The sequence below is a fragment of the Peromyscus maniculatus genome, chromosome 16, assembly GCF_049852395.1.
Source record: "Peromyscus maniculatus bairdii isolate BWxNUB_F1_BW_parent chromosome 16, HU_Pman_BW_mat_3.1, whole genome shotgun sequence".
Classification (NCBI taxonomy): domain Eukaryota; kingdom Metazoa; phylum Chordata; class Mammalia; order Rodentia; family Cricetidae; genus Peromyscus; species Peromyscus maniculatus.
Window position 1 is genome coordinate 31,261,211 of NC_134867.1, and position 144,179 is coordinate 31,405,389.

Here is a 144,179-nt window from a genome sequence, read left to right on the forward strand (position 1 = left end):
CCTAAGTCCTATAGAAGGAAGGGTGGCCTTTTTACTTTCTCTTCATCATATGACCAAGATGCATTGGGAGGAAACATTTCTTAGGAGTCACAGAGTTCCTCTATCCATGTCAGTACCAAGCGCTGGCCTTTCTTATCCTAAATACCTTTCCATAGTCCCTCCATGATTCTCCTCAAGTTTTTATTAGTGCAATGCTGATGATGGACGTGAGGGTCACACATACGATAGGCAAATACTCTATCTCTGTGTAACAACCCATGTTTTTTTTGAGACAGAGTCTTACTAAGTCACTAAGCGTTCAAAGACAGGGTGAGGAAATTAAATGATGTGAGCAATGTTTAGAAACTAGTGTCCTGAGGCTTCATGTGCTGAAGTTTTGTCCTATATCTTCATTTTATTGGTTTGTTCAGGTATGATATGGACCTGGAGAAATGGATGCTAGGAAAACCATCTTAAAAACAGGAGCGAGAAAGAGAAAATAGCAGTTCAGTTACTTCAGTGTTTGTGAGACAAAAACAAAGAGAGAGTGAGGATGCCTTGAATTTTGAGTTTGGGATTTTATAATTTATTCTGATGACTGTGTGCTATTTTTTTAAAAAAATGAAATGGAAAAAGAAAACACCTTTAGTTTTATCATTAGTAAACTGTTGTTCATTTGTTTCCAAGAACAAGCTTCATTCCCGTTTGTATGACTAGGAAGAGAGATAAATATTGCAACCCACACTTTCCAATGATAAACTCTTTCTCACTCCTTTCTGTTGTTTTCTAGTGTTGAAAGGAAGTACTGAAGCCCCAGCTGGCTGCTCTGTGTAGACATTGCTGAAGTGGGCACCAAGGTCACGGAAGATGGATAGATCAGTTCCAATCGGTACCATCATTTCTCAGCCAGATGTGAACTGAGGCTGACTATGATATCTTTCTATACTCAGGACAAGGCATTCGTTTTCACAATCCATATACAATACTTTCCTAGAGGCATTGATTTTGCATGTTTGAGGGCCTCACTCTTTCCAAAGCTAGGCTCACAATTACGATCTTCCGGTTTCAGCCTTCTGCATGCTGGGATCACAGATATTCACCTGACACTTGGGCTGATTACTTTTTTGAAAAGAAAAGGATTATATTCTGGGCTCCGGATGTAGCTGGATTGGTAGAGTGCTTGTCTAATATATAGGAAGACCTAGGTTCAAGTCCCAGTACTGCAGGAACCAGGTGCAGGACCACTAGCCCAGAGATGGCACCATTCACAATGGGCTGGTCTCTCCCCCACCAATCACTAATTAAGAGAATGTCCTACAGATTTCCCTACAGTCTGATTTCATAGGGGCATTTTTTCAGTTGAGGCTCTCTTCTCTCTGATGACTTTAGCGTGTGTCAAATTGACATAAAATTAGACAACACACCACACCTTTCTGGGTCTTTTTATTTCAATATCATTCTTACTCTTCTTTAACTACACCAGCATCTGCATTGCACCTCCCCCACGCTCATCATGGGGCTGTATCAGGACATTCGCACTTGCCAGCTCTTCTGTCTAAAACACTGTTTCTGTAGATACCTGTTAAGTTCAATCACTTCCTTCTAATCTTTACTTATTAATTCTCTTTTCAATGAAGCTACTCTAGACACTCTGTTTAAAAGACTCTCATCCAAGACAGCATACATCATTCTCTTTCATGTTAATTTCTAACTATATAACCATTTGTACGTGTGTGCACGTGTGATATATTGCATATATATAATATATATATATATATATTATATATTATAGCGTGTGTGTTTTGCAGATGTATGTTTGTATCCACACCTTCACATGCACACATCATGTATACATGCATGTGTGTATAGAGACCAGGACAACCTTGACTGTCAATCCTTAGGTGCTGTCTTTCCTCCCTTTCTTTGATTTCTAATTTCTTTCTTACTTCTTTTTTGTTTTTGTTTTTGTTTTGGCAATTTCTCACCAAAGTAATTTATTTTTTTGCCTGAGACTCACCAAGTAGCTAGGCTGGCTGGCCTATAAGTCCCTAGAGATCTATCTGACTGTCTCTGCTTGCCTAGTTATATATATTTTTTCTTTTCTCTTATTTATTTTTTTCTCATACAATATATCCAGACCTCAGCCTCCCCTCCCTCCTCTCCTCTCAGTTCTTCCCCCACCTCCCTTCTTCCCCAGATCCAGTGATCCTCTGTTTCTCTTCAGAAAAGTGCAGGATTCCCAGTGATACCAACTGAACATGGCATGACAAGATGCGATAAGACTATGCACAAACCCTCATATCAAGTCTGGACGAGGCAACCCAGTAGGAAGAAAAGGGTCCCCCAAACAGGGAAAAGAGTCAGAGACAGCCCCATTCCCACTGTTAGGAGTCCCACAAAAACTCCAAGTTAGACACCCACAGCAGAGGGCCTAGCATAGACCCATACAGGCTCTGTGATTGCTGCTTCATTCTTTGTGAATCCCTGTGAGCCCTGCTTAGTTTAGTCTGTGGGCCCTGTTCTCCTGGTGTTCCTGTCTCTTCTGGCTCCTACAATCCTTCCTCATCAACTCCAGCGAGGTTCCCCAAGCTCTGCCTAATGTTTTGTTGTGAGTCTCTACATCTGCTCCCCTCGGTTACCAGAGGAAGCCTCTCTGATGAGTACTGGGTTAGGCACTAATTTATGAGTATGGCAGAATATCGTTAGGAATCATTTCTTAATTTCTTTGGTGGGGGTCAGTCATGTTTGGTTCTAACCTATGTCTCTGAGCCACCCAGCTCCTGATTCCTGGTCATCCAGGCATTGTTGGGCACGGACTCCCTCTCATTGCTGGGGCCTTAGGTTATTATACCAGTCACTGGTTGGCCACTCCCCACAAGTTCTGAACCACCAATTTTCCCAATGTCTCTTGCAGGCAGGACAGATTGTGGGTCAAAGGTTTTGTGGCTGAGTTGCTGTCTTAGGGTTTCTATTGCTGTGAACAGACACCATGACCATGGAAACTCTTTTAAATGAAACATTTAATTGAGGGGGCTCATTTATAGTCTCAAAGGTTCAGTCCATTATCATCATGGCAGGGAGCATGGCAGCATGCAGGTAGATGTCGTGCTAAAGGAATAGCTGAGAGTCTTAAATCGTACAGGCAACAGGAAGTTGACTGACGACAGTCACACTGAGGGAAGCTTGAGCAAAAGAGACCTCAAGGCACCCCACCCATCCACCCCTCTGCCACACCCACCCGGTGACACACTTCCTCTAACAAGTCCACACCCCCTAATAGTGCCGCTCCTTTTGGAGACCATTTTCTTTCAAACCACCACAGTTAGTGTCCCAGTCCCATCACTTGCCTAGTTACAGCAGATGGATGGTTCAGGCTCCCTATCCTCTATTTCTAGCAGTTCTCACTATATATTTTATTTATATACCTTTTTTTCATTCTCTTTTTTCACTAGAATGTAAGAATCAAGGGAGGGGTTTTGTGTATTTGGCCCATAGTTGAATCTACTAAGACCTAAAACACTGTCTGGCATATGAAATTGCTCAACAGATACTTGCTGAATTAAATAAATGAATTTTTGAATTTTCCAATAACTGAGTACAACACTTATTTGAATCCTTTGGTTTGTTGGGGGAAAAAAACAAACTACTGATTTTAGCCATTTCTAGGAGAAACTGTTTCACTGCGACTTTCTGATATTCTGTTTCTTAAACTTTTTCTGCCCTGTCTTCAAGATCAGAACAATAACAATGTCAATGGACATGCTAATGTGGAAGGGGAAAAATTTCATGGAGTCTCACCTTTATAGAAAGAACTACAGGCAACTATTAATTGCTGGAAGAAGGAGAACTAGCCTCTCCCTAGGTTGAACTCCCTCATTGGTTATTCAAGACAGAGTGTTCCATCTTGAAACCATATACACACAAGCATAAAAAATGGACTCAGCAGATTCTATTTGTATATATTTGTGAATACGTACATACATATGTGTACATAAGTACGTAACAAGTCAATCAAAGACACAGGGCCTGTCAATTTGGAGGAACTCAAAGGAGGGTGACTGGGATGAGCAGGAAGAAGGAAAGGGAATGGGGAAGTGATGTAATCCTATTTCAATTAAAACCTTTTTAAGAATGATTGATTTCAATGACTCCAGAGGACACTTTTCAGTCTTCTGACCATTTCTTTCTTTCTTTTTCTTTTCTTTTCTTTTTTTTTTTTTTTTGGTGTTATTTTTTGAGACAGGGTTTCTCTGTGTAGCTTTGTGCCTTTCCTGGGACTCACTTGGTAGCCCAGGCTGGCCTCGAACTCGCAGAGATCCGCCTGGCTCTGCCTCCCGAGTGCTGAGATTAAAGGTGTGCGCCACCACCGCCCGGCCTATTCTGACTATTTCTAGATTATTGCATGTTTGACATCATAGCCATTGGTGAGTCATCCATGAAGACTGTGCCTCATTCTCTTTATCGTTGCTGTCAATTTTGAGGAACAATCTTTTAAAACAGAGGCATCATGACTAAGAGTAATGATTTTTTTTTTTTTACAGATTAAAAAAGGGCAGGGCAATGAGATGGCTCAACATATAAAAGTGAAGTCAAAACTAGTGAACTGAGTTTGATCTGCGGGATTCAAATGGTAGAAGAAGAGAGCTGAATCCTGTGGTGTGTCTACTCATATGTCCTGTGGTACATCTATGTGTACACACACACTCTCTCTCTCTCTCTCTCTCTCTCTCTCTCTCTCTCTCTCTCTCTCTCTCTCTCTCTCTCTCTAAATAGATAAATAAATAAATAAATAAATAAAATAGTTTTTAAAGGAAAAAAAATGTATACTACTTCCTTTCATCATTCTCCTAGACTGACAATGCTAGACTGGGTCAGCACTTTAGAATATGGCGCAAATTTCTAATTGCAGAATGACCAGCTCAACCTGCTTGCTGGGAGCTAGTATTAAAACACAGTGGCTTTAACTGGAACTTGCTAACAGATCCAGATCCAAAGGTGGAAAATGTGGAGATTGAGGATCGCACTTAGCTTTAGAACGTTTTTTGTTGTTGTTGTTGTTTGTTTGTTTTTTTTGTTTTTGTTTTTTCCAGACAGGATTTCTCTGTGTAGTTTTTCACCTTTCCTGGAACTCACTATGTAGACCAGGCTGGGTCTTTAATCCCAGCACTCGGGAGGCAGAGGCAGGCGGATCTCTGTGAGTTAGAACCTTGCTTTTTATCTGTTGTTCACGGAACTGTTTCAGGGACTTGAGGCAGAAGTCTCCTGGGGTACTTTAGTAGGAATCTAGGGGAAAACTGTTAGTCTGAAACGAAACAGGGAAAATATGTAAGATAAACAGCTAGACTGTTTCAAAATCCATTCTCTTATTCACGTGTGGCTGAGAAATCTGTTTTTTATAAGCAGCAAATTTTCATAGGCATTCATTAAGGTTTCTCAAAGCAATTGAGGGCAACTTGACCTTCATCATGCATCCCTGCTCTGGTTGATGATAACCTCTGTGTAGTTACTAGTGATGGCTATTTTTGCTCCCAAAGAGAACAGAGGGGTGTGCTATAGAAAGGGGACAACAAGCAGTGTAGTTATTCCTCTCTATGCTTTAGACTGTTTTAGGGCATGTCATTGAAATAAGAAGAGACTTTCTAAAAGGACTTTAAAAACCATAGAAAGTATGCAAGTATTAGGTAGCTAGTCAGATATATTAGCAATCTTGAAGGTAATTGAGGCTGGATCCCTCCTCATAACCAGCAGTTTCATACAAGGAATCAATACTGTAGGACTTACAGAAAAAGAGAGAGGAAAGAAAGAAGAGTCATATCTCTTGTCCTAGGTAGAAACATGGAGTTTTTCTATAAATGCCAGTGTCTTCTCCCCTAAGAAGTAATCCACATGGGTGCATCAGTCACTTGGACAGGTACAGGGGATAGGATGTAGAACTCTAGGGAAAGCTGACTCTTTCACAAACTTTAAGAGATAATACATAGCCTAACTAAGCATGTTGATTGATGCAATGGTCTCTGTCATTATCCAATCTCATTCCCTGAGAGTGTTTTCCTCTACAGTGGCCCCTTTAATTACTGCCCAATTTGACCTTTGAGAGGACCTCAGGCTGCTCTGTAATTAGCTCTGCCTGTCTTATGAACTACACCTATACCTCTTCCAGATTTATTTGACAGAGGTCATAAGGATCTGGAGCTAAAGGGAAGCCAGAGAAGGATCCCGGCAACACAGTTGCTTAGCAAAGACAGAGAGAAAAGCTACAAGACAAAGCAGGATGAATCATTTACAAAAGTAAGGCACAGTGATTCATGATATCTAGTAAGAGCTTTAAATTGCTCTTTCTTAGTTTGTTCAAAATTCCTAGTCCTGGTGATTTCTCAAAAGTAAACATGGGAGATAAATCACTTATTAGGATATGTGTAAAATGAAATATAATTCTACAATTAAAACTCTGCCATTACAGAATGTGTTTATAATATGGGTTGACAAAAGCCAGATATAGTTGGGATGCACTGTAGAAGCTAAAAACAAAAACAAAAAGAGACGTTTTTAGTATTATAAAGAAACAAAACAAAATATGAATAGGACACTGAGGAAAGACAGTGGCAAGTTCTCTCAACTTTTCTGTAGATTTTGTAAGAACAAATAATATAAAATAAAATAAAAATTAAAGGCTTAATTATTCCTGTTGAAATTAATGGAAAGGTCTTTCTCCTTATCAGAACAGTTACTTTAGAAGGCTTATAAATGTAATTACTTTCTCCTGTCTTTACAGATTCATATAAATCTTTTGAAAAGTAAACAGGTCGAGCCGGGCGTGGTGGCGCACGCCTTTAATCCCAGCACTCGGGAGGCAGAGCCAGGCGGATCTTTGTGAGTTCGAGGCCAGCCTGGGCTACCAAGTGAGCTCCAGGAAAGGCGCAAAGCTACACAGAGAAACCCTGTCTCGAAAAATCCAAAAAAAAAAAAAAAAAAAAAAAAAAAAAAAAAAAAAAAAAAAAAAAAAAAAAGAAAAGTAAACAGGTCTTCCTGCTGTGGAATGTCTCTTCCAGATCCCAGGAACAATCTCTTTGAAATACAAACACTAGACTGGTTGGTGCCCACCCCACCCCCAGGTCCTGTGGGAGAATAGGCGGCTAATCTCAGTGTAAATTTGCCTCTAATCTTCAAAACATCCTCAAAATATAAAATTCCCTGCTCCCCAATAAGGTCATCTGGTAGAAGGGACATCACTCAATTACCAGACAGAGTTAGGATGAACTGTGTGTGACAAGTGGCACTGTCATATTCCTTTTCCTGAGTAATCGTTCATTTTGAAATATCTACATTGGCTTGTGTGTGCTTTATAATTATAGGGAGTAAAACTCCTCTCTGTCTTTGGAATTGGTCAGTGGATTATCTAATATTACATCCTTACTCAATGTTAATCCATAATCAAGTGCTTCCTCTCTGTCACCTTTGTGCAGAGGACTTCTAGGTTGGGAGAAGATTTTGACTTTAATTATAATTATCAGACAATACTTTCAAAATTATATAATGAGCTTAATTATGCAGTGGAAATCTGCATAATGACTACTATCTATTTATCTATAGAGTCACAAATTGTTTGTTTGTTTGTTCTTTGAGACAGAGTTTCTCTGTATAGCCTTGGAAATCACTCTGTAAAACAGGCTGGCCTTGAACACAGAAATGCAACTTCCTCTGTCTCCCATGTGCTGGGATTAAAAGCCTGTGCCACCACTGCCTGGCTTGCTTATAATTTCTTTATGCTTTGGTCTGAAATCGTTTAGCAGTCATTTTATTGATGATTTATTTATTTATTCATTCTTAAAGCAACCAGCTCTTCCCTCATTGCTCTAAGATATTTAGATTTGTGTGCTGGTCCATTTTCTTCTGAAGTGCAGATGGTAGGATTTTAGACCCAAGAATCACATCACTATCACATGTGACCACTGGGAGAGTCCCTAGACTCCTGTTGACTCTCAAAACAACTTTCATCATTACTCTTGGCTTCCTTTGATTTCTGCTTTATGGCTTTTAAAAATACTTCTTTTTCTTTCTCTTTATCTACAGATAGTCCTCTGGGAGCTTTGGATGCTTATAGAAGTGACATATACTTTATTATTCAAACCAGTTACTTTGAGAGTGAAAAGTAGAATTAGTAATTACTAGGAAGTCATTCTCTAATCAGAATTCTCCTAGATAAGACTGGGTATATGTAGTTTCCAGGGGGAAAAAAAAGAAGGAAAAGGAAAAGAAAAAGAAAGACTGCCAATGTTATTGGCCACCTAGGTATGTAAACTCATCTCCTCAGTCTTCCTGTATTCTGAAAAAAAAATAGAAAACATAAATTTATGAAGAGAAATAGTATAGTATTTATAGTTTGATAAATGGAGTGCAGTGTGTGGGGTTAAAAAGTCTAACCCCAAACCCCCCACAGATATATCTTCCCAGTGATTGTAGCTTATGAAAGACTATGAGGAAAAGGCTAGAACCTATGTTAATTTAGCTCTAAGACAGGTTAGTCCAATGTGATGGTTTGAAGGAGAATGGCCTCTGTCTTAGTGTGGGTTGCTATTGTTATGGTAAAATACCATGACCAAAGAAACTTGGAGAGGAAAGGGTTTATTTCAGCTTATATTTCCAAACCACTGTTCATCATCAAAGAAGTCAAGACAGGAACTGAAGCAGGGCAAGGAACCTGGAGGCAGGAGCTGATGTAGAGGCCACAGAGAAGTGATGTTTTCCATCTTGTTCCCTATGGTTTGCTCAACCTGCTTTCTTATGGAACCCAGGACCACCAGCCCAGTTACAGCACCACCTGCTATGAGCTGGGCCTCCACTCCATCAATCACTAATTAAGAAAACGTCCTACAGTCTTGCCCACAGCCCAGTCTCATGGAAGCATTTTCTTAATTGAGGCTCCCTCCTCTCAAATGACTAGTTTGCATCAAGTTGCCATAAAATTATCCAGCATAGCCTCCACAGTCTCATATATTTGAATACTTGGCCCCCACTTGGTGGAACTGCTTGGGAAGGATTAGGATGCATGGCCTTGTTGAAGGAGATGTGTCACTGGGTATGAGCTTTCAGGTTTCAAAAGTCCATGCTACCCCGTGTGTTTCTCTTTCTCCACCTCATTCTTGTGTACCAGATGTAAAATCCCAGCTATTAGTCTAGGGCCATGTCTGCTTGCCTGCAGCCATGTTCCCTGTCCTGATGGTCATAGACCCTAACCTTTTAGAACTGTGAGTCCCAATTTAAATGCTTGATTTTATAAGTTGTTTGGTCACAGTGTTGTGTTAAAACAATAGAAAAATAACTAGGACACCCATGTTTTCCTGAAGGAAGGGGACCTTGGTCTGAGGTTGCCTGCTGCAGGCCGCAGAAATATCATAAGAACTCAGCTGGTTATGGCAAAGTCACTACCTGGAGGAATCAGGGAATTCCTCCAGAGGAAGCCAAATCCCAAGGAGTTTTTGGTGTTACTTGGCTTGTTATATATCAGCTGTATTCTGTTATGAAAATCATGTGTGCCTTCATAGCTTTCCCAATTGACTTTCCCCTTAGAAGGGCTAACAGTGTGGACTGATCACTCTCTGGACATACACATTCCAGGTATTTGGAGAACAGCCTCAGGAAAGGCTTTCCCTGGAATCAGATATCTCCCTTGGCTACTTTCAAGGACTAGCAGTAATAACAGTCCACATGCAAGTCTCCTGATTTAAGATAAATTCCACAAGGAGACACCACCTAGGTCAGTTGGACGTTAAGTAATAGCTTTACACAATTGAGCTCGGACCCTCCTTTCTTACAGCCTTACCAATTTTATAGACCGCTAACTACTTACCTAACCACTTCTAGGAATATTTAGGTAACCTTCTGTGCTAACAGCTATGCTCAGCCAGAACTCCCAGTTCAAGCCTCCCTGTAATTATCATTATTGGTAGCATCCGGCCAGGTCCATAACCGGATGGAGAAAAGTACCTTATCAGAGATACCTCTGTACTCTCTAAGAACAGACTTAAGCATCCAGGTTACCTGTTTGAGAAGGCCTGGCGGATGTGTCAATTAAGCCTTACTTCCTCCTTTCCTAAACCTTACCTCCAGTTCCAGATCTCCCTTTAACTATCACCAGAGGCATCTAGCTGTACACAGGTTGCCTAGAGACTGAGCACACTTTCCCCCACCCTGCAGAAAAACGGCAGACAGCTTGGACAGATAGGAGCTACAGGAAAAAAGAAGACAGTTTTATTTTCTCCCATTGACCTAGCAACTTATAGATTCTTAACACTTTCTACCAACCATGTTTAAGATTATAGTTGAGCACATAAGAGCCCTCTTCTTAGATATTACCTGAATTTAGCCTTTAGTTAATTCATTTCCCCATTGGTCACTTCCCTTTGGGGTTGCAAGTGATAATTAACGGTTATTGCCTCCTTGTGTGATTCTTATCACCCCTCCATTTGACCCTGGAAGCCTGGCTTTGCACTGCTAAGGGAATACTGCTTGTAAGTGTATATATACCAGAACTCCGAGGGCAGGAGAGGACAGAGAGGAGAGAAGAGAATGGAAGAACTAGATGGGTAAGAACTTGAGAGGAACAAACTGAGATGGGGAAGAAGTAGATTGAAGGGCTACAGGAGAGTACTAGAGGAACGAGATGGAAGATGAGGAAGAGCCAGATGAGAGAGAAGGAGACGGGGGAGGAGATGATATGGGAAGGAACAAGATGGATGAGAACCTAGAAGGGGCAGAACTAGATGAAGGAATTAAGATAGAACCTAGAGGGGACAGTAGACAAATATAGAGAAATCAGGCAAGGAAGGAGCTAGGCATGAGAACAAAATAGAAGCTGTGTAGAGAGAGAACTATCACAGAATAATAATAAAGTGTATGAACTAAGGAGTTTCGTGTACATATATTCATTTCATTTCATCAAAGATTAATTATCAGCTGGTTGTAGATTCTTCCCAGACCCTGGGAGGGGACTATCGAGGGGCTGGACCCCCATAGTCCCCGATAGTTGCCTCCATTGTTACAATGACAGTTTTACTTAAGTATAGTTGAGGAAAATGGGGTGTTAGAAATTCTTAGTTTTTAAAGAAAGAATCAAGAGTTTTGTGAGGTCCAAGAGTCCTACCTATTGTAGGCTTGGCAGGGTTCTTTTTTTCCAGTTCCACCCCTTTGACAGATATAGAAATGTTAGGTGGTTAGTGAGGTATTAGAGGGTGTGCAAGCCAATGAGACTAGACCCCTCCTAATAATCAGCAACTCAAAAAAAAAACCCAAAAATTGATACTGTAGGGCACTGATAAACAATCATAAAAATGGAATCTGAATCACATCTCTATCGCTGGGTAGAGACATCACTTTCCAAACTACTCAAATGGTCATACGGTTACTATCAAGCCAGAGGCTTGCTGATAGAGTTGTCCTTTCCCTTAAGAGTTAATGTAAATGAGCCTGTCAATCACATAGATAGGAAACCCTGCTCAGAAAAGCTGTTCATCCCAGAACCTTTAGGAAATAATATAAAGAGGCCAGAGAGATGGTTCGGTGGTTAAGAGCGTCTTGCAGAAGACTCAGGTTCTGTTTGCAGCACCCACATGGTGGCTCACAGACCTCTGTAGCTCCACATTAGGAGCTTCTGGCATCTTCTGGCCTCTGAAGGTACCAAGGCATGCATGTGGTACACATATATGAGTGAATGCAAAGCATTCATACACATAAAACTGTAGCTGAATACAATGATCCCTTTGCCTATTGTCTATTTTCATTCTTCAATAGTGTTCCTTGTATAATGGTCTCTCTGACCATTGTCCATTCTCACCCCTTGAGATTGTTTCTCTCCACACCGGTCCTGTGACCATGGCCCACTCTTATCCCTTAACGGGGTACCACTTTATATTATGCTCTGTGTATCTCATCTGAATCATTTTAACAGAGTTTATAGGGACAGGAGTAAAATTCTGGTAACAATAGGAAGCCTATTATACAGCTTTCATTTGGGGGTCTTCAAGGTCTGTCTCTTGTATGTCTGTCAAAGACACTAGTTTTGCAAGTGAGAAAAAGGTGGTAGAGTGATAGCTGAAAGCAGGGCCAGAGTACCTCTTTAGAACATCTCTCTTCTCAACAGAGTGTGATCATAAAGTCATAGTTACAGCATGGGCATATGCCATGAGTATAAATTTTAGCTTCAAAAAATAGTGCATATTTGTCTTATGGCAACCATACTTAAATATTTACAGCTGGAAGCTTTGAGAGGAAACTAGAATAGACTGCACACCAAGTAAAAAAAATCTGGGATGGGCATTATCTGGCTTAGCGTAGTTGCTATTGGGTAATAAGTCAACAAAGATGTTATGAACCAATTATTTAGACAGAGATAGGTAAGTAAATAAATAAATACAATATTTATACTAAAACTTTCTTCATCTGAAATTCAAATGCTAGTAGGCATTATTAACTGATTAATTAATTAATTAATTAATTAATCAATGCTAATTTGCAACAAGGTTACCAAGGCTGGCCTCAGACACAATCTTCCCATCTTAGCCAGACTGGAATGGAGTGTCTCTCTAGCCATGCCCAGCTAGTCATTTTTTATTTATATTTTTGATTCTCCTTACCTTGGATATATGGTCAGTATGCTGAGCAGCACTATTGTCCTTAATTATTTCTTTACCATGAGTAGGAAGAATCAAGTCATTTGCAGCATGTTTTTTTTATCTTAATAGACCGAATGAAATGAAACTATCAAATAAAGTCTGTATCACTTCATTGAATAGAAGTAAACTTATTCATCAAGTACAAATGAGATTTCCTGGTTCTTTGGGGGGAGAATGAAGCTGGTGTTCCAATTAAAACACCGAAACTTTATTTGCAAAGGAAGACAGAACAAATTGCATGTTGTTTCTGTATTTTAAAACTTATTTTATTTTTCCCATATTTTTGTTCTCATAAACATAAAACTATCTTATTACTGTTTTGCTATTCCACAGTGTGCACCATTTCCCCTTTGGTCAATGGTGCCTGTTTGCTGGTTCATTTCCTAAAATTCTTCTTGTTTTCTTTCTCCTTCTCTTGACTGTCATGATCCAGAACATAACAAGGAGAGACTGCTTGAGAATGGTGCACTGTCATTTCTTCCCCACTTTTGGTAACTTAGACTCTGAAACAGCATCAGATTAACAAAAGAAAAAGTCGATAAACCCGTCTGAGCTCAGTGGTGCCATCTTTGCCACCAGCCTGTAATTTCAATGCCAAAGGGAACTGTTAAAGACATGCCCCCTTCAAGAAAGCTCCTTTTGTAGTGGTATTGATGATGAGTGTAAACTCACAGTTGGGAATGAGAGACATTGAAGACTATTGTGACAACCTCTCTGCCCCGCCACAAAGAAACGCTCCAGAGAGGAAGCCACTGAAGAGAGCCCTTAAAAATTGTGATAGGGATGCTGAAGTGCAGCTCTTCACAGATGATGGCTTCTGGTAGAGGGGGAGGACTCAGTTATGTTTAAGGGGCTAGCCACTGGGAGTGTGACCATGCTCCAATGAGTATGTGGACACCAGTTGGATTTGGTGTATATTTTTCTTTCTTTTTCTTCTTTCTTTTTTTTCTAGAGGGCACAAGAGTTGGGAGTTGTACCTAGGTGGACCTGGAATCAAGTGTGATTGGGGTGTATTGTGTGAAATTCCTAAATAACCAATAAAAATATTATGTTGGAAAAAGAGAAAGAAATGCCCCCTTGCTATGTTGACAGAAATGGAGCGACCATTGATTTCTCTCCTCTACTTTTGTGCATTCACCCACAAATAGAGTGACCACACCAGGGCAGTTCCTTTCTGTGTTCCCTGACACATCCCAGCCTGGCCCTGGGAGACTGGACTACTGGCAGTTGTAGGGGGGTGTGTGGGTCAAGCTTTTCCTTTACTTTTTGCCTCTAGTTGTTAATACTGTGCATTTGGGGGTATCTGACATCTACCTCTGGATTGGGGGAAGGGGAGTGCGGTGTCATTCAACCAGCTCCACCTTTCCATTGTGCTTTTATGAAATTCCAAAGGCCTCTCCCTTTTGAATTCCAAGCTGAATCCAGAAAAATCTAACCACTTCATTACCATCATCAGTAAATCACTGTCCTTCCTCCCATTCTGAATGTTTTTTTTTTCTCTTTCACAAAATTACAAAAAGTAAAATCATTTTGAGGAAATATTTTAAGAGACAAAACAAATATCGAATAGATATCAAATAGACAAAACTCTAATAGATTGTGCTTCTCGTATCTTTCTCCCTCTTAAAATTGACCTGTGATCAAAATGATTTTTATGAACCATGAGCATTTTGAACTCTTTAAGTTACAAAATTAGAAAATATATATTGAATAAATAAATGTGGTTGTGGGTTTTATAAAAAAAAACTTAGAATGGTTTGAATTAGGGGGCACACATAAAGTAAGGCTTGAAGACTTGTCTTCAATAGTTTACAAATCCTCTCCACTTTTGGAATATTCTTTTGTAATAGAGGCCTTATTCCTTACTCTTCTCACTTATAGGCACAAGTTAGTATTCTGTGCACAAAACAAAGCAAAATTCCCCAAATAATCCTGCTTGTTCACTTCTCACACAATTTCACACTTTCTGTAGTGCTCTCTCCCAAGTTAAACTGTAATTCCTCATTGTTGATAATGATGAAGTCCAACTGAAAAATCCCGGTACATTTAAAACACTGGACCAAACAGAAAATCTTGTAACTGATAACATGCAGTATCATTTTTTCTTGTTGTTGGAGGCATTTTAAAACCAAATGTTTAATTTTAAAGTAAGTCCTTCAAAAACATTTTGGTCCCTACCCTTTGCCTTTGTGTATTTACTATGTGAGGCCAGGAGTGGAGACTGCAAAGTTACTTCCCCAGGCTCAACTGCTACTAGAAAAAGTACAGGACACGGTCAGCCTCTGGAGTCCAGCTCAGACTTGGTGTCTAGTTGCTGATCTGGCATTGGCAATACAGGCGATGGACGCTCCAATCCAGATGGGAGCAAAACTTTCCATTCTGGATTATTTCAGCATTAGAGGGAAGTGAAGCAGCAGGTTCCTACCCCAAGGCAGGTATAGTAGCTGCTTCTGTTCCCCCCACCCACACCATCTTCCCTTTTGTTCTCCAGTTCCCATCATCACTCTGTCCTTCAAGACAATCCGACATCTTTTCTACCAGTTGCTGTTCTGTGTTGAAACTCCTAGTGTTATAACTGTTCTGACACATACTAAAACATGTGTGCTAAAACTCACATGTTACAAGTAGAACTCAAGTCTTAGACACGAAACAAAAAGGACCTTCAAAATCTATTCTCCTTGTGAAGCAAAGTTGTATTCCACATAAGCAAAGAATTATACTCATGATTCTGAAATGGAGACATGTGCAGTACACTATGTAGAAACTCAATATAGCTTTCCAGAATGTAAACTTTACTTCAAGGTTTGCATTTAAAATGATTTTTTATTACTTAAAAATCTTTGCATTGGGCCTATGAGGTGACTCAGCTGGTAAAGGTTCTGGTCACCTAGCTGATGATCTGAGTTTAGGTTCCAGGACCTACTTGTTAGAAGGTAAAAACTGAAACCTACAGGATACCCTCTGACTTTCATAGGTACGCTACAGCATGTATGTATCAATACAAGCTTCTCTCTCTCTCTTTCCATATATATATGATATATATATATATCATATATATCAGCTACATCAGATATAATAAAAAATTTAAATATAAAATATAAAAATTGGCCTATTTTACGAGCAAATTTTACCAGATATCTTAAAATTTTCATAATAAGCCTTCATAAGTCTTTGGAAAAATAGGAAGAGGGAACACTTCACATTTATTCTATGCAGCAAGTGTTACCCCTCCACCAAGCAAAAACATCAGAAAAAAGAAGTCTATATCCTCTGTGTGGATATATGTTCAAAATTCTCAACAGAATGCTAGCAAACTAAAGTCATCAACTATAAAAATGGTTTCACATCCTACCTAAGTGGGAAATATTATGGGACAGTTGTTCTATTATCTAAATAGATACAAAAAACAAATATGGCAACATCCCACTCCATTTCATGGTAAAACATCACTCAAGTATGAGCATGAAGAACGCTGATATAGTCAATCTACCAAAAAAAAGAGGAAGTGGTATGGGAAATATTTTTCAAAAGTAGAACTGAATTAAGTGGAAATCAACAAACAGAAATCTGTGCAAGGTCATTAAAGTAGTGCTAACAGGTATATTTGAAACTTTAAATGCTTTCATTAGAAAAGGACAGAATTATAAAATTAGTTATCTGAGCTTCCAACTGAAGAAACCGGATAAAAATCACAAAAATAGATGCAAAACAAACACAAGAGAATAATGGGGGCCAGAGCAGGTATAAATGAAATTGGCAGACGCCGAGTAAAGATGAGAGGGTGATTATGTGGAAAGACAATTTAAATTGACAAACTTGTAATAAGAATGACAGATTTGGAAGACAAAGAAAGATCAGGAATACAGTTCAATGGTGGAATGCTTGCCTAGCATGTGTGAGGTCGTGGGTCCAGTCTCCAGCACTCCAAAAGACAGCGGTGAGAGGAAGAGGAAGAGGGAGAGGGAAGAGGAGAGGGGCAACTACTCAGCAATAAAATAATATAATGGGCAAATTTCTACAGACCCTTTAGCCATTTTAATGATCATACGAAAGGAACATTGCATGAAATAAACTTAGATGAAATGGATCGAAGTCTTTCAAAACCACATATCTGAACTGGATGGTTTGATTTTGCCAATAAATCTAAGAGAAAGTCAATCCATATAGTTTAAAGTCTTGAAAAAATTGTCAGCCTCAGGTTGATTTTACTGGAGAGTCTTACCCAATAATTGCTATTAAACTTTATACAATAATATCTTCTAGAAAATAGAAAAGGAGAAAAATTTCAAAGCCTGAGCACAGTAAGATCTTAATGCTAAAACCTCAAAGGTAGCACAAAACGGGGGGGGGGGGGGAGATCTCTCATAAATTTACACACCAACATTCACAGTGAAACACTAGTAAACCAAATTTACACACTTATAGACACACAGACACAGACACACACACACACACACACACACACACACACACACACACACACACGAGTCACATACCCTATGAAGAAATGAAAAAATGACATGAATTTTCCAGGGATGCAAGGCTGGACCTTTAGAGATTTTTTTTTAATGATAGGATAAACAAAGGCAGATTTCTAAAATGCATCTCAGCAACAGTATAAGGATTAAAAAAAAAAAAAAAAGGTGGGGGTGGGGGAGGAGAAAACCGGAATGAAAATGCACAGTAGTGGTGGACCCTGCAGGTAATAGCTTGGCCTTGCTTCCAACCATGGCTTCTGCTTCCAGGTTCTCTGCCACATAGGAGCCTGAGCTGCACATTGCTGCCACCATGGACCCTGATGTGGCTTTTCTATCATGATATACTAAAATTAGAACCATAAGCCTTCTACTCTCTTAAGTTGCTTTTTTCCTGGGTTCTGTCTCTGTAGTGAGAACAGTAACTAATCCCACACCACACAAATAGAAGCTGCTGAGTGAGTCATGCTGGTTTTTATTTTTTGTTGTTGTTTGTTTGTTTGTTTTTCAGGGTTTTTCAATTTGGCTTCCAAACTTCTGTAAGCCTCTTGTCAATTCATGCTAACATTTTGTCAAGATGTGTTGGTATGTGCCAACTTAATGAACATTTAAACCATTGATTACTTTTTCATTGCTGGAGAATATTTTTGTTTCATTCATTCAGCCCCAGAATGCAAAAATGTGTGGTTTCTGAGAAAACTTTATACTTCCGTGCTTGATGAATAAAGTGATACTATTTCAGTGACAACTGGTTTGTTCTGGGCATGATAGTAGGGCACCTCAGTTGCTTTTTCTGCTGGCATGATGAAACCCCAGAAAAGATGCAAACACAAGGCAGGAACAGTTTATTTGGGCTCAGTTTGAAGTTACAGTTAATCATAGCAGGGAAGTCACAGTGAAGGGAGCCTGAGGCAGCTGGTCACATTCAAGAAGCAGAACAAGGCACGCTTATGTGCAGCTCAGTTTGTCTTCTAAAAAATTATTTTTATTATCTTTTATTTATGTGTATATGCATGTTTCTGCGTGAGTATTTGCACATGAGTGAAGGTCCTAGTGGGACCAAGAAAAGGGGGTTAGATTTCCTGGTCGTTGAGAGCTGCTTGAGGTGACTGCTGGGAACCAAACTCAGGTTCTCTAGAAGAGCAGTGAACACTGTTGACTGATGGATGAGCCACCTTTCCAGCCTCCGACTCTCTACATTTTATATAGTCCTGAAGCAAAAACCTAAGGAACAGTGCATTGGTGTGTAGTGAGAAAAAAAGAGTCAGAGATCTCCTGGATGAACTTGGAATAAGTAACCTGGACTTGGGTGACATCCAGTGATATTTGTGGCCCAGATTTGCCTCAGGAAGCTTCCTGGTTCCACATAGATTAATCTTATAACTAGAAAGTTTCTGTTTCCAGCCCCCGTCCTTTCCCACTGGACAACAGTGGAACAACACAGAACATTCTTGCATTTGACATCACTCTGTGCAGGTTCCTGGAATCCCAGTTCCCCTCTACTCAGACAGGGACCAGAATGATTGATGTTTTGCCTTCTTCACATGTCGCCACATCGCACTTGTTCTTGAGATTGGAACCTGTTCTTATTAAAGTCGTCTGCTTGTGCATATTAGATACAAACTTGTAGTCCCTGGGTTATCTGATTTTCTTTTATCTGTTATATGAAGATATGGATGGAATACTTTATTTAGTGCACTCTCAGGAAACATTTACATTCTAGGCATCAAATAAAAAAATAACAGTAGAGGAGAGAGAAAGAAGGGCTGTACCATCTCATTCCCTTCTTGTCCTTCCTGGTGCTTCCCATTGAGGTCCTCAGATGGCATCCTGCCATTTCCAGCTTCTAAAGCTGTCCCATATTAAAGTCCCAGGTGTACTGATTTTCCATTTATTTCAGCATTGTGTGATTATTGTTCTAATTGCTTACAAAAGGGGCTTCACTTCCTACTTCTGGTTTCTAGGTCTGGGCTTCTTGGTTACAGACCTTGTGCCTGCCAATTTCTTTCCTGGGACTCCTCCGCTCTACTTGGACTCTGGACAAAGAAGAATCCAGAGCTGCTCTATGAAGAAATTGAGATGATGACCACTGCAGCTCTGGGTTCCCATAGGTAGTTCTGTCCCCAAGCCCAGACTGGAAGACAGGCTTCAAAAACCTCAGAGAACAAATTTAAGTGAGATTTAAATTGAAAGTAACTACTTGATTGCTATGCTCTGAATGTGCCCCTCCAAAATTCACATCGAAACTTAATATCATGGCAACACTGTGAAGAGTTTTTTTATTTGATTCCTGTATAAATTGTTCCATGTGTGACTTACAGTTGGCATCATGAGGGCTTCTCATGAATGGGCACATTTGTAGCCTTCTTAAAGAAACTTTAGCTTTATTTACTGTTGGAACCTTTTCGGATTCTGCTTTGGAAAGATATCACTCACATGCTAGGTAAGGCGCAGCAACTAGATCCCATTTTAGATGTAAGGACTGTTCTCACCAGTCATCTGGTTGGCTAGCAACACCTTCCAGGATCATAAAAACTACATTTCTGTTCCTTATAAATTGCCTGCTTTGTGGATTTTGTTACAATAGGACAGATGGGTTAAGATAGTGCTCCAGGTAAAGTGCCCTTGTTTATTCTGGAATACATTGAACATGAAACTTTCCTGATTCATTGGAACACAGGGAAAGACTAGGATTCAGTTCGTACTGTAGCTACTGATTGACTATGTATTTTCCCTTCTCGTACTCCCCATCCAAAATTCATATAAAATCAGAGAGTAGAAAGTAGTCCTCTAAAGTGAGTGTTGGTCGCAACATCTTGAAGCTGTTAAACCTATACACACCAGGAGTGAGCACCACAGTCCGTCACTGAAAAGCTCTGTTAAACTCTCAGTGAGAACACTGTTCACTCTCTTCTTTCCTCTTCCCTTCCCCCGCCCCCCTTTTTTATAGGCAGACAGGCTTGAGGAAGCTTATTCAGGAGCTGTCCCCATTTCCAACCACCATCTTGAGAAACATTGATTCCAGTTATTATTCTACACGATTCCCTTCTGCGATTAGAAATTGCAAAAAGTCTGTCCTGAAATTTGCTATGACGCGGAAACAAATCACAGACTTTGAACGCATTTTGCCAACTGTAAGTCACACATGGAACAATTTATACAGGAATCAAATTTTGAGTAGTCAGCGTGTGAGGCTTGGCCTCTATTCCTGTGCTGTGTCTAGCTGTCAGAGGTTTCACAGGTCCTAAAGATGTTTGTCAGTGATTGTGATGGTTGATCTTGGTTGCCAACATGATTAGATCTGGTATCAACTAAGAGATATGGCACCGGACAGGTCTGGAGGGGGCAATTTCCTATTACATGAAAGGGAAAGGCACTTCCTCAAAGTGAGCAGCACCTTCCAATAGTTGCCTGAGTACAGAGTTTGAGGGGAAAGCTATTGCTTTGTGCCTGCATACCTTAATCCCGTGATTGTGAGTATACTTTCCATGCTGTCTCTCCCAATGTCCTCTTCTGACATCAGCACTCAGCTACTTCAGCCTTCCAATGTGAGCTGAAGACCAGGGTGTGCAAGGATCCTCCAGGCCTTCTGTACCGAATTTAGACTGCTGAGGGGTCCAGCCTCATGGACTGAGCAGTGACCAGCCTCTTAGCCTCTCTAGAATGTGGCCAGCCATTGTAGGACTACCCAGAGTGCATCATGCCAGACAAAATCCCCTCTTAGTATATATTCATCTTGAGTGCTCTCTTCCTCTAAGATGATGACTTTTAAAACACTTCCAAATTTGAACTTTTCCCTAATTTAACAGGTTCCTCCAATCTTGTCTATTGGATTCATAAGATCACCAAAATGGACTCCATTTTAGGTCTTGTGATATATTTTACTAATATTGTTTTACTAATATAAAAATGACTTCCTATGGCAAGAAAAGCAATTCAGGAGCAGTCATCTCTGAAGTTTTCCAAAGGATGACTTTCCTTTTTTTTTTTTGCCTTATGATGTTCATTTTTTTAAAAAAAGAAGTGTATTTCTCACTCATAAATTCTATTTAAGAAAAACACATAACACTTGAAGTAATAGACTACTCTACTAGAAATTTGTATCTACCTAAAAACAATTTAACTTCATCATGCAATAAATGCAAATTTCAGTGGTGAACATTCTCTTCGAAGAAAACTTTCTTCAGCCTTAATACCATTTAGACAAGAACGGTGAACATGCACACAAAACTACATGGGGGTTGCGTGTGGCTATCAACAGATTATTGATAGAACTCTATGACTACTCGGAGGGCAGCTGTATTAACCAATGCATGTATCTGAGTTTGGACTCCAAGCTCTACTGGAGTTCAGTATTGAAAGGAAGAAAATAAAGACATTCTTGTTTCTACCACAGTAGGTGTTTCCAAACTTATTTTATTTCATAGCTTCCAATGGCTGAAGATTTCCATATCAAATAGTATTATTTTTTTAATCAGAAAATGTATCTAAAATAAGTTTAAAGATGTTTTTAGGGAACTTAATACTCTTTATGGGGACCAGATGCTTTGGATATTTTGGTTTTGGGGACTTTGTGGTGCCTAGTTAAATTATTTGTGTAGAAGTAAATCATGCTTTGGGAAAACGTTAGCAAAATGAAACATTGTCTTCATTTTCCTAGAAGTACACATGAAAGTGTGGGTCATGTTTGAAGTGCTGAATAATACAAATTATCACTTATATTTTAATATTTGGTTTGGGGATATAAGGCAATATTGAAAATGTACATGAAAAGTGCAAACACACACACGGGGGGGGGGGAAAGAGAGAGAGAGAGAGAGAGAGAGAGAGAGAGAGAGAGAGAGAGAGAGAGAGAGAGAGAGAGAGAGAGAGAGAGACTCAAGTACTCTGCTAGATCAGCTAGAAGTTTCAATAATCCCTTGTTAAAAGACTTTTTTTTTTCAAAAGCTACTAGGGAAAACATCTCTAAATAGATTTTTCTAATGAAATATTCCTGTAAATGTTTAAATGTTTGTAAACCTAAGGATGATGGCATAATGAAAGTTTATGCTTTAGGGAAGAAAATGTCTACTTAGACTAGAAAAAGTACCAGTTATAAATCACAATAATTCAAAAAAAATTTTCAATTATAATTTCCATTTATCTGGTAAGTGTTTCCATAAAAGTTATAAATTGCTTTAAAAGAGAACATAGACTAATCAATTTGTTTTAGTTTCTTCAGTTTTCTAATGAAGGAGTTGGACTAAATGCTATTTTTCTCAGCTCTAATATTCTATGATTCAAGTTAATATAAGGTAGTAAAATGGTCCCATTGGTTTATCCAAATGATAATAGAAAAGGCAGCTTAAACTTACAAAGCCTGGCAATGTAATTTTTTGTTTGTTGATAACAAAGAAAAGTACTAAGTGATGAAAGACACTATCCAAAGTTCCAACCTACTCAGGTTCTAGACAGTACCCCTGTTTCCAAATCAGCCTGGCCATCAAATATATTCCATTGCTTTGCTGTATTACAGACTCTAAGAATCCCAGGCCCCACCACTGGAAATCTTCCTTCATTGTTTTTGGGATGAGATCAGGACTTCCCATTTTCAAAAGAGATCTCAACATTCTGGTGTGAACATGAAGACAGGGGCTACAGGTCTCCCCCAGACTGCCTGGGATACAGAGGTGTAGAGGAGCAGACATGACCACAGCAATATTTTAGTTCATGATTTCCTGCCCCAAGGAACCACTTTTCTTGTGTCTTCAATCCTCTAGGGGAAAAGTGGAAAGCAATGAACACCGGGCATCTTGGCTACTCTGCTGTGGTAGGAAAAGTCACTGAAGGGAGCAAGAATGAGAGAGTAGATCTATAACCTTCACTGTTTGTGCCAAATTCACATTCTAGACACTTAATTCCACTTAAGCCCTGGAAGTCCTCTTACTGTAAACCACGAATCTAGCCATCACCATCCTACAGTCTCAAGCCTTTTAAGGCAATCTGTGATTTACAAATTATTTACTTTACTTCAGGGAATGGTATAACAAAGTGGATTCCCCTTAGTGGCTAGAGTATCATAAGGAGAAAACCCACGGAATTTGTTTGGCATGAGAATTTCTTTTTGGGTGAAGGAGAATTAATATTTCGCCACGTAACATAATTGCTTTAAATGGCAACAATGTACAACAAAGTTGCTTTTAAGATCATCCATGTAGGAGTCTAAGGATCTCAACTTTTCTACTTCTCCAATGCCACTTATTAGCATAGATTTCATGAATCTGGTGTGAGCAAATTGTCGCCAAGATATATATCATGGTTTCTTATGTGACTATCAATGCCCAAATTTAGTTTAAGGCCTTTTTACACAGTATAAGAAATACAGTATAATTTAGCTATCAATGAAATATTGTTCCTGATCATCCTCTTTATAAAAAAAGTGAATTCATTTTTATCTACTAATTTTTGGGAAGCAATTAGAAAAAGGAAAAATCAAAACAAGTGACTTACCTCTACAGAGACAGAACTCCAGACAAAGCAGCTAAACTAAGAACTTTCCACAATTTTAACATAAAGTAAAATTCAGCACAATTTAATTCCTTTTTGTATCTCATTTAAGGAATGCTTGCTGCTAAGATCAACAAAATAAATTCATTACTTTGTCTTGTAATTATTAAGGCAGTCTTATGATATTGGCTCTGAGAATCAAGTATGCAGTTAAAGCCATGTGAGACTACCAGATGATATATAAAAGCACAAATGAGCATCTTATGCTTGCTTTAGAAGACTGACCTGTTAAACCTGTGATGCTTTTATTAAAACAAGAAATCAATAGTATCAGTTATCTTCATATGGGTTAAAATGATATTTAAGATTGATTTCTGGAAAACCACTAATATTTGATCTGTGTATAAATCTTACTTTTCATTGTAGTTGGTGGCCAAGGAAGTGGTTAAATAATATATGAACATAAATGCCTTAGTTAGATACCTATTAAAAGGTATGCAAAATATAAATAGGATTGTATATTTTCAAAACTTTAAAATAAACACAAAGAATATATAGGTCTACATGTTATAATTTAAAGTCAACACTAGCACATAATTTTTTACCTAAATACATTCCTATGACAATACATGCACCTACAAACACATGGCCATGCACATAACCTTGTTTTCTGCATTTGCAAGAAAGTCAGAATATACAATTATTGTACATTGTGTCAACTTAAATCATTTTGGAAAGTCAATGAGGATGGAAATAAAAAAAATCTAATCTAAGAAATTAAAGTACAAGGAGATAATTATCCCATTGATTAAAAACACTGAAGACTGATGGAAAGTTAAGGTTTAGTTTGTTTGTCCCAGTGATCTTGAAAGATGCAGAAGAGAACAGGATTGTTTGTAAACATTCTGAATATTCCATTTGGCAAAAGGGATGAGAACTTTTGTAATCCAGCAAGCCAGGCTAGAGATCTAGACCATCTGGGCTTCGGTTTGCAGAGAGACTTTATAGCTGTGGGCAGTCCTCCGTAAGGCTGGGGGTGCGGATGGCGATCTGGATGCCCATCTGGATGGGAGCCGGCGATTGGCTGGTCTAGCAGGCCGGGAAAATCCTTTTCCATTCGAGGCTCTCACTGCTATGGATTCCTACAACACAAATAGAGGCCACGGTCTCCTTACACATGCCACCTTTATCCAAGAAATACATCAAAAGGATCATCATCACCTACACTATCATCATCATAACAATATAAGTGTTTATGAGGTTTTGTACTCATGGTCCCAACTGTCCTTCTTTCAATATTTTTTGATATATATATATATATATATATATATACATATATACATATACATATACATATATAAACATATGTATGGTTTTTGCCTGTATGCATGTACATATGTGCACTATGTGTGTGCCTGGTACCCATAAAGGTCAGAAGAGGTCATCAGATTCCCTAAAACTGGAGTTATAGATGGATATAAGATGCCATGTGGGAACTAGGGACTGAACTCAGGGCCTCTGGAAGAGCAGAAAGTGCTCTTAAGTGCAATCCATCTCTCCAGTTCCTGTAACCCTGCAAATGACCTTTTTAACAAAGCTAATACTCTTACATCTGAAGCAGGCAGTGAGGACAGACTTGGGTGTTACTATTTCTCTCACAGCCAAGCAATAGCCTCGTTTTTTATTGTCCCTTTGGATATTTAAATTTAATTCACAGGGGTTAAAAAAATGAAACAAAGCTATACAATATGTTCCTAAGGATCCACAGTAGAGTAATGTCTCCCAAATCCCTAATTGACGAAAAGAGGAAACATTCAGCATCTACTCTTAGTTCATGAGAAATTTGTTGGTTAATATACATGCTTGTGTGTCTCTGGTCATAGGACCTACAGATTTATAGTTTCAAATAAAATGAAGGGAAGTAAAAGGCCAGGGAATTATTTGGAATTCTGGCTAATGATAGTAAGTCATATTATTTAAATTACATATACAAAAGGGTATTTTGTATAAGTCTTCATAGTACATACCAATTTGCTTGACCTCTCCCTTTACAATTAGTGAAGACTGTACTTTTTTAAATGGACAAAAAAAGAAAAAAAGTTTATTTAAATACACGTTTTTTGTTAATTTTCATGCAAAAAATATCTACGAGTAGATGTGTTTTGTAGACTGTCTTTTAGTGTCACAAAGAAAAGAGTTTGGTTTTGATGTTTTAAATGTCAAAAAATGTAAACATTTAAAATGAAACACTGTTTTAAATGATTGTTTTACTTTCATACACATTCATGTGACTAACCCTATGAGGACACAAGTCATACAATGAGAAAGTCTGAATCAATAATAACCGAGAAAATGGAAGTTATTAAAAATGCTGTATATGCTGAAATAATAAACCTTTAGGGTAAAACTCTGCAGGTCAACAGATATGTATTCTGATTTTTTTAAAGAAAGGAAACAAATAACTTTCCCCAGGTTCTTGAAAGCATCTTATATTGATTTTACTTATTTATTATTTACTTATTTTTGAGGCAGGGTCTCACTACATAGTCCCAAGATGGTCTGGAACTCACTTTGAAAATCACTCCAGGCTCGAACTCATAGAGCCTCCTAAGTGTTGAAATTAAAGGCAAGAGTAGTCACCACTTGTGTCCTTAATCTTACTTATTTTTCAATAATGTACTTGTTTGAGTTTTTAAAACTATACCCTCAATTCATATTAAGTTATTGCCTCACAGAGGTCCAAGAAGCTAAGAAAATGCCAAAATATGTCTACATCCTACTTAGGTGTTCTAACAAGTGAACTGATTTCAGAGCTATTGCTAAAGATGGATATAGTCCACGATTTCTCAACTGGGTTATCTTATTGGAATCTACTCCTTGCCCCACTTGTTGATGCGCACACAAAGCAAATGTTCCATTTGACGCACTTCTAAATGTCGACTCCCTATAACACCACCACTTACATCAGAACCACATTTGGGCCAGTTATCCCTGAAGCATTTTGAATTTTGCTGTGCAGACCCCGTCTCTGTCTCATAGGTTTTCAGCAGCTTTTCCACAACACCGTAATTTGATCTGGGATCAGCTGACCTTGGCCGACTAGAAAAATTGCTCGGTCTCCAATCATGCTCATGGAACATGAGCTGATAGCTGCTGGCGCTCACACATGCCTGCATTTGCTTGACCATGCCTGTTGGAGAGACTTTTGCAGAATTACTGAACACATTTTCCGTGGGGACAGACATGTGGTCACTGGCTTTAAAGGCACTAGTCCCACTACCACTTTCTGACACATCACCGCTATGAGCAGCAGAAATATCACAGAGATTGAGATTATCAGGTGATTCTGAATCGCTTTGGCCTTGCTCTATTGCTGGACGATGTCTGTCTGTTCTAAACACAGTTCTGTTAAATTCATCAATCTTTGCTGCCAGCTTTTCATTCCTCCGAGTCTGTTCAAAATTGCAGTTGTAACTTCTAAGTGGGTCTGTCTGTGTCACTGAGGAAAGAAAGTCATTTTTCACATGAAGATCAAGATGAGATTTAGTAGGGTTATCTGGAATCACCGTTTCAAATTTCGCATTATTAGGGGTAAAAGCAGTTTTTTGAGACTGCACAGAAGGGTGCTCCGTTGTTCCTATTACAGTGTCACATGACCACATATTAAGTCCAATGTCTTTATTACCCGGAGGCTTGCTATCTGTTTTGACTTCTGGTGACAAAGAGGAAAGCATGGAACTGTCTTTTAAACTTCTGTCTTGTGGAAACAATGGAGACTGCCTCAAAAGGAAGTGAAGATTGCTATTCCTTCTGTCTTGACTCTCATGGACCACCCACCTGTGGTATAAAGTTTCCTTCAGTCTTTCTTGGGCTTGTTCAGAATATGAGCTCGGGAAATTTCGAGAGGTACTTCTCGGAGGAGGAATTGGTGGAGTTTCACTTCTTTGTGAATCAATTTTACCAATTCCACCATTTTTCATGGAATTGTTTTGGAGTCCACTAGCACAGCTCAGACTCTTTTTCTGTTTTTCTTTCTCCACATTGGTTGGAAGAATACCCTGGCCATTACTGATCATGTGCTTCCTCTGAGGTACACTGATTGTATTTGGCATTTCCTGAAGAACAGAATCTGACTTCATCCTAAATAATTAAAAATCAAGGTATATTAATGACAATTTTTTAATGAACTTTTAAAAGAAGTCACATTTTAAAAAGTACATTTCTACTCTAAGAAAAGAATTGCTAAAACATGTGTGTGTGTGTAGTTATATGTGTGTGTACATAGGTATAAATAGTGTGACATATAAGTAATATGATTATCCATATGTGATATACATACATATATATCCTAAATCCACTTATTTATTACAAGTCCTCTTTGTTGCTTTATTGTAGGATAAAGTCTTCAGTGTTACATTTGTGGATCTAACTCAACTTTTAGTCAGAATTATCCCTCGTTTTCCCTAACATGAAACCTCATGCTAGATACAAACTAGACAATGTAGTCTCTGGAGTTTTTGCTCTTGACATTTCTGTTCCTACAGTTTTTCTTCTGCCATAAGGGAAGCTCGATGGGCAAATGGAGGGCAGTGCACAGTGTTTTACAAACCCTGTTGCAAGTCAGCATGAAACTTCTCAGTTTCCTGAAAGCTGAATAGTAATAAGGAATCTCATTGTTGTAGCATCTAAGAGAATCTCAGATCCCTCAATGAGCTAAATATTGATATAGAATGATCTGTTCTTACTATGCACAGAACTCCAAGTTGTTATTTTTTAAACTTAGCTACAACTTAGTCTTAACATTACATTGTGATTCTGACCTAAAACAAGAACTGGTGCCATATAAATGTATAATGTGTTACTCTGGAAAGTATGCATTCCTTTATTATATACATAACTGTTAGGAAAAAGGACCCAGGCATAAAATATTTAAATAGAACATCTTATATTGTTCAAACACCACCTTGTTATATTTGTCATAGTTTAAAAACTGGTTTAGCCGGGCGGTGGTGGCGCACGCCTTTAATCCCAGCACTCGGGATGCAGAGGCAGGCGGAGCTCTGTGAGTTCGAGGCCAGCCTGGGCTACCAAGTGAGTTCCAGGAAAGGCGCAAAGCTACACAGAGGAACCCTGTCTCGAAAAACCAAAAAAAAAAAAAAAAAAAAAAAAACTGGTTTAACTGGATTTGTCCATTTGCATATTCCCCCCCCCCCCCCCCGATCAAACACTCAGAATGAGAAAGAACTACAGTAGAGGATACAAATCCATTTATTACAGTCTACCTTAACTAAACACCCAAAAGAATACTGCATTCCTAATACTAAGCTATGAAACGTATTGGAAGATTACTTTTAAGAATTCATGAAGTAAGATATACACAGTGAGGCAGTTTAGATTCACTGACTATAAACAGAATTCTTTTTGATTTCCCAGTGTGCCAGCCTACCTTCTGTGGTTTGAGCGTTTTCGGATTTCCTCTTGAAAGGTGCATAATTCTTCACTAACTTTCGCAAGTTCTTCAAGAGCCTTCATACGCATAACACATAAAAGAGAGCCGTTGTTAGAACTCTGAAGTGTAAATATTTCTTTAGAAACAGTTCCGGGCATTTTTTATCTTACTTACTGTGTTAAGGGCAACAGAACAATCTTTGCTCTCCTCTTTAGAAGACCTCGCGCCAGCCCATTTCTCGCATGCCTTCTCTTCTGTGGCCATAGGATTCAGAAGGCTGCCTTTGCTTTCAGTGGGTCTATTTTGTTTTTCATACAATTGATTTCCTTCCCTGAGGAAGTCCCTCTCTTCTTTGCTTTCCTTTTCCAGATCATCTCGGTGATTCGTCACTCTGAATTCACATTGTCTTGAATGGGGGTGAGTTGGAGGAAATGCCATCTTATCTTGATCATGGTCAAGATCAATGACCTTAGAATGTTCATTCATGTTCATTTTCCTCCTCAGCTTTACTTCCTGGCAAAGCTGTAAGAAATAAAAATTAAAAGTTTACTTTTCCTAATTTATTTGTTCAGTATATCTTTTCTCTTTCTTTCTTTCCTTTTCCTTCCTTCCTTCCTTCCTTCCTTCCTTCCTTCCTTCCTTCCTTCCTTCCTTCCTTCCTTCCTTTTATCAATATATTTTTTTTAAAAGCAGAGTCTCTCTATGTAGCCCTGACCTGGAACTCATTCTGAAAACCACAATGGCCTCAAACTCCCCAATATCTACCTGCCTCTACCTCTGAGTAGAGGAAATAAAGATATGTGCCACCATGCCTAGCTTTGATCAATATTCTTGATACTAAGCAAATCATTTTGAGTTCTCTTTGCAATATTACTATATACTACCGTGGGTATTAATGCTTGTGCAGATAGACAATGCCTCTAAAACAAGGATGAGCTAGAAAAGTTTTGGTGAACCATAAAGACTAGTTTTAGTAGGGCAATGCATGGATACCACATTCTGATTTTCTGATGAGAAATTAATCCATAGAAAAATAAAATAAGTCTGGATCTATACAGAATTCAGAAGCACAGTCACAAAATTACACTGACCCAAATCAGTTAGTTACTGGCTATTCTCTCCAACTGCTTTCTGATACAACAAGAATTTAACTTTAATAAAGTCAAATATTTTAAACGTACAATCTTTATGGCAATATTAACTGTCTAAATAGCTGACAATATTATATAATCAATCAACATATTTTCCCTCTAAGTAAGACCTTATTAATTATTCCCCTTAGTTGGTCAATTACATTATTGAGGGGTAGATATTTACTGATGATATTTTTAATGCCACAATGATACACATTCTTTTAAAGAGTTGCTTTTCATGCAAATTAAAATGGATGAATCAATGTTCTACATGATAAAACAGAGCTCAGAAGCCTGGACCATCTATCGCCTGTTAAAGACAATCCTAAATTATTTCTGAAGGAGCCTGCCTGCCTTAATGAAATCAGCAGATACTGTCAGCTCTCCCCTAAAGTGAAGAAGGAAGCAGGACATTCTCCTGAGGCTTGCGTCTTGCAAAAGCATATCATTTTTCAAAACAGACCATCAAATAACTTTAAAGTCAACACTGTTATATTTAACAAACACAGTGGATGTGATAGCAACATACTTACTCAATATTTAAGCATGACTCCGGTTGAGAGAAAATACGTAACTAATACACTAAGGATACATGATGCTTTTAGTTATCCAATATTGATAAAAAAAAAATTTAATCACTCATCTCATTGACTGGAGTAAGGTTGTCACCAAACTACAGCAATGAGTTGATTGTTTTGATGTCTACAAAATTATCTGTACTGAATTGCCATTCAACATGAGTGACATAAGGAACAATCACCAAAAGTACCATGTTAAATTTGAAGATGTTATTGGTAATGTTGTCCCCTTTTAAGAATTCCTGAATAGGCTGGGTGTGGTACCACTCACCTTTAATCCTAGCACTCAGAAGGCAGAGGCAGGGCGATCTCTGTGAGTTCTAGGCCAGCCTGGTCTACAAAGCGAGTTTCAGGAAAGCCAGGGCTGTTACACAAAGAAACTCTGTCTCAAAAAACAAAACGAAACAACAAATTCCTGAATAAAAATAAAATTGCTGTATTTTCAAACCCGGGGGAAACTGTGCTATTCATAACACATGGCTTTTCCTTTTTCATGCTAACCACATCGGTCCTAAAAAGACCCTCTTGTGTATTATGTAGAATTCCTTCTCCTGTGTTCATCTCATCCTTCAATTTTTGTTTTGGTATGATTTACTTTATGTGTAATTTTATGCCATTATAGCTTCCCATAACTTTTCAACTTACTAAGAAATTAAAACAACAACCCCACCCCAAAAATATTAGTATACTATAATGAATGGAGCACTTTTTGTTTGGTATAGAGAATTTGTCCTACCTGATACTCAGCCCTGGAATGACCATTCTGCCGAAGGACACAAGCAGAAAAGATTGCAAAGTGAGCAAAAAAAAATTCAAGATTTCTATCAACTCAGTGTATCCATAATCGTAGTTCATATGTGGATTATATCAAGTTTCAAATGGTCTGACTATGTATATCTTGGATTTTCAATAGCAATTGCAATGAATGTGGACCGAGACTCAGCAGAGATGCACAAGCATCTTCATGTGGGTGTTGGGTGCTTTCACACGGTGATATTATTATTTAACACCACTGATGTTACAGACGCACACCTGGGAGTCTGCACCTCTTTAACACATGGCTCAATATCTTGCAGAAATTTAATACTAAAACCAAGTAACTTTAAACAAACATACTGTATTTTTTTAAACAATATATTTGTTAAACAAAGATACTTCATTATGCTTACACAATCATACAATTTCCAAGTACTGGTTTTCTAGTTTTGCTTTTAAAACCAAGGGTTGATTCTCTATAGCCTGAGAAAATATTGCCTTATGTTTTTCTTAACATTTTTATCCTAGCTTTATACTCTGTAGAATATATATACACACACATATATATATTCTACAGAGTATATATATATTTCATATATATATATATATATATATATATATATAAAGAAGAAGACTCACAATGCTGGCATTGAGATACCATCTATGGGCAGTACAAGTAGCACATTTGATAAACATACTCTCAACTATGCTGTTTTACTCACAGGTAGGAAGTCCTTGGGTAAGAGGGAAGAGAAGGAACTAGTAGAACATGCTTTCAAAATACAGTAGTAGAAGAACACAAAGTGGATCTATCTTGGAATAATTAATCATAGATGTCTCATCTTTATTAATACTTAGAGGAAGGATTTAATAGCCCCCTTTCTTTATTTTCTGTTTTTTTAGCCTACCGATGTTTTCACTGTGTATTATATTCAAAACCTATTTGTTTTGTGTTAATTGGAAAGAAGTACAAACATACAAAGCACTTACTTTGCTTATCCGCTAAAAAAGGCCTAGCAGTCTGATAAATAACTGTCTTGTTAAGTTGAAGAAACCATAAAATTCAATACTATTTATTGAACAAAATAGAGCAAAATCGATACACATAAATTTCAGTGGAAGAAATCTCGAAGACGCACTAAAATAAATGTCTGAAGAAATACTTCACACAATGGAGGGAATGGCTGGGGGATGATTAATGAAAATAAAATGACTGACTGTGCTAGAGTCGTGACAGGTCATTTAATAACCCGTTTCCTATTGAGTGCTCAAATATGTGGAGAACACCTCGCCAGAATAAGTCTGATGTCCACCACCACTTTTCTGTTTGACATATGACATGCCTTTTGATGCTGCTGACACTTGTTGGTGTTCATTACTCATATATTATCTCAGAAATGGTCTCTATTCTAGTACCAAATTATAATCTTGATACTGTATGTCCCACCAATTCTTTATTTCTTTCATTTTCACCCTAGGCTCTAGTAGATGAACAGTCATACAGAATATATACATCACTTTTGGTACCATGACTCTGAAATCAAAGAATAATTAATTGATACATTGTAGAGCAGCAGTTCTCAACCTGTGGGTCATAACCCTTTGGGCTCACATACAAGTTAGTTCATATATAATATATTTACATTATTATTCACAGCAGCAGCAAAATTATAGTTATAAAGTAGCAACAAAATAATTTTTTTGTGGTTGGGGGAGGGTCACCACAAGATGAGGAGCTGTATTAAAGGGTCACAGCATTAGCAAGGTTGAGAACCACTTCAAGGTCTTCATATTTATGTAAGGCTATAAAATAAATGCAGTCTCAGAGACACCACTAGGTGAGGCCATGCTGGTTTTGATCTAGTAAATGTCATGAGACATTTATTTCTTTGGTGGAAGAAGAGAAATGAAAGTGTTTCGTAATTTAAAATGAATGTCAGCAGGATTTTCATTTCTAGCCTGGAGTTTACAGTATGTTTAAAACAAGTCAAGTCATACCTCTTCGATCTTCTTCTGCATGACCTTCCACTGACTTTCCCATTCTTTTCTTTCATTATCAAACTGGTCCAGCAGTTCCATCTTCTCCTTATGCCAGTTGGTCTCTGTGTTCTCCCACTGCTTATGCAGATCCATGGCGACTGTGTGAGCGTCAGCCAAAGGGTTTCTGCTCACCTCTGCCTTCTCTTAGCTGTTTCTTGGAAATGTGGAAGTGTTTGATTTGAAGTGGTCTCACTTGCCTTTAAAATAAAGCCTGGGATAAACATAAGAAGACAGAGTCCCAAGTTCATGTGCTTTCTGGAAATGTCATTTTGTTGAGAGCCAATGACATAATTAAACTATAGAAAACTAAAGGGGAAAGAAGCAAGATCTTCCATGTCAAGTGGAAAGACTTTACTAAGTCCCAAAGCAGGTAGTCACCTTGGGAGACTCATGTCTTAGCAAGAAACCATACCAATCTTAAAAGTGAAAAAAGGTCATTATTTTACTTCCTCATATAAAATCTAAAGTATCATTATTCTATGAGACACATATTACAACTTTGCTGTGGGATGTTCTGTAGGGCAAATGTGTTGTTCTGATTGGTCAATAAATAAAACACTTGATTGGCCAGTGGCTAGGCAGCAACTAATAGGCAGGACTACAGAGAGGAGAAAAGAAAGAACAGGAAGGCAGAAGGAGTCACTGCCAGCCACCACCATGACAAGCAGTGTGTGAAGATGCCAGTAAGCCATGAGCCATGTGGCAAGGTATAGAATTATGGAAATGGATTAATTTAAGATATAAGAACAGTTAGCAAGAAGCCTGCCATGGCCATACAATTTGTAAGCAATATAAGTCTCTGTGTTTACTTGGTTGGGTCTGAGCAGCTGTGGGACTGGCGGGTGAGTGAGATTTGTCCTGACTGTGGGCCAGGCAGGAAAACTCTAGCTACACAACTTATTCATGGTCTGGACTATACATGTCTAGAATAATAACTATAGAAAACTGAAGAAAAGCTTTCTTATGTTACACTAAGTAGTTACCAAAATGACCTGATTTCTAACATTCAAGATATGAATAAATTACAGTTTGATGAGACAATTTAAAATGTCAAATATAGGGACTATAAAGAATGGTTCAGACCTTAATGTTGCATACCACTTTTACAGAGGACCCAAGTTTGGTTCTCAGCCCCCTTATAGGGTGACTTACAACCATCTGTAACTTCAGCTTCAGGGGATCAAACAGCTTTTTCTGCATTCTGTGGGCACTTACATGGACACATGCATATAGCCCATCCCCACATATACACAAAGTTAAAAATTAACCTTAAAAGACCAGATATATAATTCTCTTATAAGCTTTGATATTTTATTTATATTAAAGTGAGGATATTTACAGCATTTTTATGAACTTCAGATACTATAATAAATGTACAGTAATTTGAGAAATTAAAACAATGACTTTGAACTTCAAATATCTTGCTTTATCTGAAGAATGTTTTTTATTAATAAAATCATGGATCTTTGCAGAGAATAGAAAAGCTTATTAAAATGAATGATTTTCTTTAAAATAATTATGCCACTAAGTAACAGAGCATTGTGTGTAACTCATCAGGCTCACATGCTTAGCTTGTCAAGTCCCTGGGCTGATCTCCAGTACATATATGTGTGCAAGCATGTGTGTATGTGCATACACACATACACACACACACACACACACACACACACACACACACACACACACACACAAACACACACTGGAAAGAGAAGAAAACAAAACCCCAACAAAAACCAAAACCCTGATTCTTCAGCTTACTAATCCATGGCCAGAATGCTCTGACCTTTCTGTTACTTGTGCAAGAATCTGCCAATAGTCAATGTTGTGGTGTTTCTGGCAGAATTAAGTCTGTATGATTATGTAGCAAGAACAATATTTCATTCACCAAAGACAGATGCATATTTCACACTTCATATATTAGATGACCATGAAAGATAATGTTATTTTTTGTCAGGCCTCTCCAGTCAAGATAGGATTGCATTATTATAATCTAGAAGTAATTGAAAACATGACTATGCAGGCTCTGCTTTTTAAAACAAACAAACAAAACAAAAACAACAACAAAAAATCTATTAATGTTGAGATCTACAGTTTCTCAAAAAAACATTTGCCAATGACACTTTGATAGTTCCTGCATATTTCCTTGGCACTCACTGTAAACAATGTCACACTTAGTTACAAACATGCTCTCCTGACCCCTGTGTCATTCACCCATGCCCTGTTTCTAACCTCATTTTCTTCTCCATTATTCCTGGTCGCCTTTTGCTACTCTCCCCACTTGCCACTTGTAAAGCCAAACCGTGAAGATCTAGCAAATCAAAGATAGAGAAGAAGGTACAGAATTTGGGTTTTTGTGTTGATTGACATAAACTTTGCTATTGTTGATGATCTAGTGATATTTTAGGTCCATCTGAAGCCCATACCCAGGAAACACAGACTAGGTTTGTTTTGAGAGTGGGAGACTGTTTCAAAGCTATCTGTAACAAACTGAGCTAGAAGTATCTCAGTGGCTATAAAGAATTGCCTCTGGGACTCTTTGGAAAAGTGGAGAGGTCTGAGATATCATGTGGAAATGACAAATTTAACCAAAGATGTTATACAAAGGGGGTGGGGATATGACAAAAACGTCAGAAAGGAGGTTTTATGTCCCATGGTTTTTCGCAACAGTGTTTAAAATTGGAAATACTCAGAAATCATTCTCACAATGATTTGCTACTGTCATGTCAGAATGGGTGCAACTTTTCTTTCTCTGTAATTCCTACTGAACCACGGGCCCCTTAGAGTTTAAAGGTCTGAAACCCTTCTATTTTTGTCTACAAGATCATCCAGAAATACCCCAGATCAGTTTTGTCCCTATTAACATGAGTACGTCAGCCCAGGCAACAGTTGCGAAGGCCTGAATCCTGAGCTTCTCTTCAGAGTGTCAAATTCGTCAGCTAGTGTTGAAGGGCCGAGCTACACAACCTCCCCTTTCCAGAGCTAGAATAAAGCCTAATTCATGAAAGGTGATGGCTACCATTGAAACCCAATGATTTCATATTAAAAGGAAAGCTTTACAAAAAAAGTTTATTTACAGCAATGTCTGCCAAATTTTTTAGCATCTCAGTCTTTTGTAGTCATATATATATATATATATATATATATATATATATATATATCCATTGTAACACAGCAGGAGATATTGCACTGTCTTCTAAAAACAAAGTAGGTGGGAGTGGGGGACATAGAAACATTCTGAAGAGCAAGTGAGCAAATGGTAGAATGTGTAATAAGAATCTCCTACTATCACAATCAATTCTTGATAAGTAGTGATTTCTTCCCCCATGTCTTTCATGTTCCCTCTTTCCCTTCATCCTTTCCTTCACCCATTTCCATGTAACCCACTTCATAAAGTAAAACTGATCATTGTGAATTTTACTTCCTCGGAAGCAAGTCTAAATGTACACACTCTGATATTCCCTTTGATTGTGTCTTGCCTTAGAATTTTTTAATTTTTGTAAGGATGCATGCCAAGTCAAGCATGTAGTGCAAAACTATCTGGTGTTAGTAAAAAGTTGAATAAATATATGAAACTGCTTTTGTTGTCATTCTTAATTAAGTTTTTAAGATGTCGAGCTAAAGGGTCAATTGTGTGGGGACACCATGTTCTGTGATGAGAAGTTTCAGGGTCAAGGGGATCAGCACATTCAAAAGCTCAGACTTAGTGCTCGCCACTGAAGCCAATAGAAAAGTTCTCTTTGTTCTGCTCACTGTCACTGTTTTCCTCCCACTCATTCTGGCATCTATGTGGGAGAGAAGAAAGGATTCTTGTATTCTGCATCCTCTCTCCCTTTTTTCCTTGCTCTCTGTTTCATTTTAGCTTTCCCAAATCTCATTCAGAATAAAAGTTTGTTGGAGGCATTGTGGAAGGAGGATGGAGGTAGCTGCGTCTGCTCGTCACACGTGTTCCTCCCCCAGCAACACTAAACTGGCATTGTGTAATCCCTTCTAACCTACTTCTCCCCAAGGCCAGGAGCCAAGATTGTAAATGGCTGAGAGCGGGTTGTGCAAGCGATGAGAAGCAAAATGGTTCCGCTCATGGTTCAGCCCTGCCAGGGAGCAAAATTTAAGAAGAGCAAAAGGGCATCACAGAGTATAAATGATAAAATACAAGCTGTGATTAAAAACAACAAAGATCTAGAAGTAATAACCTTGGGCAGAAGATGTACTGCTGCCATTTCACCTGCCCAGTTCGGCCTCGGTGTGGTCATGGCCACACTTCTTCACCTGAGGCTTGCTCAGTTCTTTCTATGTCACAGTTACAACCATTTCAAACCCCATTTCGCCCCCTGAAAACTGGATTTTAGCCATGTGAACTATACAGTGTTAGGAGAGGGCACTCTACTGCTCCTTCTGACTTAGGAGAATTCTGCCCTGAGTGCTTCTTTGTGCCCCCTTACTGTCCTTTTCTAAGCATATCACTTGTCATATTATTCAAGTTCTTCATGCACATGTGGATGCATACTCCAGAAGGAATGTCAGAGGCAGCAGACACTGCCAGGTTCACAGTTTTTAGAAGAAATCACTTGGCCTGACAATGCTTTGCTCCTGATGAATTTGGAGGGATTAGGAAACCCCATGCCTAAACCTCAAAGTATGGCATCACTTGTCTCCAACGTTCCCGAGCTCACTTTCCAGTTTAGTATCGATCACAGATACCATTTTAGACACTTAAGGAATCCTATTCCTCTTGTGCTGTTCATCAGCAAATGCATCTATCCAGAGACTTCCCAATTTGACTTTGTTAGGAGATAAAATGAAAAAAAAATTTTTTTTTTACTGCTATTCATTGCTAGTTCTGCCTGATCCTCATTTTCTGGCAAGATCAAAGAGATACAGCACAGCCAATGCCAAAGAAATCAATTTTGTTTTCTCATTCAGTTACCATCTTTTACTCTTGGCTCTCCAGTTACATGGCTCTCCAGTCTAAGTTATCGGCACATCAATTTTAGTTTCCTTAACTGATAAAATACAGGCTTGGACTAAAAACAGCAACTTTTGGCTTGGGGAAGCAAAGGTCTCAGAGTAATAACCTTGAACAGAGGGTATACTGCTGCAGTTTCTCGAAGACGCCAGTGCCTCTGAGCTCACATTACAGAACACTTATCCTGGAGTCTAATAGTCATCTTGGATGAAATTACATTTCTGTTGTTGCTGTGAATTTCAAATAACAGCAAACTCAGGGTTTGTGAATTTTACTTTGCAGAAATTAAACATAACTTTGTCCTGCCACAAATTGCACCAAGTTTTTGTGAACTACTGAGTATGAGTGAGAAACTCATTCTCGAGTGAGAATAGCAGTATTAGTCCAAGCTTGGGACTCCCCCCCCACCCCACCCCCCACAGCAGCTGAACAGCTTCTTCTCCAAGTCAGTTGAATCCGTTACATACCCCGCCCACTGTCCTAAATCCCAGACATAGGCATCAATCAGTACAGTAGATGCTGAAATTCCACGTTACTTAAACCTCATCCATCGTCTAAAATGCAGCAGCTGCAGCCCCATCTGAATCCTGCCAGAATCAGTGTCTTGCTTTCAAATTTGCCAGAAACATACCTTTTTGTACTTGGGAGCAATCCTGCAGCAGGTCAGTTTCTGTGTGCTCGGTCTAGCAATGGAAGAAGCAGGGCAGAGAGGAGCTAGTTGTCTTTAAGAACAGTCTCAAGGACTCCTTTTGAAACCGAAGTCCGTCCATTCCCACAGCGGTTCTGACAAGCCCCTTTGCAAACTTCACCATCAAAGGGCCACTCAGCTCAGTGTCATAACAGCAGCTGGGGCTACTGTGACGTCAGGGACTAGGAGGCGGCCTTCGGGCCACTGCTTCCAACCAGAGCTCTGTAACTTTAGAGCAGTTCGCACTCTGGGTAAACAACTCCAAGTCCAGGACATTTTTAACTTTTATAATGGAGCCCAGCATTTTCAAACTTGCCAAGAGAGAGCTGCCTGTTAATGGCACACGATGATAATGGCCATATTTAGATTTCTTTTTATTTGGAAAGTAAACTCATTTCTCAGGAGCAAGAACTAGCTATCCTCTTTCTCCAGCCTTTCTCTTTCCCTCTCCCCCTTTAGCGAGTAACAGGATGTAGTCCTCCTCGATGCCTTTGTAAGTTTAGCATGGGACGAAGTGAAAAAACATATCACATAGAGTGAGAAAAAAAATCCAAACTATACACACACACCAATGAGCATGAGTCAAAAATTTATGTGAAAATATAGGGAATGTCTGCCTTTACATAAAATAGAAATGGGACATATAAAGGCTATTCTTTATACATATATATATTTCATATATATATGAAAGCACAATGCATGTATCTGTAGTATAGTGATGTTTTTACACAGAGGAACTAGAACCCAGAGCAAAGGGTGATATTTCTTATTAAGGGAGGGCAGGGAAAATATCAACAGTGAGATGCTCAAATACTTGATCCCAGCTGAGGTATGCTACAGTCTAAATAGGGGGGAAAAGAAAGAGTAGCCCAAGTGTAAGTTCTCTAGACCAGATCAAATAGACCTGTTTTGGAGATGTTTGTCTCCCCACAGTTATCTATGATTTTTGTTTGTTTGTTCATTCGTTTGTGTTTTGGTGTGTGTGTGTGTGTGTGTGTGTGTGTGTGTGTGTGTGTGTGTGTCTGAGAGTGTGTACATGTATATTTGGTCTTATATATCCAGGCATCTGATGGCTTAATTCAGCCAGTCATATCTCTAGGATAATTTTGAGGCTAATTCAGCAAATACCCTACACTAAATTTTAAGTAACAAGATCTTGTCTTCAAGATGAAGTTTCCCACTTGTATACCATGGTATTTGAAGCATGATGCACTTTTATTTTATTTTATTTTGCCTGCTTCCAGGTACCATCTCATAGGTAGGGAAAATGTTTAATAATGGTAAACTTCTCATGGCAGAAGTACACGAAACGTATTTAATTTTATCAATAATGAATTAATTTATTTACTTATGCAATATAAGTTTTACTTTGTAGCACTGGCTAGCCTGACGCTCACTATTGTAGCTCAGACTGGTCTCAACTTAGTACAATCCTCCTGCTTCAGCCTTTCAAGTCCCAGAGTTACGGTCAAAAGCCACCAAGCTCAGCTTCGACTTCTTTTCTCCATTGTAGGACTTTAATATATGCAGAATAACTGAAAGAAAGGCTTGCCTATGCTTAGAGAGCCAGGCTTCCTAATTCCAACAGCAACACCAACCATAATAGTTACAGCAGTAACAGCAGTTTTTCACTGTGAGCAGTTTTATGCAAGGCTCTGTGGTAAGGACTTCAAGTGGATCTTTTTGTTAGTTTACCCCCCTTAGCAACTGCCTCTGCAGTTATTATTAACCTGATCTTTCTTACATCCGTGGCTTAGAGAGCTAAAGCATCTTGACAGGGCTCAAGAAACGCCTCTGTGAGGCAGAGTAAGACTTGGAACCAGTTTCCCTAATTACGGAGCATGGAATTTTGTCACGGGGATCTAGGTTTCAATTCTTCTGCCATCATTTAACTGTGTGAGCGTACATCCTCTGTCTCTGCCTCAAACAAACATATATATACACATTGCTCCTGCTTGCCTTGCTACTAATGCAAACAGGAGGGTGAAGGAGGGAGTCTGCTCAGAACCATCAACTGGAACTATCAAACATTGCTTCTGTGGACTCTTATTCCAAACCACTCAGTTTCTGTGCATTCTTTGTAAGTCAACTTAAGACTCTACATATCGGCATGGTCCTGGAGTCCCAGAACATCAAAGATGAAGGCAGGAGGATTAGAAATTGAAAGCCAATATCAGCCTAGGCTCCATATAATCCTGTTCTCCAAATAAACAGACATAAACTCACAAACAAAAACCATAAAGAAGAAAGAAAAAGGACTCATCCCAAAATTCTACCAGCTAGCATCTGACTGACTTAAAAAAGTTATGTTGTGCTATGGACTTCAGTCTCCCCCAGTGCCGACTGTCACATTGTCCCTTTTCCTGTGCTAATAAAAAAGGATTATGGGCAGTAGTTCTTTTTACTGGTAAAAAGGACCTGTAGTCCTTTTTATTAGCTTCTTGTCAGGTAATTGTATTGTATGTAGACTGCGAGCAAGGACATACTTCAAGTTGAACACTCATATGAATACCTAGTAGCCCTGGCTATTGAATAATTTTGTATATATGTATATATATTTGTATATATAATATGTATATTATATACTCTTAATCTCTCTCTATCTCTATGTCTCTCCCTGTCTTTGCCTCTTTCTCTCTGGTATGGATATGAAAATTAACTGATAGGACACAAAAGCAACAACTGTTCGAAACAGCTTTCAAGAGTTTCCAAACAATTCCATTTAAAAGAGAGTAGCTATTGTTGTGTGCACAAAATACATGAACTGAAAAGACTGATGATGGCATACTCAGTCCCACAGTAATGGTGATATTTTTTTACTTATTAAGCCATTTGCCATTTTTAAGTAGGTGTTAGAATAATGGAACATTTTTATGGAAAACATGTGATTTATTGTGTAATGCCATATGATTGTCTGTAAGCCATTTGAGCACTTGATTTCACCTTAAAATAAGAAACACACCCAAGTGATTGCTCTCATTTTAAAAAGAATTATACACTCACGATTGAATACCTGCTAATCCAATTTCTAAGTGTAACTGAATATACGCAAATATCTTGATAAAAGGGAATGGAGAAGCACTAGGTGCTATTAAAAAATAGCACAGCAAATCATTAAAAAAGGATTTAAAAGCATTTGTACTAATGATAACATTATCCACAAACTAGAACATTTTGGAAAAGTGAAAGAGGGATATTGAACACATAAATGACACCAGCAGGTGTTTCCACAGTTAACAGAATTTAGAGCCGAAAAGAGCCTCTGAAGTCATCTGTCTAACCTTCTCGTTTTACAGCGAAGGAGGAGGCCCTGATGTGAAGTCATCTGCTCAAGGTCACAATACTAATGAAGACAAGAATAGAATCCAGGACCTCTCATTCCCAGTGCAGCGCCTTGAAATTCAAAATTCTAACCAATTCAAAAGACAAAAGCCAAGATTAGGGATAAGGACGTTGGTTGTGACTGGAGAGTATGTTGATGGTTTCTGGCTTTGTCGAATTCTGTTTTCTTCTATGTTGAATCAAGGGAGGTGATAGTCTCTCCATCAAGTATGACTGTAAAAGCCACATAGCTGAGTGTTGATTTTGGTAATCAAGTCTTGGAGCCTAGGAAGATGACTCCATGGGCAAAAGCATTAGTTATGTAAGCCTAATGTCCCTAGTGCAATCCCTGAAAGCAGTGTGAAAACCTGGATGAGCTGGTGTGCATCTGTAACCCTAGCACTCCCATGGAGAGATGGGAGGCAAAGTTAGGAGACTTGTCCTGGAACTAGTAATATTCAGCACAGCAGCTGAAACTAGATAACCCATGCCAACAAGGTGGGGCATGAGAACTGACTCCTCAAAGTTATACTCTGCCTTCTACTCATGTGCTGTGGCATACATATGCCTGTGCATGCAAACACACACACACACACACACACACACACACACACACACACACACACACACACGAAACAATTAGCAAATAAAATGTTAAAGAGGCTTGTGTCCTTAGCTATAAAAAAAACAATTCTGGACCAAAATACAAAGACATAAGAATTCTGGCTCAGTAGCTGAAAAAAAATCTGGGCATAAACACAGCAGTACGGCTTTAAGCGTGACATGACACACTCTATAGTTTTCTGCCTGCTGGGTGACCTTTAAGCACCCCAAAGTAGTTATTTGTTTACTCTCTTTGAACCAGGACAATTCTGGCTGTTACAGGGCTGGAGAGCATCTAAGTTCATGTTTGTATACTTTTTTCCTCTCTTCTTTACCATTCAGTCATATTTAATAGTAAAAAGGGCACTGTGTTTCTGTTCTCTTTAGAAATGACATGAAAATGGACTGGGTCACAGATAACTTTGGGGGAAAAAATGAGATCATTCTTTTCATGCTAATGTTGGAGGCCATACTATGAGTAATGCATTTCAGGTAGTCATTCCTTCCAGAAGAACGTCTGCCTTGTACAATTTCTTAATGTACATGGCCTCAGTTGTTCAGAAAAGCTCTTCAACCTCAAGTTTTCTTTCTAGTTTAGAAGGAAAAGAGATCTGGGATATTTCAGTTAAATTTTCACTTAAAAACACACACACACACTGAAGAGAAACAACAATGTCCCAGCTCAAACTATGGGGATTTGAAGAATAAGACAAACCCACATACTTCAAAAGCTGTCAACTCTAGAAGAGTCCCAGAAATGGGCTCTGCAGCATGACTCTTCACATCCATGAAATGAACCCACAAATAGATGCGGGAGCCTTTTCTGGTAGTTACGTATAGCGTTCTACCCAGGACTCAGTTTAGTGTTGCAACCAGCCATCGCTCTCACTGCTCAGAGATTTATATTGAACTACATATAAAAGCTGGAACATCCCACTGTTTTGAATTTTTTTTCAGTCAGATCATCCAATGTGGAGATCTAGGCTTTTGATCCCCCCCCACGCCCCCGCCATCAAGTGTAATCTTACATTCTCTACATCCTAGAAGAGCAGAGTTTTAAGTGTGTGTTAACAGAATAAAAATGACTTAGATGCATATGGGGCTCCGAGTCTGGGTAAAAGTTGGGATAGCTGCACAAAGAATGCTTTTTCCTTAGAAGTTACACACTTAGAATACTACATCTCATCGAGGGCACTATTTTTCCTGTGTTGGATGTTTCCCCCTAGAATCATGGAATGCTGGCTCCTTCTTCTATTTTCGGATCTGGTGACATGTCCATAGATATTTTCGTCAAGCAGATCTGTCATGGAGCTTATGTAGAGGCACTTCCACATGTAAGAAATAGTCCAAAAAAAACACCTTTAACTATCAGATTTTATTCTTAAGTGTTGGTGCAAAATTCTGAGTTAAAAAAAAAAAGCAACATTTGAGAAATATGTGTAATTAAAATTAGTAAGAGGCCTTTCTTTAAGTTTTAAAATTTGTGTTTAGCATCTCTTTATATTATTTACAGATCTGTGATTTACTGATAATGACTATAGAATCAAAATAATAAAGGGACTCTGCTAAGGGTATCTAGTCAGTGTTCACCACAAGAGGGCCACCCTGAGTCGCTTCTCTTTGTTAGTAAGTTTAGAGGCCAAGCCTGCTGCAGATAGGCCATTTAGGAAGTGTGGTTTGGAGGAACAGGAATTAATCTATAGCGTTCTAAAAAGTGCATAGCCCAAAGGTCTCTACTAAAAGTGTTAGAGTTACCACTTTTGGGCAGTAGCATTATATTTCCAAAAGCTGTCTGCTAAAATGGTAGTGATATACGAAGACACTTGCTGGCTCTTCAAAGAGGGCACAGAAAAGGAGAATCTGTGCCATACAGAAAAGACAGGAAGGAACAAACAAGAGGGAGCATTGATTGGAGCTTGGGCCAGTCACCTCTTTGATTTACAGGTCATGAGTGAGAAAAAGGAGCAGTGACTGGAACGGAAGAGGCAGGGGTGGGAGCTTGATTTTTGAGGCCAGAATAATGATGAGAAGACTGAGGTCACACTCTTCAGTGTAACCTATGGACCTAACATAATCAGAAGACTTCTACAGCTGCCAGACTCATCCTGCAATGTGAAGGCATCTCATAGAGTCCATGTGAGCCTGTGAACATAATACTTGGAAGGAAAGCTTGTCTGCAAACATCTCAGATGTCCGTAAAGAGAGATTAAAAAGTTGTAGTATTTAATGGAGAGATACTTTAGTGTCTGTATACCATAGACTAAAGAGTCTATGTCTGACCCTTACAGGATATTGTGGGTCTTGGTGCCTTTGAAATAATTTGAACAATCATATTCCTAACCCACTGTAATATTTTGAATCTACCTGTTTCCTAAAAAGTCAGTAATTTCAAACAAGGAGATATTTTGGAATCCGTTTCATTCCTTCTAAAGTCAGGTTATGATCAGAGACATGAGTTTATCTCCTGAGTGTGTTCTCACATCAATACTGTCATGTCCAAGACTATGGAGATGCTTGCTTCTCTCCAACTCTCTCCTTTGCCTGCTTCACTGTGGCTTTTTCTTCAAGGAGTCCAAGCATGTGAGAACAATAGGAAGGCCCTCCATGTGGTAGCCTGACCCCAGTAGATGATAAACCTCCAAATGAAGGTGCTAAGATTTCAAGGGAGCAACTGAACTCCAGAATAAATTAGTTTGGGTACTTTGTCATGTAAAAGCTCTACTTTGGAAATTCTAAATAATAGATAAATTTAAAAGTGTTTTTTTTTTTCTGTTCAGGAGTTAATACTATGTGAAATGGCAGGTGTTTTAAAGATATAACAACAAAAACTATAGATAGTCATGAAAAAGAATGGCAAATTATACAGAGTTTTTGGATTGATATACAAAGACCATAATATGTACACAAACACACACACACACACAAACACACACACACACACGTATAGAGATAGATGATAGATAGAAGACAGACAGATAGACAGACAGACAGACAGACAGACAGACAGACAGACAGACAGACAGATAGATAGATAGATAGATAGATAGATAGATAGATAGATAGATAGAATTTCAAGCAGAGAAGGCATGGTTGGAGTGGATTAGGACATAACAGGAATCATTTGTGTCTATAGCTCTACAAACTTTCAGAATGGCCATCATAAAAAGGAGCCATCATTTCTTCCTCCCTCCTAACTAGCAATACAAAAGCACTATTTAGAAACATGTTGGATGCTACTGCATTCATCACAGTGTATATGGGCCACAAATGTCTTCTTCTATTATTTCTCTCTGAAATCTTACAAGTGTCATGAAAATATTGGGACACATTTACAGAGTGTTATTTTCATCAAATTGTGTTTGTAACCATCTTACCTACCCCAAAGCAGATTACAAACAGATTTAAAACTGCTTATCTCATTGTACCTTATGGCTTGTAAAGAGGGCTCTAGAAGATATGCCTTTATGAATACTCTTTTTTAATTGTACCAAATTCCATTATTTTCATGAACAGTTAACTTCTCTCACATTTTAATTTAACCCTCTGCCACTTCCTGTTCATTCCCTACAGTCAATTAGGGCGCCAGATTCTACCAGGTGAGACTGGGTCATAACTCTATGAGAATGTAGCTAAAACTTCGAATAGACTTTTGGAGTTAAGGCTGAGCTGCCAGGCTGACATTCCAAACTTCAATGGCAGATAATTAAACAGCCACATCTCAGCCTACCACATAAACTGCACATTCCTTGTTTGGCACCAAACTTCCCTTTGTTTAATGAGTTTCAGTTATTTTTATTTAAAAATAACCAAGCAGATTCCTGTTATTTTCTAAAACGTAGGCTAAATTAACAAAGACTCTTGTTCCTGTGCCCAAGAATGTGCCATAGAAGGGAATTCTCTACAGTAATTTTTACTTTACAAAATGATTTCCAGCATGGCATTTAAATAACTTAGCTTTGAACACATGAGAATAGAAGATTCTTTGTCTCAACAACTGGGAGGTTTCGTGAGGTTGATCATTTAAAACTAGCAAAAATAAAATAACTGTTCACTGAACAAAGCAACAAAAATAATGCTGCAATGAGATCAAAGACCTGGGGGGGGGCGGTATTTGTGGTGGTGGCGGTGGAGGGAGATGCTGATGGAAAGAAGGGGAACTAGGGACTCCTCACAGGTCTTGGGCACCATCTTTCTTAACTTTACTTCCCAACTCTTAAGTACTAGGATCCTACAGAAGAGCCTCATTATAAGAAGGTCGGAGAAAGGTCACTTCATTGGTAGTTTTCTGAGACCATCTTTCTCTCTCTAGCTCATCAGCACAGCTTCTCTTCGGCACAGCGGATTCTGACCATCTGACTCCAATGCACTTATTACAGACCACATCAGGTCCTCTCTCTCTCTCTCCTCTCTCTCTCTCTCTCCCCTCCCTCCCCCTCCCCTCTCTCTGTGTCTCGTAGGAACATAGCAGGAATCACTTGTGTCTATAGCTCTACAAACTTTCTGAATGGCCATCATAAATGTGTGTACATGCTGAAGCACAAGCAGAAACCTGGCTGGACAGCTGATGGGCCAAAGTTAGAAATAGCTTTCTTAGAATTCACTGGGGCAGTAAACTTGCATCCTAAAGTTTACAGATGTTGTCAGAGGGAACCCAAAGCCCCCAGGATATGCAATGGTAGTCATAACAGTCCTGTTTCAGTCTGCTATCCCCTTCCAGGAATGTTAGGAGAGTTTTATCTATGGAAGGCGCGGCTGGGAGGTAACAGTCACATAAAATTATTGTATAAAAATCAGTCTTATGAGTTCATATCAATGTTGCTGTGGCCAGGATAAGCATGACCGCCAAAAAAAATATCTAAAGATGATGCTATTTGTCTAGTTCAGTCAGCATAAGTCATTGCTGAAGTTCTTTCACTCCCACCACCAATATTTCCAGTAACTTTAAGAAAGCCTATGGCTTTTGTTGTTACAGCATAGTGGATCATTGTGAGGGTCTGACTTACTGTGCACATCTAATTATCTGCAAGTGTGCCTGACTCTGTACTCAACATTCTTTTCTTCTTGGTTCTCCTTCTCGTTACACTAGTATTTTTTGCGTCTTCTTTGATTTTTGTTAGTTTTGAGAAATTGCATTAGTGAAGAGAGTTTTTCTTTCTTTCTGAAGATTTACTCTTATTTTTTTTATGTGTATTTATGTGTTTGATTGTTTGCCTGCATGTCTGTATATGCATCACAAGGGCGCGGTGCTGACAGAGGCCAGAGAGAGGGCATTGGGTCCCCTGGAGCTGGAGTTGTAGATAAACAGTTGGGAGATGGCATTTGGGTGAACAGAACCTGGGTTCTCTGCAAGAGCACTAGGTGCTGTACGTCTTCTCCCCAGCTCCATCTTTTAAAAATGGTACCAGCACTGTAGAGAACTGCTCAGTCATTGGGACATCTTGAAGCATTCTCATGGATTTCCAGAGGCTCCACAGTTAGCTAAGAACCACTGTTCTTAGTTAGCTAAGAACTTGGCTGTGGGGTCTCTGACTCCAAGTGCCATAGACATTTCAGGCAAATTTCAATTTCAACTCTTTAACATTTATGTTCAGTTTCATTGAGGTTGTGGCTCAGAAAATTACCAAAAATCTAGCAGACAGATTGGGGTTTTTGAGGTGTGTTGTTGTTGCTGTTGTTGTTGTATGACTAGTTGGTTTTTAGTTAGACTCTCAAATTGTAAACCAAGCTGATGTCAACTTTGCCATGGTTTCCTGCCTCTGTCTCCCAATGCTATGATGCAAGTGTGTGCCACTAATTTGACCAAGCATAATATTTTTTCTCCTTTCTTTCTTATTTCCTTATGAAAGCCTACCTAATCCTTAGCCTTTTGAATTTAAAGATTAAAAGCCAAATGTGGCTGGTCATGTAATTCTATGGTAGAGAATTTGCCTGTCATACAGAAGACCCTGGTTTTCACCTGCTAAAACTGGAAAACCAAAGGGAAATATGAAATTAAACAAAAATCTATCTGTTGACTGATTCCAATTGCTGGTAAACCACTCATCAGACAACACCATTTTCCCTTCTTCAGAAACAATTATAACAAAGTAATCAAAGTACAAAAAAAATTCCAAGCAAAGACAAAGATAATGGACATTAAGAGCAGTTAAATTGAACTTTTCAACTACTGCAAATTTTTCTAAATTTAAGTATGTGTGTGTGTGTGTGTGTGTGTGTGTGTGTTGTGCTGTGTGTTTGTGTGAATGTATATGTTGTGTGTGATGTATGTGCATGTGTAGTGTGTTGGGGATGTGGTGTGTGTGTGTTATGCAGTGTGTGTACAGGTACTGTATGCATGAGACTGTGCAGGTACATGTGCTTATGGGGGTCAGAGGGGGATGTTGTGTATATGTATATGTATGATGTGTGTAAGTTATGAGGCATGTGTGGTGGTGGTTATGGTGGTGGTGGTGGTGGTGGTATGTGTGTGTGTATGTATGAGTGTGAGTGTGTAGTTACTGCATTCGAGTAACTACATGCACAGGTGGAGGACAGAGGAAGATGTTGAATGTCCTCCTCCTCTACTTTCCTTGCTGGTCCATCTCCATACCCCATGCACAGTATTTTATGTGAGTTCTGGGAATTCAAACTTGGGTCCTCATATTTTCACAGAAAATTCTCTTACCTACTCAACCCTAGCAAAATTTTCCTACATCTAATATTTAAGGAGAAGTGGAGCTGTAGGGGGTGAGGGAAAACACTCTTCTACAGATTGAGTTCCTAGAATGCCAAAGTCCTACTTACCTGCACATGTTTAACTAAAAAACTTTCCCACGTTATCTGTTTCCTGTGGTCAAGATACTTCATTTTATCACAGAGTTTCACCTGCACTGATCAATATGTGAACTAAGAAGAGTATAATATCTTTTATTCTTTTTTCCCCTGAGGTCTGGCTGGATAACTCAGACTAACTTTGAACTCACAATCTTCTTGTCTTAGTTTCCCTAGTATTGAGGCTAAAAGCATGTGCCACCACACCTGGGTCCACTGTTGGAATTTCTATGTATTCCAGGATTCCAGTGAGTAAACCACCACCAAGATGGACAGAGCAGAATCTCTGAGACATAGAGTCCACCCAGGTGACTTTAGGTATAGACAACAAGACAGGGATGTAGGGTTCACCAAAGTAAGTCTAGGTTTACAGAGTAGCTCCACTCGGTTTGGATTGTAACTCAAGGACATTCTAGATACTGTATTTATTTCCCTTCTTAAGCTGTTCCTCATGCTTTATTGCTAGTATATTTTCTTCTGTGAAGGCAGTCCTGTGTGGTAGTTTATCATAGAAAAGAAGGGACTCCCAGCAACAAGGTCAGCAATATATAGCTTCATATATGATACATAAGTGGAGAGATAACAGATTGGTGGAAAGTGAGGCAAATAAAATAGGGGGGACTACTTGGTTTCTTATTGAACTAAAAGATCAGTTAGACTCATCAGTTAGCCTGGGGATTCGAACTTGGGTCCTCATGTTTTCATAGCAAATCTTTGAAGACAAAACATATCAGCTTCAGAACATATTATTTACTTTCCAAGAGAGCTATATTTCATCATTTATCATTTTTTTACAGATGTTTATTGGACACTGACATTTTCTTTTTGGTCTAACACAAGTAACACTGTGTGCATAAATCTATATAATCTATATCAGATAGTTTACAAAACATCAATATTTACTGATACTTAATGCCTTTACATGATTTTTGAAAATGTGACCAACTTATACATTTCCAAATTTGAATTAACACTCAGTTCCTAGGAATTAATTGTGAGACTTAGTCCATTTTTTTAGAGTTAACCTGTCAATTATGAATTAAAAGTACAGAACATATATACAAAAGAAAGGGGCAAAATATTATGTACACAAAAAATCTGCTACACTTTCTTTTCCTTACCTGAAAATCGTTTGGTCGTTGGGGTTTCCTATTGAATTTGACAGTGTGAGATGAGTTGTGTCTTTTTACAGAGATATGCAGTCTTCAGTGTTTTTACAGCCTCGGTTACTACAGAAATGATACTTCTTGGATGTCTTGTCTTGAAGGGTGGACAAAATAAAACAACTGAAAACACTACAAGGAATGATAAACGATGAAGGGCTTACAGTACAAAAAACAGTGTGAAAAGGAAGACAAGTTTAAATATTGTTGTGTAAGAAAGTGATGAAAATAATACAAGGATGAGAATAAGTAAAATGATGGGCTGGAACATCTGGGAAGGCAAATGTGGAGACAGGGAGAAGAGCTAATTAGTAGTCATTTTTAAAGCTTATGTTCATATCAACTTATCCAAAAGCACTGACTCAACCTAAAATAATAATATCTCTCCCCAATTAGGCCTATATTTGCAAATTCTTAAAATATTTTATTATAATATATAAATATATATATAATATATAAACAGCATTTTCTCTCACTCTGATAAATAAATAAATATTCCCCCCAAGAGTATAGCTGAAAAACACCACATGCTTGGTATTCAAAAAAAACCTGCAAAATGAAAACCAAAAACTAGTACCAAACCATACTAAATAGGAAAGAGTAACATTTAACCTTGTGAAAGCCATTAAGTTCCATCAGAACCCCCCCCCCCCCCCCCCCCCCCCGGCTCCTCCCACAGCAAAGCATAGCAACGTGCAAGATAAGCCATGGGGCTGCAAGTTCTCTAGCTGAGGTCAACAGGCAAGTAATCTGACGTCATGCTTCTGAGCGCATAAACTGGGTTTTAAACATCGGTGTCTCCAGTGTGTTCAAAGCCATGCATGCTGTTGTACTTCTGTGGGTTCTCCAATGGATACAGGAAGGACATCAGGCTGCTGCGAGGGGGCGGCACTGCCTGCTTGGTTCCATAAAGATCTTTTATATGGTGGTTAACGTGGGCAAAATGCAGTGCTCTTTCAGTGGCCACCATACCTGGCCAAAGCTGCTGAGTCCCATTCATCCGGTATGCCTCTACAAGTCAGGAGGGAAATGCTGCTTTCCCCTGCGCTGGAACACTTATTATTATTTCTTTGAATTAGTATCGCCTTAAAGCTATGCTACAAACTTCTCACTCTGGAGCTCCACTATTGAACTGATGGTGTTCTAACCAGAAATAACCACTGTGTGGCCTCAGTTTAGCTAAAGGGGCAGCTTGTATGTGTCTCACCCATAGGGCTCTGGGCACAAAATCATGTCTCCTTACTACCAGTTTGAACATTCATCAGAAGTACTGGTTAATCTTGTTTAATTAGGAAGAAAAAACACTTTTAGACAGAGTCTCGCTATGCAGCCCTGGGGGCCTATAATCACAGAGACCCATCTGCTTCTACTTCTCCCAAGTCCTGGGAATTAAGGTGTGCACCGCTTCCCCCGGTTTATTTGGTTATTTTTATCATCTTACAACTCAATTTGAACCTTGCTCACAAACCTCAAATAAACACTTGAGGGTTCCTATTGAGTATGTTTATGCCAGCCAATCTGTTAGGGAAATACTGAAAAAAAAAAAAAGTTGACCTTTTAAAATGATAATGTGCATTTAAAAATCCATCAGTCATTCCACAAAACCTGACTGTGTTTGGTGTTGAATTTCCCCTTCTGCAGAAGAGGAAGGAATAATTGTTATTGACCTAGCCGGTTTCGGGAACCTCTGCCTGGTGGAACACAGTGTGAAAACACAAGTGCCTTTGGGGCTTCAAAGCCCCGCGAGGCTATGAGATGGAACTTCCCTAAGGTAGGATGTGGAAGTCGGGGTCGGAGATGCCCCACGAGGGACCGCAGCTCCATGGGCCAGCCTCGCCATCGCCATGGCTCGCAAAAGGCAGAACTGTACCTGACTCACGGATATGGGCTCCTCGGCGCCGCGGTCATCCGCTGACTTGGGCACCTCCAGGCGGTCGATGAAGGTCTGCAGCTCCTTGCGGAAGGCCTTCATCTGCGCGTTGATGCGGTAGAGCAGCTCGTGCTCCCGGATGCGGCTGCCGTCGTCCTCCTCGTCCATCAGTCCGAACAGGTCCCCGTTGGCCACGTAGATGCGCGCCTCGGTGATGATGGTGCTCGTGTCGGCGATGAGCCGATCGATGGTCTTTCCCAGGCGCTCGGCCTCGGAGCGGATGTCCTTCATCTGCTGTCGATCGGAGAAGCTCTTGGGCCAGGGTCCCGGTGCCGGGTAGAAGGAGCGGGTGGGCGTGAGAGAGCGGATGTTCCGCACCTCCTCCGAGTCGCTCTCGCCGCCAATCGGCCCTTCCCGCTTGCGATGGGGAGGCCGGGAGTCGTCGTCGCTCTCCTTCTTGCCGGCGTCGCTCTCGGCGTCGCTGTCGCGGGGGCTGCCGCGGATCCCCAGGTGTGAGGCCAGGTCGTAGCGCTGCATGTTGGACATGAGCACGCGGTTCTCGTACTGCAGCTGCATGACCTTGCCGCTCAGCTCGTTGATCTGCAGGCGCGCCGCCTTCAGCTCCTCCTGCAGGGCCTCCGTCTTGGCGCTGTCGTGGTGCCTCGAGCTGTCGTGGCCGCTGGACTTGTACTTGTATTTGTTGAGCTCCGCGGTGATGCGTTTGTTCTGCTCCTCCAGGTCGGCCACGTTCCTCCGCAGCAGTTCCGTCTCGTCCTCCACCAGCTGCAGGTGCTGCCGCAGCTCCGACAAGGACTCGCTCTGCTCCCGCATGAGGGGGTTGGCCGAGCCATTGAAATCATCGCCCCGCAGGTCGTCCAGTTCCGCCTTCAGGCCTCGGTTCTCCACCTCGAGTTCCACTATTTTCCTGCCCAGGATGTTGGCCTCTTCCTCCACCAGCCGCAGCCGCAGCTTGAGCTCGGCCTCCCTGGTGCTGGGAGGTCCCCCAGCTTCTCCTTTGGGTAGAGGGCTGTCCAGATCCCCATAGAAGGATCTGTACTTCTGGAGTTCATGCTCAAATCTGTCCTTTTCTTTGTCAATCTTGGCCATTTTCTTTCTCATCAGGGCAGCTTCTTCCTTAACGAACTGCAGCTGGCACTTCAAATCCTCATTGTCCTCCTCATTAGGGGGAAAGTGGGGGGGGGGGAGGACAAGAGGTCATTTCTATGCAAATAGAGAAAACAACCGAGAAAGGACATCTGCAAAAATAACTTCCTTTTCCTTGTAATTACTACTTAACGTCACAAAGAGAGCTGTGTGTTTTCTCCACATCACTTACATTCTTTGCCCAACTGAAAATTAAGGTAGTATGTGTGTGTTCTGGCAAGAAAAGAGGATAGGAAAAGGGGGAAATTTGGTCACCACTATTCAGGGATCATTATATGTGCCTACTGCTGTCAGCCATTTCATGGTTCTCTCGCCAATGTTCTTTTTTATTTTGGACTCCCCCAAACTGCCCTAAATATAAACCCCGTTGGCCCCAAGGAACATGTAGTCACTTTGCACTCACTCACCGCCATTTATTGAGCTTGAGTGTGAACCAGATGCTCGTCAGCTCTTTGCCAAAAGAAAACATTACTTGATTTAAAAGTCAGAATGAATGTATAATTAGGAATCAACTATACATTCCTTGTTTATATACTCCCTGGGCTAAAGGTGTTGGGTGGCTTATTCAAGGCTACACAGTGGGAGAGAAGAAGGGTGATGTATGACTTCACTTCTCTCTGAAGCTATGGCTCCTGAGCATGGTCAGGGAACCATCTTCCATCCACCATTATTTGAAGGACAGTTGTTTCAAAGCCCATAAAGAATGGAGACCCTCACACTAGAATGATCCATGCAAGGTGAAACTGGCAGGTACTCTGCGTGGTTTCTGAAATAAGATGCACTGCCATCTGCTAAAATGGATAGAGTTGACAGTTGACTCTGCCTGTTGACAAAACAATGGAGTAGATGGACCTGGTGGAGATTCTCTCACACATCCATACTCAGGCCTCTGAAGCCTAATCATCAACCAAATTGAAGTGCTAACAAAGAAATAGAAATCTCTTTTAAGAGCTTTCATACAAGTTCTTATTATGTCTGCAGTGGTTTGAAGAATGGGCCCATAGGCTCACAAGTCTGAATCCTTGGTCACCAAGGGTAGAACTATTTGGGAAGGATTAAGAGGTAGAGCCTTCTTAGAAGAGCTGTGTCACCAAGAGCTTGGGGGTTTCAAAAGTCTCAGGGCATTGCCAGTGTGCTCTCTCTGTCTTCTGTTTGTGGATCAAGAAAGATGTGAGCTCACAGCTGTCTCTGATGCCATGCCTTTGCCCCGCCATTATAATCTCTAGCCTTCTAAAACTGAAAGCTCAATTAAATACTTTCTTGTATAACTTCCCTTGGTCATGACTTATCACAGCAATAAAATGGTAACTAATACAATGTTCAAGAATATTTTCCCAAAGATCATTTCTCAAAATTCACTTTGGTTTCCTTATTTAAAAGAACAGAGATGTAGATAGGCAGATGATTGATTGATCGATTGATTGATAGACAAAGAGATAGATAGATAGACAGATAGACAGATAGACGATAGTTTTTGCAGCATAAGATGGAACCCAGGGCCTGGCAATGCTATGCAAGCATTCTGCCAACAAGCAACATCCCTAACCCTTCTTGTAAAAATCGAAATAAGCATCCCTTCTTTACTCGGCCTTCTGGGTCACTGAAGTTTGAGATGCAGTCTGATAAAGAACTGGCGAGTATGGGTATCTGCTCGAGAGGTTCTGGAGACAATGATGAAAAGGTACAGAGCTGTTGCCCTATTAACTACTAATGAGAGAACGAAGGGTTGGAGAGCGGCTAAGTGGTGCAGAGGCTGAACACCACACTCCTTCTACCTTTATGGCCTCACTCCAGCCATCAGAGCAGCTGGAACTTTGACCTCTTTACAGATGAGAAGGCTTATCATAGCAGAGCACAGGTTAGTAGGTGACAGAGCAGAATCTATATTCCCGCTGATTGCAGCAGTGTTACCATTTGAGCTGTTTCTAGAACAGAAGCTCAAATAAGGAAACTAGGGCAGTGGGATAAAGTTGAAGAACTAGGATGTGCTGCCCTCTCTTTTCCCTGAGAAGGCATGTGTGAGCACAGAGAAGAGCACAGAGAGCCAAGGTGAAACAGCTTTCCATAATGCACAGGGAGGTAAAGTTGAAGAACTAGGACGTGCTGCTCTCTGTTTTCCTTGAGAAGCCATGGATGAGCACAGTGAGCCAAGGTGAAACAGCTTTCCATAATGCACAGTGGGGTAAAGTTGAAGAACTAGGATGTGCTGCCCCGTGTTTTCCCTGAGAAGCCATGTATGAGCACAGAGAAGAACACAGAGAGCTGAGGTGAAACAGCTTTCAGTAATGCACAGAGTGGAGGCTAAAAGGATACATCACAAAAAGCTTCCATGCGAGAGTCCATTCCAGAAGAAGAGAGAGAAGCAGCCTTGCAGGAGGCTCTTGAGATCAAAGACACCTTACAGTGTTTAAGACCACAGCAGCCGAAGATGAAAAAATAACCCTGAAGTTCTGAACTTTAGGGTCTTGGTAGATACTACTGATGACTTCAGGAACAGAAAGAACAAAGAGAAACAAATTCTTGGTGATGAATGTGGATTTCGGTATTTATAATGCTGTCTTTATGGGACAGTGTTGAATGGGGACTATATACACATCTACCAGTAGGCATGTGGAATCTCAGGGCTGAGATCATGAAAATTTATGCTCTGAAACCTAAAGATATCTTGTATTTGACTGAAGGTTGTCAGAACAAGATGACTTGATGTGATGACTGAAACTATTGCAACATTCATGAAGGCAACCAAACAAGAGAAGAAAAGAAAGTCACAAGGGTAAGAAATGCTCAAAGGTTTGGCAGGTCATGTAGTAGTGTGGGATATTTGTACACTGTATGACGATGTATTGCTGTGATTGGTGTAATGAAGAGCTGAACAGTCAATAACTGGGCAGGAGGTATAGTTAGGACTTCCAGGGACAGAGAGGACTCTGGGAAGAAGAAAGGCAGGGGTGCCAGGAGACACAGAGCAAGCAGGATATGCAAGAGGAGAGGTAACATCCATGAGTCATGTGGCAGAATGTAGATTAATAGAAATGGGTTAATTTATGTTATAAGAGCTAATTAGGAACCAGCTTAAGCTATAGGCTAAGCTTTCATAATTTATAAGACGTCTCAATGTCATTATTTGGGAGCTGGTGGGACAGAGAAAGACTCATTACCCAGTAGGTCAACAATCAGAGAGGATAGCTGACTAGTCAATATCAAATGTGATTTCACATACACTAAGTTTTATTGGCAAATGTACTTAGATGAGACTTGGTAGCTGGGTAAAGTCACCTATATGGCAGAAACTTCATTTTTCTATTACAGAAAAACCTTTCTTCTATTGACATATGGTGTGGTTTTAATCTAATTAGCACAACAGTGGGTGTGATACAGATCACAGAGTGGAGCAGAACAATTCTGCACTGTGCTATGTCGAGCAAACCAAAGATAGAAACATGTCTGATTTGTATGCACATCAACTCTCTTACCGAAAGGAATAAACACATATTTAAGAGTTGGAAATTTCCTACATGTGACTAAGTCTTAGTCTTAACATGTAGTAAGGGAAGGTGGACACAGAAATTTATTTACTTATTAGAAGTAAGTCTTTTCAAGATACAAAATGTGCTAGCTTATGCAACTCTGAGAGTTTAAGAACTCTGCATGCCAATGTGCTTTCTGTCTCTTTGTCTTATAACCTACTTGAAGGCTGCATTTAAAACTGGGCATAAAAATGCCATATATAATTATTGAAAAAAAATGGTTCACAGAAATTTGTTCTGTCCAAAGTAATTGAGTGGTAAAATATATGCTCCACTTTTCTGTATTAAAAAGGGCAAGAAAACTCAAAATTATGATGTGGGAAACAAGTTGTGATTTCTGCCCATGTCAAAGACTCACTCACAGGAAGATAAAAACAATGTATGAGGAAGGGAACATAAAGGCAGCCAACGGCCATCAAGATGCAAGCTGGCCCTGGCTTTGATCTGAAAGGCTAATGTTGGAAGCTAACACACACACACACACACACACACACACACACACACACACACACACACACACACGGAAGCCCAGTCCCAGGATGAATGAGTAGCTTATCAAAGGTCATATAGATAGCATGTAACAACAGTTTCAAGATAGGTAACCTGACTTGAAAGTGACTGTTCTCAATTTCCACTTAATATTATTTCTCATTTTCAAGAGAGCCAGTCTGCTGCTGGGGGACGGTACAAGGAATAGATCAAAGAACATAAAGTAGGTTCACAAAATGATATATAAAATCTATACAGATTGTAGTAGGTTAGGCCAGATAACATTGCCGTGACTGTAGATTCAAATAAAAAGTATGCTGACATTTTCTGATCAACATATAAAATAAAACAATATTATATTATTTGAAAGTATGTGCTGAGCATGCCAAGTGTTGGGCACTACAAACAGATAATTCAAAGTGGAATAGGATGGCTCTTGTTTACAAAAAAAAGAAATGTCCTAAATAAGACAGATCAATTCATAATAAGAATTATAATACAAAAATGGGATGCTTACAGTAACATAAGTATGTGGATCAATAGTCTTCAACCTATCTGAACAACCAAATCATTTTATAATTTTATAAAAATGGAATAATTTTTTAACTGGCAGTTCCCCCCCCCCAAACAACTTTCTAAGATGGATTTTTAAAATGTGATACATTATAGTCTGAAAATCAATGTGTTAGAAATGATAGTAGTATCTGCAATACCACAGCACTACACTTACATACCTTCCAGGAAATTAATATCCATAAATCAAAAGTTAGTGGACTGTGAGGCATCTTGACTTTTGTAAGTTACTAGGTTGTCCTGAGAAACTAATGAAAGCTATGATGTCTTTTGTAGGATTATTCCCACATGCTCCTGAAGGAGGAGGTCCCTGCAACCAGCAACAAGGGTGGGAGTTCCTGAGAAAATGAGTCCACTTTAACGTAGTAAGTGTAATATATAAAAAGCAAGGTTTGAAAGATAAATTACTGGCCAAGGCTGACTCGTGATTTTAGGATGGGAAGCACATGGCATCTTCTAATCACCGATGACAGGAAGGAAGAGTGTTCCTGGCAGCATGTGAAATGGTCCACCGCAGAGCATTTGGAGTGAGGTGGCTGAAGTCTGGGCAGAGACAGAACTTATGGACAGAGAAAAGGGTTTTACTATCTTAGAATGAGCCTCTGAGATTTTAGCAATGTTCTCCTGTAAGTATCAGGAAGAAAACCAGCCCCCCCCAAAAAAAAAATAGGGTGGAAAGAGACAGCAAAAGGAGAAACATAGATTTAAAATGCTATGCTTTAAGGAAAGGATGTAGATAATGTATCAAATTTTGACTATGAAAGCATCACCATGTTGCTTAAAGCTACCTAAAGAGAAAGCTTTCAATAGTAATTATTAAAATGTATGCACTTGTACTCTACATTCCAACTTGCACACTTAAAGTTAGTATCTGGCTAAGTGTTTGGGAACATCCCAATGCCACTTCTGTCTCAAATATTTATTTGCTTTTCTATTTAAAACCTAACACACACATTAGCCCACCCTAGTCTAAGAACCAGTTTTTACTATAATGTATTTCTAATTTTTTAAAATTGTTTTTTAGTTAGGGTACAAAATAATGAGTTCCGTTATGACATTTTCATACATACACATCATTGTACTTTGATCATAGTTGATCCCCATAATTCCCTCTTCTCTCCATTTCTCCTGCTCATGGGTCCCCTCCCTCCCCAAATACTTTGCCTTTTGCTTTCATGTCACATAATTATGCAATTAAATCAGTGTTCCACGTATGAGAGACTTTATGTGATACTAATATACTAGGAGTTAGACGGACCTTCTGGCATGCAGGGATGGGGAAGTGGCTAAGAAATAAAGGTGGCAAATTTTCAAGATGGCCGGCTTCTTCCTCACCCTCCTGATGTGAGACCAAAGTCTGAAAACTTAAAACGAAGGCCTTGTTGGCTTTTGTCCCCCAAGAGCAGGCCCCATACTGATGGACTGGCTCAATTAGTTCATGGCCAGATCAGAACATAATACCCAACAGCTGTGAGCTAATCAACAACCTAAAGTCAAGGGAGACAATTTCTTCATAGACTTTAAAACTCCCAGGCCCCCCAAAGAAACTGGGTTTTTCAGCTTTCCAAGTGCCCCCTCTGCTTTGCAGAGGGTCTTTTTCTGTTGCATGTGTGCGTTCCCCCAATCGTCCAATAAATATCTTTCTTCAGCTGCTGATTCCGTTTGTGGTGACTGAGAATTCTCCACGGCCACCTGCCACACTCTAGATTTTTCCTGCCCTTTAATTGTTTAACTGGCAGAGAAAATGAATCTGAGGAGACTGCATCAATGCTAGTTTATCTTTCATCCATTATTCTCTGGTTCCAACGGTCTTCAGACCATGTTAAGTTTATTTTTTAAGCTTTATTTTTCGTGCTTTCTCTCCTTCCTTTTGTCTCCCTTGTTGATGGTACCAAGAATGATATCATCATCATCATCATCATCATCATCATCATCATCATCATCCTCTCTGATCCTTCTACTATCTTTTCTTACAGCATTCTTTATTCTGCACATGCTATAGGGACAGTCATTCCAACGACTTCATTAATCATGAAAGAATGAAATTAGCACTCTGGTACAGTTTTCAAGTAAAGCAGTGCAGAATGCACCAATGACATGTTGCCATGGGCTTGCCATGTAAAGCTCATATGATATTAGTTGGTGCTAGCTTTCTAAGCACATGTTACCACCTGTACAGCTACATAGTTGATATGCATAATTGCTATGTTTCACATAAGCCTATCCTATCGAGCCATTAGGTCTATTTATAAATGTAGCTTATTAATATGTCCATTTGGAGGCGCTTGATATGCACTTTAAATTTTTGTTTTGACATACCTCTGTGGGCGTCTGTTGAGCCTTTTTTTCAGATTTTGGCAAATCTTTACTTCCTCTTCTTTTTAAGGATAGCTGAAAAAAATAAGAACATGGTTATTTGGCAAACTAATAGCTTTTAACTCAGTTGTTTCTAAGTGTCCTTATCCCATATGATGAAACCAAGACAAATAAAAAGAGTTCCTAAGGAAGGTAGAATTCCTGAGACAGACAGATTTAATTTTTCTGGAAACAGAGATGTAAGTCATAGTAGAATGCAGCTGGAAATTAGTCATTTACTGTGAAAGACAGAAAACCAACTCAGACAAAATACAGACCCAAGACTTAACATGCTAGAGAGCTCACATGCAGGCAAGGGCCTGTTAGCATTCTTTACCACCAAGAGAAAAAAGAAGAGGAGACTGACTTGTTTCCATTATTAGTTAGGTTGCAACAAGTTCACCAAGACACTTTCAGTGGACTCGTAGAATTTACAGAACTTCATCCTTTCAGGGTTTGGATCATTACTTAAAGTCTCCCATATTTGATGAACTGATCAAAAATTAAAATTCAAGCAAACACAGAATATTAACAAGTGCACGTACCATGGACCAGCACTCTATAATCACTGATACTCCCTTCCATTTCTCACTCTAATATAATCAGAATGAACCATGTAAATACTAACTACCCATATGTGATTATCTGTCCTATGCCACTAGATATTGAGCTACAGAATCAAAGTTCAACTAGATACCACACATACCACCAGAGGCTGAAATCAGATAAGGGAGAGAGGAAGGCAGTAATTACCATGCATGGTAGGAAATGAAATGTTTTGGGCTCTAGGAAGCAAGGATATTTTTCTTAGTGCAGCATCACCTCCGTGACAAAAATGCCTGCCACTTGGCAGAGGGTAGAAAATATTCACTGAACAAACGAGTAAACATAAAAATACAAAGGTCTAAAGCCAGTGAGAAGAATAGGAGTACAGCGATACAATAGAAGCCACTCAAAACAGGAAGCCTTGTGTGTGTGAATACATAGAACTGAAAATTAAATCCTTCATATGTCAACTTCTCATATACTATCCTGGGTTAAAGGAAGGAGTCTGAACAGATGGGGGGGGGTGGAATGTATGGCTGAACTGTTTTTATTTGGGATGAGATTCCAACTACACAGGTCAACCAGTAGTGCACATTGATATTCACCTGTAATTTCTCAACCATCCTGATGCTGTCACCATTTAATGCAATTGATCCCATTGTGGTGACCCCTCAAACCAGAAAATTATTTCATTGCAACTGCATAACTCTGAATTTGCTACTCTTTTGAATCATAATGTAAATGCCTGATATACCACCCTGTGAGGGACACGACCCACAGGTTGAGAACCAGTGTCCTGGAGCCCTACATTAGGTTATGTGATGATAGTTTACTCCTAAAAGACTACAGCTCCCAGCTTCCCTTGCAGCTAGCCAAGGCAACTCTGGAAGGGGAGAGCTACTGAAGGAAACATGCTGTAGACCTTCCCGTCCCTTCAAAAGATTATATTATTATAGCTATAGTTATATCTTTATTTCCTCAGGGATTTTTTTTTTGTTTTTCAAGACAGGGTTTCTCTGTGTAGCCTTGTGCCTTTCCTGGAACTCACTTTGTAGACCAGGCTGGCCTCGAACTCACAGGGATCTGCCTGCCTCTGCCTCCTGAGTGCTGGGATTAAAGGCATGCGCCACCACCGCCCGGCTCCTCAGGGATTCTTAACCACCCATGGGGGTGAAATTATGCTCCTTTGCCTTATCTACCAGTGAACACTGTCCTACCTGTCTAAAGTCAGATACTGCTTTTTCTCTGCCTTCCATCTCTTTTAAGCCACCTCAGAGACCTAATTTGTGATGCCAAAACCCTGGATGAGAAGTCAGAGGCCACTAGCTGCTCACACCCTCCAATGGACAAACGTCCCTGGCTCTCCTAGGTTTGCCAGCCTTAGGCCTGAGAAAGGCTGGCAGGGCCACCTGATCCTTTCAGGCAACCATTTCTTTTCACTCTCCATCTCTGCCCTTCTCTCCTCTCTCTTTCCCTGACATGGTCTGACCTTCTAGCTGGGAGGCTAAGCACCATTCCACAAGAACATGCATGCAACCTACACCAAAATGCCAGGGGAAAAAAAAGTAATTCATCAGATCGAACTCAGAAGTGTTCTGGTTAGGTCTGGGGGTTCATGGGAGCTCACCTCTGTCTAGACTTTGCTCAGCCAAAGGCACTGGGGACTTTCCATTGGCTGTGTGAAAATTTGGCAGAGAATCTCAGAAATTTTCCGTTGGCCTGCCACTCCACCAGTGGAACACCCTTAAACCTTTCTTTCAGTGCAGTTTCTTGACCCAAGAATCGTAGGATCTGGGGGGGACACCCAACCTACCTTCCAGGCACATTTTGTCAATATAAAACATGGGGAACATGCTGACTAGCAGGATATTGACCTCTGCTTTTACCATGGTCCTATACCCACTGTAGGGTTCACATTATCTGCTCTAAAAGACACCCCTGGCCTGTTGGCTGCCTAAAAGGAGCTGCAGTTACGAGAATTGAAACCAGAAACTCTCGTTGGCTTTTCAATGCAAATCTGGCTTCAGTATATGCTGGACGATCACTGTCGCTGCCCAGAATTTGGAACTTTTGATCTTAATTTCTAAACTAATTTAAGATGACTTCATAAAACAAAATGGTAAGAGTGTTCCAAGGTCCCTCACCCGTAAAACTCTCAGTTCACGTTCATCTCTCTTATCTCTGACTCTCAGCCTTGGTTTGCAACTCTGCCCAGACCGGAATGCCTGCCCACTGTTGGGCCTCTAAACTTGTATCTTTACAGTCCCTAACTGAGAAAGGGTAGGACTCCTGCCTTCAGCCTGCCTTTGTTTCTGTCCCTCCAAGCCCTGGATATGTTCTTTTAGTTCTCTGAATACTTCTCCCCCTCTTCTTGGTTTTGTTTACTAAAATGTTCTTTTTTAGCTATTTGGAGAAACTGAGTCATATAAAAACCTCTGATATTTTGTCAAAGCACACTGTACAAGGATAAGGAAAATGAGGTTCCCAGTCTTTCTGTGGACTGTATTTATAGTTTAGTTTATTTTGATACTAAAGGATCATTAATTAAGTATATATATAGTTTTTAAAGATATAATTTTTAAGGTTTAAACCTAACAGGGATAAAATTATGAAATTCTAATCTTAAAAAAGTTACCAACTTATTGTAAACTATTAAAGATAATTAAGATATACAAGTTAATGGTCAGTCACCTCATAAATGATCAAATCATTTAATGTGCCAGAACTGTTTGTAGTCATGCTAAAAACAAGTGTAATTCATTTATAGAGACAAGCTTGGATGGTAACACCAATTTATCTTTCCCATTATATAGTTTTCCATAAATGTTGTTAAAATTAAGCCTAAAACAAGTCATTCAAAACAAATTTAAAGTAAACTTAAAGTTTGTTTTATGGAAAATAAGATTTAAAATCAGGTATATTTTTTAAAAGCTGGCCATGAAAATTTGAATGCTTGAGTAAACTGGGTTCAATTCATATGTACTGGAATGGCAGAATGTCCCCGGGCCCAAGAAGTTCCTTTGGATGGAGCACAATTCCATCAAAGTTGCATGCTAGCCTCATTACAGAATAAGGATGTATGGAAATAAGTCTGCTGCTTCTGTATCCAGCTGTGTGGTTCTCACTTGCTCTGGCTGTGGAAACCAGACCAAGAAAACCTCCTCCTTAGTTACAGGAAAGAATAATTACTCCTCACATCTCACATGACAAGGGGATGGATTCTCTTGGCCAGTGCTGGAACTTGGAGTTTGCACCCATATTCTCCAAGTCTCAACAGAGAGGAGGCTAGCAATTACTCTGCCTTCAGTGTCTCCTGAACTGACAGATGAAGATGTTGTGAACAAGAAAACCTTATACCTAAGCCTGCCACCTGAGTGGTATGAGACCTGCATGCTAGTTCAATTGGTTGTGTCCTTTACCCTGCTTTTCAATTTTTCCTCTTAACCAAAGCTAAGTCCGGGGTCCACACCCTAACCACTCATGTTCCCCAATTAAAGGTGCCACCAAATACTCTGTCTTCAAACTCACAGCCTTGCAAAGTTATTCAGAATATCTAAGTGGTAACTTTGGAAATTTTGTCATTTCTCTTTTAAATTGTCAATTAGATGCTGACTTTAACTGACTTCTTTTACAAAGCTTCCAGGTTCTTGCTCTTTATGCAGGAGTCTGATATAAACAAACAGCTAATTACACTTACCTTATTCTCCTACAGAACTCTGGTGCATGGTCCAGCCAGTTATACAATTACATTTAACCTTATATTGACTTATATTCATCTTGATGTAATTTTGTCTCTTAATATTCTCCACAGAGTTGTACAGTTAGTTATTACCTCCTGACTTACGTTCTGGATCTTTGCCATCCATTAAGTTTTATCATGGTCCCTTAGACAGAACCACTCTGACTGCTGCCCACAATTGGCAACCTATGTCATCTTGAAGCAGTTAGAGAGATCAGCACCCCCAAAACCCTGAAAGCAATTTGGGTGACTAATGAATCATGAGCCACCCCACTTATCCCTCTTCTTGTCACTCAGAACCCAGAATTAAAACTTCTAGGCTGCAGGGTTCCTTGAATCAACTAACCTCTTGGTCCCATCAGCTCTCAAAAAAATCCTTAGAGAAACCTCAGATCAGCTTAACATCCATCAGGACCAGCTCGATTCCTTCATTGCTGCAGGGCTCTAAAGTGAAAAGGGACTAGATCTGGCTACTGCTAAGGGTGGGATTTGTGCCCTCCTCCACAAATGCTGCTGCTTCCACATCAATGCATCCTACCTAGTTTGCGATGGGGCCCTAGACACAGGGTACAGACAAAAATTCAACCACAGGTCTCTTAAGGATGGGCTTCTGGCTCCGTCCCACTCTGCTCCTCTCCTTGATCACTTCTTTCTTCCTTATGTTTTACCCTGTCTTTTAAAATACATTAATTCCTGCACTTCACCCTATAACCAAAAAAAAAAAAAAAAAAAAGTTCCACATAAGCTCCCCCAGTGGCGCTCACCCAACAACAGCTCTGTTTGTTCTGTTTGTGACCTGATACATCTGCAAAAGGCCCTTCCAGACACTGTGGACAGAGACTTTTATTGGTGAAATTATTAAGGCCACTCCACGTAGTTAAAAGGGAGGTTTATTAGTGACGTAACTTACAAATGAAGGGATAGGTAGGTTGCAGGTTCTGGGAAAGACGTAGCACAGTCCAGTGGTGTTCTCTGGAGAACCCTGCTGGGTCTACCTCTAGCTAGCATCCAGGGTTCAGGAAACAAGAGACAGCGGGCGCATGCGGATCTCAGGTCCTCAGGGCCCTCTCTTGGCCCTGCCTTGTAGGCCTGACAGTTACTGAAGTCTCAATGGGGGTTGGAATTTCCAGATCAAAGCTGGAATGGCTACCCACTACATCCTTTGGCTGCAAAGGACCTTCAACCTTCACCCCAGGCCAGATACGGTTCTTTACATTGGTCTTCTCTTTTCTCCTGTTCCCTTCCTTCAGTGCTCTGTAGCTCCCTGTTGCTTCTAGTAGCTCATGTTGGTGCAGCTCTCCTGGCAGTGGGACTAGTCACTGTCACTGTGAGTCAACTCTGTGTCCACTTCCTCTCCCTGACCCACTCCATTTTTCCTCCCTCTCTCCTCCCTCTCCCTCCACCTTTCTGGGAAATCTCAGTTTTACTCTATAACCAAATTATCTGCTTAATGGTTGCTTTTCAATAAGTCTTTCCAGAAACACAGGATGGCACTTGCATGATCCATCACTGCCAATCAAGTTAAAACTCCCCTCCAGCTAAGTGACCAGCTGACCCCTCTCTTCAACAAATGCGGAACTATGTTCTTCCAACAACAACCCTCCATAGCAGGAAACAATGAAGAAAGAATCTATGCCCCCATTTTTCTGTATCTCCATTTTTCTCCCTCCTTAGAGTTTGAAATGATAGTTTCCTGCTAGAATACTATACCTCCCAACTTCCTTTGAGGCAACACAAGGCAACTCCAAAAAGAACAGGGGGAGAAAACATGGTTCAGTCATTTCTGCCCTATAATGGGTTACACCCATCTTTTCCCTCAGGAGTTCTCAACCACCCAGGTGGGTGAAATCATGCCTCTTCACCCTGTCTGCCAATGGACATGGTCCCACATATGTAAGGTCCGAGGCCTTCCATCCCTTTTAAGCCACCTCAGAAGCCTTCTTAGAATTGGAAGCTGTGGGTTCTGACTCAGTAGTTGGCAAGAATACCAAGACTATAGAGGACTGAGTTGGAAAATCTATTACATTCTATACAGAAGCTATCTAAAGGAACATCTAAGTTTGTTTCCAATGAATATTTATTGAATATTTTTTATAAAGAACTCATTCTATTATTGCTTATGGCCCACTTCATCCTGTGCCACAGTAATAATAAAACCAATGCAATCATCATTCTTTGATGAGTTACCAGCTTGCTTGCCATGGCCAGTTTCACTGTCTAATTCAATAATGCCACAAGAGCATCGATAATGTAAAAAAGATGATTAACTGGCCTTGAGCATACACTAATTAATGTCAATACTCTACATGTACCTCAGCTGATCACTTTGAAGATGCTGAACCAAGAACTTAGCACAGCAGATAAACAAATGCTTTTTTTCCAAGTGAAGTCACTGATACAAAATCACTAATGTCACCAAGAAGCTGTTAGAAAAGCAACTTCTTGAGACCCATCCTAGGTCCAGTGAATAAGAAACACTGAGGCTGATCTACAACTTAATAAAACCTGTAGGCATTTCTTCTTTTATCTTGAGAGAGAGTCAACTAGCAATCCCTCTGCTTCGTCTTCCTGAGTGGCCCAAATTACAGATGGAGGCAGCTCACCTAGCCTCAGCCAGTGATGCTGCTGTTAAGTCTAAAGTAACTACTGGGATTTTAGTAAGATTGCTTAAGCCTGGCAAGCTGAACTGGGTTACCAGGACCCTCATGGTGGATGAGGAGAACTGGTTCCTGGCACATCTTACTTCTATATGCCTACATACGTGGCTAGGCATGCACCAGTCACAAGTAACTCCCAATAGAGAAGTAAATAAACAAATAAATAAATAAAGGAAGGAAGGAAGGAAGAAAAATAGATGTGGGGGGAAAAACAAGTATCAACTTAATATGTAACAGAATCTTACTCTGGCCAAAGTCTGTGATCCCTAATTGTTTTCAATTAGACCACAAAGGAGAAAGGATTTATCCAGTCTCTGGCTAGACCTGATGGGAAAAGCTAGGGATGACTTCTAGAATGAAGTAGCATCTCATATTGAATCTGATGTATAAGTAGTCAAGCCATGATAGATGAAAAGGAAAAAAGAAGAGAGAAGGAATTATAAAGCTTTTACGTAGTAATTAAAACTATTTCTGAGAAACAGAAGTTCAGTACGGGTGTGGCTGAAAAGGAGAAGAAGTATGACATGAGATTCCTAGTGACCTAAGTCAGATCTGGAAAGACGTGGAGGAGGTCTGGATTCTATCTCATTCCTGTCAAATAATTGCTTTAATTAGAAGCAATAGCAACTTTTGAGAAAAACGTGCCATTAGACCATGACAGTTCAGAAACACAGAGACACACAGATGGCAGTCCAAATGGCCTCAAGATGAAGGGCAGATGTGCAAGAGTTAGGAGAGAAAATGTGTTGTCGTTCTGAAAATACTGTTTGCTATTTGTGTCACACCCATTGCATATATATAATGGGATGGCTAGTTTTAACGGTCAACTTGAAACTGTCTAGAATCTCCCGGGGAAGGGAATATCAATGGTAGACTGTGAAATTAGGTTGACATGGGGGCATGTCAATGGCAAGAAGTATCCCTGCCTAGCTTGTGTGGAACCATTCTCTAGGCAAAGAATCCTGGACCGGATGAATGGAGAGAAGGGCCAGAACACAAGCCCGCATGCACTCATTCCCTGCTCTTCTCTTGGGCCTCTTTTAGCTGCGTGAAGTTTTTGTTGTCTTGAATTCTCCACAGTGACAGACTATAACTGGGAACCAAGAGCTAAAACAAACCCTTTCTCCCTTAAGTTGCCTTCGGCTGGGTATTTTATCACAGCAACGAGAAATACTGTAAGCAAATGCTACTGTGGCAGTTTGAATGTAAGTGGTCCCCCTAATCTCATAGAGAGTGGTACTAGCAGAAGTGTGGCTTTGTTGGAGTGAGCATGGCCTTGTAGGAGGAAGTGTGTCACTGTGGAGGCAGGCTTTCAGGTTTCCTATGCTCAGGATACCACCCAGTATCTCAATCCCCTTCCTGCTGCCTTCTGATCAAGACGTACCCAACGCCATGTCTGCCTGCATACTGCAACACTCCCCACCATGATGATAATGGACTGAACCTCTGAACTGTAAGCCATCACCTCAATAAAATGTTTTTCTTTATAAGAGTTGCCATGGTCATGGTGTCTCTTCACAGCAACGGAAACCCTAACAAAGTCAGTCACTAAAAATATTTTTTCCTCTAAAATTGTTTGTATAGACTTAAAACAGAATGAAATGATTTAAAACAGTAAGCAGAGTTATCTAAAGGCAACAAATGGGTAACATGAAAGACTGGGAATAATGGAAAAAACTGTTTTTGTTTTTTTTTTCCAGAATGAAAGAATTCTAGAAAGTTATCCAGGATGCCTGACTTTTGGAGCCTTTTGCAAAATTAAACCACATATGCAGCAGGAAGAAAGAGATGAGTGTATCCCTAGACACATTACCCTCGGAGGAGAAGCAATGAGACAGAGACCCTGAAGACGGGGGACAGAGGAAAACACCGAAAAGATGGATCTGCTAGGAACTTTACATTTTGTCTCTGTAGGGATTGTTAACATGAGACCTAGGAATTTGTCCCAGAGAAATACTGAAACTAGGGCACTCTTTCGTGGGAGGTACCTTGCATTTTAACAGCATTTAAAGAGCATTTAAGTGGGGATGCTCACGTGAAGTGCTGTGCAAAATCCTTTCCCTTGAAATAAAGGTGTATTGCTTTTTAATAAGACTACGGGACTAGAATACCTGTAAGTATCAGATTTAGTTTTTCAATAACTGTTTAATCATCTATTCATATTCCAGTATGATTTCATTAGCTTTCTGGTGTCTATAAAATAAAGAAGGGGGACTGAGAAAGGTAGATGAAGTTGGAGCAGTGACCTCTCCCCACCACTTCTGCCCGACCTTCACTCACTTGACCTAGAAGCTTCTACGGGTGTGTGTGTGGAGGGGGTGGGCAGTGGATTAGAATCAATTTTGGGAGGTGACAGGAACATCTCAAGTCCTCTCTGTCGGCAGCCCAGGCACTTCAGATGGCTCTCCAGAGAGGCTTGTGGGAAATATTGCTTGTTCAGTTTCTTCATTGCATTCCCAGCCCCGGCTTGTTTAAAACAGGCTGCCATGCCTTTACTCATGCGAGAGCCAGGAAATAGAGTGTTGCCAATAATTATATGTGCACAGCAATTAAACAAATGAGGTGTTTACATCGCAAAAGTGCTAGTAGATTGCTTTTTCTTTTAAATTTGAAATTGGGCCTACTTCTGCTTCTTTTATTTTTGCTGTTTTGGTTATTTTAACAGGGAGTCTTGCTCTGCAGCCCTGACTGGCCTAGCACTCACCACATTCCCCATGCTGGTGGTGGCTAGCCCCAATCCTCCTGCACCAGCTCCTGAGTGCTGGGATTACAAGTGAGCCCCAGACCAGACTTTGATCTTCTGAATTTGTAGCCTTTTTATCTTTTCAATAGTTTAAGAACCAAGAAGTTGCCTAAAATCCAACCAAAAGATGTATTATGTGTATCATAATATAAAATGAGACCCATTTGTATGGTGATTAAATCAATGAGCTAACTATATTAATGCCTATGATTTTTATAGAGCAATAAATATGGCTATGTCCTTGGCTAAACACTTTGTGTGTACCTCCTCTTTGAATCTGGCCACTGCTTTATGAGTCTGACATCACGGTATGATGTCATCATAGCTGGATAAACCACCCAGCTGACAGATGTTAAGCCATCGTTCACATTGCCAGTTTCAGAACTCTTGATCTGAATAACTACATGTAACTGTGACCCACAGAGACAAAGACACAGTCTAGCCACCAGCTTTATTAATATCTCTAAGCCTAACCTTCAAGATGCTTTCAGAGTATGGCTGCACAGGCATGGAAACTTCCTTTACATGTATTACACATATGTAATGTGTCTTTGTATCTTGTATACAACAAAAGTGACACACACACTGGTCCCCAGAATCTGAAGTACCTGTCATGTCATGTCAACATTGGAGGGAGTTCCAGGGATATACCACAAAACACTGGAGGGAAATTGCAAGAAGCAGGAACCCTGTCTCAATTAAGTCTTGGAAACTGGGCACAGCGGCACATACCTCTCATCCTAGTTGTTCAGGAAGGAGGCAATAGGATCAGGAATCCAACGTCACCAATCTAACTAAATAGCAAATTTTAGACTAGCATAGGCTACATGCAACCATGTCTCAAAACAAAAACAAAACCTAACAGACAACCAGGCCTTAGAAGGGCACAAAAGGGTCTTTTGTCCCTAAAGTTACCCATTTCTTCACTGACATGAGAAAGCCTAGAAAGACAGCATACCCAGACTCTCCTTAGAACACACTGTCCATTCTCACCCTAAGAGGGTGAGATGGGTTTCCAAGCTTTATACCAAGACATGATCTTGTATCTAAATGAGAATGTGGGCAAGAGAGGCAGAAGCCAGTGTGGGTAGGCCAGTGCATTCTACACCAAATCTCCCAGTGGCTTTCTACCTTGCATATACTCAGAGGCATATTTTACCAGATCTTTATTCTATAATATGTTTATCCTAGGAATATTGGATAAGGTCTCACTCTGAGATCTGTGAAAGCTGGTTTCAGATTCATGATGATCCCCTTTCTCATTCTCCTGAGAGCTGGCATTATAGGCGTGAACCATCACACCTGTCTTTTAAAAAAATTCTCATTAGTGTGTTTCCCTTGGGCATTTGCCAATATTTTGACTCCAGAAGAGATTTTTTTAATAAAAATAGATTTTAAATTATTTCAAAAGTTCACCTTTCAGTGCTAAATCACAAATGCATCTTTTAATCAACAAGTTTCAACTAGCACTGGAGGTGTGATCTGAGTTAAGAGAGAATGAGTTTATCTAGCATTCACACTATTACTGGGCTTGGATAATATCACACAGCTTTGACATGTTTCTTTTATTTGAACTTCACTTTCAGAAAGGGATTCTATGTGCGTCTTTATAGTGAACCCTTCCCAGATCTAACTTTGTAATTAAATTCTGCCAACCCCTGAACAAGGCAAAGAGCATGAGAGACTTCAGAGCACTCAATCTTAAATGGGATGCCTTCATCAAATCCCTCCCCTCAAGGTTCAGTGATCTAGGAGAAGAGAAGACAGAAAGATTGTGGGAGCCAGAGGTGACTCCAAAGAAACACTGCCTTCCAGACACAACAGTATTGCTGCATGTATGAACTCACAAAAAATATACCAACATGCCCAAGACTTACACAGGTTTAAGCCAGATGGGGGTCCTAGCATCGAGAGGGGGAAGTGGACAGGGCTCCCACTCCTAATCAAGAAGCTCTCTGCAATTAATAGACAATGGCTAAAGGAAAACCCATTTTCTCCAGTGGAGGAGTGTTACTAGGTAATTCCACAGCCCAGGAGTAGCTGCATGACAACAAACTCCATGTTTTGTTGTTGTTGTTGTTTGTTTGCTTTTGACTTTTGTGGACTTTTTGTTTCATTTTGCTTTGTTTTTGGCATGTTTTTATCTTACTAATCTTCTGCTAATTGTTCTGATTTATATATATATATATATATATATATATATATATATAGATATATATAGATATATAGACATAATTTCTTTTTGAAACACAGAGAGCAAAAGGACATAAAGTTGGTCCTGTGGAGAGGTGGAAAGGATCCAAGAGGAGTTAGGGGAGGGGAAAACATTGAAAATATGGTGTATAGAAAAAAAATTATCAAATCTTCCATAAGTTTCAGCAAATTTGGCTTTTTATTCTGCTCCTCCAGTTTTTGTAGGGAGAGGAAGAAAAATAACTTTCATTTCCATAAGACTCCCTAGTAAGTCAGAGTTGAAATATGAAAACAAATGCAAAAAGGGCTGTACCCAAGAAACGGTTGGATCATGTTTGACAAGACTCCATGGAGAGTTAAGAAGGTCAAGAGCAAAGGATGAATAGTGTGGAGAAAGGAGGAAAAGAAGGGCATCATTACCTCATCTTCTCCAAGAATCAGCCTTAGAAATTGACTGACACTTTAACTCTAGGATTTATTCCCAGGACATAATACTAAATAGAAACACTGTGGCATTTTTATGCTCAATAAAGAAGGTAATCCTTTCCTGGGGATGCTCAGTCTCAAAGGTAAAAGTCAAAGGTAGAGTGATGAGTTTATGTTATGTGGGAGCAGCCCCAAAACTGCACCCAATATATCAACCTCTTCTGCTGGATATTTTTGTCCTATTGCAGAAGCACGGACCTTATTTGGTCTTTTGAGTTGCAGCAGCCAATCTTATTTTGTCTTTTGTCCAGCAAATGCCTAAATAAAAACAACTTTTAAAGTCTGCAAAATAAACAAGAACGTAATGTTCTGCTCTAAGAATTTTTATTGAGTTGCTGAAGAGATGGTTCAGTAGTTAAGAGTAGTTCTTTTGCAGAGAACCTAGATTTGGTTTTGAACACACAAATGGCAACTCACAACCACCTGTAACTCCAGTTCCAGGGAATTCTATGTTCTCTTTCAGTCTCCAAGGCTCCTACATGTACATGGTGCACTCAGGTCTACATATATGCACATAATAACATCAATCTTTTTAAAATGTTGATTCAATACCAAATCAAAATTGCACGGATCAGATTCCATTCTTTAAAAGGTTTTTTTTTTTTTAAATAAAAATAATTCAATGACTTTTCTCTCCTTTAACTCTTGCTGTCGGATGCCTTTCTGTATGCTGTGAATATGTGTTGCTCTCGTTGGTTGAAAATTAAAACTGTTTGGCCAATGGTGAGGCAGAATAAGGTTAGGCAGTACATTCAAATTGAAGACAGAGATGGGAGAAGGGTGGAGTCAGGCAGACCCTGCAACCCACCACCAGGAGAAGCAAGATGTGAGAGAATGGGTAACACCACAAAGCGATGTGGCAAAACATAGATCAATAGAAATGGGTTGAATTAAGTCATAAGAGCTAGCTGATAATGAGCCTGAGCCACTGGCCATACAGTTTGTAATTAATATAAGCCTCTGTATGTTTACTTGGGAACAAGTGGCTGTGGGACCAGGTGGAACACAGAAAAAATTTCTCACTATAAGCTCTTCCATATGTTTCTCACTAGGCTAAAGCAGATACGTATAAAAGAGGTCAGATTGACTACGGAATTATGTGAATTTTCTGTTATTAAAGATTATAATGTATGAACTTGTGAGATACCAATGAATGAGAAAACTTTAGTCTTTCTCTGCATGGGAATCAGGGTTCTTACTTTAGGATCAAATAAATTATTTATAGTCTTTTTCTTTAAGTGCCATTCTTTGTTGCTAATAATGACTTGAGAACACATCTAAACTTTTCTTAGCATATTACTTGGTAATAGTGTTTAAATGTTTTTAGGTGAGAAAAACAACCCTCCATGAATATCATAGCAAAGTTTAGGTGAGTCAGAACTTGAAAACTTAACTCCAGATAAGTTAGAGGTCTTCAAGGCCATGGACTATCAGAGAGAAACAGAGGCTTTTTTTTTTTTTTTTTTTTTTTTTTGTCAATGGGGATGCAGTTGCTATAGCAACACAGGAGGAGTGCTAAGAGGAAACTAATAGCTGAGGCTTACCCAACTTTGTGAAAATGTCTCTTGTATAAACCAGATATAGATCCAGTGATTGCTGGTCTTTTGTAGTATGGCTTTTATTATACGATCAAATCATTTTCTTAATATAGAAGGAAAACTTGATTCCTCAAGGGTCTCTGGGTTAACCAAGGGAACTCAAAGATACTAGTGAGATAGTTTTATTAAATAAATAATTTCTTCATCTTTATGAAAACATTCTTTTTGAGTATGGATAATCAGTTAGAATGTCTGCCGAATTATTAATAAAAACTGATCTGAAAGTCAGACCACCTTACTTCTCAAAGTAAAGGTACATGATGGATGCTCCTTTGATATTCATATTATATTATTCTTAGTTAGGTACCAGCCGAAGACTTTAGAATACTCTATTGATTAAGTTGGATTTAAAACTGGGGGATTTTTGCACCAAAGGTATTTTTTTTATTTGAGACTATGGTTGATAATTCATGAAATAATTATTAAAATTATTTTATTCCTTATTTACTCCATCTATGGGTAAGGTGTGTTTTTTAAGCTGTGATTGACATCTACCAACAAATGCAGAGATTCCTAATCCCATCTAATTTGCTGAGGTTATTAAATTGCATAGTAACCATTACTCTAGTTCACCAATTAAAACATTTAGGAAACTATGTCTGACAGTGATAGCAATTTGTTATGGACTTTCTCTACAATGAGGCAAAGAAAATAACATGGCCAGCATTTATAAATGAGAAGTCCAATCTCTACTACATGTTGTCTTAACTAACTCCAATCATGAAGGAAATGGTCTTAATGGGGGTATGTCCATTTGAGGATCTTGTAGCAAATATGGCTGAAGGTGCTATTCCAAAATGGTGGGATGCTAAGGGATGGATATTATATGAGTGCCTGAAAAATTATCTTTTTGCTAGTATATACTTAGGAAATTTAATAAAACTTTTATATGTCATAACAGTCAATAATTTATGAAGTGCACTCAAAAGGAGTAAAGGAATTTCCTAGGAGTGTTTCTTGGAGATTATTAAAACAAGAACCTGAGGTATTAAAACACTTTTTGCTTCTACCTTTTCTTCCCAATATGGGCACACAAATTGCACATGCTCATGCATCTGAAGAAGGTGCCCATCTCAACTGCAAAGACTAGCTCTCTACCCACTAAAATTCTAATACAGCGAGGAACACTGCAGGAACAGGGTAGATGATAAACTGAGCAATGGATGGGTGGTGGTGGTGCACACCTTTAATCCCAGCACTCAGGAGGCAGAGGCAGGTGGATCTCTGTGAATTCAAGGCCAGCCTGGTCTACAGAGCGAGATCCAGGACAGGCACCAAAACTACGCAGAGAAACCCTGTCTCAGAAAAAGAAAAGCAAACAAACAAAATAAAACAAACAAACAAACAAACAGAGTAATGAATCCTGAGATATAATTTTCCTTACCTGGTCCATAGTTTAAAAAGCTTTGGGGAAGGGATATTGTTTTGCATATACTAAAGATAAGTTTGCTTCAAATTTTTCTATGATAAAAGTATTCCTTAAATGTAGGGTCACCCAGTGCTTGGGGTTAGACTTTATATTTTTTTACCTTAAATATAAAATGATTATATTGATTACTAGCAGCTCTCAGAAACCGGAGGAAAATGACACATTAAGCTTTCCATGTCTCTGCAGCAAAAATGGGAAAAGAACAAGTGTGTGGACAGGGAAAGCCTCCACAGTGAGCCAACACGACTGCATTAATATTTCTTTTTGTCATGCAATGACAATATTTTCAAAAACAAACAGAGAAGAGATTAAGTACACCAAGTTAAGGTGTGGGGGAAGTAGTCTTTTTAACGCATTTCTGGGGCAACTGAAGTTCCACATGCTAAAATGTAAATTTAGCTCTCTGCTTCCCAGCACATTAAAAAAAAAGTTAAAAGTTATTCAAAATAGATCATAGGTCTGAATGATGAGCTAAAATAATAAAATTACTAGATAAAATAATAGGATTCATCTTGCTGTAAATTGGACAAAAGCATATTTGATAAGATACCAAGAGTATATGCAGCAGGCTCAGTCGTACATTCTAGCAAGCTCAGGACTTGGGAGGCTGAAGCAGAGGATCGTGACTTCAAGACCAGCTCAAAATATATTGGAAATCCCTGTCTCAAAATATAGTGTGTGTGTGTGTGTGTGTGTGTGTGTGTGTGTGTGTGTGTGAATAGAATTAAAATTAAGATGAAGAAAGAATAAAAGGAAAAAGTTTTAATTTTATTTAAACATTTTACTACTTTAAAAAATACTGTTTAGCTTCTTTGGGTTGAATTTTCCCTTCTAGTGCTTTCTGTAGGGCTGGGTTTGTAGACAGGTATTGATTAAATCTGGTTTTATCCTGGAATATTTTGTTTACTCCGCCTATGGTGATTCTAAAAGATGGGCTATTTTGCTGGACCCCACAGCTGAATTAATAACTCACCTCGAGGTCACTTAAGAAGTAGGACAGACATCTTGCTGTGTGCTCAGCTTCCTTGTTTAAGCCTCCTCTAAAGAACAATGTGAGACTTTGTGGAAATAGCTTCTGATGTTACAAAAAGACACAATTTTACAGTCTGATCACCTGGCTCTTACATTCTTTCCACCCTCTCTTCCTACAGTGTTTGTGAGCCATAGGTGTGGGGGTGCCTTGTAGATGCATCCATTGGGCCTGGGTTCTATAACTCTGCATTTTGAATGGTTGTGGTTTTCCATCATGGTCTCCATCTGTTGCAAAGAGAAGTTTCCTTGATTTCCTTGATGAGGGGGAAGATTAATGAAAAAGGTGGCCATGGCTTTCAAACAGAGCAAAGAGAAGTGTAAGGGATATAGGGGAGAGTTGGGATGGAGTGAATGGAGAAATGTTATGATTATATTATAATCTCCAAAAGAAAACAAAATAAACCATTGAAAAAGAAAAAAAAATACTGTTAAAGCCGGGCAGTGGTGGCACATGTCTTTAATCCTATATCCTAGCACTCGGGAGGCAGAGGCAGGCGGATCTCTGTGAATTCGAGGCCGGCCTGGACTACAGAGCAAGTTCCAGATAACGAGAATGGGTAGATAAATTAGTTCTAATACATTATGGTACAGTGTTGTACCTATAGTCTACAACCCTCTATTATACACTTCAAAATAACTAGAAGAGGGTCAAGCTTGCCAACACACAGAAACTGATCATTTCTGAGGCTCTAAAAATACTAATCACCTTGATTTGATAATATTTATTATGTACATATATCAGAATATGATATAAGGGCCTATAAGTATAAACATTATACAGCAATTAAAAATAAAGATGTTTAAAAAAAAAACACATAGGGTGCTGGAGAAACATAGCTCAGTGGTTAAGAATGCATCCTGCTCTTATAGAGGACCCAAGTTCAGTTCCCAGGACTCATGTAATGCAGCTCACAATCCCCTGAACTTCCACTCCAGGATCTGATGCCTCTGGCCTCTACTGGCTCGGGCATTCACAGACAGATATATATGCCCACTTCCAACCCTGACAGACACATATATAATTAAAAAATAAAATAAATATTAAAAAATAAAATCAAAGAAAAATTCAAATCATGCACATAATAAGAATCTGGTACCTAAAACATAAAAGGAACTAACTTAAACTTCAAATGATATGTAGAAAATGCAACTAAAAATAGACACAAAAATAGAAATTGCATAAAATGAGTAAGTGGACAATAAACATATAAAATGATGTTCAACATAATTAGGAAACACAATTAAACAATAATGGTATTTTGTTTAAAATTAGTAACATTGATACAATAAGAAATCAATAAGTAACCAATAGTAGGTGAACTGGAGTCCTCATTCATTTTTGGTGGGAAAGACAGTAGTATAGATATTTTGGAAAACAGCTATCAGATCCTTTTTAAAATTAGAAGTAAATTCACTGTGTGCCACAGGATTTCCATTTAAAAGTATGGGAACACACATTAACAGAAAAATTTGTGTGTTGTCAGCAAATAATGTGTGTTCCCATAAAATAGGAAAATATGCATAATTCTCTGTTGTGATATTTTGTTTGCCTTTTGACAAATAAAGCTTACCTGAAGATCAATGCTAGCCACTAGTTAACCATAGAGGTTTGGAGGAGAGGCGAAGAGCGAGGCAGGGCAGAGACAGGAGCTGGCCCTTTTCAGTCTGAGGAGTCAGAGAGGTAAGAGGTGGCTGTGGCTGCTCCTTTGCTTCTCTGATCTTTCAACTTTTAACCCAATATCTGACTCCAGGTTTTATTATTAAGACTAATAAGGATCGTGCAACATCTGGCATCCAACATTTGGAGCAAGAATTCACGAAAAAGCTGTTGGTCTGTGGCTCTGCAGCCACTGGCACAGGCCAGAGCTGCATGCTGCTGGAGTCACCACCCTGCTCGCTAGGTTTTCTTTTGTATTTTTTTCTTTCCTCAAGCCCTCTGAACAAATCTGGGGTTTTTCTTTTGTAGCCTCCCTGCAGCAAACTCCAGAAGGTTCCTGGGCTCTGAATATTGCTGGAGTTAGCCCTTCCCCCAGCCAGTGGTGTCTTCAGGCAGCTCCCATGTTCCTTCCCCATGATCCCCTGGGTGCATTTTTCAGAAGGCAGGCAGGCTCCCTCTCCCAGTGGGTTGCTGGTTTTCCCTGGGCCCTCTCCTTGGGCTGCTGACAAACTAGGTAGCTGAAAACCTTCTCAGGCTTCTATTGTTCTATGCAACAGCAGTCAGTCTCACATCTTCACCCTCACTGTCAGCAGATTTGGTGAGACAATTGTGATTTCTTAAAAGGAAGAAATCGTTTTTAAAAAATGACACAGAGAGAGTTTTTTCCCATGTTAAAAATGGGAAACCCTATTATGATGGAAGGAGTTAGGTCTCTGTATCATTGCACAGTGGGTGGTTTAAAAATGGAACAATTAAATGAGGGGATAATTAACTTAGATGGAATTTATGTAATGTCAATTATAAACATTATCTGTGTGATCATTCTCATTTTATCCCTAAAAAAGTTGGTTAATATGAGTACCAAGATACAAGTTTTAGAAGAATGTATTAAAAACGGATCGTAGAGATATTCAGACCCAGACAGAGGAATTTAAAGGAGAGCCAATCTCAGCATTGCATTACAAGGTTAGAGAGGCACAGCCCAAGGTTTTCAAAGAACCAACCTTAATATATCCAGTCACCTTACAGGAAATGTCAAATGACAGGTATCCCTAAGGCTATGCAAGAACTGAATGGATTCCTGTGGAAATGTTAGGTTTCAGGAGATTTCAGGAAGTGATAGTCTCATATGGCATACATTCACCTTTTGTGAAGCAGATGTTAAACTCATGGTCAACTTGTAATAAGATTATCCCAGAAGACTGGAGAGACTTGGTTACAGTATTATTGGAGCCTGGTGCTTAATTACAGTGGAGCACCTGGTGGAAAGGTGAGGCTAGGACCATTGAACAATGAAGTAGGGCTAGAGGTATTAAATCTCCCAAGACTAACTTCTTGGAAGGGGCAATTGCACTAATTACAAAGACAGTCTATATATGATGACCATACCCTGGCTCTATGCTGTGCAGCAGCTTTGAATGCTTGGGACAGAATTGAAGAAGTAGGAAAGAGTCATTTACTAAAGTTATACAGGGCTCAGAAGAAACCTTCACTGACTTTTTACAAAGATTGACTTCAGCTGTAAGTAAAATGATACCAAATTCAGAAGCTAGACAAATAATAATTGAATCTTTGGCTTTTGAAAATGCCAATTCACAGTGCAAAAGGGTAATTAGGCCTTTAAAGGCAAGATCAACACCCATAGAGGAATGGATCCAAGATACAATTAATATTAAATCTCATAACCATGATGATGCTTGGATAGGAGAAATGATTTCCAGAGGCTTGCAGAAAAATCAAAATGTCCCGTGTTTTAATTGAGGTAAACAAGGTCACCTAAAAAGGGATTGTAGACAGGGCACTCCTAGAAACAATGTTTTTTCTAGGAATAATCCAAACAGAACACCCCTCCCATCTGAATAATGCAGAAGGTATGGCAAAGATGAACAATGGACCAATAAATGTAGATTAGCGAGGGACAGACTAGGTAACCCTTTGCCATCAGGAAATGCTTTGTGGGGCCTCTCACAGGCCCCCATATCAATTTTGGTTCAGTTATTTCATGTGATCATGGGGAAAATGTGGGAGCCCATTTTTGGGTTCCTCGTGGCTTTACCCAGCAGGTCCACATAGAGGATGATTAGGACCAAGGGCTTGAGTGCAGGTGTCTGAGATGGTCTGCACTTGGCTGTGCTGGGGGCGGGGAGGTCTTTTGCTCCACACCTTGGTGTCTCTAGAAATACCCTGGGGCAGAGACAGTCCGGGGGGCCATTTGGAAAAGGTTCCAGGCCCTCTCGAGGCTATCCTTTATTTTCTATCTGTTTATCTCCACAAGATTCTCCACAATAAGTCCTTCTATCTAATATTTCCTGCTGCTCACACTCAAGAAAACTCTGGGGAGCTGTGGGCTTGGTGGGTAAATGCCCACAGGGAAACTCCCTCCCAGAGCAATTAAAGACCTAATGCCTATTGTAAAAAACAAACAAACAAACAAACAAACAAAAATACCCATATTACTCTGGATGATAAAACAGCTTTAGAAGATGAAACAAAAATTTCAGGAGAAACCAAAACAAGAGAGACTTCTTGATTAGATGAGGAGATAGCTCATCAACTGGTATGACCATTCACTCTAAACTTAATTTATGCAGTGAAAAAATGCTTTTCATTTGATTAGATATAACTTGCCAAAAGGGAAACTCCCCAAAGTTAGGGTTGGGGCAGGGTTTTATTTTTGTTTTTCATGAGAATGAAGGCATTCAGCTAAGGGTTCTGAAGAACGCTGGAAAAATGAGACATCTGAAAAAAAAAGATAAATCATCCAGAAAAAAAAAGTCCCAAGAAAAAGAGTAAATTGGCCTGTTGGTATATCACATTTCCAACAGGATAAAATTTCATAAATCTTCCCAAATGTCTGTTTCTGCTGTTCTCTACAGACATATGATGCAAATGGTCTTTTTGTAGACCCAATTCAGTTGAAAATTTAAGCTGGCTTTGAAGTTCGAGTATGGCTCTCCCCTTCTCTAAACACAAGCATGCTTATTAAAGGAAAATGAAAAATCTCTGTCTCATGTCAAAAGAGCCATCTGATATGGGACAGAAGAAAAATAAAAACTTAGGTACTGTTTTATGCCACTAATCTCATAATTCTTTGGTTTTATTTTGACTCTTTAACACTTCTCTTAAGGTCTAAATATTACCTCAAAATTTATAAGATATATATATATATACATACACACACACATATATATATATATTAAACTTTTTTGTCATGATATTAATTGTCATATAGAGTACTAATTCTAGAAAACAGCTTCATCTAGCTTTCTGTACATGATTTCAGCTTTGAGTCTCTATCAGATAATTAGGAATTAAGTTTTGTACTCTGGATGTACATAACAAATATTGATGCTTTATCCTCTTCAAGATCTGCTGCATATGACACTTAAAATGTATACATTTTCTGCAGTGAACCAAGACCATGCCTAACAGAGATCTTTGAAGTCTCCAAAAGGATGACAAGGCCCCACAATGATGATTCCACCTGATTTGTGGTAATGCCACTAAATTGACAAAGACCACCCAAAGACTAGCTTTGGACTACAGACTGCTCAGGACAATTTCAAGGTGACTAGCTGAGATGGTCCAGCCTCATTGATACTCTAGCCAGGACTTGAGATAAGCCCTGTATTTTTTTCAATTATGCAGAGATTGGACAATGAATGATATAGATAGCTCTTCCAGGACTTGATAATTATCCCAATTATTTTTCAGAGTCCCCTAAAGATGCCGTTGCTACCAGAGAGCAGGAAGTAATTTTAAGAACATGACTCCCACATTCCCAAGAGGTGGGGTGGATGATTTTTGGTTGTTTAGTGGGTTATGGATATTTGTCACTGTTTAGGGAGGTTGGATACAAGTTGTTATTGGTAATTTGTCATGGTTTAGCATGGTTGGTTACAAGTTGTTATTGGTAATGGCCAGAAAAAAAGCTTAACAAAAGAGATTAGATTCAGGGTTCTTCTTTTGAAAAGAAAAAAGGGAGATATAGAAATCATAGGATTAAAAGGTAGATTATTCAATCTACTCTGAAAAGAAAAAAAGGGGGCATATAGATATGATAGAATAAAAGGGTAGATTATTGAATCTACTTTTAAACCAAAAGCAACTACTAGTTTTAAATATTTTACATTTGTTTGGATTTTTGTATATTGATACAAATTTGAGGTTATTTTTGTTAGAACATACTGTACGTAGATTTCTATTCTTGTTCAAGATATTGTACCTATACAGTTCATTTAATAATGTAATGGAAATTGCTAGCCCTTGAAAGTTTTCACTTCAAACTATTTAGGATAATAAAGCAGTGCAAGTTAGTAGTTACCTATCCTATTACAATTAAACTTGTAGTCATGTTAAGTATGTTTTCAAGATCAAACAGATATATTTTAGATAGACAGGTCTTCAAACACTTCAGAGATCTACAAAATATAGCATTTAAAATGTTTTATTAACATAGGTTTTGGTTTTTTTTTTTTATGACAATGAGACATGTCTGCTTCTGGCAGCACCAATCTACTTCAGAGAAGATAATGGCCATTGAAGAAACTCCATATGGAGTTTAGTTTCTTTGTGGCAAAAGTTAGCCACTGGGCAAGAAAGTGTCCTTGCCTCAACTGCCAACAGTATGCTGTCTAAATTAAATAAAAGAAAGTGACTGCTGAACTTTGCCAAGACAAGGTAGGACAGCCCTTCAGAATGTTCTGCTTCACAGAAAAGTCTGTCAGATATTCTAGGCTTGTAGGCTGAAGATGGATGCCCCAATATTACAGACGAACCTTGGGTGACTGTCCAGGCAGCCAGCCGTTTCTGTCATTTCTCACATTTTTTGTAAGTTGCTTGTTTGCATTTCCTGCTTACTCAAATAATATTACTCCTTCATGGGTCTCTGAGGAAGTTGAAGATTAGACAGTTATAGTTTCCTTGTTAACAAATTCAGAAAAGAAACTCACTAAAGAGGTGTAAAGTGTATAGGGTTGAGAGACATCAAAAGATAGTTTTGGATTGGTAACACAAATTAGAATAGAAGACAAACTAAGTATAACCCTTTGACTCACCAAGATAGGATAGATAATGGAGTATTTGCTCTGAATTTATCAAATGCTAATGGACTAGACATTGTTGGTATAATTATTGCCTGTATATATTTGTATATAGTTATTGTATATAGTTTTTCTATGTTAGTTATAACCATCTCTTTTTATTTTAGACAAAAAGGGGGAAATGTTGTGATATTTTGTTTGTGTTTTGACAAATCTTTGCCTGAAGATCAGAGGGTGGAGCTAGCCACTAGTTAACCATAGAGGTCTAGAGGTCTGTACAGACAGAAGACAGGAAGTGATATGGCTGGGCAAAGAGAGGAAATGTGTAGCAGGAATCTTAAAAGTTCTTATTAATAAAATCAAACCTGAGCCAGGTATTGGGGTGAACTGGACCATCATGTTACAAAAAAACATCGACAAAGGTCAGTTTGGAAAAGTTTGGCAAGACAAATGGTGGGGAGAAATTGCTGTGAAGATTTTCTCTTCTAGGTAAGAACACTCATGGTTCCAAGAGACAGACATTTATCAGACTGTGATTGCTCCAAACCACAGAGGAGGCAAAAAAAAAAAAAAAAAAAAAAAAAAAAAAAAAAAATTTCTAAAGGGAACCATGACCACGCTTCACAGTGACTTTGGAATCTTCAAAAGAATGACAGGATCCCACAACAATGATTCCACATGGACTATGGTAAAGTCATTAAGCTGATTAACACCAGCAAAAGATTGACTTTGGACTACAAACTGGTCAGGACAATTTCAGATGGCTAGCTGAGATAATCCAGCCTGACAGACTAATCGAACAAAGACTTATGACAAGCCCTGAACTTTCCTATTATACAGAGACTGAACAAATGATACAGAACTTGACAATTAACCCCAAAATTTTCTTTTCGGGATCCCCTAAAGATGTATTCACCCCTAGAAAGCAGAAAGTAATTTTAAGAAAACTACACTCACATTCCCAAGAGGTAGGATTGGGAGGTTTTTGGTTGTTTTATGAGTTATGAATATTGTCATTGTTTATGATGGTTGGTTACAAGTTGTTAATTGTTAATGGTCAGGAAAAAAGCTGAACAAGGATATTAAATTCAACGTTTTTGTTTAAAAGAAAGAAATGAGATAGATCATTGAGTCTATTCTGAGAAAAAAGATAAAGAAATAATAGGATAAATGGGTAGGTCACTGAATCTACACTAAAAAGAAAAAGGGGAAGATACAAAAATGACAAAAGGTAGATTACTGAATCTATTATGAAAATAAAAAATACTTTTAAAAAGAAACTACTTATTTTAAATAAGATAAGTAATGAAAATTTTTGTCTGAGTTTATCAAATGTTACTGGACTGGACATTGTTAATATATATAATGGAGTTTTTTATCTGAATCTGTCAAATGTTAATAGACTAGACATCATTAATGTAATCTTGACTGTGTATATATTGTATATACTTGTTGGATAGTTTTTCTTGTATTAAGTAATAAGCTTTTTTAAATTTTAAACAAAAAAGGGGAAATGTGGTGGTATTGTGTTCCCCAAAATATTGTATATCCTAATAAACTTATTTGAGGTCAGAGAACAGAAAGGCCACTAGATACTTAGGTTAGAAAATGTTGGCACTCACGCCTTTAATTCTAGCATTCCAGAGGCAGAAATCCATCTGGGATCTCTGTGAGTTCAAGGCCACATTGGAAACAGCCAGGCATGGTGACACACACCTTTAATCCCAGGGAGTGAGCCTTTAATCCCAGGGAGTGATGGTAGAAGGCAGAAAGATACATAAGGTGTGAGGACCAGGAATTAGAAGCATTTGGCTAGTTAAGCATTTGGCTGGTTAAGCTTTTAGGTTTTGAGCAGCACAGTCGGCTGAGACCCATTCTGGATAAGGACTCAGAGGCCTCCAGTCTGAGGAAAAAAGACCAGCTGAGGATCTGGTGAGGTGAGATAGCTGTGGCTTGTTCTGGTTCTCTGATCCCAAATAAGTTTATTAGGATACACAATATTTTGGGGAACACAATACCATCACAGAAGTATAAGGCAGAGCAGAGACAGAAGCTTGGCCTTTTCAGTCTGAGGAGTTGGAGGCAAGAGGTGGCTGTGGTTGCTCCTTTGCTTCTCTGATCTTTCAACTTTTACCCCGACATCTGACTCAGGCTTTCATTATTAATACTAATTAGGATCATGCAATAATTCTCCAGGTGTATTGCCTCAAGCTGAACACTGACACAACATGATTGCCATGAGTCTGAGTACACCCTGGGTTATCTAGTGGGTTATCCTTCAGCCTGTCTCAAAAAATTGCAATGTTTATTTTCTAATGAATGAAAAAACAAAAGTGTGGACATATAGGTAGTAGGATAGCATTTGAAAAGAGAAAGAGGGTAACCTAATATCTGTGCCACAGGGATGAAGTACCTACCAAATTTTTCCTATGTTAAAGAGCCATATGCAAAGGCCATCTGTTGTATGATTACAACCATATGAAACATGATTTAAAGGCAGAAGGTATATCCATAGTTGACTGAGGTTAGGAGAAATAGGGTTGAGAACAGAATATGGATACAAATGGCCTCATGGGATCTTTATGGAAAGATTCAAATATTCCAAAATTGGGTTATGGATCAACAATGCTGTATATTTACTAAAAGCCATTAAATTATATGCCCAAAACTTGAGTTTATGGTTGGTAAATTATACCTCAAGCATCAAATAAAATTTGCCAGGTTGATTTTAAAAATTAGCAAGAGTAGAAGAGAAAGTAACCCAAGAAGATTTTTGAGATCTACTTACTCTGAGAAACAGAAGACAGCCTTAGCAGACACTGCGCTCTTAAATGAGCACAGATGGTCTCTATGGACTAATGGTCAGAAGAGGAGGCTGAGCTGGGAAGGCTAGGTCACTACTGGGAATAAGTAAATTCAGACACTAAAATTCAACACAAAAGTTAAATATCTATGATGTCTTTAGAAAGCAGGTATGAAGTGGCAGAGCTGATACAATGATTATGAGACCCTGAGAAATTTTCAAGGGATACAGAGACCAAGGATTAAATACAAAGTATGAGACCCTGAGAAATTTTCAAGGGATACAGAGACCAAGGATTAAATACAAAGGATGAGAGGTTAGCTATCCAGAGTTACTGAAATAAATGCTAATAAGAACAAAATAGAGCATGTGATGGTCAACCCTATATAATACAACAAGGCTTTTTTTTTTAGATGAACAAATGCTTTTTGATTTAGGATTTACATAGTTTGGCTATATTATAAGCAAAGATTATCACCTGGACGTGCCTAGGCATTAATCCCCGAGTTGTTATTCTCTTTGTAACTACCAAGATCCTTTCTTGCCCTTTCTCTGCATTGTTCTGTGCTACGGGAAGACAATGTGAATACTGTTCACTGTGGATCAGAAAGGGTAGGGGAGAGTTCACTGAGCACCCAGACTCAGTCATTACTTGACACATACTTGGATTGGGCCAACAAAAGGCATTGGCAGGAATGCTGAGGTAAGAAGGGGGAAGTGATGTGGGTCTGGGTATTCTTAAGACTTCATCCTGCCAGACGGTGGTGGTGCACGCCTTTAATCCCAGCACTAGGGAGGCAGAGGCAGGTGGATCTTTGTGAGTTCAAGGCCAGCCTGGGCAACCAAGTGAGTTCCAGGAAAGGCGCAAAGCTACACAGAGAAACCCTGTCTCGAAAAACCAAAAAAAAAAAAAAAAAAAAACCTAAAAAAAATAATAATAAATAAAAATAAAAATAAAAGAGACTTCATTTATTCAAGACTATATTAAAAAGTAGTAGCCAAGTCCCCTTCAGTCAGTCAACAGTCAACAGACACCACCAGGTATACATATAATGCTTCTATCTATCTATCTATCTATCTATCTATCTATCTATCTATCTATCTATCATCTATCTATCTATCTATCTATCTATCTATCTATCATCTATCTGTCTATCTACCAATCATCTATCAGAGTGGTGAGGGTTTACAAGTGTTAATTCATCTTCTCCAAATGCCTCATAAATCCTGTTCAATTCTCTTAATCCTGCCTACATCACTGAACTCATACTTGCTTATTGCAAACAAAAGCCCAGAGGTAAGACAAAACAGAAAAGATAGTATGAAAAACATTTTTTTCCATCAAAAATTTCAATACACCAATCTTATATGTAGTTGACCAGTGCCAACTTTTAAAAGTCAGCATACCAGAAGAGATAACATCTCTAACATTTCTGGAAAATAAACTCAAGAATACTGTATACAGTTCGGGATGTGGTTCAAAGTCATTAAGTATAAACATAGGATTTTTATATGGCTACATAACTGCATATGAAAGCAAGGATCACTTAAAACTGAAATTGTATACTGTAACAACGAATAACTTAGCACTAACCAGCTTAGTCTAGGCTCCTCTTTGTATCAATGACATTTAACCTATGGTCTCTGGAGCTGAATGGTCTGACTCTTTAATTTCTCATTTCATTTTTTTAGCTTAGTAATTAGGAAAGCTGAAAATTATGTATATGTTACAAGAACCCAGAATTCTTGGAGTTTACAACAGTAGAATGAAAAACAGGATAATTACCTTTGGAATCCTTATAGAACAGAATTATTCTAATTTTTACTTAACAAAATAAGTAAACTACATAAACTAATCTAATAGTTATATGTATCTTTGGAAGAGAATACCTTCCACGTGAGCTTTTCCTAAGTTTAATGGATGTACCATGGTCTGAAATTTTTCTTCCGTGCATAAGAAAGCCAATGATATACCTACATACTGCCATATTAACTGTCAACATTTAGCAATGCAGTAATCAAGTGTACCACCTAATTATTATTTATGCTATAATTTCAGTTCTTGGCCAGTGGGATAAGAAACTTCGTGAAGAAAGGAAAAGATAACAGAGCTAATTTTATGAAGCACTTACCTCTATGATTAATTGACTGAGCAATTGGAAAAAACTAAGCTAGGCAGCAGATGAATGCAAAGTACTTTAAATTTTTTATTTTAAGTGCTTCTAAGTTGAACTGCACTGAATATAGATGGCCCTATTAAGTGAAATGTGTTAGTATAAAATGGAAAATGTCAAGAGGGAAGCTTCATGACATCTTCAAATGTCATCTTCAAATGCCATTTACCATCTGTACAAAGATCAGTATAAATGACCACAGAATGTAAAAATGGAACTGTGTTAAAAATCAAATACATAATTGTATATCTATTATATATACATTGTACATTTATTATTAATAAATGACTATTAAAATGCAGTCAAATCTAAAAATCACCAAAACAACCGGATGTTTAATTCAGAGAATATTTCCTAATATGCAGTGAAATTGTGTGTTATCTATTCCAAAGCAGTACAGGTGTTACACAACAAAGGAAACTAATGAATTCTGACTTAAACAGCTAACAAGACACTCCTATGGCAGCGAGCTTCTTGTCTCGAAACCCTCCTCTTCAGCCCTAGTTTTTACATGTATGGTGTATACGCACAAGTTTACGGTTCTTAAATTTAGAGAATAAAGATGTTCGCTGTGGAGTCAATAAAGCTACAAAACAACCTAATACACCTGTGCTCTACCACATGTGATGAGTAGAGCCTTCTTCTACTCTTCTGCATGCACTGAGCAGTGAGGCAGGAGCATGACACCGATGAGGTGGCATTTATCCATCCACTTCTTCCTCATTTTGTTTATTAAGCACCACAGAAAAAGCCTAGTTTTGAGTCCCTGTTTTGGTGGGATTTTTTTTGTTTTGTTTTGTGTTTTGTTTTTTAATTCTCAGACAAAACATCTCTCCTATTTATGGTGATATTTTATTTGTGCTGAAATGTGATTTTATTTGTATGCTAATAAATAAAGTTGCCTGGAGATCAGAGGTCATAGCCATTAAGCAGAAGTCTGGCAGTGGTAGCACACACCCTTAATCTGATCACATGGCAGGCAGAGTCTCTGTGTGGTCAAGGACGCAGCCAAGCAAGGTGACCTGAACTTTTAATCCCAGTCCCAACTATAGAGACCTGGAGGTCTGTATAGACAGGCAGTGACGAGGAAGTCACGTGGTTGGGTTTAGAGCCAATGAGAAGGCAGAACAGAAAGGCAATAAAAAGACAGGTCACACAGAAGAAGGTCTCTCTCTCAGGGGCAGGACGGCAGCGAGTGGTGAGCTAAAGGGAGTCGTGGCTCTTGCTCTGATCTCTTAGGCTTTACCTCTGTATTTGGCTCTGTGTTTCTTGTTTACTAAGACCGTTTAGAATTTCATCTACACTCATCTATAATTTTAAAATTTTTGTTTTACAGACTTACTTATTGCTCATCAGTTTTTGCGCCAGGTTGCCCATTGGTTGCTAGGGAAATGATGAAGATGGACTCAATCAAGTCTGAGGGAACTTAGAGTACTGCACATGGAAAATATATGTTCAAGTTAAGTCTGAGCAGGCTCACTAGGGCATGTCTGTAATTCCAACACGGGAGTTGGGGGCAGGGGGCTCAGAAGCCCAAGGGCACCCTGAGCTACACAGTAAGTTCAAAGGCAGCCTGGGCTCTATGGTCTCAAAACAACAGAACCAAAACAAAAAAAATTAAATACTCATATGAAACAGAAGTTATTATATTACAGATAAAGATGGTCACATTGTCTATATCCTGAATCCAAACTGGGTGTTGAGGAATCTGTAGGGACAGAAACAGGCCTGGGCCCATACCTCAGAGAACTCAGCTTGAATGTTCTTATGAAAACCTTCTGACGTCATGGACATCAAATCATTTGGTGTAATAAATAGTTCTCAAAGCACAGCCCATTAAAGGTTGTCATGTCCACAATTATTTTATTCTATGAAACAATTAACTTGAGTGCATAGACTATCGCTATGATGACAATATCAGGTAGCCCTTACAAATATATATTTCTATGCATATATACACAAACATAATAGTAATTCATGCTTGTTAACTTCAAGTCAAAATTTTATGGGTTTTAAGCTACATGCTAAAGGGCTAGAGAGATACATTCAGTTACATTCTGACAGTTCTAGTAATAGACAAAGGCACATCTCTGGTGCCAAGACTACCCATGGCAGAGGGAAGCAGTAGACAATCGTAGTGTTAATTTTGACTGTCACTTACTTTTCTTGTTGCTGTGACAAAACACCCAAGAGAAACAGGTCAAGAGGGGAAAGGTTTATTTGGGCTTATGGGTTGAGAGTGCTTGATTCATTGTTGCTTTGCCCAGTGTGTTTGGGAAACATCATAGCCGTGGGAGTATGTGATTTAGAAGGCTGTTCATCTTATGCAGACAGAAAGTAAAGTAACATGTGAGGAGGAGGCTGGGAACCAAATATCACTTTCAAAGATGCTGACCCCACTGACCTGATTCTTCCTGCTAAGCTTTACCTCTGAAATTCCCAGAATCTCCTCAAACAGCACTGTCAGTTAAGGATCAAACATTCAGGCATGAGACTGGGGGCATTCATAGTCAAACCATAATATTGGCCCAAAGTCTAAAGGCACCATCTACGCTATGTAGATCACAGCTATAGAATTGGAATTCTGAAAGATGGGGACTGAGATTCTTAATCAGGGCTCATTTTATAAGGTTTATATGTTTATATATAAGGTTTATAAGGTTTATATGTATCTGTCATACATATAAACCCAAGAAAATGAGAAAATTTTATTATGCCTTTGGGAACATATGGTCAACTTCTGAAACTGTCAAAATTGTGGGAGACTAATCTATTCAATATAAATTGTAGAGAATTACAAATATTCAGATGTGTTATCAAGGACCAGTTCTCATCAAGTCATGAAGCACGCCCTCAGTGGTGAGAGACTGTCAGTTATCAGGCAGTTAACAAAGACAGATTTCAACCTAGAGGTCTTTATTGCTAAAAGAGCCCATCTCAGTTATGATATCATCATTCAGTACTCTGGTTTGTTTGTTGTAAAAGACAGTGAATTTTTTGGTTATTATATGGATTTTTGTGGCTTCCTAGATCAGATCGCTAAGGCCACATAAGAAATCTGTAGCTCAGATTATGAGGAAGGCTGTACTTTGTCCTCAGCCCCACATATAACATCTTCAGTTCTGATTTCTACAGCATGAAACTAGACTCTGGTCTACAGTTTAATACACTGTCCTCCCCCATATCTTTTCTCTTCTCTGTCTTATCTATATAATCACACTGCAGAAAATATCATGGAAAAGTAATTTATAAAGGCTAAACTGCGGTGATTTTGATTGTTCATACTGATTGTCGATTAGACAGACTGCCAATACTTAGAAGACAAGTCTCGGGACACACCTGTGAGGGATTATCTAGATTAGGTTGAGGTGGGAAGATCCACCTTCACTATGGTGGCTGGTGCCGTGGGCTGAATAGAAAGGAGAAAATGAGAGGAGCGCTGGCAGCCATTACTCCTTTCTTTCTGATCGTGGATGCACTGTGACCGGCCACTTGGAGTTCCTGCCGCCATCACATACTGCATCTCCTTGAACTGCGAGCTAAAAGTAAACCATTCCTCCTTAAATTGTTTTTGTCAGGCATTTTGAGACAGCAAGACAACCATCCAGTAATTAAATTCAGTTTTACCAATGGAGAAGAGAATATCAATGGATAGCTTGACCACATGGAAGATGCCCCCTTTATAAGGACCTTTGAGAACACTGTTTAACTTATGCACTTATAAAGAAACTTACCACTACAAATTTCAAGTATTTGTCATAAGAAATGATAATTAAAGCCTCATGTAGTTTCCAGACTCCAGAGTATAAGCACTTTCTAATAAATCACATTCAAGTTCATGGGTCATAACAAAATACATGATTTTATTTCCTGAAAACTTCCTAATTTAATAATTGTGTAGAGGAGAAGCAGGCATTGCTTAGAGCACTCAACTATTCATGCTGGCTGTTATAGAGTCTGTCTGAAACAGTCAAAACTTCTTAGAAGCTGAGTGTTACCTCCATATCTGGCTACGGCTGGGAAAGAAGTTCTTTCAATATTTCCCCCACTTCTAATTTCTGCTAAACTCGGAGCCATTCCACAACAATGCACATCCCTTAGATGAAGCTTCCTTCCTTTGTTTCAGAATTTTTCCTTGACTTGATTTTTAAACCTTTGTTTCAACTATTAACTAGTTTTATTGTGAAGCATATAAGCCACTCTTTAGAACAAGCTGGATACAGAAGTCAGAAAGGTAAACAACTTTCAATGACTGTAGTAGCTATTGGAAAGGAGATTTTTCTATAGGTAAACTGCTGACTTGACCTCTCAGGGGTGGGTCATTCAAAGCTCAGCTCAGAGCTCTTTGACCATATTAAACTGGACCAAAGCAGAGACAGGTGATGGGAACTCAGCTCTCATGAATATGTTTGATCAGCCAATTCAGCAAACCTTCAGACACTACTATTGAATGGTGGTTGCTCATTAAGTTTTAAACATTAAGATTGATAGGGATTTTAGATAGGAAATGGAAGGGTGCTCACACAGTGTGCTTAATCATATGAAATTATCTTTCTCTTCCCGTCCTTCCCCTTCTCTTCCCTTCCCTCCCCTTCCCTTTTATGTGGTATTTGAATATGAGGTTAAAAATTACAACGAAGAAAAGAGCTGGGATCTGATCAACTATCTGTGTATGTTTTGGAGAAGGTTAGTACTGACCTGTATTTTTATAAAAACAATCATACATTTTACATGTATGCTATCAATAAGTATTCAGTGTGTTTCACAAAACAATACACCATTTTTTTTTTTTAATCTAAGACCTACTTTTCTTCCCCCTGACATCTGGGAAAAGTATCACTGGCCTAACACTGAATTTGGGAATTACTTCTGAGTATATGGCACCACATAGGTAATTTTGTTTAAAAGATCCAGGAAAATTTATAATTTCTCAACTATATTTTAAACTATTTTTGTAATTGTATTTAGCAGTGTGGGAGATGTCTCAGCAGGTAAAGGCACCTGCTGCCAAGTTCAGTCCCTGGGACCCACATGGTAGAAAGAGAAAATCAACTCCCACAAGTTGTCCTCTGACCTAGACATGGGTGTTGTGACTTGTGAACGTGCACATACATAAGACGACAAAATATATAAAAGTGCAATAAAAAATGGGTTGATGACAAATTGTAACTTCATGGAAGGCAAGCTTCCCAATGCTTACATAGCAATATTAGCTATGTCTAGAAAATTAATTCTTATGTGCTTAAAAATAATGGTCATTTCAACAGCATTGACTGTTATAAGTATTTATTTGATGTGCATGTGAGTAACTGTATGTATGTGTACCATGTACAGGAGGCCAAGGAGGTCAGAAGAGGACATTGAAGCCCTTGCAACTGGAGTTACAGGTAGTTGTGAGATACCATGTGGGCGCTCGGAACTGAGCACAGGTACAATGCAAAAGCAGCAAATGCAGCAGCCAATGAGCCATTTCTGCAGTCCCCATTTTCCACATTTTAATAAACGACCGGAACCAGGGTAAAATACTCACTGTGGAAGAATTCCCAAGAATTAAAACTGCATCGTGGGCTATACTGTCACTAATTTATCATTCAGAATAGCTTTTTTGCACCTTATAACTTAGATAAACATGACTAACAAAACCAAATTTAGTTAATAACAGTACATGATTTTACATGAGAAAACACATACAAAATTGTGAACACAAAAGGCATAAATTTATCTGTTAAAATGCCCTGTGTGAAAAAAAAAATCACCAGATGTATTGATATGACCACAACGTACTCAAAGAACAGTGATATCACTGCTACAATTTATAGTACTAATAATTTCTGTGTTCTAGAATGAAATATCATTATAATCCATGGGACATATAAACCAAGCACACAGAAAATAACAATCCCAAGGCAGATAACGCGATTGCAGCTGGGCAGTTAAGAGCCCTCTAGAGCCAAGATTGGAAAATGTTAATAAAATTATTTTCTCTAGGCTTCTTATGTAAGGCTGAGAGAAGAAACCACAAAGACAAGAGAGGTTCTGAAATGAAGAGATTCAGCGAATAGTTCCCGTCACCTGCTCTCTTTCTGGTCTTCTTTTAATGACTTTTGTTCAAGTATCTACCATGAACTGTTTTTCAAACAGTAGGCATTTGAGATGACCTAGGAAGATCCCCTCCTGCATGATGAGCATAAGGAACTTGGAAGCATTCAAAAATGATGTTCCCTCTTATCGGAGCAGGAGGACCCCGTGGAGGGCACTGACGGATTTCACAGGGGCAAAACCTCATTTAACCCAGAGAATATGTACAGAGCCACCTCCCACAAAACCCTAACTTTATCTTATTTGTGCATAAACCTATCCTGACATCCAAAGAGCTTCTTGTTTGGATACAATGACTTTCACAGAAATCTCTGTTTGCTCTGATCCGTGATGATGCTGACTGTCTCTTTCTTTCTCTGGGTTATAGAAAGGTAAAAGCATTTTACTCCAGGAAAAAGACATACTGCTACTAGCAAATCAGTGTTTCATAATGGGGATGAAAATGCTATTAAGGTTCGAAGGCAGCATTTTAAGAGGTCCCTCTTGTTTGCAGTTGGCAGAATATCAGCTGTTTCAATATAAGGGACAAATTGCAAAAGCCTAAACTAATTACCCCATCCTGCTTCTACTCAGTTCTTGCTCCCAAGTGCCTACTCCATTCTCTCTGAGGGAGACAATAAGCAGATGGATGTACGCAGGTGCATAGGACTTTCTGCAGCCACCAGCTCTGAGAGCAATTGGTCAATACCCTTGAAGCTAGTTAAAGTTTTAGTAAATGGTTCCAAACTCTAGCAGATGGTCTATTGGTCTCACGGGCACTGTGCAACATCTATATGGATTCATATACACAGCTAAAATTTTAGGATTAGAGGACTGCCTTTATTTAATATTTCATGATTTTACTCTGTAACCAGTTTCTTTTCTTCTTCAGAATTTGACATGGTTCTGTTTTTCTCCATGGATAGAATGACACAAGAGCTTCTAGTTCACGTGGTTAATTCTTAGAAAGGAGTTCAATATTTCCCCAACTCAAACTGGTGGTTAATAGCTCCAGCCAAATGAGAAAGCTGGTGGTTAATAGCTCCAGCCCACCAAGTAGTGTAGGTACTACAACAGCTCGGTTTATTTGCATCATTGTTATATATATTTTTAGTTATTTGAGGGATGCCATAGCCCACATACAGAACTCAGGGGTCAATTTTAAGGAGTTGGTCATCTCCTTTTTAACATGTGGGTTCTGGGAATCGTACTCAGATTGTTTCAGGCCTGGAAGCAAGTGCCTTTACCTCCTAAGGCACCTCAACAGCCTGAGCTCAGTTTTGACATCGTTCTCTTAGACAGCAACAGCATTATCATTTCAAATACCTTATTTGAATGGGATACTTCTGATTTTTAAACTATGTTTCCTACAGGTGTTTCCTGACACTATGGAGTCAGCCTTGGGAAGCTGATTACGCCTGTCAGATTGTTTTTCATTTTCCTTTACCGAGTTTAATACTTTTTACATGTCCACATGCCAGACATCTCTTTCTCAGATTTCCTACTTTTCTCCCCTCCCCCCATCGCACACTTTCTGGCATTATTTTTCTTAGTAAGAAGCTACACTTCTAAAAACTAATGTCCTGGGCTGGGGGCTTTGTTCGGTGAGGAACGTGCCTGCTGAACAAGCAGAATACCCTGAGTTCAAATCCCCAGCAACTGCATGAAAGCCCGGGATGGCAGCATATGACAGCAACCTCAGCACCTGTGGGAGGAAGGGCAGCGACCTGAAGACCTCTCGTCTCCGACAGTCTGGCCAAAACGGAGAGCTCCTCCCAGATTCAGTGAGAGACACTATTCCAAAAACTAAGGTGTAGATCTATGGTGTATTTTATTTGTACTGAAATGTGATTTTAATTGTATGTTAATAAATAAAGTTGCCCAGGGGTCGGAGCTATTAGAGCCATAGCAAGAGCGTGGCGGTGGTGGCACACGCCTTTAATCCCAGCACTTGGTAGGCAGAGCTAGGTAAGTCTCTGTGTGTTCAGGGATACAAGCAACATTAAAGACATACACCTTTAAGACCTGGAGGGCTGTACTTAGAGGCAGTGACGAGGCAGTCACGTGTTTGGGTGTACAACCAATGAGAAGGCAGGACAGAAAGACTATCTAAAGACAAACACACAGGAAGTAGGTCTCTTTCGGAGAGGTAGGACCACTGCAGGAGGAAGGGTAAGGTTTTAGCTCTGAGCTCTGACCTCTTGGCTTTCTCTTTTACATTGGTTCTGTGTTTCTTATTTAATAAGACAGTTGGTTACATCTACATAGATCAATAAGGGGAAACAGCTGATGCTGACCTCTGACCTCCAATGCCCATGCATCCACATGAACATAAATATATGGGCCCCACACATAATAAACACAGAAAGCTGATGTCTTGCATAAATGCTGCTACATTTCCCTAGACTTCCGTGGTTTCCTAATCAGAGTTTTGAGTTGGGGTTTTCACTAATCCTCGGTGAACATGAATTATGTTTCAGGCCCCTCGCTTATTGGTGTGGTACACACATTTACCTAATCGAGAGCCAGGGCCCTTAAGAAAGAAAACATCACAGAGAAGTGATTTTTATTTTATGATGGAGGAGAGCCCATCTGTCTGGCTAGTGGGTGTGTCTGTGAGCATTTTCCTCTTTTTCAGGACACAGGAAGAAAAGTCAGAAACCTGTATGCCATTCTTTCTTTGCAGGAACCTGTGTTGGTGTTTGTGTGTGAGCATGTGGAGACTGAAGGTTAGCGCTGGGTGTCTTTTTCTATCACTCTCCATCTTTTTTCAGGGAGGGAACATGGCCTTTTACTGAACCTGGATTACACCGTATCAGCTAGGTTTGCTGGCCAGTGAGGCCTTTAGAATCTGCCTGTCTTTGTACACTCCACCTCCACACCACTAGGGTTACGGATGCACAATGCATGCAGTGGCCTGCCTAGCTCTTGCAAGTGTGCCGGGGATCTAAACTCATGCTCTCATGCTTGCTCAGGTAATATTTCATGCACTTAGCCATCTCCCAGTTCCTCAGCTTAAGCCAATCTTAAACACAGGTTTCTGAATATTTACTTGAGAAATATCCACATGTCGTTCTCTTTTATCTCTGGTAATCAAATAAGGTTTGTTTTTGCTTGAATGATTTTAATGGTGTAAACAAAGACCAGGAATTCCCCTCCTCCAAAAAAAAAAAAGTAATACATGAACAGGGAAGAAGCCTCATGAGAATGACAATGGAGTTTCTCGTCTTCCCACACTAAGCCATTAAGTGATTTTTCTTCTGACTTACTTTGGAATCCTAATCTCTAGTTAGGAGATGATCCCCAAGTAAGAGAAAATGATTTGTCAATCATTTCTTTACAAAGGTAATCAGTTGAAAGTAAAGCCATTAGGGAGAACCCTCTTCTAATATGACTTGTATGCTTAGAAACAGGAAGTGTTGGGTGTTGGAGAAATATGCCAGATAGTAAGGTACCTGCCTTGCAAGCCTGAGTACTGGAGTTACATTCTTATCATCACATAAAAAGGATGGGTATGGTGGTGCATGCTTGTAAGCCTTCCACTGAGGAGGTAAAGATAGATGGATCCCCACGGCTTTCTGGCCAGCCAGCCTAGCCTAATCTTTGAGCCACAGATGCCAGTGAGAAGCCCTGTCTCAACAAAGTGGACAGATCCTGAGAAAGGCCACCTGAGGCTGACCTCCACCTACACACACACACACACACACACACACACACACACACACACACACATCCATACACACTGTGTGGGGGAGGGGGTGCGGGATGGATAGAAGTTTCTAAGCAGGTAAGCCTGCCTTGGGAACATGAAGCCTGCCTTAGGAACATGAAGGTGACCATCAACAAGCTAAGGAAGGGCCCATCCTTTTCTCACAGCCCTCAGAAGGGACCAAACCTGCTGAAATAACCTCACTCTTGGGCTTCTGGCCTCCAGGACTGTGAGAAAGTAAAGTATCTAGTACTTTGTGATAGCAGTCCTTGCAAATTAATCCAGCTGCCTACTTCATTCCCTGCTCCCCCAGAAACACAAATGTTGAAACTCTTTGACTGTGCATTATTCCTGAAGATAATACATATGTATGCATATACTAACTTTGTATTATTTGACTTTACAACTTCAGGGGGGACAATATGAGCTGGTCACTAAATAGCAGTATCCTGGACTGCAGGATAAAATATATCATAGGAGGTGACACTGAAAATCATTTGAAACAACCTTTACAGTTTAGAATAAATAGAGAAAAGTAGAAGTTACAGGCTTTTCATGGTTTCTCCATTAGTTACTGGTGAAGGCGTATTATGTGATTCTCAGTCTTAGTATTTTTCTACTGTAACACAAAGGCACTCTGGACGAGTGGCCAAGAAGCGTATTTCAACAATAGTATTTTCCTTATTTTGCCATGTTAAAAAGATGTTTAGATAAAGTGTAAGTGGCAAACATCTGCAATCTCAGACCTAGGGAGGCAGAGACAGAGGTATACCTCCAGCCTGAGGGCATCCTAGACTATGTAGAAAATTCCAGACCTACACAAAGAAATCCTTAATTAATTAAAAAATTAATTAGTTAATGAGTGAAATATTAAAAAATAAAACGAAAAGGTGTTGAAGGTGAGGGTAATGTAAGAGTAAATGGACAAAAAGGTCACAAAGAATAATTTGCTCCCCTAAAACAGCATTTCAGAGTCCTTACATTTATGGATTCTTAATCACACTGATGATATTTTTACTGTTAATGGCAGACATGAGTGGCTCAATACTCAGGACTTGCAAAGATTGAGATTTTCTTTGGAAGTCTATCTATCCAAACAGAGAAAATTCTTCAGGAAACCATTTCTGCTTTTGCCAATTTTCATTCATAGTTTTCATGCATTACACTGCCAATAACTCAAATTAGCTTTAAAAATATTTTAGTTCAGTGAAAATGTTTATCGTGACTTTAATTATTTATTGATAGACTTTCTGTTGTTTTCTATGATCGTTATGCTTTCAGAAGAGTGGATGTTCACAGAGTGAACATGAAAAAGAGAAATTTGAATCTTCTACCCTCAAAGATAGAATTAAGATGAACCATTTTGAACTTTGAATTAAGAAGATAGAATTACGATTAACCATTTTGAGGTACAAAACTGGGTAGATCCCAACTGGAAATAAAGCAAATCTCTTGTCAGAGCTCTGATGGGATTGACTTGGCTGCTGTGGAAGGTCTTCAGGATAATATTTGGAGTATTAAGCAATTTTGGAAACTTTGTTATAGAGACAACTCAAGTCATGATTGGAATGGATTAAATGGGCTTTACAGCCCTGCCCATTCTAGAAGCTTATTCTTCTATGAACACAGCAATAATCGCATAAATCTGTTCTCCTCCACTAACTCAGACATCACTTCTTATCTTGGTATCACGTGTGTGTCGTGTGTTATTTAATGTGTTTAATTCACACACATTCCAGCAACAGAAACAGAGACATCAGTTTGCAGCGCCTAGTAAGTTAAAGCAGAAGTTCAGGTTAGAGTATTTTCTTTGCTATCCCACCTGTTAGTATGACATCTTCTAGTTCTTACTATATTGAGTAGGATGGCAAGTTGCAATCCAGAAAGAAAAATTTTAGCAGTTATGTTAATGCTTGAGATCTGTCCTAAAGAGCTGAACATACACAGTCCATCGTGAAATAATCAGATACTAACCTCCTTCATTTTTTCCAGTTCATTCTGTAAGGCTTGCTTTGCGATTTCAACTTCTATAAGCTGCTGCCTCAGCTTCTCATTTTCATCTTCTGTTGTTGTCCTTTTTTCTTCCACATTTTCCAGTTCGTGGTGGAGTCTCACAGATACATCCTTTGCAACCTAAAGTGATGTGTTTGCAGCAATAAAATATAATTTTATTCCTATTGAAGGCATCAAGGGCCAACATTTCCATAGTACATACTTCTGCTTTATAGAGGAAGAAATATCAAGTAAGATGTTCAAGGCTGTACAGCTAACAAATAGCCAGATGGCTGGCTCCACTTTATTAATTTAACTTCACTACATCATAGCAATATGTACTTTTTTCCTGTTCACATATAGATTTAACATACCTGCTTTAATTTTACAGTAAAACCATGAGCTATATGATTCCACTATTGCCCCCACTGAGAAATGGGGGGAATACATTTTTAACTACTGGGTAGTGGGACTTGCTTTTATTTCCCTTATAACTCTTAGCTAGTTCCAAGTATTTAAGATTAGCAAGCATTCCAGTCCTTGAGATTCTTTTTTAATACTAGTATATATTTTCACCCCAACTTTTGAGATTATCTTGAAAACTATGGAGTTTTGAAGGGAGACTGAGCATTTAGTGTAGAGGCTCAGGACAGAGCTAGTCCTGCTTCAGACTGGATGGAGGGAGCTTGGCTACCGCCAAGCTTGTTATAGGGCCCTTTTTCAAATGGGTTGCTGGGAGTTACAGAACCGGTGAGTGTAGATAGGCAAGGGTCCTAAGTGGAAGCCTAGACTTTCCGAAAGAGACCTTAACTATTTTCTCAATGCTTTCCTGTTGTGGATGTCAATGTTCTACAGTAACCCACATTGCTACTCATAAATATCTGACTCCACCTGGCCTTCCCTGGGAATACGTCATTGGAAGCCAGATCACTAGATTTGAGGCCATTCAGAGCCTGTGCTTTACCATGAATGACCTTTTTTCAGCCTAGGAGGGAGGAACCCTCTTCCCATTACTTCTGGAAGAGTCACTCCCAGGACACACACACACACACACACACACACACACACACACACACACACACACACACACACACACACACACTAAACTGAACATTTCCTTCCCCTTCTGGGATGCTGACATTTTTGTGGTGAACGCTAGGCATCTAAGGCCTTTTGCCAGTCATCAGGGAAGGCCCTTTCAACGCAAAGAGCCCTCACTAAAGTCTCCACCCGCTGACCCCGGCGCGCCCTCGCTCCCCCTCCCCCACAGCTGCAGACCTTGAGGTCCTGCTCCAGGCTGCGCAACAGCTCGCCATCAATTTCCCCCGTCTGCGCGTAACGGAGCCTTTTGCGCTCGGCTTTGCGGAGGCGGTACTGCAGGATCCGGCAGTTTTTGTTGGCTCTCTCCAACTCATGGCGCATTTCCTGCAGCTGACAGGCGTCCTCCTCGAAGAAAGTATCTCTCATCTCGTCCATCTCGGTCCTCAGCTCATCGATCTCGTTCTGAGACGGTGACAGGCCATGGGTCATAGTCAGCCTTGCCTCTAGCCCCTCTGATACGCACCGCATACATCCCATGCCTACTCCCAATACCTAGTTTTACTGCCTCCTCCACCAGACAGGAGTGACAGGGAGCTGAAAGCAGAAACTAGAAAACCAGGCCCAGATTAGGCCTTCTTTCATTACTCGAGCTCTCTCTGCCCGTGAGAAAGTGGGGCATATCGTGGTAATTGGAGAAATGAAGGCCTGGGTTTGGATTTAAATGAAACACAAGGATATGAATATTAGGTTCCGTTTCAAATTGGGAGCGGGCCATGGACCTCCCCAACCTTCCTAGTTCCCCTCCCTCCCGGTGGCCCTCACAGGTTAGCAGCCTTCCAACCCTGCGGGGACACGCCCTAATCCTTGGAGGCCCCACACTTCCCCTCCCCCATTCGGTCCCCACCCCCCTCTCCTCCTCACCTTGAGAGTCTCGTTCTCTTCCCGCAGCTTCTCCATCTCCTCCTGCATCTCCTCCTGCTCCTGGAGCTGCGGCGGGTGGGACTGCGACGATGGGGGAGCCGCCGCCTGCATGGCCCCGCTGCTGCCACTGCTCTCTGCGCTCTGCTGGGGGCCCTCGGCGGCGGCGGCCATTGAGGAGGAGGAGGAGGAGGAGGAGGGGACCACAAGGGGCTCACAGATGGCAGGGGCGCCGGCGACCGGGGAGCTGCGGCTGCCACCGCCACCGTTTTTCGTGTGCATCTGAGCCGCGGCGGCCGCGGCCGCCGCCCGCTCCTTCTTGAGATGGAACTGGATGAGCTCAGACTGCAGACATCCCTCCTTCCAGTAGCTCCCTCCACCTCCGCTGCCGCCCCCTGCGACGCCGCTTCCAGAGTTTCTGCTGCCCGGGCCGGGGGCTCTGCTTGTAGCAGCGGTGGATGGCGCAGGGGAGACCCCCTCCCCGCCGCTGCTACCCTTCTGCGAGGCGCGGACGCCTTTCCCTCGCCAAACCCTGGGCGGTGGCGGCTGCGGAGCGCCCCCCTCCCGGTCCCCCGGGCCGCCGCCGGCTCCTCCTCCTTCCCCGCCCCCTCCCCCTCCTCCCCCGAGCGGAGGGGGTTCCCCGACTTTCGAGGGCACCGACTCTATCTCCCGGGGTGGGTCCTCGGGCGGTCCGGGCCTCCTGCCGCTCACAGCGGCCAGGATAGCCGCGGGGGGCCCTTCAGCACCAGGCGCGGGCTGGACAGCTCCGGGAGCAGCCCCTTTGGGTACCGCGGGCGTCGCCTTCTCCGCCCCGCCTCCGCATCCTCTAGAGCCGGCCCCAGAGGCGCCGCGACCGGTTATCTTGGTACCCTGCTGTTGCTGCTGCTGCTGCTGCTGCAGCTGCTGCTGCCGAACGGAATTGAGTTTAGTGCCGGCCCCAAGCGGGGACCGCGTGGCCGCGGCGGTCTGTCGGAAAGAATTGTCCCTAGGCCTAGCAGGTGACTGAGCTCGCTGCTGCTTTCTGCTGCTGCCCTCCGGGTGCAGGCGAGCCTCCGTGGCTGCGGCGGCAGCAGAAGCTGAGGTTGCGGCTGGGGCAGCGCCCCCGGACGGTGGCTGACTCATGGCAGTCTAGGAAGAACCTACCGGATGCGACATGGAACGGTCCATCTCTAGATCATCCTCTTCTCTCCTTTCTGCCACCAACCTTCCTTTCTAAGCTGGGACGGGAATAAAAGAAGAGAAATATACAGTATGTTTACACTGTTGCAGAGTCAAAGGTGAATTTGCTGGACAAGAGACGCTACAGAGGATTAGGAGATTTGGAAACCCAGCGTTTAATGGGACCATTGACTAGGAAAAGAGTGCAGGACTGTTAGTTTGCCCAAAGTGGCGCTGTTTCCACCTCTCAGTCAAAGGCAGCTGAAGCTTGAATTCCTTAGGTAGCAGGTTTTGGAAAGGGTTAGACATGGGTTTAGCAAGAAATGAATGGGAAAAGAAATGAGGGGCGGGGGGATAAGGTCCGGAAGAGACTTCTGAAGGCAAAGGAAGTGTTTACATATGATAGCTATCAAACGGCTTTCTTCAGCATCAAATCTGTGTTTAAAACATAGTTTAGTGAAGAAAACTTTTTTTAATTAGTATTCCCAGGTGTCAATTAAAGAAACACGGCTATGATGTAAGATCCTAGAGAATATTTACTGTAGATAAATGACATCTTCCTCATTCAGCTCCAGCCCCTAATGCTGTCTTTAGATAATTATAGCCAACATTCTTAAGAACAGAACACAAAAGAAAACATAAAGAGTGACTATACATCGGCCCCAGTCTCAAGAAAAAAGTGACATCAGGAATTAGCTATAAGATTCAGTCATTGGCAACCCCAAAGAGATAATTTTTGTAGCTTAAAAATACTTTGTTGGGAAAATTGATGAGCAGCTCTACCTACAGGCTCTGAAGTTTGTAGTGATGAATTTGTCTACACTCACTTGTTCTGTACTTATAGAGCAGTGAGTTGTACGTGCAATGTAGAAAACAGTTTCATTCTTAAACATCTCCTTAGGCGGTATATAATAGACTAAAGTTGAAGTTTTAAAATGCCCACTCACAGGCATGGAGAACGGGCTCAGCAGTTAGTAGCACTGGCTGCTCTTCCAGAAGACCCAAGTTCTAGTCCCAGAACTCACAGGGTAGCTCACAACTATACCTCCAGTTCCAAGGATCTGACACCCTCTTCTGGCCTCCCTGTGCACCAGGTCCATATGCGGTACACAAACATACATGCAGGCAAAATACTCATACAGATAAAATTAAATGTTAAAATGCTCACTCACTCCTAAGGAGCCAAATTTTTTGGAACAGAATAGTCTGCACCCAGAAGGCTGATCATCTTCCTTTATGGTGGTAAGATCAATGGTGTGATCTTCCCACAATAAGCATACCCCTTTAAGCTGGAAAACAGCAAGTTACTGCTCTGTGAGTTCTCCTTCCTAGTGGCCCAGTCAGCTAGTTCAATTGGCCCCCTTTCCAGGAGAACATTATCTGTAAAGCACAGGAAGGTCACGAATAGACACAAACTTCTCTTACACACACTCATACCTTTTAGGAGAGTTGATTCCCCGGGATTTTACTTAGATTATTACTGTTGTTTCCTGTTGTATCTTAATTGAGGTTGTAATCATCTCTCCCTTCATAAAGAAATAATACCCCGATACCCCCCTCTCCACCTTCTTTTCTGCCTCTGGAATCTCTTTTTCAACTCACTGTGTAATGCAATGATAAAGACTTCTTCAGAGGGGAGAACAAAGTTACCCACTGCTAGAATGTCTGGCCTACTTTACCATGGGTCAGAATAATGTGGGCCATCCAACTTAATTACACTGGTAACACTAAGTTATATTTAACTAGGCAGAACCACACAGGAGCTGAGAAGCCAGGAATTGAAGCCTGACTCCCCAGACTACTTTAACCTCAGAGAAAACTTGGGTTTCAGGAACTAATTCCACAATCTAAGGCATCTAGGTAGCAGCCTATATCCCAAGCCTTTCATCAGTGGAAATCGCCATCCAAGCAATTTCAGTAAGGACCAAATCAAGCCTTTTCATCTCAACTCCTATCTGTCCCAGGACCCACCCCGTTTCTCATCCTTTTCTCTTTAGAAATCCAGAAGTTCTCACTTCTCTGCAGAGGCGCTGCTTCCAGGAAGTTGATGCAAATCAACACTGCTTTCTTCCTGATATTTCGGAGTCCTCCAGGTTTATCTTTCAGGGAGAGTTCAACTTCGCAGTGTTGACTTTCTTGCTGAGCAGGCTTGCTTGCACCGGATCCACACCCACTCTGGTTCTCCAAACAAAGGCGGTAACCACAAAGACTCGGAACTCTGGGAGCCCGTTCCTAGCTGGCGATGCTTGGCTGGGCTGGAACTGCAACTGCATCAGGCGGATGCCCGGGTACCAAGCCGTGCCAGACAATCCCCAGGAAGTGCAGTGGTATTCATGAGCTGACCTCACCGGACTGGGCTGGGAAGAGGGCGGGATTGGAGGGAGGACAGGAGAGAAGTAACCGGAGTGGTTACTCAAAGAGGAGAGAGAAAGGTGAGGATGGGGAACCGGGGTAGCGGGTGGGAGGCAAGTAGACAAAAAGGCCAGAGCCACGCCCGAGATGGAGAATTGTCAGCCTGGCTCATCAAAATCCTTGCTCCACTCCCATTTCCTGTACTTGGCAGAAGACTCCAAAACCGCTTAAAATCGGATGTATTGGTTTCCTGCAATGCTTTGTCTCGGGTCCGATCAATCTCCATCAATTATTTACTTGAGCTCTTTTCCTTGGGAGGCCCGCTGGAGCAGCCTGCAACCCTCGGCCTGACCCTCTGGAGTCTCCTGATGCAGCTGAGAGGCGCTGGCGCACGGCTGGCTGCCGGGAGTTCTCTTTGTTCACTCACTTTAATTCTCAGTCGATCTCTCCACGCGCGGCTTCTTCCCCACCCCCTCTCTCGGGCGGAGTCCTGGGATGGGATTTCCGCGAATAGACAATGGTTGTCAGACCCGCCGTCCCACAAACAAAGGGTTCTTGCAAAGATACGAAGGAACGACTAATTTAGTGCAAAGCGAATATGTTTGCTGATGAAGGCCAAGTAGCACCCAGCACGTTCGCCCTCCCCTCACCAAAGGCCAGTTTCTTCAGTGAAAACAAACTGGTAGTTTCTGGGATCCACATTTTTTTTTTTTAACTGTTGTGCACTTGAGTAATAGGAGTCAGGAAGAATGTATTTATAAAGTATCAGCTGACCAGGGAGTTAAGAAAAATGTGTTTCCAGTTTACATTTATCCATATTGTTCCACAATAATAGCATTCTTAAAATTTGGGGGAAATTTTTCTCCTTTTCCTTCTAATTTTATTTTAGAGAGCAGCCTCGAGAGCCTCCTTTCTGCCCCCTAAAAATCCCCTTGTAAGCTTCCAGGTAAGAATATATTAATCTTGTATTAAAAGGACATTTTTAGACGTTAAACCTCTCCTAACGTTGTTGTGGTGGTTTTGGGTGAGCTAAGACTTAGATATTTTGCAACAACGCGTCTAGCCTGGTGTTGATTTAGCCGGAGACTAAATCCTGTCTTAAGAGTGAAATGACAATGATTTGAGAGTAATTCGCACAGGAGCAGTTTGTCACAGTGAAATGAAAGCATATTTAGGCCTAGGTAATTTATATCTCCAGTGACATCAAACATGGTACCACAAGGAAATCATTTCAGGCTGTAAAACATGCTACGAGCTGGTTTGTGGCTAGTACTGTCCAAGGTGCTGGTGATGTAAAGAAAGTCAAGAAATCGTCCCTGTGCCAAGAAGGCTCAAACATATTAGAGAAGGTTGAGATAACTGAGATACTGTTCTTATTCTTGAATTTGGGGACACTAGAAAAGTAAATCCTGTGATATCTATGATGAGACATCCAATCATTGATTTACATAGCAAAATAGAGCAATAAGTTATTTTGAGTTTATGTTAAACATTTCTTCATTATGTACCCCAATATAAATTGCAGTAATCTTTTTTGTGTGTCTTTCTTTGTTTTTGAGACAGGTTTCAGTATGTATTCCTGGGTGGCCTGGAGCTCATTATGTACCAGGTTTCAGTATGTATACCAGGCTGGCCTCAAACATATCTGCCTCCTGAGCACTGGAATTGAATTTGTGGGGCACTAGGCCCAGCCCTCTAAATTGCAACATTCTTTTTTGTTTGTTTGTTTGGTTTTTGCTTTTTTGTTTGTTTGTTTGTTTGTTTGTTTTTTGAGACAGGGTTTCTCTGTGCAGTTTTGGTGCCTGTCCTGGATCTCAGTCTATAGACCAGGTTAGCCACCAACTCATAGAGATCTGCCTGGCTCTGCCTCTGGAGTGTTGGGATCAAAGGTGTGTGCCACCACCGCCCGGCCTGAAACATTCTTAAGAGATAGCAAGATCCACATTTCCCATTTAATGAATACTAGAACAATGGGTAAAATACCTCTTAGATCAATCTTTATAAATAAAACCTTGATATAAAAATAATCTAGGGACACAAATGGTTCTGCTTGTCTGAGAACTAGTGATCAGCTTAGACATCTCCATTTCAGTATTTATTTCCATGCAACCAGTAGCTTTTATTTAGTTAAAGTCTAATAAAATCAATAATGCTTACATCAGAGTTCATGTGCCCAAAAGGTTCGTTTTGTACATTAGGAATGTACTGTCTCAGTGTTGAAAACCATAGCCATGGAGGATGCATAGAAACAATATTGACATGTCTTTACAAAAAAGGTTTTAAATAGAATTGTATGTTGGTTATCCCCTTATTTCCTTGTGAAAATTACACTTCTTCATGGGTCTGAAGAGAAGACAGAGTTGTTGAGGTCACTTGCTGCTCTCATAGAGGACCGAGATTTAGTTCCTGATGCCCACATCATGCGGCAGCTCACAACTGGCTGTAAATACAGTGGCAGGAGATTGAATGGTCTCTTCTGATCATACTACACACACATAGCACCCATACATGTATGTAGGCAATACTCATACATAAAAAAATAAAAATAAGCAGGTGTTTGAAAAAAATAAACTTCTTCAATTAAGCAAATGCAGATTTCTTCAGAGTTCAGAAGGATTTGGTATTATTTTTGCTGTTACAAAAGCAGGCTTACTGACTGATCTTTTATTGTTTACTTGTAATAATGAATCATATTTTCTATAGCACAGCAAGAAATGGATCTTCAGTCTAGGGAAGAAGGCTAACCTTTCAACTTTGAAACCCTTAAATAAACAGTTTAATATGCAAATCTTCGATTTTTGTGACTTGAACAGGGTCCACGTATGTTAATACTGACTAGCTTTATTTTTTACTTTTCACTTTGTAAACTCAAATCCCCCCAGAGAAAAACTTCCTTCCTCGGGTATAGCACAGTAGCATACCTGTGGTTCAGAGAAGTGAAATGATCTTCTCAACTTTATAATCGGAACTCAAAGTTCCATCTTCCATTATCAAGTATGCTTCTTATTTGTCTCAAACATCCTGCTTGAAATGATCACAACTTAGAAATCTATATGTCTAAGGCTGATTTATCCCCATCTCAATCTGTCTACCGATGCATAAACTATCTATGTTTGTGGGCAAAGCTATTAATTTGCATTCTATGTGAAAGTTTTCTGTCCTACAATTCTATTCTACTTTTAGTTCAGAAAAAAATCTAATATTCTTTATTTACTTTCATATTAATGAAGATACTATTTTATATATTTTCTCAATGAATACTGATTTTTTTCATTGCTATGTCATTGTCCTTTGTTTCAATATCCACTTGTCTTCAAAATACTTTTTTGGTGTGTGTGGTTCTGGGGATCAACATTAGGGCCTTGTGCATGCCAGCCCTTAATTCTACACTGCACTGAATCTGCAGCTATTCTTGTAAAAGCTTAGTACTTACCCTTTACTCTTTCTTTTACAATCGCTATCAAACTCCAGACATTCACAATTCTGTTTAGATGTTTACAAATACTTCTTGTAAGTTATAGATCCTCAAGTTGTGTATGGTAGTTCACACATATAATTCCATTGAAGAAAAAGGAATGGCATTATTTCAAAGCTAGCCTGGGATATATGATTTCTAGTCTATCATGGGAGGCAGTGTGAAACCTTATCTTTAAAAACACACTACACATACACACACACACACACACACACACACACACACACACACACACACACACCAAGAAACGACAATAAATGATATACTCAATACTTGTAATTTCCATTTTATTAATTATGTTCCTTATGTCATCTGACATAGTTATAGTCAAACTGAATTTCAAGGAAGTGCATCAACCTTATCTGTACCAAAAAGTACTTCCTAGTTGATTACAGAAATGCTCCCATTCTACTAAAATTTAGTTTCTTCCTTTAATGATACAAAGTTGTGTAGTGATATTTTATTTGTGCTGAAATGTGCTATTTTATTTCTATGTTAATAAATAAAGTTTACCTGGAGATCAGAGGTCATAGCGAGCAATAAACAGAAGTCAGGTGGTGGTGGCACATGCCCTTAATCTGATTACATGGCAGGCAGAGTCTCTGTGTGTTCAAGGACACAGCCAAGGGTGGTGACACATGCCTTTAATCCCAATACCAACCATAGAGACCTGGAGGTCTGTATAGACAGAGAGTGACGAGGAAGTGATGTGCCTGGTCTTAGAGCCAATGAGAAGGCAGAACAGGAAGTCAATAAAGGTTCAGGTTAGACAGGAAGAAGCTCTCTTGGGAAGCTACAGCAAGGTGGTGAGCTAAGGTTTGTTGGTGGCTATTGCTATGATCTCTATGGCTATTTGGCTCTGTGTTTCTTATTTAATAAGGCTGTTTAGAAATTCATCTACAAAGTTGGAGTTTATTAAGAAAACTATTTTAATACTTTTATAAGTATGGGAAGAGAAGAAGAGAGGGAAAGAGAAAAAGAAGAGAACAGAGAAAGCTATGTACATGCAAGGGATGAGTAGGATTTTCAAGAGAGACAAGAGACAAGTAGTGTTTTGTTGGCTTTTTTTAATTAAGAAAATTTTTCATTCATTTTAAACACTAATCAAAGACCCCCCCTCTTCCCTCCTTCCATGCCCCCCTTGCTTCCCTGCTAATTCCCTCCCACACACACACACACACACAAAGGCAAAGCCTCCCATGGGGAGGAACTTCCAGTAGAGGCAAGTCCAAGCCCTTCCTCCTGCCTCAAGGTTGCACTAGGTGTCCCATCATAGGTAGTGGGCTCCCAAATGCCCCCTTATGCACCAGGGATGGATTCTGATTCTACTGTGAGGGGGTCACCCAAGCAGATCAAGCTACACAACTGTCTCGCCATGTAGAGGGCCCAGTCCAATCTTTTAATTAAGTAGAAACTATTATTATATACTTATCTTTATTTAAAGGACCTTCTTTAGTAAATGAGAATATAAATTTCTTGGGTTTTTTGTTTGTTTGTTTGTTTTTGTCAGGGTCTCACACTATACTCTAGGTTGATTAGAACTCATTATAGGCCAGGCTGGCCACCAACTTACAGAGATTCTCCTGCCTCAGTATCTTTACCTGGATATGTGTTTATGAATACATTGTTTAAGTGTACAGGCTGAAAAGGCAAAAATAGTTTTAAAGGGGTCAAAGGAATTCTTATTATTTATAAACGGGGCGGGGGATAGGGGTGGTCAGCGAACCATTTCTGAGTGCGAACATAGCTCTGAATACTGCTTGTGAGATTTTTCTCAAAAACTCAGAAGTTTACAGATGAGTAAAAAAAAATATGGGGAAATGCAAAGATTGTGTGCATTTTAGCCATTAGCAAAATTCATTTTAGCATGGTTCATTAGTTGTTTTAATACCCTTTTTAAACTGTCTTTTTACAAGGAGAGGTGTAGAATACTGTTTCTGGGTAGGCAATCTTCACACTGTATTGTTGTTGTTAAATGCCTCAAAATTCTTGACACTCAACCTATGAGACATAAACATGATCCCAGAAGTGAGGGTTTCCTTTCCTTTCACAGGCTCCCTTTATCTTCTTGGTCTTTCAATCCTGCCACTTCCCATTTCTAAGACTTTGGTGCATGACTTTGAGGACTGGTGATGTTGGTAGAAGTCCCAACATCTGAAGCTTCAACACTGCTAAACAGAACTTCATGCCTTATCTGTCCAGAGATGGAAGCCTTGGTCTCTCCTAAGGGGAAACATGAGAAGGTTTTAGTTTCAAGACTGGAGGGTGTTATTTGATGCCAGTCTCAAAGAAAATATGGCCTTACTTTAGACACCAAACTGCATAAACTAGGATATAGCAGATTTGGTCTGCCCAACCCTAAAGTTAGCACCAAGAACATTTTTCCACCATGATGTGCCTGATAACCATGATTTTTACCAAGTCATTCACTTTTGCTGCAGACTCTGGCATAGATATAATTTGGTTTTACAAACTTAGAAGATTGAAGAATACATTGGCCAGTTGTTAAGTATGTGTACAAGGCATTCCACTTTAATAATGACAAATATTCCCTTTTCTTCTTCTGTCAAAATACCAAGAGATATCTTTGTAGTGTGCCTGTGCTCATCACCCTTACCTTTGAAATTAAGAGTGAGATCATTTGGGTAGTTCTGAGTCAGAGAATTCAAGACAGGATTCCCATGAAGAATGCTAGCAAGAGAATTAGATACAGTTCCACACGAGCAGTTATATACATTGACCATCAGCGATCTTTCCAGAGACAGGCTACCCCAGTGAAGTTGAGGTCTTGATGCATGGTATAGAAAGAAATTTCATAGCAAAGTTGGCAGTCATTAAGTAAAAGATTTTAATATAAATTTAAGCATGGGAGGTGGGGAAGAGGAAATTGTCAAGAGAATGGACCACTGTTTCTTTTAGACATAGTGCACAAATTCTTTCTGCTTTTGTATCCTTTTTCTTGTCATTCCTTGTCATCACCAATTTTGTTGTCCCAATTTTGCTCATGTTTTAAAGTTTAGCTCAAATTTAATTTTTTTGTAATATGTATTTAGTCTATTGTGATAGCTGATCTTGGATGTCCCCTGGGCTGGATCTGAGATCAACTAAAGGATGAGCCATGGGACACACCTCTGAGGGGTTTTCTTGATCAGGTTATTTGAAGTAGGATGACCCACCCTGAATTCGGGTAGCACCTTCTGGTAGTAGCCCAGATAAAAGGAGGTCTAAGAGGAAAACTTTATGCTTTCCGCCTCCCTGCCCTCAATCTCAGCTATTTGTTCATCTACTCTGTTGTTGCCATTGCTGTCACTGCCAAGGCCACGGGCATCAGTACTGGTGCTGTGCTGATAACACTCCTTGCCTGGGATTAGAACCCAGCCTCTTTGGGCTTTCAATGTGGACTGAAGACCAGTGGATCTCTAAAAATGCCCCAGGCTTTGCATGCCAGGTTGAGACTGCTGTAGCATTCAACCTTGTGAACTGAACCACAACCAGAGTCTTAGCATTTCTGGTGTAAAGACAGCTATTGTTGGACATTCCAGAGCAGATTGTAAGCCAGTTGAATAAGTTCCCCTTTAAAATATATTCATTCTGTTCCTCTAGAGAATCCTGACTAATATAGCTGTTTAATTACATTTTCCGAGCATCTAGGTTTTTTTTTTTTTACAAATGCATTTTAGTTATATATTCATATATACCCCATATATTGCTATACTATTTGTGTGTGTGTGTGTGTATGTGTGCGTGCGTGCGTGCGTGTGTGTGTGTGTGTGTGTGTGTGTGTGTGTGTGTGTGTGTGTGTGTATTTGGGTGCATGTGCATGGGAGAGGGGAGAGGTTGAGGTTAGGTCAATTAGTTTTTGAAAGAAGTCTCATCGAAACCTGGGCAGCATGGACATAACGTGAATAGGGGGCCAGCTAGCTCTTTTCCACTTCCCCGGCACTTTTATGTGAATCCAGGTTTTCATAACTGCCTGGCCAGCATTTCTCTTGCTGCAGTTTTGTGAAATGATTCAGGAAGTTCTTTTTTGTTTGTTTGTTTTTTGTTTGTTTGTTTGTTTTTTTCGAGACAGGGTTTCTCTGTGTAGCTTTGCGCCTTTCCTGGGACTCACTTGGTAGCCCAGGCTGGCCTCGAACTCACAGAGATCCGCCTGGCTCTGCCTCCCGAGTGCTGGGATTAAAGGCATGCGCCACCACGTCCCGGCTCAGGAAGTTCTTATCACAGTGCATGGAACACGGTGCAGGGAATCAGTAGTCATAACTGTTGATTAGTGGTGACTACAGTGTGGACAGCACTGTAAGCTGCCAAGAGATATTAGCTGTTGTCTTTACCGTTAATACTACTATGTTTCCTTAGATAGGTTGTCCATTCCTAGATTTCTATAGAATTAATGCTACGCAGACAGAAGCACACATTGTACCGTGCAGTGCTTTATGATCTTCCATCAAGATGGTAAATATCTTAAGGTAAAAGTTTCTCCAGTGAAGAGTGGGATACCTGGAAGCTGATAAGTATCAGCAAGTTCCTTAGAAGGGTCCTACTAGAAAAAGGCTGCTGTGCTGGGATTTAGTCTCTTTCTTCCAAGAGTACTTTAGCTGGGAATTGTGTCATTGTCCTCACCTTTACTGGTATGTGTATGAGGTAACACATCAAATTTGTTCTCTAGACTATACTTTAGATGATAATGAATCACAATGTCCTTGGGCTGTAGACACCGTGATTCATCTCTCTACTTCTAAGTAGGCTACTCAAATTGTATTATGCATGGAATTCAGCATGACTCTGGACATCTCAATAAAGGCTCTTCTACAGTCTCTCTGAGTAAATGTACAGTTTGTCCTTGTTATTACTTTCTTTTTGAGACAGGTTCTAATGTGGCTCATACTGGCCTTAAATGTGATATGCAGTCAAGAATGACGCTGAAGTCCTGATCTTCCTGCCTCCACCTCCCAAGTGCTCGGATTATAGACTGTGCCACCACACTTAGATAAAGATCTCACTTTTGTTGTTACTTATTTATAGTCAAAAATGACTTTGAAGTCCTGATCCTCCTGCCTCCCCACTCCCAAGTGCCAGGGTTGTAGGCTATACCACTACACTTAGATAAATGTTGTATTTTTGTTGTTACTTGTTTTGTTGTATATTTGTTTGTTAAGAAGAATCTCACTATGTAGTCCAGGTTAGACTCTGACTCATGAGCTTCTTGCTTCAGGATTCCAAATTCTGAATTACAGGCATGCAGCACCACGTTGGATTCATGTGTGATGCAACTTAAACAGTATGACTTAATCTTTTAGCTTAATGCATATCTTGAATTAAGACAACAAACTGCTACGTTGCCATGAACACCTTAATTACTCATGCTCTTGCTCTTGTCTGAGCTTGCAGTTGGGTCTTACATAACCAAATAATGCATTATTCCTGTAAATGTTTATAAACATTAACTTTGGCAGTTCAGCACTATGGTTAACCATTCGTTGTAGCCAAAATGTGGATGAACTACTAGTTTCAACTCAACCTAATTTTCAACCTACCTTCATCTTAGGGGAAGATGTCAAAAAATCCAGTATCTGTTTTATAAATTATATATATGTATATATATTTATGATCACCATTAACTTTTCCTCTGCTGTTAGTAGATTATTAATTCACAGCTGGCAGATTCACTGTGCAAGTATTTTAATGACCCTTGTCTCACCTTCTCTTGCAGCTTTTGGCATCCATGAATAATTAATGTGCTTTAAAATGAGCACAACAGACCGAGAAGAGTAACATCATGAATTACTTCATCTTTCACTGGGAAATTTTGGTACAAGATTTGCATTTATAGTTGCCATATTTTGAAATAAAATGACATGTTTCCTTTCCTAGACACAAGCTAGCTAAGATCAACTGTAAATTGATATGCCAAGTGTGTACGTGTATAATTAACATATCTATATATATAGATATGTTAATTATAGATATAGATATATAGATATACATATACTCAATATTAAATGTTATAAGACGAAATGATGCTAAAGTCAATGGATAAATTTATGAAAATGAAAGAAATTTATTCATGGTATAATGTCATAAGTTGGGTGGAGATGCACATCTATAATCTCAACACTTTTAAGCTTGAGGCAGGAGGATTGCCATGAATTCTAGACAAGCCTGAACTTCATTGGGAAAGCAGGTCACCCTAGACTACAGAGTTGGAACCTAGCTTAAAACAACTCTAAAACAAGTCCTAAAATTTATTTAACACTAGGTTGTGGCTTCATGTTGAAGGTAAAACTTTAAAAGTGAAAAAGGACCAGGAGGGTGCATTTCCCCATCTCCTCTACTGTACTTCAAAAATGATTTTAAAAGTACGATCAAACTTAATGCTGACATGAAAATGGAGCAAGAAGTTTTGTGTAACTGTTAGAATTATAAACTAATGCAATCACTTTAATAAACAGCATAGTTTATGCAGAAATATTGAAACTACCAGTTTCTACATCTGGTACTCTCTCTTTAATCACGAGGATAGAATTTCTTTTATATTTATCCAGATATGTGCTTGTAATATAAAAATCCTCAAAGTTGAATGAATAATAAAATTTTAATATGTCCACCCAATATAATACAGTGGAAATAAATGAATATCTATAAATAATGTGATTATAGTGCTAGCCAAAATGAATAAATCACAAAACAAACAGCTTAAGAATTTAAGCGTGTAGGATTTCCACATAGGAAACTAAGCAATATATTACTAAGGATATATGCATAGAAATTAAATCAAAAAATAAGAAAAGCATAACAAAGATTTGACTAGTGATTAATGAACCAATGAGGTATTTCAGGGCTAGAGCAAGCTTTAGGTGCAAGTGGCTTGGCTGAATTTCAGTCCTCAACCATATCCCTATTTATTTATTTTTTCTTCCAAAATATACTTCCATTTGTATTGGCTTCTAACTCAGGAAGTTTCATGATTTTAAAGGAACTACTTATGTGACCAGAGTTAGCAAATCTTGGGGAATAAGGTATTCGGTTTCTTAGTGCCTCCTATAAAATCCCAAGCACCACTTTCATCATTCAACATTGTCATGCATCTCTTCTTGCACAGATTGTGGGACTGCACAAATGTCACTCCTAGATCTGTGATGTGGCTTAGTTCAAGTTCATTAGTAAGAAACATCTCACCAGTCAATACAAATAAGATGGAAACTTGATGGTTTTCCAAAGCAAAGTTAGGTCTGAAACCAAAAGAAAGGGAAAGCAATGTTGAGATGCCCAAACAATAGACAGGTACTATGGTGGTATTTTATTTGTACTGAAATATGATTTTCATTGTATGTTAATAAATAAAGTTGCCCCGGGGGTCAGAGCTATTAGAGCCATAGCAAGAGCGTGGTGGCGCACACATTTAATCCCAGCAGTTGGTAGAAGAGCTAGGTAGATCTCTGTGTGTTCAGGATACAGCCAGCATTGGAGACATATGCCTTTAAGACCTGGAGGGCAGTACTTACAGGCAGTGATGAGGCAGTCATGTGTTTGGGTTTACAACCAATGAGAAGGCAGAACAGAAAGACTATTTAAAGACAGACACACAGGAAGTAGCTCTCTTTCAGCGAGGTAGGAGCACTGCATGAGGTAAGATTTTAGCTCTGAGCTCTGCCCTCTTGGCTTTCTCTTTTACATTGGTTCTGTGTTTCTTATTTTAATAAGACGGTTGGTTACATCTACAAGGTACTTCTGTCTCATGGCAAAAATAAATAAATAAATAAAAATAAAAAGTAGCTCTGTTTCTCAACAAAGGGCCAAATAAGCCTTAAGCAATGGTTAATAACATGAGCATCTCTACAATGCATAGTTGAAAACTAACCAGAACTTAGCATGTGGAATGAAAGACAATTGTGTATGGCATGCTCCCATGTTACTGTTAGTATACTATGAAAACTCTTAAGTTGAAGCAAGGGAACAGTTTACACAATATCATTATGGAGAAAGATCAGACCTAATGGGAAATTCAACAGACTCCAGAATTCTCACTATTTATGAGGCTAAGAATATCATATAAAACAGACAGCTTAGTGCTCTCAGGCAACATAAGTGAATTATGAGATGGACTTGGGCTATCGGTTTAGATTCAGAGAAGTTGACTTAATGAAACCACTCCAGGCCCAGGGAGTGCACAGAGCACACTGGTAAATAGGCAGACCCCAAATACTTTCAGGAAGAGGGCAAGTGTCTCACCTGTCACTTGGTGAGACAGCCAGGACTATCTGAACATAGACTTTGGGGTTTCTCCAGCTTTTGTTTACATGGAGCAGGAATAGGAAGTGAGAGTGGGGAGAAAGGAAGGAAGAAACGAATGAATGAATGAGGGAGAAGGAAAGAATCTGAACATGAAGTTCAAAATTTCACCCTAGATCCCAACTACTGATTTATTCAGGGTACAGTTGCATATATAGCAAGACAGTTTTATGTCTGGCTTTTTAGAGCTATGCAATGTAGAAATGGTAAATGTCAAAGCTCAAAATTTAAAGTTTAACTTCTTTTGGTAGCAGTATCACCATCAGTTAGTTGGCTGGGATCTGTTTGCTCTGCTGGGGTAGGTGTCATGGATAGGCAGGCAGAATGTCTTCCGGTACTGACACATAAATACATAGCACCTTTTTATAAATCATGCTCTGCATCTTTCATAGAGTTTAACATTGTAGTCCAGGATGACCTTGAACGTGCAATCCGAAGTGTTAGCGTTACAAGTCTGCATCATCAAGCCTGGCTAACCCTTGGCTTCTGAGAGCAGCCAGCAGCAGTGGCAAACAGCTCTTAGCAGCAGCAGTTGGCACCTCTATCCCAGATCTCCTGGAAGTCTCGGATACTAGGAACAGTTTGCTCTATCATCACAGGGACAGCACGAGAAGTACATGCCCACAAAGTGTGCTCAACTGCCTTGCTTACACAGTCAGTAACAGGATGTTTGTATCAGAACAGATCTTCACAAAAATGAGGGATTGCATTGATGCCATTGTCCATCTTGCACTCATCCTGTCAATCCTTCTGGCTGGCCATCTTCTCTTCTGGGTAGAAATGATAGCAAAGTTGTGCTTTGAATGAGAATGTCTCCCATAGGCTCCTCATCTATTTAGGAAGGATTAGGAGGTGTGGTCTGGTTGGAGGGGTTGTATCACTGGAGGTGGCTTTGGGGTTTCAAAAGACTTACACTGTCTCCTCTTGCTTGTGGCTCCAGATGTGAGCTCACAGCTGTTCTTGCAACAATGCCTTTGCCCCATTGTCATGGACTCTGTCTAACCCTTTGAAACCATCAGGCCCCAATTAAATGCTTTCTTCTTTAGGTTGACTTGATCATGGTATTTTGTCATTACAATAGAAAAGTAATTGAAACCAGTGTTATCTAAATTTCACCAAGACGTGTGAAGACAAAATTCAGCTCTCATTAAAAGTAATGGTAGCTGGGGCCACACTTTACAGAGTTGGAATTGTTTTACCAGCAAGCAGTTATTGTCCTGTGGCTTCCTTAGAGCATTCAACACATCAGGTGGTGTCACAAGGGTAGCCTGGTTAGCTGCTTGACTGACTGCTCAAAGCAATGAGGTCACCCAAGTAGAAACTCTCAGACATCGAGGAGGGAGTCAAATGACCCTATTTCCCAACATCTTTGCATATTTATAGGAAAACAAACATTTGAAGGAGTGCTTACAAGAAGGACCTATCATTAGCATCCATAATAATTTAAACAGTGTTTCAATAATGCTTAGTGCCCACCCTGATGCTCTGGAGAAGTGGAGCCTCCAATCTGTCTCAGCAGGATTGTTGTTCTGGCCAGAATCATCACATCCTGAGATATCAAAGTCCAAATGGAAAGGAGGTAGACTGAAGATTTTGTTGTTGTATGTTTGTTTTTTTTGGTGATATTTAGTGTGTGTGTGTGTGTGTGTGTGTGTGTGTGTGTGTATGAGAGAGAGAGACAGACAGACAGAGACACAGAGAGAGAGATGCATGTGTAAGTCAGAAGAGAACTTGCAAGAGCAGATTCTCTCCTTCAACCATGTGGGTCCCAGGGACCCATCTCAGGTGGGCAGGCTTGGTAGCAAGCACCTTTACCCACTGAACCATCTTACCAGCCCTGATGGGAAGTTCTTAATAGGTAGATTAATCTTTTATAAAGTCATAATTTTTATTGGTACCAAGATTATTTCTGAGTGGATATGAAGCATCTTTTAGTCATGCCTGTAAGAAAGGGATTATGCTACATAATCATAATCACATTTCTATGCCTTGGATTTGAAACAAAATGGAGCGAAATTATCCACTGTGGAGAAAAGGGAAATTGAGTTCTTTTTTGGAGGGAAATGTTTAGAGATATTAATGATAATGCAATAAAGTAATTCCTACTATTTTAAAATGCAGAAGCATTTATACTAAATATTTTAAATTGACCTTCAGGCTTTTCTTTGCTTCATTTTACAACACAAAAGTGACCATTGTTGAGTGTAGGATGTTTATTTTCTCATGAATTTGTATTGAAAATATATAGTATTCAAAATAACATGTCATTATGCCATATGTTTAATTCTGATTTATGCTTTATTCAAGCTAAACTGAGTTGGGTGTCTTCTCTTGAGTTATATTACTTTGCTTAATACCTTAAGCATACCATGAATGGGCCATGGGAGTATACAGCAGGTGACAACTAGTATTTGACAAGTTGACCCACCAGGTGTATAACTCCCTGATGGGGAGCCCCACTGGCCAAGCTGTGGGGTCACTGGCTGTGGAAACCGTTGTTTTCTGTCTGTAACTTTCTCAGGTGCCACTGCTATGCCTCCCTAATAAGAACAGCTGTGGGGTACTTTCCACGGTCCTCTGGCAGTGTGTTTTACATCTTTGGGCACACATTGAGCTGTGGATTTCTGTTTAAGCTGTATAATTCTGATGAACAGAAATATTACTAGAATATTCTTTACTGACACAGGAAAGTAACAGTATTCTTAGTCTCAAAGACAGCCTTTTACACATTTTGCAAAGACCTTAGAACTAGTCCCAGACTAAGCTGCCTCTACAGAATATACTCAAAGACTAGTTCCCAGGTGTTGTTTATTGCTAAATCAAGGCCAGGCTGTTTACATCAAGACATAGTCCTTGAAGTAGCTCTCTTCTTGCACTTATCCTCACCACTCAAGGTTCAGCTAATTGTGTAATGTCTGGGACTCCTCACCTACTTAGAGCTACGTGCATGGGTCAATGTTACATTACTAACCTAAGAGAAACTGTGTGACTTACCTTGTGTTTTGAGAATGGGTAGGGCCCTGAAAATGTAACTTACAATTGCCCAGAGTTTGGCTGTGGAGCAGCAGCCGTGGCGGTGTGGAGAGAGATGGCTGTGTAGAGCTCTGTGAGAGCTGCTGCAGAATGTGAGTGTGTGTGTGTGTGTGTGTGTGTGTGTGTGTGTGTGTGTGTGTGTGTGAGAGAGAGAGAGAGAGAGAGAGAGAGAGAGAGAGAGGAGTGTGTGTGTGTGTGTGTGTGTGTGTGTGTGTGTGTGTGTGTGTGTGTACGGAGTGAGAGATGAAGAAGAAGCATGAGAAAAATGTGAGGGAATGAATGGGCAAAAGAGTGAGTGAGTAAACAATGTAAGAGAAAGATGTATAGCCATGTGAAAAGATGTATGTAAGTAAAGATATGTAGCTGTATGCAGCAGTGTGGAGATACGTAGCCATATAGAGATAGAAAGAGACAGAGATCATTTTTAAAATGAAGTAAAAAGGACAGTTAACATCAGAAAGCATGTGTGTTTCCTTATTTCACCAGTCATAGACTAAAACTTTTCCCTAATTACCCTCAGATAAAAGTTTCCTATCCCTTGCTACTCTGAGGCATTCCTTTTATTACCCCCAGCAGATCCTGGGAGCTGGTCTCTCATGGTCCTCCTTAGCTTTATACCTTAAATACCTTAACTGTGCTTGGATAGACCATAACATGAATATTCTGGTATATCTTCAATATTTATCTAGTTTATAACCTTTCATTACAATTCACAATGTCAATTTTGGTGCATACTTGTTTATCATCCCTGGTTTTCTATGGAATAAATATTCAGAAGTGAATTAACAATTGATGCACAGCTCTTTCAGTTTTATTAAAATTTGCCATTTTCCCCTTTCTCTCCTGGAGAGAGAAACAAAAGGGGAGAGAGAGGAAAGAGGAGAGAAAAGGGAGAAAAGGGGAGGGAGAGAGAGGGAGATGATAAGAGTGAAAAATGATGCCGGGCGTTGGTGGCGAACGCCTTTAATCCCAGCACTCGGGAGGCAGAGGCAGGCGGATCTCTGTGAGTTCGAGGCCAGCCTGGGCTACCAAGTGAGCTCCAGGAAAGGCGCAAAGCTACACAGAGAAACCCTGTCTCGAAAAACCAAAAAAAAAAAAAAAAAAAAAAAAAAAAAAAAGAGTGAAAAATGGTTTTCAACTTGTAAACTAGAACTTCTGAGCCTAGACAGGCACAGATGACATTTTGGACCAGAATATGGATTTTCTCTAATATGTAGTTAGCCTGGCGATCCTGACCTGGTGGGCCAGCTGTTCTTACAGAATAATGAAATCTGTGTCTTAATACAGTGACGTGTTCTGTCCTTAGCCCAGCAAGATGATAATTCGAGGCGAGTCACTCTCATGAGCCTGGAAAGCATTTTTGTACCCCTGTGGTGAGCAGGTCCTAGCTCTCACCCCAAATTCTCAGCAGTTTCAATGCTTTCCAGAGCATCCTATGGGCATAATGTGGACATAGAGACCAGGAAATCTTTTACAAAGTAGAGTTTTCTGCATGCCTCAGGTTGTACTGGAACTTCCTGTTCAACCTCCACATCTGAGTTCTGCGATCACACATGTTCATGGCCTGTCAGTGACCTTTTGACTTCCAGCAATGTCATCCTTAATTCATTTTCCTCACAGTACCGGTAAGAACCTGTCTTCCTTTTTTTTCTTTTTATCAGCACTTTTAGGTTCAATTGCTATATAACTGTATTTGATACACAGCTCCCCAATTATTAGTGATAGTAGGCATCTTTTAATTTATCTATTATTTTGTTGGTGATGCTGGCATGGGCATATCAAGCAAGTACTCTATGCTGATTTCTATCTCTAGTTTATTTATTTAAATATTTATTTGGACAGGCTCTTGCAGTGTAGCATGGGCTATCTTCAAACTCATCATCCTGTTTCCACATGAGTGCTCAGATTACAGAAGTGAACCACCACTTGCCTTCCTCCCTCCCCTCCCCTCCCCTCTCCTCCCTTCCCCTCCCCTCCCCTCTCTTCTCCTCTCCTCTCTTTCTCTCTCTTCAGCTCCTAATTGTTCATTGCTAGTCCTGAATTTCAATGTCATGTTCTGTCTGGGAATGCCAACCACTCAGGCTATGTTCATGGCCAAGCATTACTCACTGGCTGGTCAAATGTGACCTTCCTAGCCTGAGAGAAACTGTGACTTATCATGCATTACGATAATGGGTCAGATCCTGAAAATGTGACATACAATTGTCCAGAGTTTGGCTGAAAAAGTGAGCAGCAGCGTAGAGACAGGGGCTGTGTAGAGCTATGTAGGGCACTGCAGTGTAAATGTGTGGGTTAGAATGTGTGTAAAGAGCTGTGCAGTGTGTGTGTGTGTGTGTGTGTGTGTGTGTGTGTGTGTGTGTGTACTCATGCCTACACAGAGGAGCTGAGGCAAGAGGATAAAAAGCTAAACAGGAGAAAGAGCAAGAGAGACTTTCAGAAAGAGATTCTGAGATGTATGTATGTAAAGAGAGATATATAGCTGTATGTTAAAAGATGTAGCTATGTGGCTATGTGGAGACAGTGATTTTCAGAGAAAGAGATTTTTTTAAGATGAAGTAAAAGAGAAAGTTACCATCAGAAAGCATGTGCATTTCCTTATTTTTTCCCTCATAGAAAAAGTCTAGCCCTCAGATAGATAAGATAGCTCTCACTGCATTTGTGGGCTTTTTTTTTTTTTTTTTAAACATACCCTGGGTAGCTGGAGGCTGGCCCTTCAGCTATTGATACCTCTCCTCTCCTCCTTTCTCCTCTCCTCCCCTCCCCTCCCTTACCCTCTTCTCCCCTCCCTTCCCTCCCTCCCCTCCCTCCCCTCTCCTCTCCTCTTCTCTCCTCTCTTCTCTTCCCCTCCCCTCCTCTGCTGTCTCCTCCCCTCCCCTCTCCTCCCCTCCCCTATCTTCCCCTTCCTTTCCCTCCCCTCCCCTCCTCTCTTCTCTCCTGTCCTCTCCTCTCCTCTGCTCTTCTCTCCTGCTCTCCTTTTTGAAGACACAGTCTTAAGCAGAGCAAGCTGACCTTGAACTCGCTGTGTGTGGAGGATAATTCTGAGTTCCCACTCTTCTTTCTCAACCTTCTAGTGTGTCTGGGCTTGTGCCACCATGTGGGGGTGCTGAAGAACCTCTCTGCCTCCTTTATTTTCCTGTTAGATTCAATTTTCCTTATTGATTCTTAGCAATTTGTTGTATTTTAGGCAATCTATATTTCTATATTCTAGTCATGATTTTTTTTCTGCTGTCTGGATTAATGGGTAGATAAAATGTAAATTTATATGCAAAAACAGTTTTCATTCATCATATTTACAGCTACTAGGCTCTGTATCTAGCTTAGAAAGGTCGTCTAAATGAAATATTAGTAATTTAATTCTACAAATAGGTTGTTAATTTTATTATCCCTATTTTATACATGTAGAAGTTTAGGCTAAATGACATTATTTTTCCAATGTGATACATTCAATCAATGGTCAGATTAGATTTGTAGCCAGGAACTCAGCTCCACAATGTATGCTCTGAACTGTTACATGAATTCACTAATACTCTAAACTCTAGCATTAATATGGATAAGACAGTCTACTGCACTATGGACTCTGTGCAGCAATCTAGTCCTCTGCTTCTTCAGCTACCAATTATAAAAGTCAATTACATGAATTATGTACCATGTAAACATCTAATAGAACATATCTTTCTTTATTTACTTACATTTTTCCTATATATTTATTTCCATTTTTTTCTTTTAAACTAACCTTAAAATTAGTTTGTCAAGTTTCACAAAATTTTTTTGATTATCTGAATTTTATGCTTATGCAGAAAAGCTAATATCTTCCTAGTACATCACTTTTTCATAAGACTGATTTTGCTTTGTAAAATATTCCTTAATAATGTTTCAGTTTTAAATTTAACAGTCATTTAATTTGAAATGAAAGCTCATTAGAGTTTTACACATTTCTTTAGGTTTTGGTCTACTTTTTTCAAGTGAACACAGTATATATTTTAAATTTTATTTTTTATTGGCAAATATAGAAACGATTGCTGCATAGTTTGTTTTTTGTTTTTTTTTAATTGAACCAAAGGATAAACCTAGGGCCTTGCATTCTGTAAGCACTCCATCCCTGAGTTACGCTAGCCCCAGCTTTTTACTTTCATTTTTACTCATTTTGAAACAATGCCGCTATGTTGCCCAGGCTGGTCCTGAACTTGTGATCCTTTTGCCTTGCCTTTGTCAATCTTTGGAATACCAGCAACTGCTAGTGTATTACCCACTATCGGTTAATTTTTAACTCTATGGCATATCTGAATACATGTGTAAATTATAATCGTTTGAATTTTGAATGCCTGGCACAAAAACCTAAATGTTGAAAGTTTGGTACCAGGATGATGGCGCTTGGGCAGTAGAGCATTTAGGAGCAGGGCCCGGGCCCAGTGAAGCTGGCCACTGGGGCATGCCTTTGAAGGGCCTACTGGGATTCTGGTCCCTCCTCTCTGTGCTTTTCAGCCATCATCATATGAACAGTCTCCTCTACTATGTGCTCCTACCTTTATGGAATATGGTGCCCCAGACACAAAGCAGGAGGACTAAGTGTCATGGATTGACACCCCTGAAGCAAGGAAACCAAATAAACCTTTCTTCCTTTTGATGTGATTGTACTCCCTATTTGGTCATAGTCATGCCAGGCTGACACATTGCTCATCTATTTGTTGTTTTAACTTTATTCACCAATTCTACCACTGAAGTAACTATATTACGTGTATTTTGAGTGAGTTGGTGTGCATGCAAGCTAATCTCCTTCAGTTGGATAACTTGCTTCTTTTGTTGTCATTTGTTCTGTTCTTGGCCTTTCCCTTTTGCATTATAAAATATTAGAAAATTGGGCCACTGGAACTGGGCAGGTGAAGGACACCTATACACCCACCTGGGGCCACCTGCCCTGGATGGGGAGGAGGAGCAACAGAGGTCAGGTACCATTACAGTGAGCAAATGTATGGTGGGGAACAGGATAGAGAGAGGGGCAGAAGGGTTCATGTCCCATAGAGAGAGGCAGAGCTGGAGAGGTGAAGGCAGTGAGAAACAGGCTGATGTGGGAGGCCTGCTTGTCATCAGCGCCCAAGCTGCTCCCAAGGGTCATGTCCGGGTCTGTAGTCCTACTGCAGCTGGGGTCGGTATTGATGACCATGGCTACTGTTGTAAAAGAATTGGAGTTTCTGTCCTGATAGCAACTCCCAAATGCCTAGCCACTGCTTCCCAAATTACCACACAGAAGCTTATATTCATTATAAATGCTCAGCCGGTAGCTCAGGCTTATTACTAACTAGCTCTTATATCTAAATTAACTCATGGTTCTTATCTATGTTTATCCACGTGGCATGGTAACTTTTCTCAGTACAGCATTCTCATCTTGCTTCCTCTGCATCTGGCTGGTGACTCCTGACTCTGCCCTTTTTCTTCCCAGCATTCTTAGTTTGGTTGCCCTGCCTATACTTCCTCCCTGGCTACTGGCCAATTAGCATTTTATTAAACCAATTCAAGTGACAAATCTTCACAGCGTACAAGAGGATTATCCCACAGTATCCTGTTACTCCCAAGGGCTGTGCAGATGCACCAGATCTGGGATGCCACCTGAGGCCATGTTGGTGCCCAAGGGTTATACTGCCACCATGACCATACAGATCAGGGTGGACTGTACTGCCCCCGCAGAGCCCTGATGATGCCTGGACCCAAGCTGTGGCTGGGGGCCATGTCTGGATCCATGACCCTACTGAAGCCAGGGTCTATGTTGATGTTCAAGGCTCCTGTTACCACTGGAGGTTATGTGACTGCCCCAGGGTCTGGGCCACCACCTGGTGCCATGTTGGAGTCTGGGGAACCATGCTGCTGCTGAGCCTATGCTGATTTGAGAGGCCTGTGCTGCCATACCCCGGGGCCTATGGTGACATCTAAGCACAAGCTGCTGCTGCTGGCCATATCTGGGTCTGTGGTCCTGCTGCAGTGGGGTTGGTGTTGATGTCTGCCACCAGTATTACCACAGGAGCCTATTCAAACCATGTGTTGAACCATATCTTGAAGTATGAGGGCAATGCCAAGCTGGTCCCGCCCCTCACAGGAGAGCTGAGCCCATCCCTCCTCAAGGGCATGAGAGAGATGACTCCTCCCTCATCTGAGGGGGGTGTTATCAGCAGCCCTAACCCAGCTTAGCTACCACCCAGGAACACATCCAGGGCTTTGAGTCGGGATGCTCCAAAATCTACTCCATCTGTGACCTGCTGCAGGAACACATAGCTGCAGGATCCCCATGACTCAGGGCAGCAGCAGGATATCCAAGAGGGGTTTCTATGAGGGTCCATTATTGAAATGTTGATGGTGTACCAGATGCTAGAGTCCTTGAACCTGACCAACAACACACGACACAATAAACATTTGCAAAAAAAGCTGTCTGGACGAAAGGGTCTACTGCATGATACACGGGGTGAATGAAGAGGAGATGGAGAGGTGGGAAAGAGAGGAGCAAAGTGTTTTGTTGTTGTTTGCTTTGTTTGCTTTTTTGTTTCTTTGTTTTTGTTTCACATATCCTCTGAAATATGAAGAGGGAAGAACACAATAGAAGAAACAAAGGAGCCACTCTAGCAAGCAGCACGCTGGTGTTGGCCACTTTTGGTGAAACTTTGTAGCAGGAATTTTAAAAGTTCTTATTAATAAAATCAAACCCGAGGCCAGTTATTGGGGTTATAGTTATAGATCAGAGAGACAGAATAAGCCACAGCTATCTCACCTTGCCAATTCCTCAGCTGGTCCTGTTTCCTCAGACTGGAAGCTTCTGTGTCCTCATCCCAATGGCTCTCAGCTGAATTGCTGCTTAAAAGCCTGAATGCTTAACCAGCCAAATGTTTAGCCAGCCAAATGCTTCTAGTTTCTGGTCCTCACACCTTATATACCTTTCTGCTTTCTACCATCACTCCCTAGGATTAAAGGCTTGCTTCCTGGGATTAAAGGCGTGAGTCACCATGCCTGGCTGTTTCCAATATGGCCTTGAACTCACCAAGATCCCAGATGGATTTCTGCCTCTGGAATGCTAGGATTAAAGGCGTGTGCTATCACTGCCTAACTAGTGGCTTTTCTGTTCTCTGACCCCAGATAAGTTTATTAAGGTACACAATATTTTGGGGAATACAATACCACCACAAAACTTCTCGATTTTCACAAAGCTCCTATTTCTAGAACAAGAAAACTATCTTAATGGGGTTAGTTTAACATCCCATCTTTGCTAATGGCAAATAAACGCCCACTTTTGTAGAAGGCTTTGACATGGGTACAGTTCCCAGACACTGTTCCTTTCTGTTGTCATGGTGGGGGAAGGATGAGTGAAGGCAGAGTTTGCTACATGATGGACCCAATGACCAAAATCTGATTCACACGGGAGCACAATTAGTAAGAATGGCACAATACATGGGATTCTGACTGTGCGGTGACAGAGATGTCAGTCTTTGGCAGTGCTTTAAATCAGAAAGAAACTTAGATATCATGGCATGCCGTGAAGCCTTTGCAGCGTTCATTCCATGGCCAGGGTCATCTGTCCACAGGGAGTGGGAATCACTCCACTGCTTGTCTTTATGTCCCACAACTAAAATTCATGCCTCATTTAATTCTCTGGAACATGTAATGGGTTCCTGTCTCGGGTTGTAAAAGATATGTATTCCAAAAGGAGAACATTTCATGAACTTTCAGAAAGATTCTCCCCCCACCATTTCCCGTTCCTCAAGAACATTTATCAGTAATGCAAGACATCCCCAAATATTAAAGAATAGTTTGCACCTTTTAAAAAATGTTGTCTCAAAAGCTTAAAGGAGATTAAGTAAGATTAAGCAACCACCTGCTGTCAATTTATATTATAGAGGGCAACTGATGCTGGCTTCTGAACAAACACACAAAAAAGGAAAGGAGTGAGTGCTGATTATATGCAGGTGGTGGGGGAAGCTTTTAGAGGGGCACCTACTTAGAAAGCATCCTGGAGTGCTGGTGCCCACACTGGCCCCAGGGAACTGCATGTTTGGCCCATTCATTTATTTCTGGCTGGTTGACAACAATCCCTCTCCACTTTCAATCTTCTCTCTCTCTCTCTCTCTCTCTCTCTCTCTCTCTCTCTCTCTCTCTCTCTCTCCCCTCTCTCTCTCTCTCTCTCTCTCTCTCTCTGTCTCTCACTCTCTGTCTCTCTCTCTGTCTCTCACTCTCTGTCTCTCTCTTCTTTCCTTCCCTTCTCTTCTCTTCTCTTCTCTTCCCTTCCCTTCCCTTCCCTTCCCTTCCCTTCCCTTCCCTCCCTCCCTCCCTCCCTCCCTCCCTTCCTTCCTTCCTTCCTTCCTTCCTTCCTTCCTTCCTTCCATCCCAGCCATAGAATGAAGATTGGTCTTTCAGCTTATGGTAGAAGTTTCTCGAGGATAGTAGAGGCTTGTCCTTGGTTGTAGCCCTGTGGCAGCCCATACCTACGAACCCTTCTGTGTGACTGGAAGATTATCTGGAACCCTCTGTATACTTGAATTCATTTGTTATATTCTCAAATGTGTTATGTAATATTCTGGAAGAGCGAAGCCACACTACAAATTGCATTTCTCAGCCTCTGGCACAAACTTTTGCATGTTATGAGTAAGTGGTGAGGCCATGGGCCCAGAGGAGAGCCTACAGTGACCACTTTCCTAAACCATTTGTAACTGTATTCTAAGTGCTTATCATTGTACCCGTGAATAAATGTGACTCTCACCCCTCATCAAAGAAGCTTCTTTTAGCTGCAGATGGAAACCATTATGGAACCCCACAACTGGTCAAAATGCAGAGAACAATGGACAATAGGGGTGCCCAAGTCTTACTGATACATCAAAAATGCAACCTAATACCCAAGGCTCAGGGAACATTATCAAAGAAGAGGTGGAAACATTTGAAGAGCCAGACAACCAGAAGATCTACTGGGTCACAGTGTCTTCTGTATGTGACAGAGAAGCTGAACCCATGAAATCTCAAAATTATGGTTGCCTAGCTCAGACCTGAACAATGACAACACCAACTGACATGTCAGTGTGGCTAGGGGAAATCCCATAAGGCTCCATCCCTAGATGAAGAGCTATAGGAATTAACAGCTTTGGAGAGAAGGGGGATAGAGAGGAGGTACAGCAACACTAATTAAAGAAGAGGATTCATGAATTAAGAGGAGCATTTGTGGGAATATGGAAGGAGTTGGAGGGAGGAGAAGAAGACATGGAAATCAAATTCTCAAAAAAATATTTAAATAAAAAGGAAAGGAAGCTAGTATTACACTCAGCACTCAGGAGGTGGAGGCAGGTGGATCTCTGAATTTGTGGCCAATCTGGTCTACAAAGTGAGTACCAGGACAGCCAGGGCTGTTACACAGAAACGTAGAACTTGCCTGAAACCTAGAAAAAAAAGAAAAGAAAGATTACACTATACTGAATCAGTTATACAGTACCATCTAGTGATGATTTAAATAATATTAGCTTTACATATTTTTAGTTCTATTTATCTGAGGTTCTACTTCTCTCACTGTAGCCCTTTAAAGGCATCATAAAATGTAAAAATACTTACAATCACATGGTTACATATTTGTAGATCCATCAAGAAAATTATATTCGTTTAAAGGATCATCCCAATCAATTTTTTAAATGGTATTATTTGTGCTGGTGTTATACTAACCGCACTGTTTAAAAATTTTAGTATAACTTATCTTCCAGAAATTTGTGTCTTCTCTCAGGTGTAACATGAAATGAATCAGGTGTCAAGGTTTTCAATAAATCATGTAGCAAGTGATTCTTGACTGTGGGAAACAAATAGGTGGTCCTCAGAATGAAATAAAGCCTAGTAGGAGTCAGGATTAGGTCAGTGTAGTGACAGTGACCTTGTTCATTGCAGAGGTCAGCACTGGAAGTTTCTGAGATAGGATAGGTTACATGGAATCACATGGCCCTAGCCAGGCAGTGATTTTCACTTTGAATCCATATGTTCAACAGACTATTCAACACAATGCAGTCGTGGTCTTTCCTTTTATTGAGGAATGATTGCCATGGCAGTTGTTTGGTACTTTGGTACTTTTTTTTTTTTAACTTCCAGTCCTACCATAATGCCATCTTGGAGTATATGTTAACTTGACCCCAAAACCATCGAAGCTGGAACAGAAGAATACAGTGATAGCCAAGTATATGTTAACGGTAACAAAGCTGCAGACATTCTCTAGTAGATGGAGGAAGAATGGGTAGAAGGCCCTCATCTCTAATCTCATCTATTTCTCCTCCTATCTCCTAAACAGAAGTGATTTGGGGATGTATTTAAGTATGTAAGAAGCAAAGGGTTAACTGAAGGTGGAATTCCATGATGCAGCTTCTATAAGGTCACCATCCATGATGGAGTGGCACTTTGGAACATGGCAGAAGCAAATATGAGTTTGGCATGGTGATTTCACGGTCCTGAGTTATGCAACTGAGATAGAACTGCCTGAGGGCGGAGCATCCACATGAGAATCTAACACAGCTGTCTTCCTCCATATGGTGTGTGGTAACATGTCTTGTTACTATAGAAGCAGTTGAATGAGCATGTAGATAGTAAAACATGTAACTAAAACTGAGCCATCAGAAAGTGGAGCATCTTACATGGGCATGATGATCACAGGGTGGCTATTTTCTGTGTGAGTTAGAGTGGCATGATTCTTGCTGAGAAGAGTCTTTCATGTGAGCCTCTGGCCAACCTGAAACAGTTAAAGGAGTAGAATGTGTTGCAGTTCCTAAGAAGAGCACTAATGGGAAGATGTTGTAGCTGTACAGTCCCTCCTACTGAGGCATGCCTCTGAGGCCAACATAGCTGCTCAGTGGAAATTTGCTTATTTTAGGTGAGGGGGAAACCACAAAGGAAAGGGAATATGTGGCTAGCATCTTCCACATTAGCCTCTGATTTGGCAGGTATATTTTATAAAGGAGAGCATGAAATGGAGGTAGTAGCTTGCCATCTCCTTGGACCAAGAGGCCAAGATTAAAATTGAGTACAAGTTATATCTGTATTAAAAAGCTTCTTTGAGGTTCTCAAAACTTCAAATCTATGAGAACTGATTCATAAAAAAAAAGAAAAGGTAAGTCAAAAGTGACAGACAAGAAGTCCAGCTTTTAATACAGAGGAAAGGAAAATCATCATTCAGTATGAAGATGGAGACTTTCATAATGGTCCAGTACAAGAAATTAGGGTTTGCAGGGACTAGATTGGCTCTGAACTGCTTCAGGTGAGAAGGACTTTCAAGCATGAAATAAAAAGACAGCCTGGCTTGTGACACTATGGGACTATGAGCAGATGGGATCAGTCTGAACGAGAAAGAAATGACGAAACTGTGTGGTGTGATTGCTCATTCCATCTTTAGCAAATGCTACATAATCTGAGACAATACAAGGGACAAAAGTCCCATGGACTGGCTTAAACCAACCATTAGACACAATTATGATAATAGACAGGGGTCCCTATAAATAGGAGGGACTGGGGGACAATAGAAGAAAAATGGACAAGCAAGAAACAGTGTTTGATGCCCAGTTCACCAGACATGATGGAACTGTGTTCACTGGAGAGTTAAGAAAAATGTTAATTCAGCGAGGACCTGAATATTGCTATGGAGCATCAATGGCTTGACTTAATGCTGTGGTTGGGCATGATATTTAAAAGGTAGGAATTGCTCTGGAGGATTTGATTACTTAAGCCAGCAAGTAAATTAAGTCTGTTACATAAACCCAGTTTGTAAAGTGCTAAGTTAATCTAGAGGAGATAAAGGAAAGATGAAGTGGTATGCCCATGTCAATCAAAAGGAAACTTCACAAGATTTGTGTATAGCAGAGTTCCTGAGGGGGAAGATTGACCAAAGGCCAAATGTTGTGCTAGTGAGCTTCTGGAAGAATTTAAGCTCTGAAAAACTGTTCATAGAAGGTATAATTGATAAAAACAAACAAACAAACAAACAAACAAACAAACAAACAAACAATGCAGATGAGAAAGACCAAGCTTATCTCAGGCCTAGACAACTGTGGCTCTAGGGTGATATGTATACATTTCTCTCCTGTAGAGAAGTATGTGCTGGAGAAGGAATTGTTTGCCTAGCCTAGGGGTCTCATGGAAACCAGGTGTGACTGAAGAAGAGACATTAGCAGTGCCTGTGGCTCCTGTGCTGGCCCAGAGCTCAGCAGCCTGGGCAGGAAGGAGGTAAGAGTGTGGCTTCACCCCCCCTTGGACCTTGGCCAAGCCATTGGAGTGAGTCAGCCCCATTGAGCCTGTCAGGTGGAGAAAGATGTATGGCAAGCCCCAGTGGAAGTGCCTCAGGAATAGGAAGCAGGACACATAATTACACAAAGTTGGATTAGGTGGTGCCTGTTACCCACACTAAAGAAGCCAGCATTGATCCTTTCAGGAAATCACTCACATTAGTGATGGAATCTTCCCATCCTGTATTGGATGTTATTAGTATTTTCTTTAGTGTCCCCTTTGATGATGGTTCTTGGAATGAGCAGTGATGAGTCTCTACAGATCCTCTGTGCTCTCTGCAGATGGATTTCATTATATGGGTGTTGCAATGAAAACTTCTTAGAATCTTACAGATTTGTAAAAATATATGGTTTCAACACAGGCACCCTGCGCGAGTAGGAAAGAGAAGCCATTAGGCTATTGAATGAAAAGCTCAGTGTCAGGATTCGTTATTTGCTTATGAGTGATTGGACAGAGAAGCCCAGTAGCCCACAAAAGGTGAAGCCTATTGCCACTGCTGTTGGCTATATACCATAACTAGATAGTAGGACTCTATTTGCTGGAGAGATGAGGGTTGTCTTTGCCTTGCCAGATGCCTTGTTAATTTTTACATTTCTTTCTTTGGACTTATTTCTGTTTTTCTCAAATGGTGGAGAACCTTGATTTTTCCTACTCTTTTCCCCAGGAATATATTGCCTTTCTCAACTCTCTTATACATGCTAACAGTGGTTTATTTGGTTCTCTTGGATTTGGGGGCATAAATTGTCTTATTATTTGTAACTTACAAATTTGACTATCTTTTTATGGTCATACTCCCTTTATCTTTTCTTCTTTCTATTACATTCCTTTCTTTCCTCTTTTCTCCTTTCATTCTTGCTCTTCCATTCTTTTTTCTTTTTTTTTGGTTAAAACTTTAGAAAAAATGATGAATAGTAGTGTTCATATCACATCATATATAATCCATGTATTTATGTAATATTCTCTATGGCCCTAATTGGAACAATTTGCTTTTCGGTCCAATGCTTGATGCTGGATTTAGTCCCAGCTGTGCTCTCTGGACCAAGTGCATCATGGGAGTGATGGCCAAGCTCCAGATGTTCCCTAAGATGTGGACAACACAGGGTGGAAAGTTCCTCTTCCCTGCTTCACTCACCTTCTACTCTGGTTTAATCCAGGCTTACCCATGATCCTTTCCCAGTGGGACTTCATTGTGCTTTCAGGACCTCCTGAAAACTGTCCCAGTGGGCTAGTGATCCGGGTGACTCCTATTCACCAACTTTAATCTCATCAGCATCAGATCTTCCAGAGGTCACTGAATTGTCTTTCAATTCTCTTGAAAGTTTTATAGCCATTTAGAAAGTCGAACAGAATTTATATAAACAATAAGTTCAGTCATCCAACTTAACTTGACACATTAAGTCACTATTTTAGAACTAAAAATTATCCTTTCAAACTCTATTATCAAACCCTATATGAATTCTCTCTGAAGTAAGAATACAGAAATAACTCATTAAAACAGCTCCCACCATGTTCGAGCGACATTAACTACTTAATTGTTACCCTGTTACACTTAGTTAACGTTATATAAAAACAGTATTTCTAAAGTAAAATTTTGAATGTAAATATGTTGTCCCCTTCCAAAGAAGTGATGACTAAGCACAAATACTGAATGAGTACTTATTGAGGTTATTCTGAGTTATTTCTCCTTTGTTGTGTTGATAAGTGGAAAAACAACTGACTTCTAGATCACACCAAATAGTAAATGAGAAAATCCTCTTGTTTTTTTTTGCATAATGATGCCTTTCCAGAGAGATGATTATAGGCTGTGTATATTAATGCCTCTTCTTTCAAAAGGCTTTCTACTCTGTGCTTTTCAGCACTAGGTTTCGTGTGTCAAAGTTCATATTCATTTGAATTACATTTTGTCAGGACAGTCACCCTGTGATATTCCATGAAATTCATAGGCAAGAGATAATAAGGGAAATAATTTCTCTTCCAAAAAGTTTATGAATGAATCTGTGTGTGTGCCATGCGTGCATATGTGGCACATGTATGACTATGCGTATATGTGCATGCATGTGGAGGTGAGAGGTGAATACCCTGCATTTTCCTTGTTACTTTCCATATTACCAAACTTGGATCTTGACAATTCAGTTAGGCTGTCTGGCTGACCAGTGAGTTCCAGGGCCCTCTCAACTCGGCTTCCCCAGTGTTTAGTTTATGTGTGTATGCTGCTGTGCCTGGTCCTTCTTACCTGGGTGCTCGGGAGCCCAGCTCAGGCCTAAGGCTTGCACAAAAAGCATTTCACCAACTGAGGCATCTCTTCAGTCCCTTTATGCATGAATTTTCATTTTGTATGGGAAATCCGTTCCTGTGTAAAGTTAATCCTGACATTCACTGGAGAAAAACCAGTTCCACCATTTTTTGCCAGATGCAAGCAAGCTTTTATTAAGGTTTTATATACTGACCAAGGGGGAATTTGGTTAAGATCCCTCCCTGAACATTTCCAGCTGAGTGGCCCTGAGACAAGTGTAGTCTGGGCTTATATGGACAAAACTCATCAGCCACCATACTTTCCCATGAGGCTTTGTTGTTGTTTTTAAGAACTACAACTCTGGGCTGGAGAGATGGCTCAAAGGTTAAGAGCACTGACTGCTCTTCCAGAGGTCCTGAGTTCAATTCCCAGCACCCATATGGTGGCTCACAACCATCTGTAATGAGATCTGGTGCCTTCTTCTGGCCTGCAGGGATATGTGCTGTATACATAATAAATAAATAAATCTTAAACAAACAAACAAACAAAAAAACCAAAACAACAACAACAAAAAAAAAAAAAAAAAAAAAAACCCTACAACTCCTATAATTCCAGGAAGTTATCTGGTCCTTGTGTAGGTAGGGCTTACAGATGAATTTAAGTATAAGAGTATGATAAGGATATTAAAACAATTCTATAATTTTTTTGTAAGTGAAATTAATTTATCATATAAATGGAAACATTTTTATTGGCAAAATCTTTGTCTTATTTTAGCTTTGGTTCATATTTCAAAATGAATTTGAATGCTGTTTCCAGTCTATGCCAGTAGACTCCAACTTTTGCTTTAAATTCCTTTTATGATCATTTTACTCATGCAGTTAATTTCCACATTTTGGTCTCTCACCCTAACCTAGTCTGTTTTTTATCTCATGCTTGGAATTTTTCCTATATTATCTCTATTTTATTCACATAGCTCTTGATTTTTATGACACAGTTCTTAACTTTCCAAGGTAAAAGCTGCATTATCTGTGAAGTTAGTTGTAAGTCTTACTAGTTCCTCATCTGGTGCTGTGATAAAACATCATGACCAAGCGGGGTGGCGGTGGCGGCAGCGGCGGCGGCGGCGGCGGCGGCGGCGGCGGCGGAGCACGCCTTTGATCCCAGTACTTGGGAGGCAGAGGCAGGCAGATCTCTGTGAGTTCGAGGCCAGCCTGGGCTACAGAGTGAGTTCCAGGAAAGGCGCAAAGCTACAAAGAGAAACCCTGTCTCGAAAAACCAAAAAAAAAAAAAAAAAAAAAAACACACACACACACACACAAAAAAACACAAAAAACAAAAACCCACCATGACCAAGGCAATTTATAGAAGGAATGGTTTATTTAGGCTATGGTTCCAGAAGGACAGGGATCCACCATGGCAGGAAGGCATAGCAGCAGGCAGCAGGCATAATGGCTGGAAAGAAAATTGGGAACTCACACCCTTTACAGCCAGCACAAAACAGAGCTAGCAAACAGGAAGTAGGTAAGGTTTTTACTCTCAGAGCCTGACCCAAGTGACATACTTCCTCCAGCAAGGCTACACCTCTAAGCCTCCCCCAACAGCGCCACCTACTGGGGGTCAAGCATTCAAATATCTGGGCCTATGGGAGGCATTCTCATTCAAATGACTACATAAGTTATCTAATATTTTTCTCTATGCCATCTTCAAATTAACTTACTATTGTGACTGTGTTAAAGTTGTGGTACTACTTGAGTATTTTTAACATATGAACACTTGGTTTGTTATGTCTCTATCCCAAAGACCTTGGACATTTATGTTGATTCCCCTACCTCATAGAGCAGCTCCATATACTTAGCCCATTACATTATTAAGGAATTATGACCTTTTAATAGGCTGCAAATATCATCTCCCTCTTCAATAGTAAATATCACCTCCCTCTTCAACTGCAGTAACATAGCAAGTCATACATAATTTCTCAAAGTTACAAAAAGCTTAATTTTCAAAGACAGTGACTGGAGGTGAGGTGTAGCCTATTGATAACTTTCTAGACTGATAGAAATTTTACTTTAGGAACACAGCTGTGCACCTCTGGCTGGGAGCGGCATTAGCATTGCAGCTGGCATGTGGAGGCCAAGGCCCACCTGTTCTCTGAAATGTCTTCCTTTTACTCACAATCTGTGACGTCCCCTCCTGACTGGCCTACGGACATAGGGCAACAATGTTGCAAACAAAAAAGTGTTAGATGAAACAATTACAATAGCTAGACCCAGAGTCTGGTTCTAATTTTAACCCAATGCATTATTTTGAACAAATCATTGTCTTTAGGCTGGATCTCAGTTTAGTGAAATGAATGCTATAAACTATATGGTATTTAATCTTCTCAAATCAGAAATTCTCCCTCATTTTAACACTATGTCCTTGGTTGTTTATAACTCAGTGTCCTGGTCTGTTATGTGTTTAGATATTTGATGAGACATGCTTGTTATTCAAGATTGTTAGGAAAGTAAGTCCTAATGACTTACATAACCTTCGTTTTTTTGGTTTGGGTTCTCGCTTCATGTAACTTATCCCCACCTAGTGGTTTGAAGATAAAACAGCAACTCCTACTTAAAATGGAGATTCCATTTCTTTATTGGGAATTTCATTCACTCATGCATAGACTGTGTTTTGATCAAATCTACTCCCATTCTTTTTCCTCCACCCCACCACCTTTGTCTCCCAATTTCATGTATTCTTTTCAAAAAGAACCCATAGAGTCCACTTACTGCTGTTTGCATGTGCAGGGGTATAGGACCATCTCCTGGAGGATGGGTAGCCTCTCAGGGCTGAATTCCTGAAGACTGAATCTGCCTGCCCTACACTCATCACTTACCACATATCTCCTCAAATCAGGTAGGGCTTCCTAATTCCCTCCCCTAGCCATGATGGTTTTTTGTTTTGCTTGATCTTGTGTAGGTCTGTGTGCCGTCATATTTTCTGTGAGTTCATGTGTGCAATTTGCTGTCATAACCAGCAAATAATATTTGGCTGTAGAGATCTACTGCTTTTTGCTCTTACATGCTTTCTCTCCCTCTCCATTAGAGTCTCTGATTTTCTGAATGTTGACCAGTTGTAGGTCTCTATTTTAATCCCCATTGACTGCAAAAAGAAGTTTCTCTAATGAAGGTTGAGAGAAGCACTAATCTATGGGTATAAAGAAGTATTAAAATGTAAAAAAGTATGTAGACTTAGGGAGCAGTTTATTATTACATCCATTTAGGAGAAAAATGTTATTAGATTCTTCTTTAGGGTCTAAGTCCTAGTCAGTCACAAGTTTTTGTCCCAGTTAACCTCATCAGCATGACCTTCATCTTGTGGAGTGGTCCCTAAACCCAAAAAGAAAGTCTTTAGTTATTCTCACAGCATCATGCCACTATTGCCCTCATGGGCATACTTCTGCTCCATTCAATCCTGCCTGTTCCATGAACTCCCACCTTGACATCCCTAAGTGATGGATTGTGACCTGGAAATTGTAAGATGAGGCAAACCCTTTCCTTCCCAAGTTGCTTTGTAGGTCATGGTGCACATCATCATCAGACATCATCAGAGATGAAGGTCATTCTTCAATAATAATATGCTCATCTTTGTCTGGTTTGGTTCTCACTTGGCACTGAGACAGGGTGTCCCTTGTTGTTTCTGTTAATGTGTGGTTTAATCTAAGCATGAAGGCCCATGAGCCTCCAGCTGTGGCTTCTAATCTTGCCTCCCCTCCCATTGAAAGGGAAAAATCAGTAGCCATCTTGAGAGACACTCCCCCCACCCAAAAGTATTTGTTGACCAGCAGTTTTAGAACTGACCAGAAGTTGAACTCATGGGAAGACAAGGCTGAAACAATAAATCTATATATCTTGGACTTGATAAAAACAGGTTATGGGGAATAATGGACTCAACTGACCAGAAATTGAACTTATGGGAAAATAGGACTGGAACAATAAATCTGAATGTTTATATCCTGGGTTCAGTAAAAGCAGGACATAGGGAGTAAAAGAAAAAAAATATGTCTCTGTAGATACCCTGAATCCTGTTAGCCATCAGTAACCTCATGCTTATAGTTCAGCCAGTAACTTCAAAGAACTGCCTCACCCCTAGGCCCCTCATCCACTCCCAAGATATGTAACTCTCTGCATGTAATCCTTTCCCTTAAAGTGAGTGCTCAGGACCATCCTCCTCCACCTGTTATGTCCCTATGTCCAGTGTCTGGAATACAAGCACACAGAGGTTTTTAATAACAAAGCCTTGGGCTTGCTTTGTTATTAAAAACCTCTGTGTGCTTGCATCGGATATTGGCTCTGTGGTGATCTTGCATGGGGGTCTTGCAATGCAGGCACAACACCATCTAGAAGTTTTTCAGTTAGTTTTCTGCTTCTATTTCCAATGTAGTTTGTAGCTTGAAAACACCAATTTTTTTGTTTTGGGTTTTTTGGTGTTTATTGTTTTGTTTTCTTTTGCTTTTATTTTTTTGTTGTTATCTAAGAAAACATATTAGTAATGAGCACAAATTTTTAAAAGTTGAAAATGACAAAATGGCCAAAATTCGAACTATTTGAAAAAAAATTCAACAAATTTCATAAGCCTTTGGCATTGTTGACACAAAAAAGTTGAGAGATGACATAAATTACTGCTATCCCTCTAATTGGTAGCATGAACCTGAGAGAATAGAGCCTAAGAAGAGGCAGGCTAAGGTCTCATGCAATAGCCTACTTTATTCAGGACATCAGACGAGTTATGTTGTGGTGGTATTCTGAGACTAGGCAAGGTCATATGAGCAAAGTTCACGTGAGTTCAAGCTATATTCAGTCACAAGGGCAAAGGTTTGGTTTGTTTACATGAGTTTAGGCTGTAAACAGTCACAAGGACAATCCATCCCTGGAAATATTTTTGAATTACAAAAGTAAGGGCAATGTGTAATCTGAAGCCAACCCACCCCAACTTACTACACCTGGGAGGGGCAGGAAAGCACATTCTAAGAACAAATCCATGTTTAGATCCTTGTTTTCTTGGAGTTTTCTCACACTCTTCCAGAATTCTCCTCACACATCTCCATTCTTGGACATGTTCTGGCAAATTACCATATGTGATGAAGAGAGAGAAGGGCCTGTTGTCACTGATCACAAGGATTCTCATGGTCTTCCTGACATTGGCTTTTTTAGGGACACAAACTCAATGCATTTGCATGATATGAAATGTTTCTGAGAGACAGAAACTACTAAACTGAACTCCAAGGAGAAAGAACAATACTAATATATATAATAGCACTATATATTATGTATAAAACTATATATGAGGGCTGGAGAGATGGCTCAGAGGTTAAGAACACTGCTTGCTCTTCCAAAGGTCCTGAGTTCAATTCCCAGTAACCACATGGTGGCTCACAACCATCTGTAATGAGATCTGGTGCCCTCTTCTGGCCTGCAGCCATATATGCAGGCAAAACACTGTATACATAATAAAGAAATAAATCTTAAAAAAAAAAAAAAAAAAAAAAAAAAAAAAAAAAAACTATATATGAGAAATTAAGATAATAATGAAAACCTTTTGAAAAGAAATCATGATTCACAAATGGGGAATTCTATGCAAAATTAACAGAGATAATTGTATTCTATAATTTTTTTTTCAAAAATATGATACAGGGGTTATGTCTAAGCTCATTTTATCAGGTTGACATTAATCTAATTCCAAAACCAGAAAAAGATAATGAAAGAAAAATATCCTATCTACCAATATTTCCCATGATCAAAGCATACAATGCTTCACAAAATGGTAACAAATTGGATACAGAAATGCTCAAAAAGAAATAATATATCATGACTAAACTGGCTTCATTCTAAAAATGTAAGCTGTTTCTATATTCTAAAATTAAAGTAACCCATGATATTAATTTTCAGGGTTAAAAAAGAAAAATCATATGATCATACAAACAAAATTTTAAGGGAATTTTACAAGACCTAATGTATACTTAAGATAAAATTTTTTTAGCATAACTGGAATAAAGAAGGCTTGTCTTTAATTAAATTAATAAAAAGTATTTCAAAAGGTCTACAGCTAACAGTATGCTAAATGGAGGGGACAGGACACTTTCCTCTTAAGGGAGAAAGTAAAACCTTTTATTTACAGGCCAATAAGATGCAGAGAGCTTAGTAGTCTGCTGTGTCTGATGATCTGAGTTGGATGACAAGAATCTCTGTGGTGAAAGGAATAAAATGTTGTGGAATATAGTTTTACTGTGTGAGGTTGTGTCTTTGCCAAGGCACCTTCTGGTTGGTATAATAAAGAGCTGAATGGCCAACAGCTAGACAGGATGAGGTTAGGCAGGAGATCTGGCAACAGAGAGGACTCTGGGAAGAAGAAAGATAGAGACACGGGCAGGATGTGCAGGAGGAGATGTAACAGTCATGAGCCACATGGCAGGACGTAGATTAATGTAAATGGGTTAACTTAAGTTATAAGAGCTAGTTAGGAACAAGCTTAAGCTATCGACGGAGCGTTCATAATTAATAAGAAGTCTCTGTGTCATTATGTGGCAGCTGATGGTCCCAAGAAGAAGGTACAACTATAATAAAACAACTCTCTCAGTTTGTCCTCTGACTTCCACATGGTCTTATCACTTCTAGTACACAACTCAGTAGAAACCTCCACCACCACAATAAGACAGAACAGAAGTAAAATGTCAGACTGTAAAAGACAAAAAAAGCCTGCCTTGTTTTTTTTAATCTCCAGAAAATATAGTTGCCCATATAGAAAACGACAAAGAAATAGAACAGAAGAAATCTGCTTAGAATTAATAAGAGAATTTCAAAGTTAAACAGCTCAATTCAAATAAAAAGTTAGTTGTTTTTCCAATAGTGATGAACAATTGGTTAGAAATTTTAAAATTGTTACCGCCCTCCTCAAAGCCCCATCCTCTCAAACTCAGAAGGGAGAATTGGGAGCAGCATCACTTTTCACCCACAAGCTGCAGAACTCAGTAATGTACTAGAGTTTTGATTAACAACCACACAACTCATAAAACACTAGGGGCTAAACATGTGGCGCAGTGGTAGAGAATTCCTTTTAATTGTTACTGTTTTGCTTTGTTTTTGTTTTGCGTGTATGAGGCTCCCAGAAATACACACACACACACACACACACACACACACACACACACACACACACACACACACTAATTTAGTATAGCACCAAATAAACTTCATGCTTGTGTTCAAAGCTAATAAAAAAAATGTGAAAGTGAAAAACTAGAAAATGATGGCAAACTCAAATGCATGTGAGCAAATAGAGAAGTGTTTTATACTGTGATCATGAAGTTCATTATTGTCGCAATCATTTCCAACTAGAACTGTAGTAACTCAAATCTGTAGGAATTGACGACATGGTTTAAAATATTTATGGAAAGCAGAGGACATAGTATAGATAACACAATAAAGGGTAAAAAGAAGAAAGAAAAATGATGCTGGAGGATTCAACACACGCTTTACAGACCTCCCATAAAGCTACAGTAAAATAACAGACAGTGTTATTAGCAACTTAATACACAGAGAAATGGCACTAGAATACACGAGAGAGAGATTCTCCCAAGGTTTCCTCACATGAGCATGGATCTACATGCACTGGGGACAGGTTAATTGTTTTTAGAAAATATAAGTCACCTATGAATTGCATATTTATAGGCAAAAATATGAACCCAGTTCTTACATTTTTGGCAGAAATTAAGTCACAATACTTCATAGACCCAAATATAAAATCCAAAGGCACACATACAGGGATTCAAATCTCATCAGGAAAAAGAGGACTTGTAAACAGAACCAGACATCTTTGAACAGTAAGGATATCAGAATGCAAAGATATTTGAGGACATACTCCTTGATTTTATCACAGTGAGAAAATCATGTTAATGTAAATGCTGGCATTTAAGCTAGACATGACTTCACTTTCCTATGGGGCACTTCGACCCACTGGCTAACATCACTTTAGTCAAATTTTAGCATCATAAACTTGTAAACATATGTACTTAACCATATTGAATTGTAGTCTTAATATCCTTATAAAATAAGTTCATTCTTGCTTGCTCTATTGATAAGTTTATTAGGGTGCACAATATTTTGTGGAACACAATACCACCTCATTTCCCCTTTTCTGTCTAAAATTTAAAAAAGCTTATAACTAATACAAGAAAAACTATCCAATAAGTATATGCAATATATACAGCCAAGAATTACATTAACGATGTCAAGTCCATCAACACTTGACAGATTCAGATAAAAACTCCATTTTATATATATATAAAAACAATGTCCACTCCAGTAACATTTGATAAACTCAGACAAAGAAATTTCATTACTTATCCTATGTAAAACAAGTAATTCCTTTTTAAAAATATTTTTTCTTTTCATAATAGATTCTGTAATC

The 144,179-nt window shown here is 39.9% G+C and overlaps 2 protein-coding genes across 2 annotated transcripts; both read right to left on the reverse strand.

Moving 5' to 3' along the window:
• Positions 1 to 21,522: 21,522 nt before the first annotated feature.
• Kiaa0408 (KIAA0408 ortholog) lies at positions 21,523 to 33,660 on the reverse strand. Its single transcript, XM_016009728.3, has 5 exons — positions 33,523 to 33,660; positions 29,232 to 29,579; positions 29,055 to 29,134; positions 26,572 to 27,748; positions 21,523 to 24,750 (listed from the first exon to the last, which is right to left on the reverse strand). Exons 1-5 carry the CDS (start codon positions 33,655 to 33,657, stop codon positions 24,577 to 24,579), a joined length of 1,914 nt encoding a protein of 637 aa, XP_015865214.2. The 5' UTR covers positions 33,658 to 33,660; the 3' UTR covers positions 21,523 to 24,576.
• Positions 33,661 to 51,271: 17,611 nt separating this feature from the next.
• On the reverse strand, positions 51,272 to 108,928 carry Mtcl3 (MTCL family member 3). The gene is made up of 7 exons (XM_006991442.4): positions 106,101 to 108,928; positions 102,931 to 104,144; positions 102,247 to 102,471; positions 100,951 to 101,109; positions 61,055 to 61,126; positions 52,983 to 54,158; positions 51,272 to 51,383 (listed from the first exon to the last, which is right to left on the reverse strand). Exons 2-7 carry the CDS (start codon positions 104,047 to 104,049, stop codon positions 51,273 to 51,275), a joined length of 2,862 nt encoding a protein of 953 aa, XP_006991504.3. The 5' UTR covers positions 104,050 to 104,144; positions 106,101 to 108,928; the 3' UTR covers position 51,272.
• Positions 108,929 to 144,179: the final 35,251 nt, after the last annotated feature.

What these genes read in the sequence shown, in the direction of transcription:
- Kiaa0408 (XM_016009728.3), bottom strand. Translation starts at nt 33,657, where the DNA reads ATGGATCTGCATAAGCAGTGGGAGAACACAGAGACCAACTGGCATAAG. An exon ending in GTTCTGTTGCCCTTAACACA is followed by an intron (nt 29,135 to 29,231) that starts GTAAGTAAGATA and finishes ATGCGTATGAAG; the next exon opens with GCTCTTGAAGAACTTGCGAA. An exon ending in AAACGCTCAAACCACAGAAG is followed by an intron (nt 27,749 to 29,054) that starts GTAGGCTGGCAC and finishes TTAATTATTTAG; the next exon opens with GATGAAGTCAGATTCTGTTC.
- Mtcl3 (XM_006991442.4), bottom strand. Translation starts at nt 104,049, where the DNA reads ATGAGTCAGCCACCGTCCGGGGGCGCTGCCCCAGCCGCAACCTCAGCT. An exon ending in AAGAGAACGAGACTCTCAAG is followed by an intron (nt 102,472 to 102,930) that starts GTGAGGAGGAGA and finishes TCACCGTCTCAG; the next exon opens with AACGAGATCGATGAGCTGAG. An exon ending in GCCTGGAGCAGGACCTCAAG is followed by an intron (nt 101,110 to 102,246) that starts GTCTGCAGCTGT and finishes ACATCACTTTAG; the next exon opens with GTTGCAAAGGATGTATCTGT.